Source organism: Bufo bufo, chromosome 9 (genome assembly GCF_905171765.1).
Source record: "Bufo bufo chromosome 9, aBufBuf1.1, whole genome shotgun sequence".
Taxonomy (NCBI): domain Eukaryota; kingdom Metazoa; phylum Chordata; class Amphibia; order Anura; family Bufonidae; genus Bufo; species Bufo bufo.
This window is the reverse complement of record NC_053397.1, coordinates 211,565,323-211,678,400: the sequence shown is the minus strand read 5'-3', so window position 1 is coordinate 211,678,400 and position 113,078 is coordinate 211,565,323. Positions and strand designations below refer to the sequence as shown.

General features: G+C 45.3%; 1 protein-coding gene across 1 annotated transcript; it reads right to left on the bottom strand.

Annotated features, from left to right (window-relative positions):
- Window positions 1–2,036: 2,036 nt before the first annotated feature.
- PIGK (phosphatidylinositol glycan anchor biosynthesis class K) lies at window positions 2,037–112,699 on the bottom strand. Its single transcript, XM_040407630.1, has 11 exons — window positions 112,566–112,699; window positions 104,955–105,008; window positions 101,826–101,917; window positions 93,590–93,725; window positions 88,839–88,950; window positions 86,827–86,923; window positions 82,883–83,000; window positions 81,560–81,670; window positions 66,698–66,870; window positions 42,732–42,810; window positions 2,037–3,153 (listed from the first exon to the last, which is right to left on the bottom strand). The coding sequence occupies exons 1-11, from the start codon at window positions 112,644–112,646 to the stop codon at window positions 3,037–3,039; spliced, it is 1,170 nt and encodes a 389-aa protein (XP_040263564.1). The 5' UTR covers window positions 112,647–112,699; the 3' UTR covers window positions 2,037–3,036.
- Window positions 112,700–113,078: the final 379 nt, after the last annotated feature.

The window sequence follows — 113,078 nt, the reverse complement described above, 5'->3', positions numbered from 1 at the left end:
AGCCTCTTCTTCCGGCTACTCAGGGAGCCCGGTGACGTCACCGGCACTGATGGGCGGGCTTTAGCTCTGCTCTAGCCAGTAAAACGGCTAGGACAGCCCTAAAGCCCGCCCATCAGAGCTGGTGAAGTCACCGAACCCACTTCCGGGCGGACGCCTCCGCCCGGCAGTGTGTTATTGTAAACAAAAGAGCCTTTGCCCTGCACGATTTAGCGCAGCGCAAAAGGAGAGCATCGGAGCATGAACTGCTCCGATGCTCAAGTCAGGGGGGCTGCCTGGGTGAAAATAGGTTTGTCCGGCTTCAGCTCTGAATTTTGACACCTCCCCCCTATGGAGCACATCTAAGAACCACCAAGGCTAGCAGATGGCTCATGTGCATGGGAGCGATACAGGAGAAATGCCTGGCTAACTGCAGTCTACCTAGGCAAAAATGGTGTGTGCTGGGTTTTCCCGAGTGTTACCTGAAGCAATTAGCTGATCAGTGCAACACCTGCTTTTTGAAAGGTAGTTGCCTTTGATGAGACAACCCCTATGATACATATAGCTGTGACTAAAACATCTCTCTAAGGCTAGGTCTACACGACGACATTTGTCGCGCGACAATAAGTCGCGCGACAAATAGGGCGCAACATTTGTCGCGCAACATTTTGTTGCACCAATGTCGCGCAACAATTTTTATAATGGCAGTCTATGGTGTCGCACTGCAACATGCGACATGCTGCGACTGCGACGCAACAGTCGCAGAAAAATCCATCTCGATGGATTTTCTGCGACTGTTGCGTCGCAGTCGCAGCATGTCGCATGTTGCAGTGCGACACCATAGACTGCCATTATAAAAATTGTTGCGCGACATTGGTGCAACAAAATGTCGCGCGACAAATGTCGTCGTGTAGACCTAGCCTAACTGTTAAAAGTTGCAGACTGGTCACTTCCTCGTACACTTTTAGCTCATATTACACCTGTCCCTCCATCTCTCACAATGCAGAAAGACTGCCTTCTTAAGTCAGTGCCAATGCTGCATCTGTACAGTCTGAGACCTAGTCACTTTCTCGACTAACCTTTCAGCTCCTGTTATGCCTCATTCATACATCAGCGTTTTGGTCAGTGATTATGAGCCAAAACCAGGTGCTGCTCTAAACACAGAACAGGTTCAGATCTTTCCATTACACCTGATCTCGGTGTAGCCTACACTCCTGGTTTTGGCTCACAATCACTGATGGAAATCACTCCAAGTGGTACCTTGGAACCGAACCAGAGTTTGGAAAATTTTTATTTATTTTTTTACAGTAGAAATCCATTTATTAAGTTATTACGCAAAGTCTCATGAGACTTTGCGAAGTAATAACTTCGGCTCCTCTGAGCCAATACATACAGTACAGTATTGAAACGAAGTTTTACGCGAATCAACTGTTTCATCCGAAGTCGATTTGCTCATGCCTAGAAATCACTGACCACAACACTGACGCGTGAATGAGGCTTTACACTTGTCCTTCCTACCCTCACAATGCAAAAAGGCTGCTTACTTGAATCAGTGCTAATGCTGCTGTGATCACAGGACTGCTATCTAGCAAGTTGCCTCTACAGACACAAACCATGTGTTTTTCCCTGTTTAGGTAAGATATTTAAGTTACTTTAGCTATATCTCTCTACATCACTCTCAGCAAGGAGAAAGTACAGGACTGTAGTAACTTGAGTCTCCTCCTATTTAACCCAATGCTGAAATGAGCAGAGGTTACTTTAATACCCCTGAAAACCTATTAATCCCATAAGACTGGAGACAATACCACTATAATCAATTGTCCCTATGTTACACTAAGCGGTATTTCAGGAAGCAGAGACTTGGGATCTGGTGTGGCAGGATTCTAGCAAAATGTTCCTTCCATAACTAACAAAACAGATGTCCATTCAGTTGCATAATACGTCCTGTGCTATAGGAATGCAATGAATGATGGCGTCCCTTCTTATAACTGTAGCCACATAATTACATTTTGGGTGACACTGCATTTAAAAGAAACACATAAAAAGGCCATAATGTAATTCCATTTTATTTGTACGAAACACAAAGTCATGAATGAGCAATTACTATCCCCCCCACCCTCCCTTGTACTCAATATGGAAGTCATATGGATTACCCCAGGTGTCAGTCTCCGAGCTGCCCAAGTGAGATGCAACAGTGGCTCATGAATTAATACAGCGGCACTTTGCTGTCCTTGGGTTGTCTCCTTGCGTTTTGCTCTTTCCCTGCTTGCTCAGCATTTTCTTTCACCTGGTACTTTTTACAAACTGCACTGGAAAACGCTCATATTTCCAGAGTATAACACTAAAAGCAAACAGGAGCAATAAAAATGCTTGAGATGGCAAAAACGCACTGGACATTCTGGTTTGATGAGCAGTGAATAAATCAAAGGAGGTTTTCCACGGGCTACTAAGTCTTGCTTTAAATTCTAATTGCTCACCAGTTCCTAGATACATAATTACCTCGGGTTCTGGATTGATCCGAAATGCTGTACTTAGCATGATAAATCAATATTTCTATTTTTGTTTCTGCTGAGAAAGCTCTCAATATACCATGCCAACACTTTGGAAATGTGAAGAAAGGTAAAAAAAAAATACATTTTGCCAAGAGAGCAACTTTCTGTTCAGTTGTCCCTAATTCCAATAAAGCCTGGGCATTACAATTATATTTTATACAATTATTTACGTATTTTTAACTGTACGCCAATTACAGATTGTCTTCTTAAAGGGAGAGTCTTAGAGAGACAATGAAAGCAGCCATCTTATAGGCTCAACAGGTCCTAGCCAGTCAAGTATGGCTCCACCCACAAAACATTGGGTCTCACCTCTCTAATGGACATCTCAGCCCACAAAATAGTTGCCCTCAAACTCGAAGAAGTCTCCTAACTTAGCTATTTTGGCTTTTCTGTTAAGTTCGCACGACTCATGCCAAACTTATACAGGAAACCACAGTAGGCCACAGACAGGATGGTGGGAAATATCAGTGCAGAGCATTCCTGAGTCTCAGTGGTCATTGAGCTCTTCTCAGAACACATGCTTCATATGTTTAAGGCCATAGGTTTTAAAGAAGACGAGAAGAATCAGCGCCCATAGTCCAAGGATGAATCCTCCAGGCGGGTGCCATTCCTTTGGTCTTGGTTTCTGGAAGACAAAAAGAAAAAAATATACAGAATTTTCCAGTATTGCAAGTTAGTGGCAACCTTCATGAAATTAGACCTGCAATACCCTGTTGTAGGACCACTTGACCAGAAAGTGAGCGTATATTTTGTGCTGGCAATATATTTTTGTCCCTCTTCGTGAGGATTGTAGCCCATTTTCTATTTCTACTTTCCAAATCTAAAAATCCACTAAGGTGCATACTCGGTGGATCAGTGGTTAGCAGTCTTGCCTTGCTGCACTGGGGTACAAAGTTTGCAACCAACGAACTACATCTACATGGAGCTTATATGTTCTCCCCATGTTTGGTGGGTTTTTCCTGAGTACTGAGGTTTCCTCCCACACATACTGATATGTTGGATGGCTTCCTACAAAGTTGTCCCTACTGTATGTACAGTACAGACCAAAAGTTTGGACACACCTTCTCATTCAAAGAGTTTTCTTTATTTTCATGACTATGAAGGCATCAAAACTATGAATTAACACATGTGGAATTATATACATAACAAACAAGTGTGAAACAACTGAAAATATGTCATATTCTAGGTTCTTCAAAGTAGCCACCTTTTGCTTTGATTACTGCTTTGCACACTCTTGGCATTCTCTTGATGAGCTTCAAGAGGTAGTCCCCTGAAATGATCTTCCAACAGTCTTGAAGGAGTTCCCAGAGATGCTTAGCACTTGTTGGCCCTTTTGCCTTCACTCTGCGGTCCAGCTCACCCCAAACCATCTTGATTGGGTTCAGGTCCGGTGACTGTGGAGGCCAGGTCATCTGGCGCAGCACCCCATCACTCTCCTTCATGGTCAAATAGCCCTTACTTTCAAAGTTTTCCCAATTTTTAGGCTGACTGATTTCTTAAAGTAATGATGGCCACTCGTTTTTCTTTACTTAGCTGCTTTTTTCTTGCCATAATACAAATTCTAACAGTCTATTCAGTAGGACTATCAGCTGTGTATCCACCTGACTTCTCCTCAACGCAACTGATGGTCCTAACCCCATTTATAAGGCAAGAAATCCCACTTATTAAACCTGACAGGGCACACCTGTGAAGTGAAAACCATTTCAGGGGACTACCTCTTGAAGCTCATCAAGAAAATGCCAAGAGTGTGCAAAGCAGTAATCAAAGCAAAAGGTGGCTACTTTGAAGAACCTAGAATATGACATATTTTCAGTTGTTTCACACTTGTTTGTTATGTATATAATTCCACATGTGTTAATTCATAGTTTTGATGCCTTCAGTGTGAATCTACAATTTTCATAGTCATGAAAATAAAGAAAACTCTTTGAATGAGAAGGTGTGTCCAAACTTTTGGTCTGTACTGTATGTGTTTAGGAAATTAGACTGTGACCCCACTGGAGACAGGGACTGATATAAGTCATGACAACCTATGTACAGTGCTGTACATTGCCGCTATTTGAGCAGCGGAAAATAAAGTAAATCCAGGCGTGATTGGAGTTCAAAGACATCCTCTCATATCTCTTATATATCATAACCACAGGGGCCCAAGATGCTGAGATCATGCATGCTGTTTTTTAGGGTCTACACAATGTTAAAGGGGTTTTCCAGGTGTTACCTCAGAAGAGGACATCAAAATCAGATCGGTGGGAGTCTAAGGGCTGTATTACACCAACAGATTTTATGACCAATCATTGGTCAGATGGCCTATTACACACACAGATCTTTTGGTATACACACCAACTATTGGTCTGATTGGACAGATATTGGTCAGATAATCTGTTGGTGTAATACAGCCCTAACACCCGGCTTCCCCATCGATCAGCTGTTTGTGGAGGCCACACAGCTCCGTCTATTGGAGAGCGGATGTGCTTGGTACTGGAGCTCAACCCTATTGACATGAACCCCCCCAATCTGGTATATCCTGAGCACAGGCCATCAATATCAAAATCTCAGACAACCCCTTTAAGCTACTCTCGCTAAACCTATGCCTACAAAACTGGTAGAGAATACTAAGGTAACCAACTATCTCTATTCCAACAAAATGGTGGCTTGCACTGAATGGTGTCAATTAGGAAAAGCAAAATGATGGGAGACACCAGAGAAAGTCCTATAGAATGAATCACCTACAAATAGCACAGAAGGTTTCGGCTCTATAGGTCTTGGGGAAGGGAGAGGGTAAAGTTAATTCACGTCACATCTGGTTGGAGTTGACCTTTAACATCAATTTCTATCCATTTTTCTAGTGCATTCCAGCTCCCTACACTAAACACTTGATGGTTCCTACCGCAACGTCAGAGTGCACATCAAGATTGATTCCTCAGGTTCCATTAGGGTTATTATGGAAATTCAGCGCTTCCACCTCTTCACTTGAACGGGAGCTGCACACTGAAGAGTAACACTCAGCTAATGAAATTTCTCTGTGCAGATGCAAACAAGTCGATGCCTGCACTTATCCCGGAAACCTCTCTGCAATTATTAATTAAGATGTGAAAATAAAAGTTTCTTGTTTATCCATCGAAAGCCGCTCATAGTTGAGTTACCGGTAGATGAAGACGGATGGTAATGATACCGCTAAGCAGCTTGAAAAGATTAAATAGAAGAATCCACTTGAGTGAAAACAAATTTCGGCTTTTTCCTATGACACGACACATGTTAAAAGGGAAGAGTTTGACAGATTAATGATTCTTCGAGACAGGAAAAACAGATTGGAGGACACAAATTCATCAGTCCGAGAAGTGATGGCGGCACGGTGTCATGGATGACCTCTCTGTCATTCATGGTCCGCCACAGACTATTAAAGGATAACTGTCATATTTTATTTTATTTGCTAGTTTATTAGAGCTAGGCATGTATACCTGAGTTACTCTGTCAATGATTGTCAAAAGATCTTTAATTACCTTATAATAGCAGCTTTCATTAATGTCCTCTGTCCCTTTCCACTGCTTCCTTAAAAGACTGTTGCTATGGCTCATCTGTCTCCGGCTAGGAAGACGGAGGGGCGGTCCTTCACACTGCATGCCTGCATTAGGCTTCAGAGTGAGGAGGCGTGTCTCTCAGTAATCCAATCTGATTGGCTGGCAGGAAGCTGCTGGCTACAGCAAGTTTGTATGTGACCTCAGGGAAGGCAGTTTTGGCCTCAGAGAACTGGCAGAGGAGCCATCTTGAAAAGATCCTCATACTGTAGGATTCAAAACAGCTGTAACTAAGAAGAAAACTCAAGGAAAACAGTGGTAAGTGAAGAAACTAAAGATCGCTTTATGCATAATGCTGCTGCTGCAGTAACATATGCTAAAATTGATTTTTTTATGAAAATATGACCGTTATCCTTTAAAGAGCACAGCAGAACTGTCCCTACTGTGAGACGTTCCCCCTATTTTTACATCGATTGGATCACTATGGGGGGGGCTAAGTCTAGAATGGAGAAGGATTTGGATGTAATTATTGAGGGTTTTTCCAGGCAACTGACTGCTACAGTCAGTAAATGGTTGCGGTGGACACATGCTGCTGTGTCGAAACGTCATTGTTAGGCCTCATGCACATGGCCGTTCCGGATTGAGACCCATTTAACTTGAATGGGTCCGTGATCCTTCCGCACAGTAAAAAAATAGAACCTGTTCTATCTTTTTCGGTGCGGAGGCACAGACAGAAACACCACGGAAGCACTCCGTAGTGCTTATGCGGGCTTCCGATCCGTGCTTCCGTTCTGCACCGCACCTCCCTGATTGCGGACCCATTCAAGTGAATGGGTCCGCATCCGTGATGTGGGGTGCACACTGCTGGTGCCCGTGTATTGCGGGTCGCCATACGGCCGGGCAACGGCCGTGTGCATGAGGCCTTAGACTGGGAAGTAGAGTGCAGAAGAGGAGCAGGCAACGTCGGAATGGGAACGGTGGGGATTTGTGAGGCGAGAATAGTTTTCCATGTTTGTTTTTTTACAACATGATGGGTAATTTTCCCTGCAAAAATGACCACTTGACTTGAGTTGTACCAACCACAATATCTTGTTGCACGTAACCGGTGTTACCCCATGGTCACCACCTCACAATGACATTGAGGCGTACCCTGTCACATCCTTTCGAAAATGGGTGCAATACAAAAAAGATGGACATTGCATCCCATGACGCAGCAAACATCATACATCCCTTGTCTAAGCAAAGGAAGAAAATCATGAATCCGTTAGCCATACACCATGTGTAGTGCGATTCCGTACTGTAAAGCAAGGTTCCTCAACTTCAGTCCTCAGGGAGCACCTGCCGGTCATGTGTTCAGGATTTCCTTAGTATTGAGCAGGTGATATAATTAGTGTCAGTGCATCAGGACTTACCACAGGTCTTCATTCTGCGGGATATTCTTAAATCATGGCCGGTCGGTGGACCCTGAGGACTGGAGTCGAGGAACACTGCTGTAAAGGACTTCCAATGTTTACTGGTTAAAACGGACACCACGCAACGCTTCACGTAGACAGCAGTTCGCCTGGAGATAAATTGTCTCCAGACATCCCTCCTCAATCTTTTGAAAAGGAAATAAAGATATCCAAATCGAGCATGGTGGGGTCTCTACACAGAGGAGGAGTTATCGACGGGTAAAGCCGGGGGGTCTAAGCACTTGCAGCGATAGAAAACACCCCTGGGCAATGGAGACCTGGTTTCCGTATGGCTTCAAAGTTCGTTTTGGCTGCTTCACAGCCAAAGAAAAGGCAAAAAAAAGGTACCATCTGTTAATTGTGTATGTGACCTGTAGTGCGAGTTGATGACAGATTCCCTTTAAGATTGGATCTAATCTAAGAAAAACTGCAGCAGTCAGACTCATCATCTCTGCCTAAATAACCTCTCTCGTCTAAATTCCAGTAATTACCCGACTATGTCTGCAGACTGCAGCACTCGCTCTAATCAATCTTTCCTATGCTGGATCGGAGACAAACTTTCACACTAAGTGCTACCTGACCCCTGTAAACAAATTACTTTAATTTGCTGTGAAACTGGAAGATGTAATGCAGCAGAGAGCGGCCTCGAAGGAGAGGTGCAGGACTCTCGTCTCGGTGGTAAAATATAGCTTTTCTGCATCACTGGTTTAAGACGGCGGGTGAAATGTTAGGGACGAGACCCAAGGATACTTCTAGAAGCACAGAACACTATAAGAAAGTCCGTAAAGCTCTGTGCAAAGACAATGGTCGTATCTCCTTTGAAGGACATATTGCAGATTGTGCACAGTTCTTATTGTGTAGTCTGATCTGCAGTCACACTGCAATCTTCCACCTGCTTTCTATTCTACGAGTATCGCATGTAGGTTAGGCTAGTTTCACATCTGCAGCTCCAGCATAAAACAGCCTGCCGGATATTGCTGCCTGCCCACCGGACCCCATTGACTGTAATGGGGTCCGGGAAATATCCTGAGAATTGGCTGGTTAAGAAACACTGGATGCAGCATTTTTTGTCTGGCTGATTCCCGGCATTCTCTGCTGGAACAGTCAGCCGCAACACCCGGATGCAGAAGTGAAAGCAGAGAGATAAGACTATGTACAATCCCCAGGCCTGTCCCGACCAAAAAGGTATCGGGTAAGACATATAGCTCTGTCTTATATGGAGCAGATAGCCAATGTTAAAGGGGTTCTCCAGGAATACGGATTCTGAACAAGTGCCCACAGCCTTATCTGCTCCCCGACGCTCCTGTCCTTCATGAGGTCTCGGCTGTATCCATATTCCAGTGCCTGGCTTGTTTTCTTCCGGCGCTGCATTGGCACGGTCTTAGTCTGGTTTCACACGAGTGAGTACAATGCATTGAACTCGCAGCGTGTGTCTGCGAGAGCTCCCGTCCTGACCTACGTAACACCGATCGGATTGCATAGCATTATATTGACTTATGATGCCATGTAGAGTTCTGGAATGTATTGGGTTCAGTGTTAGGCCTCATGCACACGGCCATTGTGCGGCTGTTCCGTGCATTGGGGACCGCAATTGCGGTCCCCAATGCACGGGCAACATCCGTGCAGCGGGTCAAACCCATTCAACTTGAATGGGTCCGTGGTCTGTCCGCACCGCAAAAAAATATGACATGTCATATTTGTTTGAGGTGCGTAACAACGGAAAGAAACTACACGTAAGCACTCCGTAGTGCTTCCGGTGTTCCGTTCTGTGACTCCGTTCCGCATCTCCGGAATTGCCGACCCATTCAAGTAAATAGGTCCGCATCCGTGATGCGTGGTGCACACAACGGTCGTGTGCATGAGGCCTTATCCAATACATTCCACAACTTTAGGCCCCTTTCACACGAGCATGACGGATTAGGTCCGGATGCGTTCAGCGAAACTTGTAAGCAAGTTCAGTCAGTTTTTGTCTGCAATTATCTCTTAGCAACCATCAGTGAAAAAGCGCATTGCATCAGGACTGCATCCGGATGCAATGCTTTTTTCACTGAAGCTCTATTCACTTCTAAGGGGACTGGGCTGCGTGAAAAACGCAGAATATAGAACAGGCTGCGTTCTTCACTCAATGTAGAACTAATGCATAAAAAAAACGCTCATGGACACAGACCCATTGAAATGAATGGGTCAGGATTCAGTGCGGGTGCTATGCGTTCACGTCACGCATCGCACCCGCGTGGAAAACTCGCTGGTGTGAAAGGGGCCTAAGGGTTACCTAGGATCGCATAGCATTACATTGATTTACGATGCTATCAGTGCTATGTAGTTTAGAACGGGAGCTCTCACAGACGCACGCTGCGAGTTCATCGCATTGAACTTTCTGGTGTGAAACCAGCCTTACGCTCCGCTTCAGCCAATGCGGTGACGTGCTGCACTGCCTGGGTCCATACTATTCTCCACTTCCTGCTGACATTGAGTGACCTGCCTCAATCAGGAATTGGCTGAATCCGCATTTCCTGTGTGTCGAGATAGGAGCAGGAAGTGCAGAGGAGCAGAGACCTAAGCAGCGGCAAGAGATCAGAGAATTGACTATATTTTTAGGTTTTTAAGCCTCTTTGAGCCCGCCAGCCCCAATTTCGAGCTGGAAAATCTCTTTAAGGACTCCAGTTTCTCAATAAACAAATTCAATATTAAAAGCATGCTACAAAAAGATTGATAGGCTGCAAGTCACAACACGACCACTGGGTGGCTGCACATAAACACATATAGGATAGACATCTTGTGATACACTATCGCAAAATCAAATTGTTTTTTTTGTTTTTAAATCTGGTCATCTTGCACCACACATCTTAGGATAAGTTAAAGATAAGGAAGGAAGATCTGTAGCATCTGCGGTCCCCCAATGATGACACAATATTAACCTCATAAGGAAGGAGGGAAGCCGCAGAAGAGCCGAAACAGGGAAGAGGGACAACACTAAGACCAGCTTTCTGGACCACAGGATGCCATATGAATGGATTTTTACTGCACACATACTGACAATTACCATGTCATGTGCAGTCATATTTACAGGACTCGGTGACACAACATATACATTTATAGACTTATCCATAAGAGGTCTATAAAATAATCTCCTCAATCCTCTTCTTTCTCTGTGCAGAAGAGATGACCCAGGACAGCAACAGACATAATGTAGAGTGCTTCATCGACTGCCCACCTATTAACCCTATCTGTGCTCTCCAACAAATGCAGAGTCCTCTGCCACCTACGCTATGATCCGTGTCTCACTGCTCTTTGATGTCTGCAGCGGACCAGTCACTGGTTCATGTGAACGGGTATATTTCAAAAGGAAAAACTGTGAGCCGAGCTTACAGAAGGCCTGCTGCGTGGCCGGCGAGTGCCCCCATTGTAAAAGGAGAGTGTAACAGAACAGGCCAGTCTATGTACAGCAATCACAAAGAAGGCCTCAGATGTGGAAAAGTGGAAGGACGATATTTTTACCTATTAAAACTCAACCTTAAAGCATTTCACAGAGAAATAATAGGAATAAAATGTTGAGCAAATTTCTACATACATTACTATCTTGTATTCTGTATTACACTCCAGAGCTGCACTCACTATTCTGCTGGTGCAGTCACTGTGTACATACATTACATTACTTATCCTGTCCTGATCCTAAGTTACATCCTGTATTATACTCCAGAGCTGCACTCACTATTCTGCTGGTGGAGTCACTGTGTACATACATTACTTATCCTGTCCTGATCCTAAGTTACATCCTGTATTATACTCCAGAGCTGCACTCACTATTCTGCTGGTGGAGTCACTGTGTACATACATTACATTACTTATCCTGTACTGAACCTGAGTTACATCCTGCATTATACTCCAGAGCTGCACTCACTATTCTGCTGGTGTAGTCAGTGTGTACATACATTACACATCCTGTATTATACTCCAGAGCTGCACTCACTATTCTGCTGGTGCAGTCACTGTGTACATACATTGCATTACTTATCCTGTACTGATCCTGAGTTACATCCTGTATTATACTCCAGAGCTGCACTCACTATTCTGCTGGTGCAGTCACTGTGTACATACATTACATTACTTATCCTGTATTATACTCCAGAGCTGCACTCACTATTCTGCTGGTGGAGTCACTGTGTACATACATTACATTACTTATCCTGTATTGATCCTGAGTTACTCACTATTCTGCTGGTGCAGTCACTGTGTACATACATTACATTACTTATCCTGTACTGATCCTCAGTTACATCCTGTATTATACTCCAGAGCTGCACTCACTATTCTGCTGGTGGAGTCACTGTGTACATACATTACTTATCCTGTACTGATCCTAAGTTACATCCTGTATTATACTCCAGAGCTGCACTCACTATTCTGCTGGTGGAGTCACTGTACATACATTGCATTACTTATCCTGTACTGATCCTGAGTTACATCCTGTATTATACTCCAGAGCTGCACTCACTATTCTGCTGGTGCAGTCACTGTGCACATACATTACTTATCCTGTACTGACCCTGAGTTACATCCTGTATTATACTCCAGAGCTGCACTCACTATTCTGATGGTGCAGTCACTGTGTACATACATTACTTATCCTGTATTGATCCTGAGTTACATCCTGTATTATACTCCAGAGCTGCACTCACTATTCTGCTGGTGCAGTCACTGTGCACATACATTACTTATCCTGTACTGACCCTGAGTTACATCCTGTATTATACTCCAGAGCTGCACTCACTATTCTGCTGGTGCAGTCACTGTGCACATACATTACTTATCCTGTACTGACCCCGAGTTACATCCTGTATTATACTCCAGAGCTGTACTCACTATTCTGCTGGTGCAGTCACTGTGCACATACATTACTTATCCTGTACTGACCCTGAGTTACATCCTGTATTATACTCCAGAGCTGCACTCACTATTCTGCTGGTGCAGTCACTGTGCACATACATTACTTATCCTGTGCTGAGGTTGTCCACGTGATGTATGGTCCCTGGTCCAGTTCTGAAGCTCATGTGGCTCATAGAGGACAGGGGTCGGCATGGGCGCTGTAACTGGTCTGCATCTAAACCCCAAACTCAGGCCGTTTTGGAGATGCTGAGACCCGGTCGTCCAGTCATCACAATCAGTCGCTCAATCTTTACTCTTGCCCATTTTCCCGCTCTTCATTTGATGCCTGACAGATGCCATTGTCACAAGACAATCACTCCACCTGCCAGTGGTTTTAATGCTTTGGCTGAAGGGTGTAGACCGCAATGTATCTGACGTGAGCTCTACAATAAACCATCTATTTGGGCCTCTGTCCATCGGTATAACGGCACGCCTATACGCGGCGGCTTCTGCGGTAGTTGGCGAAGCCTGTGAGAGCCATCTATCACTGTGGCAGGGGAGGCCTCCGCGCTTATTATCCTAAGCCAAGCTAAGACTTCAGCTAATGACTTAAAAAAATGCCTTTTCCTCCCTATAAATATTCATTTTTTATGGAGACGGAGTAGATTACGGAGAATGGGCACAAGTCCCAGGTTTTCTTACACTCCTGAGTGGGATTAAGGATTACTGCTCTCTGGAGTTTGATCATTTACACAAGACGTACCTTGAATAAATCTCGGCCCGGCGGACCGCGCTCCCACGTATTTGCTGCTCTTTAGGTAGAACGGGCTTTTCACCCCCCAATGGGTTAAAGAATTTACCGCAGAAATGTCATCTTTATGTCAGAGCCGACTCTTCAATTGCTGGATTACAAATGAAAAGGGCTGTTCTGACCATAGACCTAGGGAGTAGGATTTATCATAAGTGTCGCCTGCCTGCGCCCGTCAGGAAACCCCCCCCTCTCTAATGTCTATATGGCCTCATAGGAGGGGGCAACCCCATTACAGGCTTCCCCAACAGCAGCAGCGCTGACTGATCACAAGATGGCCGGTAGTAGGGGTCATTATAAGGGCGACATCACAAGGGGCAGATGTTGTTGCAGAAATTTTCTGCAAATGAAAATGAGTTCCATTCACTCGAATGGGGATGTTTTGGCTGGAAACACGTGGATTTCTGCAAGTCGCATTCAGGTGAACGGAACGAATCTTCGGTTGCAGAAAATTTCTGACACAAAATTTGCAGCGTGTGAAGGCACCGTAAGGGCACGCTCCCTTGCGGCGCAAACGCTGCAGCCTTTCGCGCGGCAAATCCGCAGCATTGAACTGTAGTAGTGAAGTGGATGAAATTTTTAAAAACAATCACCCAAAGGCTGTGGAAGTGGAAACTGCCCACACTGCAATCTCAAGCTCAACAGAGAAGATTGCAGCACGCCAAAAACCAATGCGCAAAAAGGCTTCATTCACCACAACGTTTCAGTTCTTTCACAGGACGTGTTTCAAGATTGATCTATCAATCCATCCATCCGTCTATCCGTCCATCAATCTATCCGTCCGTCTATCCATCCGTCCATCAATCTATCCGTCCATCAATCTATCCGTCCGTCTATCCATCCGTCCATCAATCTATCCGTCCGTCCGTCCATCCGTCCATCAATCTATCCGTCCGTCTATCCGTCCGTCCATCCGTCCGTCCGTCTATCCGTCCGTCCATCTATCCGTCCGTCCATCTATCCGTCCGTCCATCTATCCGTCCGTCCGTCCATCTATCCGTCCATCTATCTATCCGTCCGTCCATCCGTCCGTCCATCCATCTATCCGTCCGTCCATCCATCTATCCGTCCGTCCATCCATCTATCCGTCCGTCCATCCATCTATCCGTCCGTCCATCCATCTATCCGTCCGTCCATCCATCTATCCGTCCGTCCATCCATCTATCCGTCCGTCCATCCATCTATCCGTCCATCCATCTGTCCGTCCGTCCGTCCATCCATCTATCCGTCCGTCCGTCCATCCATCCATCTATCCATCCGTCCGTCCATCCGTCCGTCCATCCGTCCGTCCATCCGTCCGTCCATCCGTCCGTCCATCCGTCCGTCCATCCGTCCGTCCATCCGTCCATCCGTCCGTCCATCCGTCCGTCCGTCCATCCATCCGTCCGTCCGTCCATCCGTCCATCCGTCCATCCGTCCGTCAATCAATCCATCCATCCGTCCGTCCGTCCGTCAATCAATCCATCCATCCATCCGTCCGTCAATCAATCTATCCATCCGTCCGTCAATCTATCCATCCGTCCGTCAATCTATCCATCCGTCCGTCAATCTATCCATCCGTCCGTCAATCTATCCATCCGTCTATCCGTCCATCAATCTATCCGTCCGTCTATCCATCCGTCCATCAATCTATCCGTCCATCAATCTATCCGTCCGTCTATCCATCCGTCCATCAATCTATCCGTCCGTCCGTCTATCCGTCCATCAATCTATCCGTCCGTCTATCCGTCCGTCCATCTATCCGTCCGTCCATCTATCCGTCCGTCCATCTATCCGTCCGTCCGTCCATCTATCCGTCCATCTATCTATCCGTCCGTCCATCCGTCCGTCCATCCATCTATCCGTCCGTCCATCCGTCCATCCATCTATCCGTCCGTCCATCCATCTATCCGTCCGTCCATCCATCTATCCGTCCGTCCATCTGTCCGTCCATCCATCTGTCCGTCCATCCATCCATCCGTCCGTCCGTCCATCCATCCATCTATCCGTCCGTCCATCCGTCCGTCCGTCCGTCCGTCCGTCCGTCCGTCCATCCGTCCATCCGTCCATCCGTCCGTCCATCCGTCCGTCCGTCCATCCGTCCGTCCGTCCATCCATCCATCCATCCGTCCGTCCGTCCGTCAATCAATCCATCCATCCGTCCGTCAATCTATCCATCCGTCCGTCAATCTATCCATCCGTCCGTCAATCTATCCATCCGTCCGTCAATCTATCCATCCGTCCGTCAATCTATCCATCCGTCCGTCAATCCATCCATGCGTCCGTCAATCCATCCATGCGTCCGTCAATCCATCCATGCGTCCGTCAATCCATCCATGCGTCCGTCAATCCATCCATGCGTCCGTCAATCCATCCATGCGTCCGTCAATCCATCCATCCGTCCGTCAATCCATCCGTCTATCAATCCATCCGTCTATCAATCCATCCATCTATCTCATAGCTATCTATGTATCTCCTCTCTTTCTCATATCTGTCCGTCCATCCGTCCATCTCATATCTATCTATTTCATATATAATATCTCTCTCATATCTGTCCGTCCGTCCATCCATACGTCCGTCCATCTATCCATCCATCTCATATCTGTCTATTTCATATATAATATCTCTCTCATATCTGTCCGTCCGTCCGTCCGTCCATCTATCCATCCAACTCTATCGTTCTTTGAGGAACAAACCATAAAAATAAAAAACTGAACCAAAAAATTTTTTTTATGAAAAAATAAACAAAATTGTCTGGTAAGGCCTCATGCACACGACTGTTGTTCTGGTCCGCATCCGAGCCGTAAAAACAGACCCATTTACTTTTAGCGGGGCCGCAAAAGATGCGGACAACACTCCGTGTGCTTTCCGCATCCGTTGCTCCGTTCCGTAGCCCCGCCAAAAAAATATAACATATCCTATTCTTGTCCGTTTTGTGGACAAGAATAGGCATTTCTGCAATGGGCCGTCTGTTCCGTACCGCAAATTGCGGAAGGCACACGGGCGGCTTCTGTGTTTTGCGGACTGCAAAAAACGGAACGGTCGTGTGCACGAGGCCTAACTCTGTATCATTATCAAGTAAATAAACTAGAATGTAAAAAGCTAAATCATTTATTTTTTCTAATATATAACGTTTTAAAAAAAGCATATAAAAATGATAAAAAACAAAACTAAATGTACAGCCATATAACTAACATGCACTAAACACTAACTCCAGCACTAACAGGTGTCTAGCCCGGGGCCACAGCTCACATCACATGGCCAAAGAGTGTGGTGTAGCGCTACCTGCATCGCAACGGCCTGCAGGTTGCTGTGACCCGACACTCGCAAAAAATCCAAAGCTGCTGTAACCAGTCTTCGGACTATCGGGCACTGGCAGCTTGCAGGTCGCAACGTGACCCCGTCAGACTCTCCGGGCCGAGACTTGAATTTTCCTTAAATCCTTTTCTGAAGTCTATTTGCCTTGAGCCCAGGCACCGGCACCTTCTTTAATGAACTGATCACATCTTCAGACCTGAGCGAAGAGCGCAGAGATTGCAAATACATTTTTAAATTATAAAATCAATTTTGCCTTCGAAAAAGCAAAAAAAAAAACCTGAATCAACAAAACCCATTCTCTCTCCAGAACAGTGGAATTGTAGTTAGATCGATATTCCTGAATTACTAACATTAAAAAACAAATACGAGAACGTCCCAGTGGTGAGCGGAGAACAGCGGCGCGGCAAATACCACATCTCATTTCTGTGCACATATCAAAGAGGGAAACATTTTTAGCATAAATTGAAGTCTTAAAACATGACAGGAGCGCGGCGGCGGCAGCGGCGAACGCTCGGTAATTATAATGTGTTATCATCCCGCATCCGGTTATGAACAGAGAGGGAAACGACCTTCGTTGTAATTACAGCGCTTTCACTGTGTTAGGCCCTATGCACACAACCTTACTTTTTGTCCGCCAAATGCGGATCGGATACGGACCCGTTCATTTCAATGGGGCCACAAACCCCCCAAAAAAAGTGGGCAGCACATCGAACAAGAAAGAACATGTCCTATTCTTGCACTTTTTGGGGATAAGAACAGGCATTTTTTAACATAAGGCAAGTCATGCAGAACACAAACAGTCAGTATCCATGTTTTGCGGACCGCCAAACGGACATGGATGTGTGCATGGGGCCTTAAAGGGGTGGTCTCACTTAAGAAAATGACCTTTATCATGTAAACAAAGTGAATACAAGGCACTTACTAATGTATTGTGATTGTCCATATTGCTTCCTTTGCTGGCTGGACTCATTTTTTCCATCACATTATACACCGCTCGTTTCCACCCTACAATCCAGCAGTGGTGGCCGCGCTTGCACATTATAGGAAAAAGCACTAGCCCATGCACACTCCCACGGTCCTGGCCACCACAGACGCCTGCGCTTTTTCCTATAGTGTGCAAGCACGACCACCACTGCTGGATTGTAGGGGTGGACACGAGCGGTGTATAATGTGACGAATAAAAATGAATCCAGCCAGCAAAGGAAGCAATATGGACAATCACAATACATTAGTAAGTGCCTTGTATCAACTTCTCTACATGATGAATGCCATTTGCTGAAGTAAGAGACGGCCCCTTTAAGGGGAAGCCAGGTTTTTTGCTTTCTCTGCAAGGGTCCAAATCAAAATGATCCCTTATTAGAGAGCGTTCATTGCCATCACTTTTGTCAAATCTGTCAGTAATTATTTGCTTTTCCCATAGAACAGCAATGTTGCCGCATCAGTTCCTCTTTTATTGCTCCTGTAAACGTATAATAATCTGACAACGGTCAGCACAGATTGGACTGTATCGGACAGTGTAATTGTAGCAACCAGTTTTTAAAATCGTCTCTATTCACATTACACGAAGGCTTACATGTCAGAGGTGTATGTCGGAACTAATCCTGGATGCATTGTATACCTCGGGCGTATGTCACGGTATACTTTTTCCCTGTGGTTCACTATATGGCACAGGTATATGGCAGGTATGCCAACCCGCATTTTGGAGCAACGCAGTACAAGGGTGGTTATGGATTTCAATGGCTGGCATGTAATGCTACATTTCACCTGTAGTGGCCACTGTAGGGGAAATGTCTAGCCAGATGTGGCTTCCCCTGGAGAGAACCGCTGATCGGACAAAGGTCAGCAGAGAAGTCGGACCCCTGGCTTCTTTAGGTCCATGCTCGAAGACCACTTTCAATTTCTTTATCATTAGGAGTTTCATATCCTATAATCCAGAATATGTGAAAACCCGGCACCTACCAGTTCCTAAAGACGCCAGATTAAAAGGATTATTAACACTTGGCATAGGCACATGAATAACTATATTTAATACATCAAAAGATTTGCATACACTCTCCTAAGTCCCCGTGTACATGATTATAGGCTCGTGTAGACCCCATCGCCTGAAGTTTTACAATAAACTTCAATATACAACATGATAAACAGGCAGTGTACAGAGCGTCGAGAGGGCGCCTCAGGGGTTAACTGTACGAGGTTTAGAGATTAATCATCCCATAGAAAGGAAGTGCTGCCGGGGGTACAGCACTGCCGAGGAATTAACTACGTGCAGTTTTACTCCGCGCTCTCCTATGTATGCAAAAATGAAGTATTGATTTAAGTCCCATTTATAGCGCTGTCTTACTGATGTATTGTTTCCCAATTAGTACTGTGTAGTGAGAGCTAGTTTATGTATTTATTCGCCTGTACGGGTATATCAAATGCCACGGTGTGAGTAAATATATCCCACGCGGGGCTGGATTTTACGGATATTAGCAAATTGTGCTGTTCTTGCAGTACGGTTAATGTGAAGCAGCAACAAACTACATGAGGGCATGTGCCTCGAGTGTCAGGAAGGTGGGGGAGAACTTCATAGAGAAAACTAATAATTTATGCCGATTCTTTCACCTTAGTGCCCCCCCTCCCCTAACCTTGGTGTTAGAGTTAACAAAGGTAAGTGATAAGGAGACATAAGAGTAGTCAGAGAAGGAGAAAAGTGATGCCAATACATGAGCCATATGTGCATTGATCATAGCAGAACATTCCAGAATCCACACACTGACGTAAAAATAGGAAAGCTCCTCAATACAACTGAAACTATGTAACTATTACATTTCTAAATCCGTTCATTTAAAAAAAATCTGCCTGCATCCACCTGAAAAAGCTGCAAAGTCAAAGCGACTAAGAGTCTCACTTCCACCTAATTACCAGGTTTGCTGAAATTTTAGGATTTGGGCATGCATTTTTTCTAGGTTAATAATGTAACAAATTTATTTCACGTGTATATTTAGGGTACTTTCACACTAGCGTTTTTCTTTTCCGCCATAGAGTTCCGTCCTAGGGGCTCAATACCGGAAAAGAACTGATCAGTTTCATCCCCATGCATTCTGAATGGAGAGAAATCCGTTCAGGATGTCTTCAGTTGATCGCAGACAGGTAAAAATGTGAAAAAAAATACATAACGGATCCGTTTCTACGGATGATATCCAGAGAGACGGATCCGTTCTTGCAATGAATTTGTAAGACGGATCCGCATCCGGATCCATCTACAAATGCTGTCCGTTTGCATGCAGATTGCCGGCGACGGAACTGCTTTCCGGATCACTCTGCCGCAAGTGTGAAAGTAGTCTTAAACTGCACGGCCAATAACCACAACAATCACGATAAATTGTGTTTTCAACAGTTTTTTTTTTTTTTACCACATGGTCAAAATCATTTTAAACAGCTACTGTATACCCTCAGGTCATGTTTTGACGTGAATTCGACAACTTGAGAATAAATAGGCTTAAACAGGCTAAGTGGCAAAAATATTTACTAAGTGTTATTAAATATAAGGTAAAACAGACAAATCACATACAGAATAAATAATAACCACCTGGCCTCCACAATAAAATAAGGAGTGGGAACTCCTGCCGCCATGTCATAGCAAATGGCAGACACCCCATGGTGATAGAAGATTGAGATAGTGACCTACAACATCCTATCTGGAGGACGTTCTTAGCGGAGTTTCAATTATCTCTGTCTTTTGCGCACATAAGTTTATACCTTTCCGCCCCTCCTCCTAAAGATGTCCAGCATGCATGTCTTTGAGATAATCACTCAGGAATGTGGGCTTCTCAGCACAATGGGGCGTTTGTTACTGTTATCTAACTATCCCTAATGGTCCCTTTACATGGGACGACGATCAGGAAGATCGTCAGAAAGAAAGAGTTCCTTCCCAACAATCTGCTGATCGCTATTTACATGCACCGATCTCCTCCACAGTACTGGGAGGACTGATCGCTAATGTCATCGCTTTTCCCCATCTTGTTGTTTCCCAGCAGAAGATCATGTTTACACAGCACGATCTGCCAATGGGAAACGATTATCTTTTGTGCTGAAAAATGCTCATTAATCGGGTAATCGGCGGTGCATTTACACCGTAAGAGCATCGCTAACGATTCAATGTAGCATTGGTCTATAGGAAACATGAAATGCGGAACATTTGGGTGGATTCACACGCAGGTTTTGAGTGGTGTTTTTCTGCACTTCGGTCTTTTTGGAACCTGCACTTTTTAGTGCGTGTGTTTTGTTTTTGCTTGAAAAACACCAGCTCCTAATGATAGCGTAAAGTCTACGGGAATAATGAAATGCAGGGCACACAAGCACTTTCCCCCCCGTCCCCCCCCCCCCGTTTTTTTTAGGTCTATGGGTTAAAGGCGCGGCATGTTGAAAAAGTGCTTTTTGTGGATGTAGGGAAAAAAAAGGCATCTACACATTACTTTGGGAATTTTTTTTTTTTACTAAAAATGCCATAAAAAACGTATGCATTGCGGAAAAAAGAAGGCAGTTTGGAGTAAATTTGTGTGCCCTTTGGAGGGTAGAATACCTGTAAATACAGGAATACTGTCATTAGGACGGCGCTCTTCCAAGAGTTTCCATTCTTTCATGAATTAAGACAATGGGGATCTGACCTCTGACAAATGCAGCTCAAACCTGATGTAAAATGTGTCTTGGTTTTTCGGTTTGCATTGCGATGCATGTTATGTATCTGGATGTGCTGTCATCCGGTGACAGGTGCATTCTCGGCAAGGTTTTCCCGGCCATCGGAAAAGATAAATGTTACTAAAGGAAGCTTCATAAATAACATTCACACAATGAAATAATCAGCGCTAAAATGTCAAGTGCAGCCGAGCAGCGGAGAGCCGAACATGTTAAGTGTTTGTTGGGAGATTGCTACCTGCATAATATGATGGGGGGGGACATCAAGGACGTGAACCAGAGCTCATCTGACTTGGCGTCTAACTATTTGGACGGATAAAACATAACTAGACTAAATATATCCGTCTAGATTCCTGGCCTTAGAGACCAGGGATTCGATATTTTCAGGCCGCTCACGATGCTTTACGAGACGGATAAGATCTGTGTAAATCAGGAGTCAATTAAAGAAACGTACATCTACACGCTGATAGGCGGCAGGATCGGGGGCCGTGGTGTATCGCTAATTAAAAACAATGCTCAGATAAAAACGTCATGCATATTAAAGGGACGGGGAACACCAGTCATTCCATGTCGAAAAGAGCTAGACATAGCGGAGCGCATTTACCGAGAGCCGCTTTCCCTTTGGCGTTACAAGGATGCAGTGTTGGACTGGGAGGCCTGGGGCCCACCAGTAAAATTCATTCTGGGGCCCCACTGTACAGGGACATGCAAATATTACCTGTCCACACAGAGGGAGACAGCACTTTGGGGGCCCTTCTGTGCAAATGAAACACCTTCTTATTAAAGAAAAATATATGTCTTCGGTGTTCACCGCGTGTCTAAAGACGTTTGCACTAAGAAAGGTTTCTGCGGAGATGCCGATGGTGACAGGAACAGGTTAAATAACAGAGAGCAGTGGAGACAATCAGCATGTGGAGGGCTGAGCACCCGGCATTTATCTCTGGCAGTGTGCATTTGCTGCTCATGAGACCAGACCACAGATTATTATGGAGAGCGGGTGCTCGGCAGATACGCCGCGTTCGGCGACCGTAAACACCATTAGCAGGACTGAAGCCGCCTTATGAAGCAGAGTCAAAAAGGCCTCACATAGAAAACATTCTGCTGCCTCCTGCGAGCGTCCACAAACCTTCATGCATCATGTTCAGATCAGAAAACAGATGTCAGAAAGAAAAGCTCATTAATAAAGAACATTAATTACATAAGTAACGCTGCGGCGCATCAAAGCGGCAGACAATGGCGAACACAGGATCACCTGCTGCTCAGACACCTAGGTCGTCCAATCACTGCAATCAAAAGTTCTGCAATGTTCTAGAATACCCTGGCCCAGACTTACTAATCCTAAGGGTACCTGCACAGGTTCAGGATTCATGTGCGGAGAATCCGCACTGAAATCCGCAGGTAAATCTGTGCGGTCAATCCGCATCAATTGGTGCAGATTTGCATGCGGATACGGTGCGGAGTTTACTAAGTGAATGAAGAAAATCCGGTCACTGCGATGATGTCACTGCAATGCGCCAGCCAGTGCTGACCCACCCATGGCAAATGGAGAAGCAGGGAGGTGACAGCAGGGGAATGTGGGGTAGGTGAGCATTTAAAATGTAGCAACGTGGGGCACAAGAGAGCATCAGTGCAATTTTTGGGGGGCACAAGAGAGCATCGTGGCAATTTTTGGGGGGCACTCAAGAGGTCATCTGGAGAAGGTCTGGAGAAGGTGCAGAAACCCTAGACGCGCCACTTTTTAGATAGATTTTTAGCAGACACATTAGTAAATCTGGGCCTCAAAGACTTAAAAATCCATCCCAACCTAGTCCTGCTTGAGATGCCTCAGTATTAAACAGTGTAGTCAATTTTGGGGTGGGGAACATATTAAACGTATTAATCCCCAAAGTATGTCAGAAACTATCCTGAGACATACACTGAATGTGGAAGTGTTGTGGGCATGCTCTATGATGTGTGCACGGGTCTCGAGGGAAAAGGGAGGTGGTTACCCTGTTTTAACAGAGGTGTTCCCTTTCATTGTAATGCTGCCCTCTGATGATAATGAGATGACTTCTGACCCTGGCCCCCAGTGTACACAGCACAAGCTGAAATGTGATGCCTACAAAACAGCCTATTGTGATTGCTCAGTGGCCAGGGGAATATTCCAGATCAGGTTATTTTATTAATATAGAGAGATGATAATAATAATAATAAAAAAAAAAAAGAATAAAGTCTATTTTTTTTAGATCCAGTTTTAACATGAAATATTATCTTACAGATACTTAAGCCAGTAAGGTTACCTGCCCACAGCTGCGGGTTGACCCAAAAAACTCCTCGTGGATTTTCATGCAGATTTCTCAGCGTTTTGGCACCAAAATCCGCCATGTTAGGGCTCATGCACACGACCATGTGCCGGCTGGGCCCGCAAACTGTGGGCCCCGGACGTTTTTTGCACCACATCACGGATGTGGACCCGTTCACTTGAATGGGTCCGCAATCCGGAAGGTCTGGTGCGGAACGGAGGCACAAACCCCACAGAAGCACTACGGAGTGCTTCCGTGGGTTTTCGCTTCGTGCCTCCGCGCCGCAAAAAAAGTAGTGTACGCGGTACGGACGGATTACGGACCCAGTCAAGTTGAATGGGTCTGGATCCGTCTGCAGAATCCGCACGGAAGTTGCCAGTGCATTGGGGACCGCAATATGAACGGCTGAGCAACGGCCGCGTGCATGAGGCCTTACTTGCAGATTTTGATGCGGTTTCGCCCTGATCTCACCCTTTGCATTATAAAAGGGGTAAAATCCACGCAAACAATTCTGCGGATTTCAAAATCCACACGGCAGGTTAATTTCTGCACGGAAGAAAAAAAACGAAGTGTACATGAGGGTCTGTCCAATCTCATTCACTTTGCTGGTTCTGTATTACGTTGCGGTTTTACAACACGGAAAAAAACATGCATGATCCACAACGTGTGCAGGTAGCCTCAGGGCTCTGCGCAGGAAGCGTCTTGGGACGGTGTCCCTTTATACAAAATAAAATGCTGCCCCGTGAAAACAGATGACATGACATCTCTATAATGTGGACACCCGGTGGTGTGTGCACGGCTCTTGACACTTGTTTCATCGCGTTCTGCGGCTGAAATAGACATTAATTACAGTGTTCTCCGGGATGCGACCATTTTAGAATGTGTGACTAGTGGAAGCAAAATTGAAAAATTAACATAATAGGCTTTTGACACTTTCCTGCTTAAGCAAAAATTAATTCTATCTCCCAATTTCTTTCTAATTTCTCTAATCTGAATTCCCAGTGGGAGGGAGCGCGACGCTTTCAAGCAGCTCTTTGCCATCTTCCCCTTTTTTAATTATGTGTTTTATTTGATGGAAGACTAAATCACTGAGCCTCCCTTTGTGCTTCTTTCAGGCGTTCTCACTGGAAATATAAGTTAATTTAAAGCAAATGAAGTTTTTAGCTGGGGAATATATTATGTTACATAAAAGGGTGGCATTTCCAGAGAAACTTTTTTTTCCTTTTGTGCCCTTCCCCGGTACGACGTCCATTCTAAACTACAATCGTGTTTTATTGAAAATGTCAGCAATTAGAGTTCACAAAGGATGGAACCAAAAGGACAGAACATGGCGGCGGAGCAACATGACAAGAGTTCTGTGGCACCTGCTGCTTTATCGCTGCCCTAAGGCAGGGGATGCTAAACGGGTAGTGACGACAAGATGAAAAAAAATCTCAGACAGCGCAAGTCGTTTAGGTTCCATCTTCAAGTGCAAAATGGATAAAATTAGCGCATGTTATGATTTTAAAATACGCATGTAAATAGTCCCATAGAGATTACATTAGGTTCGTCTAGGCAGCGAAAAAAAATAAAAAATATACAGATAAAAAATAAGTTTGTGTGAGAGCAGCTCTTTCTCCCTCTCTTACAGCAGCAAGCCACAGCACTATCTAGATCTCTTATTAAAGGGCATCTGTCAGCAGATCTGTCCCTATGACGCCGGCTGACCTGTTACACGTGCGCTTGGCAGCTGAAGGCGCCTGTGTTGGTCCTGTGTTCACATTGCTGAGAAAAATTAAGTTTTAATATGTGCAAACGGGGACGTTGCCCTTTTTCCTAGAAGCTCTGCTCTCTCTGCAAATGCTGCCCCCTCTCCACTTTGATTGAAAGGGCCAGGCAGTGTAAGAGCTCATTGAGATGAGAGGATCTGCAAAACACGGATACTGCGGCCGCGTGCGTTCTGCATTTTGCGGAACAGAACGGCCAGCCCTATGATAAAAACGCCTACTGCGGACAAGAATAGGACATGTTCTATCTTTTTTGAGGGGCCAGGGAACAGAAGTACGGTGGGCTGTCCGCATCTTTTGCGGCCCCACTGAAATGAATGGGTCCGCAGCCGTTCGGCAAAATTGTGGAGCGGATGCAGACAGAAATATACGGTCGCTTGAATGAGCCCTAAATGTGGTCACACTTGGCCCTGTCAATTATAGTGCAAAAGGTCATGGCTGTTGCAGAGAGAGCAGAGCCTCTAGGTGTAACGGTAACGCCCCCGTTGCTCCTAGAGGCTCATTTGCATATATTAAAACTTCATTTTTCTCAGCAATGCGGACACATATGACCATGGGACCAACACAGATGCCTTCAGCTGCCAAGCGCACATGTAACAGGTCAGCCAGTGTCATAGGTACAATCTGCTGACAGATGTCCTTTAAGGCCTTTTCCAAACTGCAGAGTCTGTGATGACATTAGTGACAAGATGGGCAGTGGTTCATCTGTGAAGGATCCGTTTTTGCCCTCTGTGTGTCATCCGTATTCAACGGGCAATGCTCAGCTGAGCATCTCCTAGCAACAATCCGTGAAACAGGGACAGAATAAGGATGCCATCCGTGTTTTTTCATGGACTCGTAGACTATTGACGCGATGGATCAGTAAACACAGACAAAAGTAGTGCAAAACATACAAAAGGGCAGTAAAAATTAACAAATCACTACCATCGCCAGTAAAATGATCCAACTCCTTGGCATTAGCCAATTTCTAAATGACTTCTCTGTTCCATAAATGAAAAAAGGAAACAAGTCCTGTGAGGCAGATAGAAGAGACATCGAGCCCCGGGGAGCCTTTTACATATGTGCCACCAACAGCTCAGAAAGAATACAAGGCGCCTGCAGCAAATATTAGCAAATCGTCCTAACGTGACAACCGGTAAAATGTTTCAAGCCTTAACGTCAGAAGAAATGACTTATTTCTCGATTTTCTCGGAATGACTATGGACACCTTTGGCATTTTATGCTTTTAAAACATCTGATGCTGGGATGGTTATTCCTGGTCCTCAGTGTAGGTCTGATAGAGGCGGAATTGCTTCTCTGCAAGATGTCTGTAGCCTTGTTTAATAGTCTTAAAAGAATGTAAAATCTGTCTGCAGAAGAAGAGTCCTCCTTATGGTTTGGAGAAAGTAAAGTGGCCCTAAAAGAGGCCATATATCTTTAAAGGTAACCTGTCACCGGGATTTTGTGTATAGAGCTGAGGACATGGGTTGCTAGATGGCCGCTAGCACATCCGCAATACCCAGTCCCCATAGCTCTGTGTGCTTTTATTGTGTAAAAAAAAAAACAATTTGATACATATGTCCCTGACATCTGCTCTCGGAATACAATCAGGACACCCCCATACACATTAGGTGGCATTCATACCACATTTTTGCCATACAACTGAGGGTGCATTTGCAGATGCCACCGACGAATGTACAGTCATGTGAAAAAATTAGGACACCCTTTGAAAGCATGTGGTTTTTTGTAACATTTTTAATAAATGGTTATTTCATCTCTGTTTCAACAATACAGAGAGATTAAAGTAATCCAACTAAACAAAGAAAACTGAAGAAAAGTCTTTTCAAGATCTTCTGTAAATGTCATTCTACAAAAATGCCTATTCTAACTGAGGAAAAAGATAGGACACCCTCACATGTATTCCCTCTTAAATTGGCTCAGATCTCACACCAGGTGCACATAATTAGTAGATCGTTACTCTGCATGTTGAATGAGGCTTGCCCTATTTAAACCTCAGACATTTAGTTTGGTGTGCTCCTGACTGTTGAAGTGAGAGTGAGCACCATGGTGAGAGCAAAAGAGCTGTCAGAGGACTTCAGAAAAAAGATTGTAGCAGCCTATGAGTCTGGGAAGGGATTTAAAAAGATCTCAAAAGATTTTGAAATCAGCCATTCCACTGTCCGGAAGATAGTCTACAAGTGGAGGGCTTTCAAAACAACTGCCAACATGCCCAGGACTGGTCGCCCCAGCAAGTTCACCCCAAGAGCAGACCGCAAGATGCTAAAAGAGGTCTCCAAAAACCCTAAAGTGTCATCTCGAGAACTACAGCAGGCTCTGGCTACTGTTGATGTAGAAGTACATGCCTCAACAATCAGAAAGAGACTGTACAAGTTTAACTTGCATGAGAGGTGTGCAAGGAGGAAACCTTTGCTTTCCAAGAGAAACATCGAGGCCAGACTGACATTTGCCAGAGATAAAGTTGACAAAGACCAGGACTTCTGGAATAATGTTCTTTGGACAGATGAGTCCAAAATTGAATTATTTGGACACAACAGCAGAGGACATGTTTGGCGTAAACCAAACACAGCATTCCAAGAAAAGAACCTCATACCAACTGTGAAGCATGGAGGTGGAAGTGTCATGGTTTGGGGCTGCTTTGCTGCAGCAGGACCTGGTCAGCTCACCATCATAGAATCCACGATGAATTCTACTGTGTATCAGAAGGTGCTTGAAGAACATGTGAGACCATCAGTTAGAAAATTAAAGCTGAAGCGGAACTGGACCATGCAACATGACAATGACCCAAAACATACTAGTAAATCAACCAAAGATTGGCTGAAAAAGAAGAAATGGAGAGTCCTGGAATGGCCAAGTCAAAGTCCAGATTTGAATCCCATTGAGATGCTGTGGGGTGACTTGAAAAGGGCTGTACGTGCAAGAAACCCCTCAAACATCTCACAGCTGAAAAAGTTCTGCATTGAGGAGTGGGGTAAAATTTCCTCAGACCGATGTCGAAGACTGGTAGATGGCTACAAGAACCGTCTCACTGCAGTTATTTCAGCCAAAGGAGGTAACACTCGCTATTAGGGGCAAGGGTGTCCTATCTTTTTCCTCAGTTAGAATAGGCATTTTTGTAGAATGACATTTACAGAAGATCTTGAAAAGACTTTTCTTCAGTTTTCTTTGTTTAGTTGGATTACTTTAATCTCTCTGTATTGTTGAAACGGAGATGAAATAACCATTTATTAAAAATGTTACAAAAAACCACATGCTTTCAAAGGGTGTCCTAATTTTTTCACATGACTAACTGTAAAGGCATACAGAAACATGTCCCCCCTAGGCTCGCCAAAAATATATATATACTGTATATGCGGTACACTTTATTTTACAGGATGCCTTTGTAAAGAATACTTGTCTACTATACTATTCTACACAGCAAAAAAATCTAACATATAGGGCAATTATTGCCTGAAAAATCATTCCCGACAAATGATGCCCTGTGCAAAAGATCCTTAAAGGGCATCTGCCAGCAGGTTTTAATATATGCAAATGAGCCTCCAGGAGCAGCAGGGGCGTAGCCATTACACCTAGAGACTCTGCTCTCTCTGCAACTGCTGAGCCCTCTGCACTTTGATCGACAGGGATGGCTGTGATGTCGTTTTCACTGCCTGGCCCTCTTAATCACAGCGCAGAGGGCACGGCAGTTGCAGAGAGAGCAGAGCCTCTAGGTGTAATGGCTACGCCCCTGCTGCTCCTGGAGGCTCATTTGCATGTATTATAATTTCATTTTTCTCAGCGATGCAGGCACATATGAACATGGGACCAACACAGACGCCTTCAGCTGCCAAGCGCACATGTAACAGGTCAGCCAGGTTCATAGGGACAAAACTGCTGACAGATGCCCTTTAAATGTGCACTTGCTATATCGTCGATCGGTGCTCATTTTGAACCCATAGAAATGGTTGAACTGAATTTTTCTGGACTTGACAGAAGAGGACGACTCAAAGTCTAAGGAGCTGCGGTGACTTGCAGCTTTGTGCAGAGTAAGTCCCCGGCGCGGTGATATCACAGAGTACATTTCCAGTACTGTAAGTCAGACCAGCGTAATGAAGCACGCAGTTATTACTTCATTACGCTAAAAATATGACTTTGGCATTTCATACGGGCGACAAATGGAAAGGTTACCCCGCTGTTTACGCTTTGCGGCGATGGCTTCTGGGGAACCATTCACGTGAAGCTCCTATTTACTTCATGCAAACTGTTTGGCGGCTCACACTTGTTGTTCGGAGCGTATCGACTCAATGTCTCCACCGCTGTTTAATTCATTTAGTCTGAGAGTCCGGCGAGGAGACAGAATTCTCAATGTGACATTTACACGCCGCTGCTGGGTCATTTACAGCTCTGAAACACAGCGGAACGCCAGCTATACGACGAGCAGCAGGGCCCAGCGCACAAAGAATAACCGGGAACTCCACTTTACAAGAAGATATATATATTTTAGAACCTCCAGTTTAAATCCGGAAGATTTGCAAATACTTTCCCATCTGCGTTTTCAATTCCGCTATTGAGGTCAGTCATAAAATCTCAATAGCGGATAAAAACGCTTCTGTTTTGTCCCCATTCATTGTCAATGGTGACAAAACTGAACTGAACGGAATGCACCAAAATGCATTCCGTTCCGTTGCGCTCCCATCGCGGACAGAATAATGCTGCAAGCAGCGTTTTTCTGTCCGCGATGTGGTGCGGAGCAAGACGGATCCGTCCTGACACACAATGTAAGTCAATGGAGACGAATCAGTTTTCTCCGACAATAGAAAATGGATCCGTCTCCCATTGACTTTCAATTGTGTTTATGACGGATCCGTCATGGCTATAGAAGACATAATACAACCGGATCCGTTCATGACAGATGCAGGCGGTTGTATTATTGTAAGGGAAGAGTTTTTGCAGATCCATGACGGATCCACAAAAAACACTAGTGTGAAAGTAGCCTTACTCATCCTGGTCTTAGCCTAATGATGTTCTCCGTTCATCAGATTTCTGTGGCTTTCCAGCAATGAATCCCGATGACCGAAGACCAGGGGAAATCAAAGGCGCGATGTTCAGCCATAAAAGGGTCACCTTCATTTGCACAAACGTCATCAACCCATCAAAATTTCCATCCGGCTTGTTGCAATCCTAAGCCGTCATCTGCACACCAAATATTAAATAGGGGTGCTAATATTTTCGGCAGACGGTTCCTTTTTGTCCGTGCATGGCTGCAATTGTTCATAACCCTATTGGCCAAAATTACAGTCAGAGGACCGATCAGTTGTGCATTTTTGCGGAGAATTTATCAATCCCTCCACAGAATTCTTTTTTGCTTATTCAATCTAAAAATTGTGGCACTTTGCTTTTTTTTTTTTTTTTACCCCCCTCACTCCAGTTCTGAAAAATGGGTGGCAAAGTCATTGTGGTCAACCTCCACATAGACGAGGTCACGTGCGACACAGACTATCCTCACAAGCGGCATGTGAACCAGCAATGATGTGCTGCTTGAGGACACGTCACCGCTGTGGCCAGTTCCAGGCTGCAGCAACAACGCAAGTGACCCCTTGTATGCTGAAGCCGACAGATGGGGACCAGACGTCGTCAGTGGAGGAGCCCACTGCTATTACATGCAAAGTATGGGGAGCAGTGATCGATAAAGCTGTCGCTTGTCCCCATACAAAGTCATTACTTGCCGGAAGCAGACCGTGATTATATGGCACAATCTGCCGCCGGCAAACAAACCATGATTTTTTTTAGCCTGCTTAAAAATTGTGATTGCCCGATGAACGAGCAAACCTGCATCACGGGGAGATCATCGCTATCGAGCGTTCCTATGAAAGCTTGATAGGGCTATTTCACACTTGCGGTAAAGAGATCCGGCAGAGAAGAGCCTGATCTCTGTGCATTTCGGAATTGCCAGAAGCAACCGCCTCTCCATCCAGCCCCATTCACTATAATGGGGACTGGTGGAGATCAGGCCGCAACCCGGCAAACATGACGAGAATCGGCACGACAAATACCGCTGTGAGCAGCAGTTTTTCGTCCGGCCGCTTCTCGGGATGTTTGCCGTGTTGCAGCCGAATCTCTGCCGGTTTTCATTATAGTGAATGGGGCTGGATGGAGAGGCGGTTGCGGCAGAATCTCCGCCGGTTTTCATTATAGTGAATGGGGCCAGCGGGTGTCAGTTAACGTCCGGCAATGCCGGAACCAGACATCTCCGGCAGGCTGCTCCCCAACCGACAATCGGTCGATTTCACGCTGGTTCGTAGGACGTTAACGATTTCATATGTGTAAACCGGAATCGCTCACTCCATGCACGATTACAGGCGATTCATTTGTCCACAACACCACGCAACGGTCTGCTTTACAAGCAATGGAATATGCGATCGAAATTACGATTCTGTGAACGATAATCGTCGCATCTAAAAAGGGTCATCGCTGAAACGTTCACTACATAAATAAACGACTCGTTCGTTGCCCAATCGTATCGATCATCTCCTCGTGTAAAAGGTACCTTTAGCGACGATCTGGCTGACTATCTGCAGGTCTAATACAGCCCTTAAAGGCCCTTTACACGGCCCAAGAATCAAAAAGGTCATTGCTAACGAGCGTTCATAGGAACACTCATTAGCGATGATCTGGCGGTGTAAATGCACCGCTGATTACCCAAAGAATGTGCCGAAACGCTCATTGGATTGTTAGTGCAACACAAAAATCCTTGTTTCCAGGCGGCAGATCGCTGCCAGAAAACAATGATTCTGTATGGGGATGAGCAATGCCATTAGTGATCACTCCTCCCCATACTCTGGAGGAGATCGGTGCATGTAAATGCAGCAGTCTCGTCCGCTAGCGATCAGCAGATTGTCGGGAAGTAGCGCTCCCTTGCCGACACTCTGCTTGTACATCATCCCATGTAAAGGGACTCTCCCTGCCCTGAAAGAGCCGATAACAGGAAACAGTAGATTGCAATCTCTAAGATAAGATGAACTTAAGGTTTAGCGCCTCTTTAATTAGCCACTGCTGATGAAAACCATACGAAAGTGTTATCACCGGCAAACAATCTGTCCTGACATAGTCAGAAAGTGTCCAAGGGTATATTGAACCATCTTCAATGACAATGAATATCCAAAGGGCATCCAGCAGAACTGCTACGTGCGATAAGTCCCATTATCTCTGCTCATCAAGCACGGTACATTGGCCTACGGCCACCAATGAAGTTAATTAACCTAATTCCCCAACCTTTGCCTGTATCCATTAAAGAACCAACAAAAACCATAAATAAAAATGTTCAAAGACCGCCTGACAGCCGCGGAAAGCGTTATGCTGGAGATCGGGGGCAGATTTGACATCACAGGCAACATAGCGGCAGGACAGAACAGGCCAAGGATGCCGATACTGTTCACACATCAGACCCAAAATGAGCGGATGGAGAGAAAATAGTCTGTGCGAAATCTGACTAATGTATTGGTCGTGTCTGAAGGCTATGTTCACCAAACACCATGATTTTACATGATATTCATACACAAAAGAGGAGGGACCTCAAATACATTACATTGCATATGCTGTATTACTGTATTGTTACTCCAGAGCTGCACTCACTATTCTGATGGTGGATACAGGATGTAACTGAGGATCAGTACAGGATAAATAATGTATGTGCACAGTGACTGCACTAGCAGAATAGTGAGTGCAGCTCTGGAGTATAATATAGGATGTAACTCAGGATCAGTACAGGATAAGTAATGTAATGTATGTACACAGTGACTGCACCAGCAGAATAGTGAGTGCAGCTCTGGAGTATAATACAGGATGTAACTCAGGATCAGTACAGGATAAGTAATGTATGTACACAGTGACTGCACCAGCAGAATAGTGAGTGCAGCTCTGGAGTAGAATACAGGATGTAACTCAGGATCAGTACAGGATAAGTAATGTAATGTATGTACACAGTGACTGCACCAGCAGAATAGTGAGTGCAGCTCTGGAGTATAATACAGAATGTAACTGAGGATCAGTACAGGATAAGTAATGTATGTACACAGTGACTCCACCAGCAGAATAGTGAGTGCAGCTCTGGAGTATAATACAGGATGTAACTCAGGATCAGTACAGGATAAGTAATGTAATGTATGTACACAGTGACTGCACCAGCAGAATAGTGAGTGCAGCTCTGCAGTATAATACAGGATGTAACTCAGGATCAATACAGGATAAGTAATGTAATGTATGTACACAGTGACTGCACCAGCAGAATAGTGAGTGCAGCTCTGGAGTATAATACAGGATGTAACTCAGGATCAGTACAGGATAAGTAATGTAATGTATGTACACAGTGACTGCACCAGCAGAATAGTGAGTGCAGCTCTGGAGTATAATACAGGATGTAACTCAGGATCAGTACAGAATAAGTAATGTATGTACAGTCGTGGCCAAAAGTTTTGAGAATGACATAAATATTGGAAATTGGAAAAGTTGCTGCTTAAGTTTTTATAATAGCAATTTGCATATACTCCAGAATGTTATGAAGAGTGATCAGATGAATTGCATAGTCCTTCTTTGCCATGAAAATTAACTTAATCCCCAAAAAAACTTTCCACTGCATTTCATTGCTGTCATTAAAGGACCTGCTGAGATCATTTCAGTAATCGTCTTGTTAACTCAGGTGAGAATGTTGACGAGCACAAGGCTGGAGATCATTATGTCAGGCTGATTGGGTTAAAATGGCAGACTTGACATGTTAAAAGGAGGGTGATGCTTGAAATCATTGTTCTTCCATTGTTAACCATGGTGACCTGCAAAGAAACGCGTGCAGCCATCATTGCATTGCATAAAAATGACTTCACAGGCAAGGATATTGTGGCTACTAAGATTGCACCTCAATCAACAATTTATAGGATCATCAAGAACTTCAAGGAAAGAGGTTCAATTCTTGTTAAGAAGGCTTCAGGGCGTCCAAGAAAGTCTAGCAAGCGCCAGGATCGTCTCCTAAAGAGGATTCAGCTGCGGGATCGGAGTGCCACCAGTGCAGAGCTTGCTCAGGAATGGCAGCAGGCAGGTGTAAGCGCATCTGCACGCACAGTGAGGCAAAGACTTTTGGAAGATGGCCTGGTGTCAAGAAGGGCAACAAAGAAGCCACTTCTCTCCAAAAAAAACATCAGGGACAGATTGATCTTCTGCAGAAAGTATGGTGAATGGACTGCTGAGGACTGGGGTAAAGTCATATTCTCAGATGAAGCCTCTTTCCGATTGTTTGGGGCATCTGGAAAAAGGCTTGTCCGGAGAAGAAAAGGTGAGCGCTACCATCAGTCCTGTGTCATGCCAACAGTAAAGCATCCTGAGACCACTCATGTGTGGGGTTGCTTCTCATCCAAGGGAGTGGGCTCACTCACAATTTTGCCCAAAAACACAGCCATGAATAAAGAATGGTACCAAAACACCCTCCAACAGCAACTTCTTCCAACAATCCAACAACAGTTTGGTGAAGAACAATGCATTTTCCAGCACGATGGAGCACCGTGCCATAAGGCAAAAGTGATAACTAAGTGGCTTGGGGACCAAAACGTTGACATTTTGGGTCCATGGCCTGGAAACTCCCCAGATTTTAATCCCATTGAGAACTTGTGGTCAATCCTCAAGAGGCGGGTGGACAAACAAAAACCCACTAATTCTGACAAACTCCAAGAAGTGATTATGAAAGAATGGGTTGCTATCAGTCAGGAATTGGCCCAGAAGTTGATTGAGAGCATGCCCAGTCGGATTGCAGAGGTCCTGAAAAAGAAGGGCCAACACTGCAAATACTGACTCTTTGCATAAATGTCATGTAATTGTCGATAAAAGCCTTTGAAACGTATGAAGTGCGTGTAATTATATTTCACTACATCACAGAAACAACTGAAACAAAGATCTAAAAGCAGTTTAGCAGCAAACTTTGTGAAAACTAATATTTTTGTCATTCTCAAAACTTTTGGCCACGACTGTACACAGTGACTGCACCAGCAGAATAGTGAGTACAGCTCTGGGGTATAATACAGGATGTAACTCAGGATCAGTACAGGATAAGTAATGTATGTACACAGTGACTCCACCAGCAGAATAGTGAGTGCAGCTCTGGAGTATAATACAGTATATAACTCAGGATCAGTACAGGATAAGTAATGTATGTACACAGTGACTGCACCAGCAGAATAGTGAGTGCAGCTCTGGAGTAGAATACAGGATGTAACTCAGGATCAGTACAGGATAAGTAATGTATGTACACAGTGACTGCACCAGCAGAATAGTGAGTGCAGCTCTGGAGTATAAAATACAGGATGTAACTGAGGATAAGTAGTTCAGGGTGATTTCTTGGAGCCCTACAAGACTATTATAAGAAAGCAATAGATCCATAGTGCTTTAAATGAGTGTTATGTAATTGCTATTCAGGTGACTGCGAAGATATATTTTGTAGCAATTTGTATTCTGAGTTTTGCAAAAGGTGAACTTAAACTGTAAGTTACCCTGTAGACCAATGACCTGCAATCTGCAGACCCCCAGCTGTTGGGACACCACAACACCCATCATGCAGCAGGCTGGGCAGACTCGGAGGCATAGCCCATCTACAGCAAGGAGCTTGTACAATGCTGGGAAGTATCAGGCTTCAGTTATCACTAAATCACGAGAAGAACAATTGCTGTGGTGTTACGTGCGCACCCATGACCGTTTCATATTTATTCCCATTATTTGCTACACTGTGGTGGGCTCATATATCACACGGTATCTCTCCTGTGTGTGTGGTGCCCACTCTTGGCATTAATACAAGTTGACTCTGTGCCGGTTCTAAATCACTTTTTTTCTATGGTGATAGCTCGGCTGACTTATTGTACTGGTCTCCAGTCTCCATAAATCACAGGAATTGCTCAAAAGCTGCTTAAATTGTGAGCAGGACAATTTGTGCTGAATGGAAGCGAATAGAGATTGCAATAAAGGGATATTTATGCTCAGTACAAAATCCTTGTTTCACAATGAGTGCTACAACATTAGTGATTCACGGGGAGGAACGAGGAAGAAGATGATGAAGAAAGAATATGCAATGCAGTGAATCAGAAGATGTTGGTTTGAGAGGCACGCAAGATAAATGTTAAAAGGAGGTTTCCGAGATTCTTTCGTCAGGGGAGGCCATTAATATATCATATCGGTGGAGGCCGACTCCTCTCACCCTCGAAGGGGCCATGGCGCTTTACTTGAAAGGGACTCAATACAAACCCTACAAAAAATGCCAGGCCGCTTATAATGAATGCTTTATTGCAAAATCACATAAATTTACAAACCTGATTAAAAGAAGTAAAGAGAGACGACATCACTGGAGGAAACATACAGCGGATACATGTCCATCAATGCAATACATAGGAAGATAAAGTGGATACAGTCCACGTTCAATCAAGAAAGCATACAGAAGAGCAAGGACAGGCTCCCGTCTTCAACCAGTGACAATAAGACAAGATTTATCACGGGCTACCATGGGAGATGGCTTGAGATGAAGGATATCTTAAGAAGATTTTGGCCTGTGCTGTTGACCGATCCCATCTTGGTCAAATACATATCCTCAGGTCCAATGGTAACGGCTAAACGCTCTAAAAATTTGAGAGACCATCTTGTTCGTAGCCTCTTTTTGAAACAAAGCCAGCCAATGTTCCCAGGGATAGGAAAGCCGAGATGGGGTTTTGTCCCATGCGGAAAATGTATTGCGTGTCCAGATATGGAGAGAGCGATTTCGTTCGATGATTCGACTCATGGGAAAACATTCCAAATGACACAGTGTCTCACGTGCACAAGTACAGCGGTCGTCTATTACGCGAAATGTCCGTGCCCAAAAATTTATGTGGGTTTAACCACATGGGAGCTAAAAGTTAGAGTGCGTGAACACGTTAGAGATATCGTGTCAGCAACCAATGAAAGGAGATATGAGCAACCTAAAACCGGTGGCTAGACATTTCAAGTCATATCACGACTGCAATCCTGTGCATCTGAAAGTTCGGGCGATTGATTGTGTTCTAAAAAATATCAGAGGTGGAAACATATCAAAAAGATTGGCACAGCTTGAATGTAAGTGGATTTGGAAACTAAACACGCTGTGTCCAAATGGTTTGGACTAATGGCTTGAATGAGTCCACTGGTTTCTCCTCATATTTATAGGGTCCAATCCGGGTCTCCACACCCAAGTGGGTTTTGTTTTAGTGTTCGCTCGCGAATTTTAACAGCTGTTGACCGCGTTTTTTTAGGGTCATCCATGGGGCCGGCCTTTTTACAATTCACCTTGATAAACACTCTCCACATATCGTACAGTCTGCGACTCTGCGATATTGTGGAGATCCAGTGAGGAGGTGGGTAGATGCAGTCATGGGGATATTTGGTCTGGTTGACATCAGACTAAAAGTCATTGGCGTGACTAGTATGTGTATTAACACACGAATGTGCCTGTCAATTGTTGATAGGCGATCATTTTTTTGGATATAGATCTGATGTCTATTCCAGACCACTGCACCGGATATCAATAATCAGAGACTGTGCATTATCCCCTGGTTCACTTTTAAGTGTGTATTTATATGCACGCTCCTTAATAGGGGTTTTATTTATTGGGTTACACTTATTCATAAGTATAGGGTCACATATGGAGAGCATTTTTCATTATAGATATGTATAGATGAATGCTTGAATCTGCACAAAGTATGTATCGGATCTTCCCCCCTTTTTTGATCTGATATCTTCGTATGTTGCATGTTATTGCAACATCACGATTTCTGTTTTGTTTCAGTTGCACTTTGTTGGTCACATAATCATGGTCGGGCATGATGCGTCACACATATATATATATTTGCCACAGATGAAACAGAGTTGTTATAGATTTAACCTATTGATGATGTGTGTGGACCTTATTGATATCAATTTTGAATCATGGATCAAAATGTACACCATTCAAGAATAGCTTTGTTCAATCATGCATATGTCTCTACTGATGATCAGTGAAGTGTATTTTCGAATCATGAATTGAGAAATTGATAGTCAATTATGAATCACTGATCAGAATCAATATAAATTAATCATGTCAACTATAAATTGTAATGTCTAATTTTTATATTTTTGCACCAACATCACTGTGTGTTAGGCGTTGGGTCACTTTTAGGATGTTTTTGGGGCATGTTGTGGCTTATCATGTTTTAGAATTCAGTATTATTTTCTTTATATTATGAGTTTACTTTCACAATAATCACGCACAGATATATTCGTTATGATTTTTCATTAACATTCATCTTTATTACATTCTTTAAATTATAGATTGAAATTCATTGATTTTGGTGTCCCGCTACCCCCTTTTATTCATTCTTTCAGTTTCCATTCAGGGCGGCCGCTCCCGTGTTCCTCCTTTCCTTCTTACCTTGTGTCTTTGTGCTGGGTTTTCATATATATAACATCTAGATCATTGAGCTCTTCATGACGTCATTTGGTAAATCCGACATGCGCAATGGTTCTATGAAGGTGGAGACACGGACTCGCGACACTTGTGACGCGATCACGTGTTAACATCTTCATCACGTGATCGCCGTGCGAACACGTGATATGATACAGATCACATGTCTCTCCCTGGCGCTGGCTGCAATCTCTTACCTCACTTCCTGAGTCGCGGAGACGACGTAGATCATTAGTATTTACGTGGTGATTGGCTGACTGGTGTTTTTAATCTGTGTCCCCCCAGTGATGACGCTACCCCCAGACGAAGGTACGCCGAAACGCGCGTTGGGGTTGGCGCCATCCTGAAGGAGACGCAGTATGGGTAATGGTCCGATGTCCTTTTGATTATAGATGATTTGTTTGCATTTGCACTTTATCTTCCTATGTATTGCATTGATGGACTGATGCACGGACATGCATCCGCTGTATGTTTCCTCCAGTGATGTCGTCTCTCTTTTGATCTCCTGCATCAAACTACTTTTAATCAGGTTTGTAAATTTATATGATTTTGCAATAAAGCATTAATTCATTATAAGCGGCCTGGCATTTTTTGTAGGTTTTGTATTGTGGTAGTTTGCCATAGGCTTATGCCAGTTAATTACTTCTTTAAGTAATCATTCCCTGGTTGAGGTATATATTGTTTTTTTGAAAGGGACTCAGATGAAGAGAGCTGCAATACCAGACACGGCCACTAGCACATGTACAGCACTGCGTTGGGCAATCATTTGATCAGATGAATGTGGACATCCTGAGAATCAGACGATCTAACCTTGATGACCTATACTAAGACCATCATAATGAATGGGGTAAAATCTGGTGGCGGTCTGATTGCTGAGAACCCCACCGATCGTGAGAATGGGGTCCCATTTCCTCAATGGAGCGGCTGGCTGACCATGCACACTGTATGGAACTGCTGGAAACAGACGAGCGCTGTACTCTGCCATTTCTGACGCACCCATTGAGTCTGCCATCTTATTCGGATGGGGGAACAGGCCCCATGTTCTCGAGATTAGTGGTGGTCGCATTGGTCAGACCCTAACCAATCTAACAGATACCACCTACCCAGTGGTCACTAAAGTTGGCTTTGTCTGGAGAACATCCAGTGACCCCCTCCCAGTCCGCCAGCAGTACAGCATACAAATTAGCCTGGTTTCTGCATATTCCCATACCCCCAACTTCATTTATGTAAGTCTGCGAAGCAAAGAAAGGGCAGTCTGTTGTACAAAACTAGAACACAGCGAGGGCAGTAAAGTTCTAGAGGTCCTCCATAGATTCCTGCATTCATTCCCATGTAAACACCAAGCACTTGATTGGCCGTTTCCATAAATCCCATAGGCTTCAGTGGAGGACTCCAATCAGAACACACCAAGCCACTGAAGCAGGCCAAATAATCCCGAGAATATTCCAATCTGGAAATTACAGTAGTTTTTCTGAAGCCTTATATCCTTTCACAAGCTAATATAGTTCAGCAACTCATCTCATCAACAATCTCCTTTAAAAAAGGGGCAGTTTAATTTGGAAAACTCATTTTCAAAAACCCTGTTAGAGAATACGGAGTTAATAGAGTGGAAGAGGTCACCATTTAAGACCCTCATCTATTAGCCAGAGAGGAAAATTGCTACAAAGAGATTCTCTGGAAGACCCGGCACGTCTATGGATTACGTGCGAGGCCCATTTATTTCAAAGGGAACAGCGTAATACTTCATTCCCCCTGTGATGGCGCTGCAGCGAAATGAAACACTTGTTGCTGCTTTCCCCATGAGACTACAGCTGATCGATATAGGTTTTGAGCAGCAGGAAACCCGTGATCAGCTTATCATCAGGGGACCCTTGTAACAAAAATGGACTGTTTAAAATGGAGAACCCCTTTAAAAGGGGGTTTTCCGAGATTTTGATATTGATGGCCTATCCTCAGGATAGGTAATCAATATCAGATCGCTGGGATTCAGCACCCCCACCGATCAGCTGTTTGAAAAGAACACGGAGATTTGGTAAGTGCTGCAGCCTTTTCCTAGACCTATGACGTCACGTTAGGGCTTGGCGATATGGCCTAAAATCTATATAGCGATATAATCTGAAGCATGTGCAATATAACGATATATCGCAATATATTACTTGCCATCATCCATGTCCCCCATCCAGCGCCATCAGCCCCATGCTGCCATTGCTATTTGCAATCATCCATGTCCCCCACCGCAATCATCCATTAGCCCCTGCTAATATACTTACCTTTCCTGCAGGGTGCGCAGCTGGCTGATGGAGTCCGCAGGAGACGGACCGCGTCTTCTTCCCAGCATGCACTGGGAGGGACCTGACGTCACACACAGCGTCAGCCAGCACGCTGACGATGTGTGCACGCAAGGCCCTGGCCAGTGGAGCGCGGTGCAGAGTCGGGAGGATTGCTAGAAAGGCAAATCTGAACCCCCGCTTGACTCCAAAAGACCTTCGGGAAGATATAGTAGACTCTGGAGTTGTGGTACATTATTTTACTGTTCAGCGACAACTGCACAAATATGAAAGAGTCATCAGAAGAAAACCTCTCCTGCATCCTCAGCACAAATTTCAGCATCAGAAGTTTGCAAAAGAACATCTAAACAAGCCTGAAGCATTTTGGAAACAAATCTTGGACCAATGGAGGTTAAAATAGAACTCTTTGGCCAAAATGAGCAAAGGTACGTTTGGAGAAAAAAGGGCAAACGAAAAGAACACCTCTCCAAACATTAAGCATGGAGGAGGATCAATCATGCTTTGGGGTTGTTTGCAGCCATTATGGAACAATGATTATTTCACAGGTAGAGGGAAGAATGGATTCAATGAAATTCCAGCAAATTCTGGAAGCAAACAGCACCAACTGTAAAAAAGCTGAAGGTCCTAAACAAACCTCAAAATCCACAAAAGACCTCAAAAGGCGCAGGCTGAAGGTTTTACCATAGCCCTCACAGTCCCCTGATCTAAACATCATTGAAAATCTGTGGATAGACCTCAAAAGAGCAGTGCAAGCAAGATGGCCCAGGAATCTCACAGAACTGGAAGACTTTTGCAAGAACGAATGGATGAAAATCCCTCAAACAAGAATTGAAAGACTCTTGCCTGGTTGCAAAAAGCATTTACAAGCTGTGGTACTTTCCAAAGGAGGTGCTACTAGGTACTAACCATGCAGGGTGCCCAAAGTTTTTCTTCAGGCCCTTTTTTCCGTTTTTATTTTAAACCGAAAAAGATGAAAATATTATTTTTTTGCTTAAAATACAAAGGGAATGTGTCATCTTTAACTTTACGCATATTGGAGATCATTTCACCTTCAATTTGCCTAACTGTTCACAGTAACAGTAATTTTGACCAGGGGCCCCAAACTTTTGTATGCCACTGTATAATCAGGAGACATCTCGATATTACAAGTCCTTTTTCACATCACTTTTAAAATGCAGTTCTATTGTATAAAAGCTTATGTTCGGTGAGTCCTGATCCTACGCTTTTGAGGTAATGTATACAAAGTTGATTTGGAGAAAAAAATTATTATGACACATATAGACATCATAACAAAGGATAAAATTACAGTTCTGTGCATAAAGCTTCAGTTGCTGTGGAAATGGGATAACGCAAGGCCATTATTCTGGACTGCATCAAAAAAATTCTCTTTGTCTTACAGCGCATGTTCTCTAAAAATTATTTTGCATTTTAGATTCCTAGCCTGCTACTGCTGCATCAGATCCACCCAAATGGGCTCAATTGGCTCCAACTACCTTTCTGTTGATGCCAAGAACAGCGCTGCATGGTGACAGTTATCGCTCTTATGGGAAGTCTTTCTGACATATACTACAAACGCACATCACACACCTGATGTGAACAGAAACTAAGCAATGTAATGTACCTGACCGAGTATACAGATTGTACATGAGCAAATACAGTAACACTGGTCCGGTTGACATGTGAAGACTGTATATATTATGGACACCACAGTCTGATACAGCACCAACGTCTTCTGGAGCTGGATTACCAACCCAGATTTCGGAACAGTCATTGGTGGTCATAGAGGCAAAAAATATGTTTTACCTGATGTATAATTTGTGATACAGGGAGTTGGTTGGCGTACGTCGCCAGTTCAGTCATCGTCGACTCCTCAGGGAAGATCCTGTAACAAAAAGAAAGGACATGAATGAAAATGTGAAACTTTACTTTTTAGGGAAATGGTAAGTACCTGCTTAAAGGGTATGCCGGCTTTTTCCCGGATTGTCCATGGTAAAAATAAAACAATAGCAGTACTTATACCTCGCAATTTCTGCCATGGCTGTTCCAACTGGGCAAGGGTCCCAGCCGTGCTCCACTTCCTGCAGGAAATGGTTGTAAATGCTGCTCAGCCAACCTCTGGCCGCAGTGATGACTCACCTCAGCCAGCGATTGGTTGATGGTCAATCCCAGCCATTTCCGGTTGTGCCCAGACAAGAGCAGGAAGTGGCGAGCAGCAGGAACCCAGGCAGTGCCGGCACCCTTGAAACAGCATCGGAGAGGGTTGGGCACAATAAGTATAATTTCTTGGATTATTTTTTTTTCCCCACTAAAAATTTTTTCTTTGCTCTGGAATACTCCTTTAAATAACAATTCCCTGAAATGCTAATGTTGTTAGAACTGCCCCATGAGTATGAGAAGCAATGTGAAAGTATCACAGAGTGATTTACAAATGGCCGATGTCTGTATCCGATTTACAGACCAAAGGGAGACATGCCGATGCAGCAGAGTTAACAGTCATACCGCGTTAACAACGGTATATGTCATAACTCACCAAGTGTATGTGTTAAAGGGGTTATCCAAGCCTATAAAATGCTCCCCATTATGTCGGGCCCCTCACATTAAATATACTTACCTGGCTCCCCGCGCCGCTGCTTCGTCTCCTCGTGCGCGGATGAAAACATCTGGTGTCGGGATGGGGGAGCAGCCAATGGCAGGCGGGGACGGGGACGAGCCTCCCTAGCATCGCGGGTGACGCTAGAGATGCCTGTCCCCATCTGCCATTGGCTGCTCCACCCGACACCGGATGTTTTAATCTGCACACGGGGAGATGCAGCAGCAGCCGTGCAGGGACCAGGAGCGGCGCGGGTAGCCAGGTAATTATATTCGGTGTGAGGGGCCCAGGCATATAGGGGAGCTTTTTATAGTCTCGAATAACCCCTTTAACTGCTGCATTTGCATAGACTTACATAAGAGGTAGGGATGCAGCAGAGTTCACAGTCATAATGCGTTAACTAGATGTGATAACTTACCAAGTGTGACTTAACTCTACTACATCCGGAGATAGTCTGCTCATAAATAATAGGACTAATGGAGAAGGACCTGAAATTGCATTTCCATTAGGCCTCTTTCACACGGGCGTTGCTGAAAAATGCGCGGGTGCGTTGCGGGAACACCCGCGATTTTTCCGTGCGAGTGCAATACATTGTAATGCGTTTTGCACTCGCGTGAGAAAAATCGTGCGCGTTTGGTACCCAAACCCGAACTTCTTCACAGAAGTTCGGGCTTGGGATCGGTGTTCTGTGGATTGTATTATTTTCCCTTATAACATGGTTATAAGGGAAAATAATTGCATTCTGAATACAGAATGAAAAGCAAAATAGCACTGGAGGGGTTAAAAAAAATAAAAAATAATTTAACTCACCTTAATCCACTTGATAGCGCAGCCGGCATCTGCTTCTGTATTCTTTTCTTTAGGACCTGGCTAAAGGACCTTCGATGACATCACTCCGGTCATCACATGGTACGTCACATGATCTTTTACCATGGTGAATCACCATGGTAAAAGATCATGTGACGTACCATGTGATGACCGGAGTGACATCATCCCAGGTCCTTAAACTATAGTTAATGCTCTCCACAGGTCCTATACAGTAAAAGAGTCAGACGGAGATGCCGGGCATCGCGAGCAAGTGGATTAAGGTGAGTTAAATGATTTTTATTTTTTTTTTAACCCCTCCAGCCCTGTTTTACTTAGCATTCTGTATTCAGAATGCTATTATTTTCCCTTATAACCATGTTATAAGGGAAAATAATAAGGTTCGGGTCTCCATCCCGATCGTCTCCTAGCAACCGTGCGTGAAAATCGCACCGCATCCGCACTTGCTTGCGGATGCTTGCGATTTTCACGCAACCCCATTTATTTCTATGGGGCCTGCGTTACGTGAAAAACGCACAAAGAGGAGCATGCTGCGATTTTCACGCAACGCAAAAGTGATGCGTGAAAATCACCGCTCGTGTGCACAGCCCCATAGAAATGAATGGGTCAGTATTCAGTGCGGGTGCAATGCGTTCACCTCCCGCATCGCATCCGCGCGGAATACTCGCTCGTGTGAAAGGGGCCTTACCCATTTTCTGGGAAATAAACTCTGTAGGGTAGTATATGCTTTGTGTTATAGACGGTGTGTCTCCATGGTAACAGACTACTAGCAAACTCTGTGCGTAGTCTGATAAGACAGTCACTTTCGTCTGCGTCCTTTCCTACTGAGTGTAAATTAATAAAGAAAGAGAGAAGAAGAAATGTGCAAAGGCTTCGTGTGTAGTCAGTTACCATGAAGACATATAGGTCTGTAGAGGAACGGGAAACATAAAACAGCAGGGGATGTTTAAGACATTGTGCAAAATTGTTTAATTCTTATTTTGGATGCCTTGGAACGATAAGAAAAAAATGTTTTCAACGGTATACCTACTATTTTAAGCAATTCCCTAAAATCTCTTAAAGGGATTAAATTTAAACTGAATAAGAAGATTTTTGTGACTCAAAGTATTACCATCCATTTGAACGGGGTTGTTTTGTCAGGAAGCACAGAGGTTTCTCCAAGCGCCATAAAGATGAATAGGACAGTCGCTGAAATTTCTGCAACAACCCTGTGGCATGCAAATTTAGTATTAAAAGGCTTTTCCAGGATTTTGATACCGATAGGTCATCAGTATCTGATCAGTGGGGGGGGGGGGGGGGGTCTGACACATGGGACCCCCACCGATCAGCTGTTTGAGAATGCACTGGCACTCCTATACAATGTACGGCGCTGTTCTTGGTAAGCACGGAGAAGGCCGCACCTCTGCCTTCTCAAACAGCTGATTGGCGGGGGTCACGGGAGTCGGATCCCCACCAATCAGTATCTGATTACCAGTATCAAAATCCTGGAAAAGCCCTTTAAAGACACATAGTCGCATCTAACAGCCCTACACCCAAACTAAATTTGCAATTAGCAAGAGGACATGCAGCGGCATACAAGTGGTTCAGCTGCTGGGACAACTATACAACCCCTGATGCCGCAACTGCACCACTTAGGGTCCACTCACACGTCTGTAAGTGTTTTGCGGATCCGCAAAACACGGACATCGGCAATGTGCATTTTGCAATTTGCGGACCGCACATCGCCGGCACTATAATAGAAAATGGCTAATGTTGTCCGCAATTGCGGACAAGATTAGGACATGTTCTATTTTTTTGTGGAAACGGAAGCACGGATGCGGTCAGTAAATGCAGCACGCTCTCCTGCGGTCAGTAAATGCAGCACGCTCTCCTGCGCTGCTGCTAACGTGGCTGCTGTCAATTCCAGTAACAGCTGGTTATTGGGGGAAAGTGTGAAAAGTTAACACAGGAGCAAAGAACCTGCAAAAACATTAAAAAAAAAACTGCCAAAAAATGTGTCACACAAAGTAACAGAAGATCTATCGCTGCAATGTGATATTTCACGCCGCTGTAGGCAGAGATAACAAACATCCCTCCCACTGTGGGAAACAGCATATCGCCTTAAATCCATATATATTTTTTTTTAATTAAAATTTTGAAATCAAGAAAATTGCAGGTAATTTGATTTTTGAAAATTTGCCGTTTCTTATTTATATCCGTTTCAGGAAAAGCTGGGTGAAAAGCAACATGGCCGCCATGATAACCCATATGCAGGTGTACCAACCAGCAGCCCAGCCATTCAGGGAGAGTTTAGAATCATATTTCATACAGATTTATGATTTTATTCAATGGGAACTGTATAAATATGCATTCATTGGGCTCCCCCTAGTGGTGGCTGCAGACAGCCAGGATTTAAAAGGGGGTTTCCGAGATTTTTTTTCAAATATTTTTTTGCTGATGACCTATCCTCAGGATGGGTCATCAATATCTGATCGGTGGGGTTCAGAAACCCAGGACCCCTGCCGATCAGCTGTTTCGAGAAGGCACCAGCGCTCCTGCGAGGGCCACTGCCTTCTCGCAGCTTACGAAGCACAGCGCCGTATATTGTATAGTGGCTATGCTCGGTATCGTGCTCTGCCCCATTCACTTAAAACAGGACATTCAGATCGCCTGTTGCAAACGGTATGATTGTGTCATCTGTCATTATAAACTGATAATGAGATGACTGCTGAGAAGCGATCTCAACCAAACAGCAAGTGTCAGCCTATTGTGAGGCTGAACCAGATTATAACATTTATTTATTTTTATTTGATTTAAAAAAAAAATATTAATAATCGGAAAAAAAAGAAAACACCAAAAAGTCTTTAACAATAAGTTGAACATAAAAGCTTGATTTAAACAATAGGGTTCACCTGATCAAACATTCCCTTTACTGCAGTTCGTTTTCCATAGAGTTATAGTTTCGAATTTCAACCACCATCCCCAAATTAGCCGATACTGATGGATATGCTCAGCGTCCGTATGACAACACTGAAGCTTCATGGCACAAGGCAGGAAGTGTTGTCATGGGAAGCATCTAAAAAGGACCTTTATCAAACCTTTTGCTCAGTCAGGTCCCACCTACAGCACGAATGTCACCCCCGAGATGCCTTGCTTTCACCGTAACCAAACCCCCACCTTGCCAAAGATTTGTGCGTCTATCATCACGTATGCAGACTGCAAATATTGAGCAAAAACTGAGCTCAGCACATTCAGATTTAGGGGATTATCACCTGCTGAGAATTGTAAAAGATGATTATCGGTGCAGATTAAATTACACGCCGCAAACAGATACAATATTTGCTTTGCTAATAACTGGATATGAAATTATTGGGAATGTAAAGTCCGGATGCGTCCGTGCCGGGGAAATCATTTTCCATTCTGTATAAACCTCTTCTGATCATTTGAAGAGATGCATGTCGTGGGACTCGTACTGTAACAAAAGGCATTCTGATTTATTTATTTTTTTAAAGCCTTTTCTCTAGGAAGAAACCAGGAAAAGTGTTCAGCTCGGCGGCAAATGAAGAATATTTCAAGGCGGTGGGAGCGCTTCAAGCACGAAAGCAGAAGGGAAGGTTTCTTGTGAAAATTTACTTTTCTGCACCTTTTACCAGACAAATGAGTTCTTGTTTATACATCAGTGGCAGCCAAACATTTTGGGGGTCATTTATCAAGCCCCTATGCTGGTGGAACACCACAGCCCTTTTAAATAGCTGATCAGCTGAGATATATAGAGAGTTGGACCACACCTATCTGATAATGATGACCTGTTCTAAGGATATGCTATCAATATTTTGAAGCTGAAATACTTATATTGTGTAATTAGCATTTGTTTTGCTCTGCACCTCTGCCGATTATGATTACTGACTCTACAATGTTACTTGACCACAACAATTTAAGCAACTAAAGAGTCCTTAACTCTTTCAGTACTATACTCTATGGCTAGTTAAGAACTTTACAACCACTGGTCCAGGTTAGTTAGTCTTTGTATTGCTGCTTGCTTTTGACCTGGTTAGCCTGGATTATCATAGTGCATGAACTCTGCCAGTCACAAAGTTCCACTCGGATTATCATACTACATGAACTCTGCCAGCCCCGACATTCTGCTTGAATTATCATATTGCACGAAATCTGCCAGTGCCGATGTTTTGCTTTTATTACCATATTGAATGGATTCCGCTATCCTTGACGTTCTGCTTGGATTATCATATTGCATAAATTCTACCAACCTTGGCCTTCTACATATTCCATCTCTTAATTTTGCTGATACAAACTGGTTTTACCCACATCAGTCGTTGCCCACAGATTCCACACCAGAGGTGAGGGCCTCCATCCATGGCAACCCAGAGGGTTCACTATCTAGAAAGGTTGCGTCAGCATTATATATGGTTGTAAGATCATTATTTCTCTTCTTGTAGCTCCACTTGGGAGTATTCTTCAGGGTGTGGCACATTAGGTTGCCAAGTAAGCACATGGCCCTGGGTCTGGGTGACCACCATGTATTTGCAATGCACAAAAAGTTTTAATCTACTCTGCAATATAGAGCCTCTCCATGCACCAGGAGATTGTTGAAGGTCCTTGCCATTGAGATAACAAGAAACCAGTGGAGGCTGTATAAAAATGATATAGCTACAGGATAAAATAAGGGAATAATTTACATGGCTCTGGGTCGCCTTTTAAAATAATCACCAATACAACAAAAAATATAATTGGGTTTCTAAATGGATGACAGACAAATAGACCATACTTGTCCATGAGGCCGTGTACAGAATTGCAGCCCACTTTCCATTGCAGTACTGCAAACAGCCATGGACAACAAAAAGTGCTGTTACGGGTATAATGCATGTTTTTGTCATCTCATACAAATACAGTGCAGACTGATCTGCAATTATTTCAGATTGAATATACAAGCATTTCTTGCCACAGCAAATATTTATCAGAGACAAGGCTTTAGTACAGATAGAAAGCCCCATGGCATTCTGATGTAGACAGGGTGCACTGCCTAATACACTCCAGTGATGACTTTTTCCATTAATGAAATAATACAGGGCAATGAGATCAGTTGGAAGCTTTTCCATCTAAAAAGTGCAACTTTCCCCAAATCAAGTGAAGCATGGACTAAATATCAAATTCACTCTGCACAGAGAGGGATGGAAATAATTACACAAAGCTAAAGATAAGGTGGGCTACACTACTGCATAATATCTGCATCCAAAACAGCAGGCAGCGCATTTCATTAGGTGATATATTGATATCTCAAAGTGAACTGCATGCAATTATACAATGGATGGCCTTGCAATGTGACAAATTCTAAAGAGGTTCAAGAAGTGTATATGCACCTTTGTCATGGATGATTTTTAGACATGTATCATAGTTCCTCTGGTAAAGTTCAGGTTTCTTCATGTTGGCTTTATCTCATATGTCTACTTGTGATTCTGCAAGTTCAGGGCTCAGTGGGTGTTTCCTGTGAAGCTTATTTCTCTCTCAATGGTGTAGTCCGTCTCCTACCTTCATGATTCATGGGGAAATATGCTATACACTCACAGCCACAGGAGATCTCAGTTCCTGTGGTAAAGTTCAGGGTGCTTCATGTTGGCTTTAGCTAATATCTGCTTGTGATGGTGCAAGTTTAGAGCTCAGTGGGTGTTACCTATGAAGTTGCTTTCTCCATCAATGCTATAGCTATTCCCTAACCCATGATTCATGGTAAAATATGCTAAAGACATCGTTGGGTACAGTGCATTTCAGTTCCTCTAGTTAAGTTCAAGGTGCTCCATATTGGTTTTATCTCTTGCCTGCTTGTGGCGCTGCAACTTCAGACCTTAGTGGGTGTTTCCTGTGAAGCTGCCTGCTCCGTCAGTGATCTAGCCTGTCCCCTACCCCCATGATTCATGGGAAAATATGCTGAGGGCTACACTACTGCACAATGTCTGTATCTAAAACAATACACAGTGCAATTTACTAGGTTATATACTGACATATCTTAAAGCGATGGATCAGACTACAGAAACTGGCTAGTCTATAACCATGGAGACTTATTAAGCCTGCATACCCTTTTCTGCATAAAGCTCCTATACAGACATACACGTATAGTTGCATAGTTACATACTACAGACAGTCCTAGTGTGCCATCATGTTTATTTTGGGTAAATTAGAGCAACTAAAAAAAACTGACTGTAAAAGTGACCGAAGGGTTCTGCCATGTCTACTGCCATGTCAAGGAAACATATAAAGTGGTTGTAACAGACATGATGAGGTCCACTAGAATGGACTAAATTTTTAGCTAGTTGACAGTCCTCTAGTGCAACGCCCCTGTGGCCAAGCCATCAACACTTCTGAGATCTCAAGAGCTCTCTAAGACCCTAGCTCAGTAACCCCCCCCCACACTTTATCTGTAGCCACACAGAAAAAAAATACTTGTTAGATAAGATATGGGCTGCTGTTCACCACCACTAGAGGGAGCTAACTGGATATAGATCTGTACAGCTGGTATTGAGCTCTCTGAAAGCTGTACTAATTGCCATGCAGTGAGCTCCCCCTAGTGGTGGCTGCAGGCAAACACTATCACAGTGTAATAGGAAGCAGTTCAAACTTTATTTTGTCACTGGCCCTATAGCATTTCCATTATCTGACTCTATGGGAGATATATGAATGCTCAAAGCTTGCCCTGACAGCCAATAGCATAATAAAAAATAAAAAAACACACCTTTTAATCCCTACCATTTCTATACTGGTCCTTGAAATACTTACATGAATGCTATACCATAGACCTGAACCTACTTCACATTTTTCATGGTACTCACAAAATTCTACATTCCACTTGCAAACAATTTAATTAGCGTTCACGTAAACTTGATCAAAATCAGCATAAAACACGGCCGCCCATACGGCAGTAATAAATTGTAGCTCTGTGAATGCGTTCGAAGCCTTCCCCAGTCAGCCTGCTCCTCTAATAAAGCATCAGGGATAGATTTATACACTTTTATTGACGTGGTTTGGTTTCGAGCACACAATTTAATGAGGCTGTTTATGTGAATATGTTGGGTTTTAATTAGGCTCCATGCACAGATGCAGGAGCAAAGAAAACAACGTCCGCCGTCCTATACGGTAAGCTGAGGCTTTGCGGATATTTCACCGGATAAATTGATTCTTGGGGGATACTTATGTTTTCTGGAGTGTTCAGGTGTCGTTCATGATAAACTACTTGGCTATGTATTGAGCCTCCGAGAATCCAGGTGTAAGGGTCCCCAGCTTCGCCAAGAATGTACTTGCAGTAATTCAGCTGGTCACACAATATGCACTTCAGGATCAGTCACATGGATTGAGGCAGCTTGGGTTCTAGATATTATTCCGACAATGTAACATTTTTGTGAGTTTCCTTCCCGGACTCCAGAAATATGAAAAATAAAGCATTAAAAGTCTGGTCTGCTCAACCATTGCTTTACCCTTATGTCCATGGAAATAAAGCAGTCAACTCGTCTTTCTTGTGAGATTCATTTAATAATTTAGCAGCTCCGTTTTCTGACAATGAATTATATAATCTTGGCAGCATTCAGCCACCACTAGGGGGAGCTCACTGCAGAAGGATTTAACTTGGTGGGAGCTGTATACATTTATATGCAGTAATCGCCCCCTAGTGGCAGATGCAGGTGACACCCATGGGCAATCTGCTGTCTATGGAGATACTAGATGTCCTTTGTGCTCCTTTCCAGCGGCATTGCTACTTTTACTTTCCGAGATTGACAAGAGGTGGACGTTTTGTAGAATTCACCTATACATGCGCTTACAGATGGGACATGAGATAAGTCACAAGCCTGAAAGTCAAAGCTCTCAACGAGAAGACTGATTTACTGCCTTGCCGATAGCAACATGGCAGCTCAGCCGATTCAGCAACTTCTTCATCAGGGGAGATGACCCAGCAAAATGTCAGAAGCAGATTGCGACAATTCATGGCTCTGGTGTCTCTTGGATGCAATACTGAATACAGACAGACAGACTGACAGACAGACAGAACAGGGCTACGCTGCAGCATCAGGGAAAATCACTGTCTGGCTGCAGTGGGCACCACTGCCCCTTCATTCTGCTGATTGGTAGTGCTACCGGGGGTCACACCCCCACCGATTATACATTTTTACCCATCTTAAAAAGGGAATCTGTCAGCAGTTTTGACTACACTAAACTGCTGACAGCATTAGGAAGGGGCTGGGGAGACTAGGACAAACATACCTCCTGTGGAGCTTTACCACGACTAGTGGGAATATTAAGTTTTTTTCTGCCAGATTCTGACCTGTAAGTGCCTTCTGCATTGGAGTCCCCTCGTGCCAACCAGTGTCTACTACAGCTGTCCCTCAGAGAAGAGGATGTGCTGTTCATCCTGCTCTCCCTGGTGCCTAACAAGTGCCGTCAGCAGCTTAGTATGTGAAAACAGATTCCATTTAAATGGGTTTTACAGGATGTTAGGATAGGTTATCGATATGCGATTGGTGGGGTTCCGACTGCCTGCACCCCTGCTGATCAGTTGTTTGGAGGGGCGGCTGTGCTTGGATGAGCGGCCTCTTCATACTATACCAAAGATAGCGCCATACACTGAGTAGTGGCTGTAACTGGTACTGCAGCTCAGTCTCATTCACTTGAAATGGACTGATGTGCACAAAGGCCACGTGACGTCACCGGTCTATAAAGGGGCCGCAGCGCTCGACTCAGCACCGGAACCCCTTCCAACAGATGATTGCTGATAGTGGGGGTCCGACTCCCCCGCACTGATAAGATATTGATGATCTACGCCTGTTGCTAATACAAGTAACTGACGTACAGTTTCCACCGTCCTCATTTAGGGACATAAACTGGTGACAGATTCCCTTTAACAAAGGGTCATCAGTGTCCCAGCAATCCCAGTCTAATGGAAGTATGCAGAGGGAAGCGTGGCCACAAACGCCGCGTTCATATGGGTCACCAGCGGCCACAGCTCGTCCATTCCCCGTACAGATCACACAGCAGATTTCCCGGACAGGGCAGAGGGGGCGAGCCGTCATTCACTGCAGTACGACCAAATGCCAGGCCGCTCGGAGGCACCGCCGGATTAGAACAGGAACTCCATTACTGTAAATCTCCCTACAAACTGGTCACATTCGCAGGCGCCATGCAGAACAAATCACAGCTCAACGGCCTTGTACATTACTTGCAAACGCTGCCTGGCACTTAGGAAACAGATTGATTTTTCAGAGGAGAAGCCATGGAGACAAATAATTTGCCATCTGATAATCCAGAATGTCCGACAGTCCAGCGTGTGTCAGCACGCCGAGGGTAGAAAACGGAGCAGAAACCCTTAGAACAATCCTCTCATTAAAAGCCATCGAGATCGCTGCAGTTTTTGGGCGACTTATGTTTCTCCGCCCTGATAATCCGGCAACTCTCTCTCTTCCTGGAATTAAAGGAATTTCACACAACAGAACTAAAAGGCTCCTACAGTTTCAGCAAATAAAATGTTATACAATTGTCGAATATATTTCCTGTATTAATTTCCTGTGATTTTCAGGAGCTCTGCTTGCTGTCATTCTCTAGGAAGCTTCATCACGCAGGTGCACTGTTCTTTAGAGTTATCAGAGCTGTGTCCGGTAACCAGCCATGCACCCACGTACCTACACGAGGAGACTCGCCGATTTTTATTCCCCGGAAGAAAATAGGGGGGAGATTTATCAAACCAATCAGATTCCTCCTTTCATTTTCCAAAGGAGCTGTCAAAAATGAAAGGTGGAATCTGATTGGTTGTTATGGGCAATTAGGCCAGTTCTACTTTACACCAGTTTGATAAATCTCCCCCTAGGTTCCTACTGAATGACAGCAAGCAGAGATCTTGAAAAGCATAACCAATTGATACAGATAGAATATTGGAAACTTGTATAACTTTTCATTATACAAAGGATAGGCTCGATTCGCTGACACTGTAATATCCCTTTAATAGCACCCGTCACATGAAATTGACATATTAAACCACCACCAACCTGTTACATGGCTAGGCGAGCCTCTGATACTGTAAAAAAAAAAAATCCCAAAATATTAAGGGTGCCTCTACACATTCAGGCTTTTTTATTCTGTTTTTTAAGCCAAAACCAGGAGTGGATTAAAATAAAAGAGGAGAAGTCGTATCTGTCCGGTGTACTTTCTCTCCGGTTATGAGCCACATCTGATTTTGGCCTCAAAACATGTGTCGCGTGACAGATAGGGCACAACTACACTGCAACATTCTGTCGCACGACAATTTTTATAATGATAGTCTATGGTGTCGTACTGCAACATGCTGCGACGGCGACACAACAGTCACAGAAAAATCCATCTCAAATGGATTTTTTGTGACTGTCGCGTTGCAGTCGCAGCATGTTGCAGTACGACACCATAGACTATCATTATGAAAAATATTGCGTGACATTGGTGCGACAGAATATCGTGCGACAAATGTCGTCATGTAGACCTAGCCTTATGCAAATTATCTTGATTAGTTATCTCATCTGGACGGGTCCACTTTGGGCTGTAATCACACCTATCGTGATGTGACTGACACGCTAAGCATCCGTGCATGCAGTCCTCCTGCTCCCCGGACATGTGCAGTGAAGCCAGGAGCCCATACAACACCACACGCTTACTTGGCCAACAGCTATTCCTCTTGACTCCCCCCGCCCCCCCCAATACACATGTATGCTCAGTTTAGGCTACTTTCACACTTGCGGCAGAGGATTCTGGCAGGCAGTTCCGTCGCCGGATCCTGCAATCCAGATGCAAACGGATGCATTTGGGATGTGGATCCGTCTGACAAATGAAATGCAATACCGGATCCGTCTTTCTGGTTGTCATCTGGAAAAACGGAACCGGTATTTATTTTTTTTCTCATTTTTAAAGGTCTGCGCAGATCGGGAAACCGGATCCGGTTTTCCCGAACACTTAGTACCGGATCCGGCATTAATACATTTCAATGGAAATTAATGCCAGATTCCGCATTCCGGCAAGTGTTCAGGATTTTTGGCCGGAGAGAAAAAAAAAAAAAAGAGGGACTGAACTGATGCATCCTGAATGGATCGCTCTCCATTCAGAATGCATGGGGATAAAACTGATCAGTTCTTTTCCGGTATTGAGCCCCTAGGACAGAACTCAGCGCCAGAAAAGAAAACCGCTAGTGTGAAAGTGCCCTTAGCTGAGCATGCATGTGTTTTTAATGGACTAGAGGGGAGAAAGCTGCTGAAAGACACCTGACAGCAGCTGAACTCCAAAAAGATCAGGCACTGAAATGTGCCCAATCCCCACCCCAACTTGATCCGTCAAGGAAGAGTTGGGAGACTCCCACACACATCAGTCAGCTGGAACCACCAAAACCAGTGGGTTCAGTGACCATCTAATATGTATGCGTGCATTAAAGGGCTTGGCCGGTTTCCTATATTGATGACCCATCAGATTGGGGGGGTCCAATATCAGATCTCTGGGCTCCAACTCCTGTTTGGAGAGAATGCAGTGCTCATGCGAGAGCTGCCTTCTCCTCACTGTTTAGGCTACTTTCACATCTGCGTTTTCAATTCCGCTATTGAGATCCTATGACGGAGGAAACGCTTCAGTTTTGTCCCTATTCAATGTCAATGGTGACAAAACTGAACTGAACAAAACGGGATGCACCAGAATGCATTCCGTTCCGATGGTTGCACTCCCATCGCGGACAGAATAACGCTGCAAGCAGCGTTTTTTTTGTCCGCAATGTGGTGCGGCGCAAGACGGATCCGTCCCGGCACACAATGTAAGTCAATGGGGACGGATCCGTTTTCTCTGACACAATAGAAAACGGATCCGTCCCCCATTAACTTTCAATGGTGTTCATGATGGATCCGTCATGGCTGTATAAAGACTTAATACAACCGGATCCGTTCATGATGGATGACCGCGGTTGTATTTTTGTAACAGAAGCGTTTTTGCAGATCCATGACAGAGCCGCAAAAAACGCTAGTGTGAACGTAGCCTTACCTGCTCGCTGTCGACATCACAGTGGCAAGCAAGTGCAATTACGGCTCCTCAGTCCCATTCACTAAAATGGGAAGGAGCAAACGGTCTGTAACTGCTCCTTCCCATTGAAGTGAATGGGACTGAGGAGCCGTAATTACACTAATCGCCGCTGCACTGTCGACGGTGAACAGTAAACAGTGAATAGGACCGTTCTCTTCAAATAGCTGATCAGTGGAGGAGCAGAGAGTCGGACCCCCACCGATCTGATAATGATCAATATAGGAAACCAGCCACCCCTTTATAAGTCACAGAAGTCAGGGGGCAGGAAGAGTGAAGGTGCGGCATTTTATTAGGCCAAGTTCACAATTCAGTTATTTGATCAGTTATTTAGTAACATAGTACATAAGGCCGAAAAAAGACATCTGTCCATCCAGTCCGGCCTGTTATCCTGCGGGTTGATCCAGAGTAAGGAAAAAAAAAAAACCTGTGAGGTAGAAGCCAATTCTCCCCACTTTAGGGGAAAAAATTCCTTCCCGACTCCAATCAGGCAATCAGAATAACTCCCTGGATCAACGACCCCTCTCTAGTAGCTATAGCCTGTAATATTATTACACTCCAGAAATACATCCAGGCCCCTCTTGGACTCTTTTAGTGAACCCACCATTTCCATCAGTGGTTGTGAGCCAAAACCAGTAGTAAAGCCTACAGAGATCTGCACCTGTTCTGTTTTTGACCCGCACCTGGTTTTGGCTCAGAATTAGGGCTCATGCCCACGGCCGTTGCCCGGCTGTGGCCTGAATACAGGGGGTCCGCAATACACGGGCACCAGCCGTGTGCATCCCGCATCACAGATTCACTTCAATGGGTCCGCAATCCGGGAGATGTGGAACGGAGGCAGGGATCGGAAGCCCACGGAATGCATGCACTACTTTCTTGCGGTGCGGACCGTAGGAGGCGGATCGCGGACCCCACTCAAGTGAATGGGTCCTCAATCGGGCACCGACCGTGGGGCAGCCGCATGCAGTGCATTGCGGACTGTTCGTGGGCATGAGCCCTAACTGATGGAAATAACTGACCAAATAACTGAAGTGTGATCTTGGCCTTACTTGCTGGCAAGAGCACAAAGTCAACACAAGAACATTAGTATCTACAGTGAGGGCCATCGCTGTATCAAGTGGTAAATGGTACAATACCTGCAACCCAGATGTCTCACAACTTCTATTGTAGCACAGAAGGTACAGACAGCAGTCCCATCTTTGACCACCAGAGGGCAGCAGACAAATGCACCTTTATTTTGAACGAAAACCTCTTTGCTCATTTACACTGAATTGTACCCGTTGCTCATACAGGAAAATTTCACCCGTTAATCTAATATTTAAGTTAAACCCGACCCATTGCAAATGCATCGCACAGGTTTAAAGATCCTGCTCCGGCAGGAGCACGGCAGGTGCCTGGCTGTCAGAGCGCTGCCCCTACGGCACCAGGTGATCATGCTATTGCTGGTGCCCCCTGACATGGCAGAGCTCCTGGGTCCCAGCAACCCCAGATCAGCAACGCCAGTGACCAATGTCCCCACAGGGGGCTTGTATAGACGCCTCAGTTACTGCAAATAAATGAAGTCGTACAACAGAACAAAGAAATAGTGTAGAAAAAAAAAAAAAACAGCGAGCGCTCCGTACAATATTCGAATATATTTGCTCTGATGGGCCGAAAATGATTACTTCGCAAAGTCTCACGAGACTTCGCGTAATAATTAAATAAATTGATTTATACAGTAAAAAAACATTTCCCGAACTCGGGTTCGATTTCCTATTTTGTTTCTATTGTTTGTATTACTAATAATAGGAAATCCATTTCTATACTTTGTTTTAGTGTGAATTTTCAAATGTAAACATAAAGAACTATACATTTAAAAAAAGGACATTACCCATAAAAAAAAATTGTGAAAAAAATAAATTTTGTAGCCTAAATAAAAATAAAAAGTTAAAAGCAATTAGACTGCTTCTTGCACAAAGTTGCTAAAAAAAAAAAGTGTCTGGTCTTTTAGGATAGAAACAGAGATGTTGTTAACAGAGAATGTCAGAGTCTGGTCGGGGCCTGACGAGTAAAACAAACTCCGAAAATCACAGATTTCTTTCTATATTGGAAATGACACCCAAAGGAATACCGCTGATACATGCCAACACAGCTCCCCCTAGTGGTCACAGATATGAATGCATGGAACAAATCAAAAAAATCTGTATCAGGCGAGTCTAATGCAAGAACAACCTTTAGGCCTTGTTCACATTTCAGTTTTTCACCGACATGTGCAATCTGCATTTTTCACAGACGGCACACGTACCCATTGTTTTTAATGTGTTTGTCCATGGACGTCGATCAGACATGGAAATGTGAATGAGGCCATAGGCCCCTTGCATACCGCCAACTCGTCTGTGTTCCGTCTGGTAACATGGCAAACTTTGAAAACAGACTGCACACGGATAAAGTCATTTCAATGAGTCTTTGTGGGAAAAACGGAAAAAGAACATATTGCTATTTCCTCTGCACGGACTACTGGTGAACGTGCAAACGTGCCCTTGTGACTATACCCAGTCGATTCAATGGGTGAGGCCAGGTTCCATCCATTCTAAACTCAGACCGCACCCTTTCGGAAAGAGGACTCATGTGAAGGTGCCCGCGAGTTTCCTTCACGCACCATATTTGCTACCTTTTTTTCTAGTGTTTTTTAGCGCTTTTTTGATTGTATACTTAGAACAGGTGTTTCTTCAGGCAATAGAGTTTACCAAGGGGAAAATGCCGGAAAAAAGGCATAGTTACAGCGTTTTGACAAAACCACCAAAAATGCATACACGCAAATGCTGTGCAAAAAAAAAAAATCTGGCGGCAAAAATCTGCCCAAAAATGGTGCAAAATGGCAAATCTACACTTTTTTCCTGACATGCTCGACAAGGGGCTGACAGGATCGGCCCTACGATGGGGCCACAATTCTGGCATAAAAATCCATCTCAAACTAAGGCTACATGCAAAAAATGCGGACAGCACACCATGTGCTGTCCGCATCAGTATGTCCGTTCCGTAGCCCCGCAAAAAAAAAAAAAAATAGAACATGTCCTATTTTTGTCCGTTTTAGCCATTGTTACAATGGATCCGCAAAAAAAACTAAAACAGATGTCATCTGTTTTATTTTTGCGGATCCACAATTTGCGGACCGCAAAACACATACGGTCGTGTGAATGTAGCCTAAGACAACCAATAGTTGGTATAGAGTCAGAGAAAAGTCTCTGTCCCTGCACCAGATTAATCATTCGGCCTGAGCCCCTGGGATAAATCTGGTGCAGGTGTCGACACCCGGTCCAACAGCTGGTGCATGTAAAATGCTGAAAAAACACTGTAAAAAAAGTAAGCTAAAAATAAGGCCGAATGCACACAGCCGTGAACGGTCCGTGGTAACCCGGCCTGGGTTCCTGCTGACAGCAGGAGCACACGGCGTCATTGGTTGCTATGACGCCGTGCGCTTCATGCCACCGCTGCACTACAGTAATACACTGGTATGATCTATACGAGTGTATTACTGTAGTGCAGCGGCGGCACGAAGCGCACGGCGTCCTAGCAACCAATGACGCCCTGCGCTCCTGCTGTCAGCAGGAACCCAGGCCGGGATACCACAGACCGTTCACGGCCGTGGAACACAGCCTAAAAGGGCAGCCGAAAAATAAAAATAAAAAAAATAAAACCTGTGAAACTAGACTAAGAGCTCTTGCATATGTACCGCCTGTGCCGTGGATTAGGGAACGCAAACTACAGTCCCCAATGCATGGCACAGTCTGCGTGGCCTGCGCTGGCAGGTGCAGACCCATTCAACTTGAAAGGATCCTCGATCCGTCCACACCATAAAAAAAATAGGGCATGTTCTATTTTTTTTTAAGGCGCACACTGACAGTTGATGAATGAGGCGAGGAGTCTTTGTAATTGTATCTGGGGGTTTAATTTCAATTCGACTGGCATAATTAGTATGCGCATGAAAAAAGGCGCAAATTTGCTGTGAAAAGTCGAACGTCTAGTTGAAAGTGCGACTTTTAATGCAAAAATAGTCACACTTTACCACTCCAACCTCTCGAATAAAAATATGCCAGCCCTGGAGTGGAGTAAAAGTAAGACTGTTTTTGTGCACATTTCAGTCGTAAAAAAGGCGAAACCTACATAAATATATTTTATAAAGTCGCAAAAATTAGACAATTGCAGAATTAGTCTAAAACTTAAGAATTGTCAAACAAGGCGCAAATATCTCCAAAACTGGCGCACTTTCAGTAGCAAATGTGTCCAAAAATAGAAATTTTTTTAAAATCAAAAACAGACGCAAACACTATAGTAAGGGCTCGTTCACACGAACGTGTGAAGCCCGTGCTGTGGACCGCAAATGTGCACTGATGCCCAAACTCTTGAGCATCCACAGTCACAAGAAGAAGACGGTGGGGAATGGCAATTCGTGTTTCACGAGGTGGATGACGATGATGAGACACAGTTGCCAATAAGTCAACCGCAATTAGTGTCTCAGGAGGTTGATGATGAGACACAGTTGTCAATAAGTGAGGTTGTTCTTAGGTCAGGAGGATAACCAGAGTGAGGAAGTGGAAGAGGAGGTGGTGGACGATGAAATCACTGACCCAACCTGGGAAGGTGGCAAGCCGAGCGAGGACAGCAGTACAGAGGGGGAGGGATCCGCAGCACCGCAACAGACTGGGAGAGGCAGTGGGGTGGCAAAAGGGAGAAGGCGGGCCACACCAAACAGGCCCGCAATTGATCCCCGGAGCACCCCAATCTCCCTTGACAAGGGGTAGGTGTTCCACAGTCTGGCGCTTTTTTGAGGAAAGTGCGAACGATAAAAGAACTGTCATTTGCAACCTGTGCCGTACCAAAATGAGCAGGGGCGTAAACACTAGCAACCTCACCACCACCAGCATGATCCGCCACATGGCATCAAAGCACCCTAATAGGTGGGCGGAACGCCTGGGTCCACAATCAGTGTCTGCGGGTCACACCACTGCCTCCTCTTACCCTGTGTTATGTGCTGGCCAATCCCCTGTCCAAGACGCAGGCCCGGAAGCCTCCCATTCTGCACTTGGACCTTCGCAAACACCATCAGCACATCCACTTCTGTGTCCCAGCGCAGTGTACAGATGTCTATACCCCAGGCCTTAGAACAAAAGCGCAAATACCCCGCCACCCACCCACAGGCCATAGCGCTAAATGTGCACCTTTTCAAATTGCTGGCAATGGAAATGTTGCCATTTAGGCTTGTGGACACTGAAGCTTTCTGCAGCCTGATGGAGGCGGCCGTCCCTCGTTACTCAGTCCTCAGCCGCCAATATTTTTCCCGGTGTGCTGTCCCAGCCTTACACCAGCATGTGTCCCGTAACATCACCCGTGCCCTGACCAATGCAGTTATTGGGAAGGTCCACTTAACCACAGACACATGGACAAGTGCATTCGGCCAGGGACTCTACATTTCCCTGACGGCACACTGGGTGAACGTTGTGGAGGCCGGGAGCGAGTCGTACCCTGGGATGGCACAGGTGCTACCGACACCAAGTATTGCAGGCCCTACTTCCATCAGGGTTTCTGGCACCCCCCCCCCCCCTTTCTCCTCCTCCACCTCTGAATTATCATCTTGCAGCACCAGTCAGCCATCAGCCAGTAGCTGGAAGCAGTGTAGTACTGCAGTGGGGAAGCGGCAACAGGCCACGCTGAAGCTAATATGCTTAGGTGACAAACAGCACACCGCCGCAGAGCTGTGGCAGGGGATAAGGGACCAGACTGAGCTGTGGCTCTCGCCACTCAACCTAGAACCAGGCATGGTTGTGTCTGATAATGGCCGTAACTTGGTGGCGGCTTTGGAGCTTGGCAAGCTCACACACATCCCATGCCTAGCCCATGTGTTCAACCTTGTGGTTCAGCGATTTCTCAAAACTAGAGATGAGCGAACTTCTGTTTTAAGTTCGGCGTCTAAAGTTCGGCTTCCGGTTAGCGGAGGATCCCGATATGGATTCCGAATTCCGTTGTGGTCCCTGGTAGCGGAATCAATAATGGTCATTATTGATTCCGCTACCACGGACCACAACGGAATTCGGAATCCATATCGGGATCCTCCGCTAACCGGAAGCCGAACTTTAGACGCCGAACTTAAAACAGAAGTTCGCTCATCTCTACTCAAAACCTATCCCAATTTGCCTGAGCTACTGGTGAAGGTGCGCCACGTGTGTGCCCATTTCCGAAAGTCATCTACAGCTGCCGCCGGTCTGGCAATGCTGCAGCAGCGCTTGCAATTGCCAGCTCACCGACTGTTGTGCGACGTGAGCACGCGCTGGAACTCCCATGTTGCACATGTTGGTCCGGCTTTGTGAGCAGCAGAGGGCAGTAATGGAATACCAGCTGCAACATGGTCGTCGCCTTTCTAGTCAGTTTCTGCTATACCACAAGCGAGGCGTGGGCATGGATGTCTGACCTCTATGAGGTTTTATGCAACTTTGAGGAATCAACACAGATGGTGAGCCGCGATGCTGCTATTATAGGCGTAACAATCCCACTTCTGTGTCTAGTGAAACGCTCACTGCTCACAATTAAGGACGACGTTTTGCATGTGGAAGAGGTGGAAATGGGGTAAGACAGTACACAGGGTGATAGCCAGACCACCCTCTGTTCGACTTCTCAGCACGAATTGGATGATGATGAGGAGGAGGAGGAGCAGGAGACGGTTGCCTCCACTACAGAGGGTAGTATCCATAGCAGGTTTATTCCATCTGTCCAGCGTGGATGGGCCAAAGAGGAGGATGAGGAGATTGAGAGTCATCCTCCTGATGAGGACAGCGGAGTCTGTAGGGACTCTGGCACACATGGCTGACTATGTTAGGCTGCCTTTCCCGTGACCCTCGCGTTATACGCATTTTGGCCAACACCGATTACTGGTTGTTCACCCTTCTCAACCCCAGCTCCAAAGAGAACTTCTCATCTCTCATTCCTGTGGTGGAGAAGACGAGAAAAATGGTGCAATACCAGAAGGTCCTTGTGAAAAAAATTGCTTCTAAAATTTCCAGCTGAGAACGCTGGCGGCAGAGTCCGTAGTTCCTTGGGCAACCGAGGAGGGGAGACGAGGGGAACACACAGCAGTTCCAACAGAGGCAGGGCAACACTCGCCAAGGCCTGGGACAGTTTCATGACACCCCGCCAGCACCCTCACCCTGATGCGTGGCCTAATGTCACAAGGAGAGAAAAGTTTTGGAAGATGGTGAAGGAGTACGTAGCAGACCGTGTCAGTGTCCTCAGTGATCCCTCTGTGCCTTACAACTACTGGGTGTCCAAGCTGGACACGTGGCACAAACTGGCGCTCTACGCCTTGGAGGTGCTGGCCTGCCCTTTGTCTGAGCGGGTATTTAGTGCTGCTGGGGGCATAATAACTGATAAGCGCATCCGCCTGTCAACTGAAAATGCTGACCGGTTGACTTATCAAAATGAACAAGGCCTGGATTGCCCCTGACTTCTCTACTCCACCAGAGGAAAGTGGCTGAACATAAAGGCACTATAAATGTGTTGTATATAATGTACTGAATACTCTGTATTCCCATGCACCCCTTCCACCACAAACAAGGGTATATGGTTCAATCTTCCTTTTCTCGTCCTCCTCCATCATATCAACATGCTTATCAGGCTGCTCTCGCGCCTAATGTTTTAGATGGTCAGATCAGCAGCAGACCCTCACCCATAATGTTTTTGAGGGTCACCAGCAGGACCTCAACCATAATTTTTCAAGGCTGTGGATGATGCCCTCCTTTATGTGTAATAAAGGGTGTATTGGAGCGCCGGTTCCTAGTAATTTTTGGCAGCCCTTTCACTTAGTGCATACGCTTTATGAGTGTAGGAGTCCCACTACCTGAACTATTGTACCACAATGTGAATGAGGCCCTCCTTTATGTGATATACAGGTTGTATCGGAGTGCCTCTTCCTTGTAATTTTTGGCAGCACTTGCACTTTATATACAAGTAAATATACAGGAAAGAATGTTTCCTAACAATTTTTCCTATAAAATCAATTTTATCTTCGCTTTTCTGTGTATTATTGTCAGTCTGTAAAAGTGGCGTACTACTCGGACAACATCGTTCCCAGCTGCGACCGGGGAGTCCAAGATGCATCCAGACATCCTCCCCATGCTGCTCCCGAACCTTTTTGGTGGTGTTTCCATCCATTTCTGACCTTTTCATGTGAACCAGACACCCCCCCTTCTTCAGATCAGGGGGTGCCTGGTGTAATGCCCGGGTTCTCCCATTGACTTCCATTGTGCATCCCAAAGTGTTCCACTCGAGCCCCCAAGCACTTTGGTGCTCGACCAACACTACTCTGTACCCTTACTGCAGACTGCTAGTAATTCATTCATAACTTCTAGTAGAAATAATAAAGGAACGGCACAACATAGAGCCATAAGAATAGATGCTCCAGAATTGTTATTACATGGGGAATGTATGAAGCTATTAAAACAGGCCTGTCAGGAGCGGAGAAAGGAGATGCTTTAGAAATTAAAGAGGACCTATCAGTCTTCAATGAAAAACGGATGCAACATGGACCCATAGACTTCAATGGGCATGTTTGGTTCACATCACGGACCAAAGTAGTGCATGTCTCCGTTATTTTTCTTTTACTGACCTGCAGATCAGACACTATGTTCAATGGGACAGGTTCCTTGCAAAATGACTTGAATTATATCAAACCCCTTTTGCCCTCTTTCTTCTAGGGCAGCAGCAGATCAGTGAACCAGGGTGGTCACACTGTTTTTGCAAAAAAATCCTGGAAAAATATTTAAAAAATATAAAAAAATCTTCCTCCTGCTGGCTTTTTGCTCCGTAAAATAAAAATGATAACCTTTCAATCTCCTTGCATCCTATTTTTTATTGGCTCTCTCCGTTGAGACCAGTTTTTGAAAGCCTCAAAAAGGGTTCACTGGTTTAGGCCTCATGCACACGGCCGTTGTTTGGGTCCAAAACGGCGGCTCGGATGCGGACCCATTCACTTCAATGGGGCCGCAAAAGATGCGGACAGCACTCCGTGTGCTGTCCGCATCCGTTGCTCCGTTCCGCGGCCACGCAAAAAAAATATAACATGTCCTATTCCTGTCCGCAAAACGGACAAGAATAGGCAGTTATATCAATGGCCGCCCATTCCGTTCCACAAATTGCGGAAGGCACACGGGTGGCTTGCCGTTTTTTGCGGACCGCAAAAAACAGCACGGTCGTGTGCATGTAGCCTTATGCAATACAATGGCAAACCACAAGAGGGCGCACAAGACCAATGCAATAGTTCTAAGTAAATGGAATATAGTTTATTTTCCACGACCTCCTGATACTTATAATATTACATTATTAAAGACCATCGACGTACAGAACGGAGCTGTTTTTGTCTGTGTTGAGCCCCTCCATTGCTTGCATATTCTGGAGCTTAGATTACAGACTTTGGTTTACTTTTTAAAGAGGACCTGTCCCCGCAAAATGCAGTGTAACCTGCTGGTGGCATGTAATAGAGCAGAAGGAGCCGAGCAGACTGATATACAGTTTTGTGGGAAAAGATTCAGTAAAACGTGTCATTTATGCATTTCAGCCTCTGCTATTTCTGACTTCAGTTGTCCACATGGGAGGTCTTTTCAGGGAATGATAGCATTCCCTGTCTGTGTATATGTTTGTACCATGTTTTTTGGACTAAAAGATGCACCGGACTATAAGACGCAACTAGGATTTGGAGGAGAAAAAGAAGAAAAAAAAAAATATTTTCCATCAGACCTCATGGCAGACCCCCTAATCAGATCCTCCTTCATCAGACCTGAGGTCAGACCCCAAAATCAGACCCTCAAACTCCATCAGCCTCACATCCAACCCCCCAACTTCTGCAGAGAGGGGATATCTAGAACTCCTTTACCACCCTTGTACATGACCGTCCATTTTACTCTGTCCATTTTAGAGCCTTGGATCAGCCTCCCATCAGATCGCCCCCCCCCCTCCCCCGCAAACATCAGCCTCAGATCAAACCCCCCAGCCTCAGCTTAGACCTCCATCAGAAATGCGATGGTCACAAAAAAATCCAGACATGCAGAATTTTGTGTTGTAGACTGCAACAGTGTCTTTTGCCAGTACATGGTCATCACTTAGGACTCCCATGGCGAGCCACACATCAGGGAGTCGCAAGTCACTGGTTTGCGACCACCGTTCTATGGGGTCCGGCGGGCATGTGGCGCTATTTGGCTCAGCCTGATCAGCCTGCCGGATTGCTGTGCCACAAGTGTGAACGTAGCCTAAGTGTGTAATGTGATCAGTCAAATACCTTTTCTGTGCATCCTCTCGTTGGGGCTTCAGCACCACAGTTTTCTCGGTTAGCTCCACTTTCCTGACGCTGCCAAAGAAATCAGTAATAAGAACGGTTTGCGGTTCTCTCTGAAAGAGGTCTGTGCGATGGCCGGGCGTAGAAACACAGAGGCTCTTAGGACAGACTTGGAACTGCAAAGAGAATGACACCATAAGAAGAAATAGACAAAAAAAAAAGCACAAAAGCTTGTCTGCATAGTGAGCTAAACAAGAATGACCACTGGATCCATCACTTCACTGAAAAGGGCTCATATTATATTAAAAAGCCCAAACGCATCATAGAACTACTCACTGCTTGTGCGTTTCAAAAATTATACTTAGAATATAAAAGTTACAGGTCAACTACATCACACTTGGGGGCGCTGTTGCATTAGCATCTATGAAAATAAATTGCTAAAAATAGTGGTGAAAAGTGGAACTGCAAGTACCGAAGGATTGTGAAGCCATTGCAGAACAAACCGAAAAGTGTCTCCTAGAAATGGCAGATTTAAAATTTTAACAAAAATAAAGTGAAATCTGCTATACTGCAAATAGGATAAAAGTATTCATCTGAAGGCCATCTGTCAGCAGTGCTGCCCTGTTATATGTGCGCTCGGCAGCTGAAGGCGTCTGTGTTGGTCCCGTGTTCATACGATTATGAAATATTGTCATCCTATATTAGAGACACATCAGACCTACTCCTTAGGGCTCATGCACACTAACTTATTTCATTTCCGTGTCCGTTCCAGTTTTTTTTAACGGACTGTATGCGGAACCATTACTTTCAATGGGTCCGCAAAAAAACGGAAGGCACTCCGTGTGCTTTCCGTTTCCGTATGTCCGTATTTCCGTTCAGCAAAAAAAACAGAACATGTCCTATTATTGTCCGCATTACGGACAAGGATAGTACTGTTCTATTAGGGGCAGGCTGTTCCGTTCCGCAAAATACAGAATGCGCACGGATGTCATCCGTATTTTTTGCGGACCGCAAAATACATACTGTCGTGTGCTTGAGCCCTTAGTCTTGAGGGGATCTCACTAGATGATGAAATGCTTCTCACGTCAATTGACGTAGAAGCATTGTATAGTTTAATTCAATCATCACCTGGGTCTTAAAGGGTTTCTGTCACCCCACAAAACTCTTTTTTTTTTTTTTGGATAGTTATATTCCTTATAGCGCGATATAGGAGAATATAATGGTATTACTTACTTTCATGCGGCCGTTTCTTTAGAAAACGAAGTTTTATAATATGTAAATCAGGGCTCTACCAGCAAGTAGGGCGTCTACTTGCTGGTAGCCGCAGCAGAAAACCGCCCCCTCGCCGTGTTGATTGACAGGGCCAGCCGTGATCTCCTCCTCCGGCCGGCCCTGTCAATCAACACGGCGAGGGGGCGGTTTTCTGCTGCGGCTACCAGCAAGTAGACGCCCTACTTGCTGGTAGAGCCCTGATTTACATATTATAAAACTTCGTTTTCTAAAGAAACGGCCGCATGAAAGTAAGTAAGACTATTATATTCTCCTATATCGCGCTATAAGGAATATAACTATCCAAAAAAAAAAAAGGAGTTTTGTGGGGTGACAGAAACCCTTTAAGGCAGTAGCAAGCTTCCGTGCCACTAGAAGTACCGCACGGGTGACACATAACAGATTTGTTCTAGAATTCAACCTTACTGGGAACTTTTTTTTGTTTAATGGCCGTTATTACCACCAGCTCAGCGGCCCCGCGATGGGAAGCCTCTGGGCGCCGTCTTACGCAAATTTGCTCCTGGGCTGGAGGGAGGCCAATGGCATCTGGTCGGAGGATCTCAGCCACTGGCATAATCATGTCTGCCTGTGGCTGAGATTCATCGATGACATTTATTCTTTGGAAGGGGACTAAGGAATCCTTCAGCAATTTTGTGGGGGTCATTAACAAAAAGGATACGGAACTGAACTTTACTTCAATCTGTGACCCCCATCGTATGCCATTTCTTGATGTCCTGATTCAAAGGAGCCCTAACAACATGATTACTACAGAGGTGTTTAGAAAAGCCACCGCCTCAAAACTACTCAGGTGGGAAAGTGCCCACCCATAGCCTCCGAGGAAAGGGCCAACATCTCCAGCGACGGAGGAATTGCTCAGACATGCAGGCTTTTAAACATCAGGCCAACGAGCTGCGCCATAGCTTCTGGGAGAAGGGCGATAACATTCTGAGGAAAGCATCTGAATATGCTTGTTACTCTAAGGGTACATTCACATGACCGTGTGTAAGCCTTTCCGTTTTGCGGTCCGCATTTTGCGGACAAAATGACTTTGATTTGTGTCCCGTATGTCTTCCGTTTTTACGATCCGCAAAAAAAACTGAAGGAAAAAATAAATAAATAAATAAAAAAAGAGAAAAAATATATAAAAATGAATAACCGGCCCTTAAGACGCACCTAAGTTTTTGAGGAGGAAAATAAGAAAAAAAATATTTTTAACCAAAAGGTGTGCTTTTAGTGGGTTTGAACTAATGGCGGTCTGTGCATGACACTATTATGGGGGATCTGTGGATGACACTTATGTGGGGGGATCTGTGGATGGCATTATGATGGGGGGGGGAATCTGTGGATGGCATTATGATGGGGGGGAATCTGTGGATGGCATTATGATGGGGGAATCTGTGGATGGCATTATGATGGGGGGGGGAATCTGTGGATGGCATTATGATGGGGGGGGAATCTGTGGATGGCATTATGATGGGGGGGGAATCTGTGGATGGCATTATGATGGGGGGGAATCTGTGGATGGCATTATGATGGGGGGGAATCTGTGGATGGCATTATGATGGGGGGGAATCTGTGGATGGCATTATGATGGGGGGGAATCTGTGGATGGCATTATGATGGGGGGGGAATCTGTGGATGGCATTATGATGGGGGGGAATCTGTGGATGGCATTATGATGGGGGGGGAATCTGTGGATGGCATTATGATGGGGGGGAATCTGTGGATGGCATTATGATGGGGGGGGAATCTGTGGATGGCATTATGATGGGGGGGGAATCTGTGGAAGGCATTATGATGGGGGGGGAATCTGTGGATGGCATTATGATGGGGGGGGAATCTGTGGATGGCATTATGATGGGGGGGGGGGGAATCTGTGGATGGCACTGTTATGGGGTAGTGGATCTGTGGATGACACTGCTTTATGAATGAAGTAGGCGGAGCAGGCACGTGACCTCAGTGAGTTACGGCCGCCCGGCCTGCCTGCTAGTGCTTACTACAGGAGCGTGACGTGTACCGGTAAGTACGGTACACATGGGGAGCGCAGTTTATGATGATTAACACTACGTATAATACAGTACATACTGAGCGGAGGGGCCAGAGTACAGTGCCTGCACGGCCCCGCCGCTCTCCCCACCTACTACAGACCCTCCTCACTAATACATCGTAGTCTGAGATGTAAATTGCCAGCATTCGCCCCATAAGACGCAGGGGCACTTTCCCCCCACTTTTGGGGGGGAAAAAGTGTGTCTTAGGGGGCGAAAAATACGGGGTATTAAGGCTCCATTCATACGTCCGCAAGTGTGGTCCGCATCCGTTCTGCAATTGTGCGGAACGGGTGCGGACCCATTCATTCTCTATGGGGACGGAATGGATGCGGAGAGCACACTATGTGCTCTCCGCATACGCTTTTCCGGAGCGCGCCCCCGATCTTCCGGTCCACAGATCCGCAAGAAAATAGAGCATGTCCTATTCTTGCCCGCAATTGCGGACAAGATTAGGTATTTCTATGGGGGTGCCGGCCGGGTGTATTGCGGATCCGCAATGCACTACAGACGTCTGAATAGAGCCTTAGGCCTTCAAAAATACAGAAACGGATCTGCAAAAAACGGATGACATACGGAAACCATTCCGTATGTCATCTGCAATTTGCGGATCTATTGACTTGAATGGGGCTGCGGACCGATCTGTGCGGACAATAGTAGGACAAGCTTCATATTTTTGCAGACTAGAAATGCGGAAACACGGATGCGGTCAACATGCTGAACGTTGTCCGCACATTTTGTTCACCCATAGAAATGAATGGATCCGCATCTATCCCGCAAAATGCGGAATAAATTATACGGTCGTGTGAATGTACTCTAAAAGGGAAGAACTGTTAACCCCTAAGAAAAAGGATACCCATCAAAAGCAACCGATTCGGATTATTGGCCTCTTTGCACATATTGAGGTGAGACAAATCATTAGTAAATTGGGGGGTATATAATGCGATGACCCAGACCTGTCCTTACCCCAAGATTACAGACCCCAAAAAGGGGCGGAGCCTGAGGGATAGGTTGGTCAATAGCAACAACCATCCCCCACTACAATCAGACACATGGTTGTCACGGAGACCAAGGGAGGATGTTCCGATGCGGCAAATGTGTTGGCTGTGATCACAAAAAGATTTAGATCGGCTTGTACAGGTCACGAATATGACATCAGAGACTTCATCAACTGCCAGACCAGCGGGGTGACGCACGTGCCCACCGGATTACATAGGCCAAAGGAAAAGAGCTTCGACGCAGAATTAGGGATCATGTCAATGACATTCTGAACAATAAGGACATCTAAATGAGGTACATAATGGGAACACATCCTCCATTTGCCTTATGGGGATTCCGCATATACCCCAGAGCCCGCGTGGGGGGTGACTGGGACGGTGCTATCCTCAGAGCAGAAAATGGATATTTTAGAATGAAGAGCGTTACCCCCGATGGTCTGAATGAAGAGCCTTTCTTCTAATCAGACCATAATCATACCGCGAGTCTAAACTGGTGTTGTGTGATTTCAGATAGATCCTATAGGATAGCCTCTATTATATGTGGGTGACAGTCCTTAAAGGGGATCTGCTGGCGGCACCTCTATGACCCCTAGCGTGTCACCCACATATATGTATTCCATCAGCCTCCCCTTCTATATGCGGTAATCGTTGGTCTGTATATTATGAGGAATGCAGACTAAGGCTACATACACACGACCGTTTGTGTTTTGCAGTCCACAAAAAAAAAAACGGATGACGTCCGTATGTCATCCGTTTTTTTTGCGGATCAGTTGTAACAATGCCCACAAAACTGACAAGAATGGGACATGTTCTATTTTTTTTTTTGCAGGGCTACGGAACGGACATAATGATGCAGACAGCACGCGGTGTGCTGTCCGCACTTTTTGCGGACCCATTGAAATGAATGGGTCCGCATCCTATCCGCAAAAACAAAACAAAACGGACATTTTTAGCTTGAACTTTGCGCTGCCTCATGTGTGGCTTTAGTTAGGCACGACATACACAAACCTGACGGGGAAGCGTCAGTCATCCCCATGGCGGCTTCTCGCGGCGCTCAGTGAGTGAGGTGGGAGGGAGTTTGTGCAAATTATCTAGCTCCAGCCCTCCACCCCAGAATGGACGCCCGCATTGACGAGCCCTCATAGGGGGCGGAACCTTTTTTTTGCGTTTTTGTTTTGCGCTCCCTGCCTTCCCAGAGCCATAACTTTTTTATTTGTCTGTTCCCATAGCCATGTAAGGGCTTGTCTTTTGCGAGACAAGTTGTACTTTCCAACGCCACCATTTAATATTGCATATGATGTAGTGGGAAGCGGGAAAAAAAAATCCAAATGGGGTGAAATAAAAAAATAAATAAAAAGCACTTCCATCACAGTTTTAAGTTTTTTTTTTATTACGACGTTCGATGTGCGATAAAACAGACCGGTTACTTTTATTCTACAGGTCAGTACGAATCCAGCGACACCTTATATGTATATGTATGTATAGTTTTTCTTGCATTTTGATAGTGATAAAAAAAATTAAAAAAAAGATTTTTTTCCCCCCACACTTATTTTTTTTTGTCGCCATATTTTGACCCCTATAACTTTTTTGTAATTATGTGTACGGAGCTGTGTGGGGACTCATTTTTTGCGGGGCGATCTGAACTTTTCATTGTTACCATTCTGGGGTGTGTATGACTTTTTGATCGCTTTTTATAAAATAAAATAAATTGTAGAAAATGATGCGACCAAAAACGGCAATTCGGCCATTTGGACGCTTTTTTCTGTTTTGCTGTTTGCCATATGGGGAATATATTTTTATACTATGGGCGTTTTCAGACATCGCGACACCCATGATGTGTATTTTTTAAATGTATTTATTTTATATTCATCTTGGGAAAAGGGGGGTGATTTGCTTTTATCTTAGATTCCAATGCACTTGCATTGGAATCTATGACGATTTTACTAGTTTCCTATGGAAATAGGAAATACTATGAAATACTATGCAGCAGCCTCCTGTCATTCATAAAGACAGGGGCTGCTGCATACACACTTCGGCTCCTCCGATCGCCACACGGGGGAGCCGGAGCAACACCGAAAGTGCGCACTTTTGGTTTCAGTGCGCTCAGGGGTTAAATGTCTGAGGGGTCTGCTAAAAGAAGCAGGTGGCCACCCGCGGCTATGGCGCCTGCAGCAGACAGGAGCGGGCGCCCTCTTTAAAACACCCGCCCAGAGCCGTACATGTACGGCGCTGGGCGTGAAGGGGTTAAAAGGAAGCGGTTTGAAGTGTTCACTTGCCACTGCCATTCTGTACTGCAACTACCAATGATGCTGCTCCCTGATGAGCTGGAGGACTCGGCGAAACGCGTTGGGCCTATGAGGGTCTAGTAGGCAACAGGGGTAATCTATCACAGGTCCAAGGTTCCAGCAGGCCGGGGGTCGCTCTTTTCAGGGCAGGTTCTCTGACGATCCCGCTGATAAGGCTAGTAACTATAGGGTCAGAGGACCTAGGGAAAAAGTGATCTAAGATGTTTTTCCACCGATTTGTTTGAGACACATCTGGTTATACCCAGCCAGAGCCATTTGAACCTTTACTGTACCTGGACTACTGAATATTTTGAGCACTTTTTGTATCAATGTTAGACAAGTTTTAAATAATTACCGGTAAGTAAAAGTTTAGTTTTATATTATTTAGTATAAGGAGATCCCAGACAACTGTATTAAATATCCATGTTCATATATTGCCACATTACTGCGAAAAAATGAAGTTGCAATATATTCAAATGAGCCTCTAGGAGCAATGGGGGCGTTACCATTACACCTAGAGGTTCAGCTTTCTCTGCAACTGCCGGCCCTCTGCACTCTGACTTTAGGATCACAATCACGTTCACACTGCCTGGCCCTGTCAAAGTGCAGAGGGCGCAGCAGTTGCAGAGAGAGCAACGGTAACGCCCCCGTTGCTCCTAGAAGCTCATCTGCATATATTAAAACATCATATTTCTCAGCAATGCGGGCACATATGAACATGGGACCAACACAGATGCCAAGTGCACATGTAACAGGTCAGCCGGTGTCATAGGTACAAACGCCCTTTAAAACCATGACGACCTCTACAATTTATTAATTGCCCCAGTGTATAAAAAATGAGAAGAAAAAAAAATTTGGCAACTCTGCAAAAAGCCTTTATTAAAAATGTCCTACTGTTTTCTATGTACAGCACTGTCTATGTGTCTCCTTGGTTACAGACTACAAAACCACACTATGTGGTCGGATCCTGCAGCCCCCGACCTCTTGCATATATAACTATAGAATCAAGCAGTCGGGGATGGATGGATGGAAGAATGTAGAATGGCTGCAGGATCTGACTACTCCGTTTGTTTGTAGTCTGTTACTATGGAGAATCACAGTTCTGCATCGGCACTGCAGATAAAAAACGGTGGGAGATTTTTACTCCTTTTTGTATTTTAGATGCGCTGGAGCAATACTAGTGCCTAAAGGTAATCTTTCTATAGAACACCGCAACATCTAGCAGTCCTGTCAATGTGAAAGAGCCCAAATATTGCGACCTATTTATTATCAGGTGGTGACCATACAGGAAGGTGCCAATCCTCAGCAGGTATCACAGTTTAGCAGCGCTTATTTCCTGCCTCATCCCCTAGCCTTCCCGTAAATCATATAAGACGTGTTCATGGCCGGGAGCCCGGTCTAAGTTGTCACTTTCTTCGTAATAGCCGGATAAAATACCAAGATGAAATAAAGCTGTAGAACGACCAGAATACATCGGCGCGTTGTAAAGATTTCATGTCCCTCACCGGGGTCGTAAATACTTAAAAATATAAATGCACTTTTTGCTCCTGACATATACTTTGTTGGTTTGTGCGAGGTGGGAGTCTCCTTTGAAGATAAAGAGCGTCTCAAACGTTTGAAATCTCGTTTCATGAGACGTTGCCCGGCTGGATGTCTCACCCAGCGCTGGGGGTCCCCTTCACAGAAGCGTCTGCTTTTCTCGCCACGTTGAAAGGCTGACAGCTAAAAGCAGTTTACCAATTCTCTCTCATGTGTAGCACTGGGGCGCGCGCCCCGCTTTCATCTCTGCTCCGTGTCTCCTTCTGTTTGAGGAGGTAAATTTATGCAGAAGAATCACGAGACATATGGAGACTGCTGCCTCCACCGGAAGGATTAAAGGCTTCTACTGAACAAGTGAAGAGAATTATCACGATGGATCTTACTTGCTATGTAAACACTACAGAAATGACTCCGCTGATATTGGATTTTTCAGTAGGCTATGGGTATTAAAGGGTAGGTCCAACTTTTATAAACCTACACTAATACAGTAAGGACATGCATGCAACAATCACTTAAAGGGCATCTGTCAGCAGTTTTGTACCTATGACACTGGCTGACCTGTTACATGTGTACTTAGAAGCTGAAGGCATCTGTGTTGGTCCCATGTTCATATGTGCCTCCTTTACTAAGGAAAATTATATTTTAATATATGCAAATGAGCCTCTAGAAGCAAAGGGGGCGTTTACCATTACACCTAGAGGCTCTGCTCTCTCTGCAACTTCAGCACCCTCTGCACGTTGATTGACAGGGCCAGGTGTGATCACGTTTACACTGTCTGGTCCTGTCAAAGTGCAGAGAGAGCAGAGCCTCTAGGTGTAATGGTAAACGCCCCCTTTGCTTCTAGAGGCTCATTTGCATATATTAAAATATAATTTTCCTTAGTAAAGGAGACACACATGAACATGGGACCAACACAGATGCCTTCAGCTACCAAGTGCACATATAACAGGTCAGCCGGTGTCATAGGTGCAAATCTGATGACAGATGCCCTTTAAAGGGGTATTCCCATCTAATAAAGTGATGGCACATCACTAGGATACGGTCGGTATCACTTTAGGACGGGTCATGGTCCAAACTATATTTGCTGGCCAGACGGGTTCGCCACTGTGCCCTTTCATTCTCAGATCGGTGGGAGTCCTAAAGGTTGGACCCTGACCCATCATAAAGTCATGGCCTATGCTAGCGACATGACATTTTTTTCCTATTATCACATGTTTAACCACCTCAGCCCCCAGTGCTTAAACACCCTGAAAGACCAGGCCACTTTTTACACTTCTGACCTACACTACTTTCACCGTTTATTGCTCGGTCATGCAACTTACCACCCAAATTAATTTTACCTCCTTTTCTTCTCACTAATAGAGCTTTCATTTGGTGGTATTTCATTGCTGCTGACATTTTTACTTTTTTTGTTATTAATCGAAATTTAACGATTTTTTTGCAAAAAAATGACATTTTTCACTTTCAGTTGTAAAATTTTGCAAAAAAAACGACATCCATATAGAAATTTTGCTCTAAATTTATAGTTCTACATGTCTTTGATAAAAAAAAAATGTTTGGGTAGAAAAAAAATGGTTTGGGTAAAAGTTATAGCGTTTACAAACTATGGTACAAAAATGTGAATTTCCGCTTTTTGAAGCAGCTCTGACTTTCTGAGCACCTGTCATGTTTCCTGAGGTTCTACAATGGCCAGACAGTACAAACACCCCACAAATGACCCCATTTCTGAAAGTACACACCCTAAGGTATTCGCTGATGGGCATAGTGAGTTCATAGAACTTTTTATTTTTTGTCACAAGTTAGCGGAAAATGATGATTTTTTTTTATTTTTTTTTTTTTCTTACAAAGTCTCATATTCCACTAACTTATGACAAAAAATAAAAAGTTCTATGAACTCACTATGCCCATCAGCGAATACCTTGGGGTCTCTTCTTTCCAAAATGGGGTCACTTGTGGGGTAGTTATACTGCCCTGGCATTCTAGGGGCCCAAATGTGTGGTAAGGAGTTTGAAATCAAATTCAGTAAAAAATGACCTGTGAAATCCGAAAGGTGCTCTTTGGAATATGGGCCCCTTTGCCCACCTAGGCTGCAAAAAAGTGTCACACATCTGGTATCCCCGTACTCAGGAGAAGTTGAGGAATGTGTTTTGGGGTGTCTTTTTACATATACCCATGCTGGGTGAGATAAATATCTTGGTCAAATGACAACTTTGTATAAAAAAATGGGAAAAGTTGTCTTTTGCCAAGATATTTCTCTCACCCAGCATGGGTATATATAAAATGACACCCCAAAACACATTCCCCACCTTCTCCTGAGTACGGAGATACCAGATGTGTGACACTTTTTTGCAGCCTAGGTGGGCAAAGGGGCCCATATTCCAAAGAGCACCTTTCGGATTTCACTCGTCATTTTTTACTGAATTTGATTTCAAACTCCTTACCACACATTTGGGCCCCTAGAATGCCAGGGCAGTATAACTACCCCACAAGTGACCCCATTTTGGAAAGAAGACACCCCAAGGTATTCCGTGAGGGGCATGGCGAGTTCCTAGAATTTTTTATTTTTTGTCACAAGTTAGTGGAAAATGATGATTTTTTTTTTTTTTTTTTTTTTTTCATACAAAGTCTCATATTCCACTAACTTGTGACAAAAAATAAAAACTTCCATGAACTCACTATGCCCATCAGCGAATACCTTGGGGTCTCTTCTTTCCAAAATGGGGTCACTTGTGGGGTAGTTATACTGCCCTGGCATTCTAGGGGCCCAAATGTGTGGTAAGGAGTTTGAAATCAAATTCTGTAAAAATTGACCTGTGAAATCCGAAAGGTGCTCTTTGGAATATGGGCCCCTTTGCCCACCTAGGCTGCAAAAAAGTGTCACACATGTGGTATCGCCGTATTCAGGAGAAGTTGGGGAATGTGTTTTGGGGTGTCATTTTACATATTCCCTTGCTGGGTGGGACAAATATCTTGGCAAAAGACAACTTTTCCCATTTTTTTTATACAAAGTTGGCATTTGACCAAGATATTTCTCTCACACAGCATGGGTATATGTAAAATGACACCCCAAAACACATTCCCCAACTTCTCCTGAGTACGGCGATACCAGATGTGTGACACTTTTTTGCAGCCTAGATGCGCAAAGGTGCCCAAATTCCTTTTAGGAGGGCATTTTTAGACATTTGGATACCAGACTTCTTCTCACACTTTGGGGCCCCTAGAATGCCAGGGCAGTATAAATACCCCACATGTGACCCCATTTTGGAAAGAAGACACCCCAAGGTATTCAATGAGGGGCATGGCGAGTTCATAGAAATTTTTTTTTTTTGGCACAAGTTAGCGGAAATTGATATTTTTTATTTTTTTCTCACAAAGTCTCCCGTTCCGCTAACTTGGGACAAAAATTTCAATCTTTCATGGACTCAATATGCCCCTCACGGAATACCTGGGGGTGTCTTCTTTCCGAAATGGGGTCACATGTGGGGTATTTATACTGCCCTGGCATTCTAGGGGCCCTAAAGCGTGAGAAGAAGTCTGGAATATACATGTCTAAAAATTTTTACGCATTTGGATTCCGTGAGGGGTATGGTGAGTTCATGTGAGATTTAATTTTTTGACACAAGTTAGTGGAATATGAGACTTTGTAAGAAAAATAAATAAAAATTCCGCTAACTTGGGCCAAAAAAATGTCTGAATGGAGCCTGACAGGGGGGTGATCAATGACAGGGGTGGTGATCAATGACAGGGGTGGTGATCAATGACAGGGGGGGGTGATCAATGACAGGGGGTTGATCAATGACAGGGGGGGTGATCAATGACAGGGGGGGTGATCAATGACAGGGGGGTGATCAGGGAGTCTATATGGGGTGATAACCACAGTCATTGATCACGCCCGTGTAAGGCTTCATTCAGACGTCCGTATGCGTTTTGCGGATCCGATCCATCTATCAGTGCATCCGTAAAAATCATGCGGACATCTGAATGGAGCTTTACAGAGGGTGATCAATGACAGGGGTGTAATCAATGACAGGGGGGTGATCAGGGAGTCTATATGGGGTGATAACCACAGTCATTGATCATGCCCCTGTAAGGCTTCATTCAGACGTCCGGATGCGTTTTGCGGATCCAATCCATCTATCAGTGCATCCGTAAAAATCATGCGGACATCTGAATGGAGCTTTACAGGGGGGTAATCAATGACAGGGGGGTGATCAGGGAGTCTATATGGGGTGATAACCACAGTCATTGATCATGCCCCTGTAAGGCTTCATTCAGACGTCCGGATGCATTTTGCGGATCCGATCCATCTATCAGTGCATCCGTAAAAATCATGCGGACATCTGAATGGAGCTTTACAGGGGGGTGATCAGGGAGTCTATATGGGGTGATCACCACAGTCATTGATCATGCCCCTGTAAGGCTTCATTCAGACGTCCGGATGCGTTTTGCGGATCCGATCCATCTATCAGTGGATCCGTAAAAATCATGCGGACATCTGAATGGAGCTTTACAGGGGGTTGATCAATGACAGGGGGGTAATCAATGACAGGGGGGTGATCAGGGAGTCTATATGGGGTGATCACCACAGTCATTGATCACGCCCCTGTAAGGCTTCATTCAGACGCCCGTATGCGTTTTGCGGATCCGATCCATCCATCAGTGGATCCGTAAAAATCATGCGGACATCTGAATGGAGCTTTACAGGGGGTTGATCAATGACAGGGGTGTAATCAATGACAGGGGGGTGATCAGGGAGTCTATATGGGGTGATCAGGGGCTAATAAGGGGTTAATAAGTGACGGGGGGGGGGGGTGTAGTGTAGTGTAGTGGTGCTTGGTGGGACTTTACTGAGCTACCTGTGTCCTCTGGTGGTCGATCCAAACAAAGGGGACCACCAGAGGACCAGGTAGCAGGTATATTAGACGCTGTTATCAAAACAGCGTCTAATATACCTGTTAGGGGTTAAAAAAAACACATCTCCAGCCTGCCAGCGAACGATCGCCGCTGGCAGGCTGGAGATCAACTCTCTTACCTTCCGTTCCTGTGAGCGCGCGCGCCTGTGTGCGCGCGTTCACAGGAAATCTCGCGTCTCGCGAGAGGACGCGCCGGCGCGTCCACCCAGAAGAGCAGGGCCGCCGCAAAGACGCAATCCTGCGTACGGCGGTCCTGAGGAGGTTAAAGGCTATGTACACCTTTGGGGGCAATTTTTTTTTATTATTGCATTGTACTCACTTTGAGGTAAAAATAATTTTTTTAATTGGTCTTTATAAAAAAATATGGAGCCCTTTTTTCTGCAGAGAGCCGAGATGCTCTAGCAGCAACCTCTGGATTTTCTGTCTTTTCCGCAAGACCAGGAGCAGACGGACTCCTTATCTCTGCTGATAAAAACACTCATTATAGCGGAGTTAGCTTACTGATAAGAATGTGGATTAAATAAGTGTAGTTTGGACATAAGGGTTGAACAGGCACAAAGTGAAAGTACCAGTCACACAGCTAGAAAAACAGTTAACCATTTGTGACAGAACAGCTCAATATTTTTAATTAAGGTTAAATGATTTTTAGCCAAAAAAGAGAACAGGCAATCACAAAAAAAAATAAAAAATGTCTCCGAAGGTGTACATACATAGCCTTTAAAGGGGTTTTCCAGAAGTAACATATTGATGACCTATCCTCAGGATAGGTCATCAATATCTGATTGGTGGGGGTCTGACTTCCGGCACCCTGTTCGATCAGCAGTTTGAAGAGGCTGTGGGGCTACAGCCTCCTCCTAGAACTGCACCGTCACATTCATCAGTCACAAGGCCTAGGTGCAGCTCAGTCCGATCAAATGAATGGGCATGGGATGCAATACCGAACACAGTCACTATACAATGTACGGCAGCCGTGTCAACCTGGATGTGGACACAGAGACCCAAGAGCTGAAGTGGCACAGGGGGAGTGAAAGAGCCGGAACCATAGGCAGGGATGGGGCCAGTATGATTCCCTCAGCAGAACCAACCACATTGGGGGGGGGGGGGGGGGGTCTGCCTGAAAAGCAACCGGGAGTGAACAACCATTGGTTCTATGGTACATTATGCCCATTGAGATCTTGTACTTCCATAGTCTGATGGCTTAAATGAGTACCATACAGTCAGCAAAAGGGGATACAACCGCTGGAATTCGGATGGTTTCCACTTTCTAATATAAAATCGGTCGCAAATCTGGAATTTGTATTAAAATATTTCCCCCCATTCGGATTCTAGCAGCTCCATTCACTATTCCTGTAAGACCAGTGTAACGGCCCAGTTTTTTCCCAGAATTGTACATTTGCTTTTAACACAATTAACGGAGTCCTATGGAAGAGACGACGAATAATAAAGCGTTTTAATGTAGGTCAGGGAGAGGGGCGAGGATGCGTCTGTGTTTACACCTCCTCGCCCAGTTCTCACATTGGGAGTTCATTAAAGACCCGCGAGATAACATAAAACCTGTCTGTGTGGGCTGCGAGCTGAGAAATCTGCACGAGCCAAGAGCGAAGAGCAGAAGCGGCCTCCACAGATCGGCAGAGGCGGCAACACGCGACAAACACCGGCTCGTCATCTGTTAACCCCTTCAGAAAGGAGAAAGCAAGTGCACGCTGGATCTCCCTTAGGGATGCCTTAAGTAAACGTCTCTGGTCAAATTCCAAATTTTCGATATCAAACTCAGAGAACCTAAAATGCGTTACAAAAGACGAAGAGCAGAACTTACCAGATCGTTCATGTTGTTCTGACTGGCAGGGTGGATTTCCTCCAAAAATTCCAAGACATAAAACGTGTATCTGTCCATGAGGTGAACTCCGATGGCCATGTCCGGTTGGTGCTGACGGGGAAAAAGATCCAGTGATTTTTACAATCGCATAAAATAAAAAAAACTAAGTAATGAACATGATGAAATACATCAGGACAGTGTAATAGAGGAACTCTTAGGCACACCAGTACCCATGGGGGTCTCCCCACCTTCAGCCTGACAGTCTCCACGTTTATGGAGGTACTCTGCCCTAGAAGCAAAGCTTTCCTGGAAAGAACACCGTTGTACGTAGATATCATTTTCAGTAATCTCATTATCATCACAGGCAGGATTACAATGACTATGGTATCACTTATATATAGATATCATGATCGTACCATTTACAATAGTTGAGGATCATAGTTTATGTACCCCCCTTCCTGCACAAGTCAGACACAGAACTCCTTTCTATTGTGTCCTATGGTCTTTAAATGCTGTTAACAGCAGCTCAGACAAGATGGCTGCCTCCATAATTACGTACACAAAGGAACGTGCCTTCCGACTGCAAAAGGGCCAATTTGCTAAGGCCTGTACTACACAGGCCGAGTGAGCAAGTGATTGTCGGGAGGGAAACGTTCCCTCCTGGCAATGGCCTGCTCGCTAGTGGAGGAGACCGCTGCTACTACATGCGGCAATCTCCTTCGCAGGAGCGATATTTTTGTCAAAACATATGGATAGCCCAATGAACGAGCAGTCACTCGTTCATAGAACAATCAGTGGTAGTATCACACTGCAAGATGATCGCCAACGAGCGTCCATTTTAGCGATCCCCTGCCGAAAAATCATCAGATGTAATACAGCCTATAATGACCCCCCCCTCTTGTATACTTACCTGATCCCCGGCACCTGCGTCGCTCCAGATCCCTGTACGGCCGCCTCTGCATCTCCCCAACATGCGGATCAAAACATCCAGCGAGAGGGGGAGCAGCCAATAGCAGGCTGTGACGGGGACGAGCCTCTCTAGCATAGCGGGTGACGATAGGGAGGCTCGTCCCCGTCGCGTCCTGCTATTTGGTGCTCCACCCGTCGCCGGATGTTTTGATCCACATGATGGGGAGATGCAGAGGTGGCCGTACAGGGATCTGGAGCGACGCCGGTGCCGGGTAGAAGGTATACGAGGGGCCCAGGCATTGGGGGGGGGGGGGGCTTTATAGGGGTTATCCTATCAAACGTCTGGGAAAGTTGAATGAGGCCCCCTGTAATTGGTATTTACTCCCAGACAGTGGGGGGGGGGGGGGTACTCACAGACAGAGAGTCTTCTCCAACTTGGCTGCTTGCGAGAGCGATGATGTTCGGTGAATAAAAGCGCTCGTACATGGAGGCTCCTTGACAAGTATCAATTATAAACAGCAATTCATTGTACCTGGAAACAAACACAGCGATCAGTATCCGAGAGCGCAAAACACAACCATTACCAAGTCATCCTTCTCTTCCTGCAGTTACATCGCCGACTGACAGCCGCATTGTTTTTTAATACAGTAGGAGCGAAACCTTTACATCTTACACTACAGATGGGAGGAACACAAGCTAGTACACTCATTCGAATTTCTGGGATTTTCTACTCTTTACGTAAATGGAAGCGGTTTTCCAGGATTCAAATATTAGTGACCTATACTCAGGATAGGTCATCAATATGGGATAAGTGGGGGTGTGACTGCCAAAACTAACCCCCCCCCCCTCGCCCCAAATTAGCTGGATTGTGCTGCAATACCATGCACAGAGCTGTGCTGGAACACTGCGAAGGGGTCGCAATGCTCATCTGAGCTCCGTAACCCATTCAAACTGCTGATCGGTAGATGTGTCGGGAGTCAAACCTCCACTGATCTGATCCTGAGGAGGGTTATTCCCATCATGTAAATTGACGGCAGATCAATTTAGGATTGCTTGAGGCGCAACCATTGGGACTCCCAGCGATCCTAATTTAGCGCTGCCCTGACCACCTGGCTGTGCAGGAAACTGCAGTCGGTCCTCAATGCACGGGCAACATCCGTGTGGATTCCGCAGACGGATCCAACCCCATTCAACTTGCACTACTGCACTACTTTTTTGCGGTATGGAAACACAGAGAGAAACCTCACAGATGCGCTCCGTAGTGCTACCGTGCCTCCACTCCGCACCGGACCTTCTGGATTGCGGACCCATTTAAGTGTATAGGTCCGCATCCGTGATACCATCTGTGTAAAAAAGAGCTATTGTGGACCCGCTGTTTGCAGGCCGCCATATGGGCCTGGCCGGCACGCAGTCGTGTGCATGAGCCTTAATGAAGTTTTTTGGGTTTTTTTATGCTTCAACTCCTTATTTTTAAAACCCTTCCCAGGAGGCAGCCATATTGCATGCACACACTTCATTCCTGTATAGATGGTACAGCAGAACGTGTGCATTTTATGGCAGATGAAAGGAATGGAGGTGAATTGAAAGAGAAATCTCCCAGATGTTCACAGTCTCCAAAACAGCCCCCTTCCCCATAGACCAAGGTGTGACTAGGGAGCAGCACACAGAGCCTTGGGTGTATATAGTGTTGCTATACCCCCATATTTAGGCCTGTAGCAGTAGAAGGCATCTTTAAATGCCCTACCCCCCGAGACGACTGTGCTCTGCTGTCCCGGCCTGTACAGCAAAGCCGACAAATGAGCTTCAGAAAATGGGAATATCAACTTATCGCTCTAGTGGCCAATGTGATTATTATTATTATATATATTTTATATATACGTTTAATATAAAACAGATAAAAGTAATGTAGGGAAATAACATATCATTTATAAGGGAGAGAGTGAAAAAGACCATATATTTTTATGTAGAACATGTTAACAAATGGTTTAATGTTTCTATGACAACCTCGGCTTTCAATTATCTAGAATCCAGCAAGACCTCAAGTGGGTGTGAAGAAGATACTCACTCACTTGTTTAACCCCTTTCTACCTTGCATCTGGTACTTAAGGCCCAACGCCATATACCTACAGCTGACCACCCTGCTGCAACTGCAGGAATTGGAAATAATTCCAATTTTGACTATTTAACCCCCCCAGTCAAGTCTAAGTAGCTAGACAGGAGAAGAGCGCACCCTCTGCCACACTAATGGCACCCCCACGACAAGATTACTGGGAGCCGATTAGTTGTCATGGCAGTTGGAAAACTAAAATAAAAAGGTGTCCATGGCTGTCTTGTGTATGTGCCTATTAGGCCCCGCCGAAAGCCGGGTCTAAGGGTCCATTCACACGTCCGCAAAATGGGTTCGCATCCGTTCCGCAATTTTGCGGAACGGGTGCGGACACATTCACTTTCAATGGGGCCACAAAAGATGCGGACAGCACACAGTGTGCTGTCCGCATCCACACTTCCGTTCCGCGGCCCTGCAAAAAATAAATAAATAAAATCCAACATGTCCTATACTTGTCCGCAGCCAAGGACAAGAAAAAGGCATTTCTATCATAGTGCCCGCTATGTGCGGTCTGCAAAATGTGGAACTCACATGGCCGGTATCCGTGTTTTGCAGATTCGCAATTTGCGGACCTCAAAACAGTTGCGGACGTGTGAATGGACGCTAACAGGTTCCCCGTCTGTAAAAAGCTGATACAGGAGTTTCGCAGCAGATTATATGAATAACCGGAAAATTGCAAGATGCCCCCAATTAGACAAAAAATAAAAATAAAATTAATAACCAAAGTTGACGGAATTGCTGTTTTTTTCTTCCTCCCCTCATAAAAAACAAAAAAAGAAGGCTTGCACGGTAATGTTTAGGACTCCACTTCTTTGGAGTCACAGACGATTTATTCCAAAGACGCTATATGGTACACAATGTACTGACATGTCTGTGTCACTGCGTTCCTAGCAATCTACTCAACAAACTGAAGAGGAATGTCATGACGGCGGTCATCAGCTCCTCTGTCTCTGGGTTCCGGCACTTCAGACCTGCCAGCTTCATCTACTCCTTCCCTCACTGCTTGTAGGGCTCACTCTTCCTCCGGTTATTAAAGGGCCCAGGTGCACACACATGTCTTAATCTTCTCCAGCCAATGGCTGGCTACCCTAGGGGAAGGTGCCTGAGCAATAGGTTCTAGTCTGCTGGTGCCTTGCAAGGGTGTGCTGGTTCTAGGTTTGTCTGCCCGTGTACAGACTTTGGCTTGCTTCTTGGATTTTATCCATCGTTGTCTGACCTGACCTCTGCCTAATTTTGGTTTTCACCCTGAACTGCCGCACCCCGTTTACTGGATCGCAGAAACTCTGCCTGCCTTGACCTCGGCCTGTAACTCCCTACAGTTTTCCTGGGTCAGCCGTCACTTGAACAGAGACTACTCCAAGGGTAGTGGGCCTGGTGGTTCCCCTGCAGCAGGGTTCAGATCCCTGTACAGGACTTGGAGGGTGAATACGAGGGGGGTTGGTCTATATCTGCTTATAGTTTGTTTAAAACATACAAAATAGCTAGAGTAGATGAATTGCTAGGATTACGATTGATTGATAGATGATGGATAGATGATAGATAGATGATGGATAGATAGATGATGGATAGATAGATGATGGATAGATAGATGATGGATAGATAGATGATGGATAGATAGATAGATGATGGATAGATAGATAGATAGATAGATAGATGATTGATAGATAGATGATTGATAGATAGATAGATAGATAGATAGATGATTGATAGATAGATGATTGATAGATAGATGATTGATAGATAGATGATTGATAGATAGATGATTGATAGATAGATGATTGATAGATAGATGATTGATAGATAGATGATTGATAGATAGATGATTGATAGATAGATGATTGATAGATAGATGATTGATAGATAGATGATTGATAGATAGATGATTGATAGATAGATGATTGATAGATAGGACAGAGAGAGGGATATAGATGAGCCAGACGTGAGAGAGATAGATGGATAGAGAGACAGATATACAGATAGATAGAGACAGATAAAATACGGATTTGATTCGCCATGGTATGGCAATATCTTGCGTGCGTCCTAGATCCATCAGCCCCACCTATTTTGTTGGGATTTGTATTATTTCTGTACAAAATGAAACTTGTAATAAAAGTTATTGAAAAAGAGATTAAGCTTTAATAACGCTCCTCGTCGGCTGCTGCGTTGTGCAGAGGGGTGAGGGAGCGGGCGCGAGAGCCGTCGGCAGCTTATTTCTAGGCTTTTAATTAGATCTTGATTTTTTTTTTTTTACCTTCTTTTCTGCCACATCTGTTCAAAAGCATCTGCGAGCTCAACATTGGTGATTTCTTCCGAATCTTGGAATTTCAGAAAACCGTTTCCACCATGTCCTGTGAGAGATCAAGAAATCACGATGTAGGAAGGGCAACAGTAAAGAGAAGAAAGGCACCAATCACCCATACCATGAAGACCACAGACACAGTGAATAACGTGGATTATCTGGTGACAGTGGCTGGCACCCGTCAAGGGGTGAGGGATATTAGGCAGCAAATAAAGTCAGTTGTTAACCCCTTCCCCAACAATCCCATTAAAGTTGGAAAACCCTTCCCTGAAAATGTCATTTTTATTATTGCAGATTTTGAATTTAAGTCTGAAGTAAATGTGGTTAGTGCATTTTAACCCCTTAGTGACATAACGACAACTCATTTTAACCTTAAAGGGGTTGTCCCTATACGGGCTCCATTTTAAGGATAGGTGTGGGTCCCGGAGGGGCAGCCTGCACCTATCAGACATTGGGGGGCATATCCTAGCCAACCCCTTTAAGGACACGAAAAAGGTTTCCCCCTCTGTGTTCCACCGGTATGAATTTTATTTTTTTCTTCAATTTAGCTATTATGAGACCTTGAATTTTGTGGGATAAGTTGTATTATTTATTTATTTTTAACCATTTTGAGGTACATATAGTGTATTGAAAACATTACTTAATTTTTAGGAGGAAGATTTAAAAAACTAAATTTTTTCATTATTTTGTGGGATTTATTTTTACGGCGTTCACCGTGAAGTATAAATAACATGATAACGTTATCCATAGGGGGGGGGGGGGGGGGTCGGTAAGATTATGATGATGTAAAATTTATGTAGTGTTTATTATGTTATAACACTTGCATAATAAAAACACTTACCATAATCTGGTTTCGTGTCGCTGCCTTCCAAGACCCAGAAGGCAGAGAGAGGATGATTTTTCTCTCCTATACTGCAGGCTGCCAGCTCCCCCACTGCCCTTACCCCCCCCCCCACCCTCTTCTAGGCATACTGGGATTATAGCCAGCTGAAGGGGGGGGGGGGGGCTGCTTTAAGTCTTCATATCTCAGACTTTGTATAACATACAGATAACATAGATATGGGCCTGGTCTTGTTGAAAAGCTTTAAAACAAGTAAAACAAGTCCAGAATCACATTGCTACTGTCTCTCCATTAGGAGATACAGCCTTAGGAAATCAGGTCAGGAGTGAAAACTGTTGAAACCTGCTTTCTGATTCAGCTGTTGTCACTCCTAAAGGCTGTATCTCCCGATGTAGCGGAGATGATGTTAAAGCTTTCAAACAAGACCAGGCCCATATCTTTATCTTCTACAAAGCTGGAGATATGAAGGCTTAAAAACGCCCCCGCCTGCTCCAGCTGGCTGTAATCCCAGCCAGCCTGGAGGCGAAACAGCGCGGGGACAGGCTGCAATAAAGGAGAGAAATAATATCCTCTCTCACGATAATTATCACTAGAGAGAAATCTAGTACATTAGCCCTCGTATGGTTATGTTGTCAGAAAAGTAAAAAAAATGTTCTGGGTCTTGATTTAAAGCTTAGATTGCCAGCTTTCCAATGAGACCAGGCCAGCTCGGCTCAGGCATAACTGTCCTCTGACCAAAGCCTGAACAGAGCTTGGGCAAAACTTAGGAGGTTACAGCTGATGTGTTGGAAGCAGAAAATTGGCATCTGAGCAACTTTGACAAGGGACAAATCGTGGTGGCTCAACGACTGGGTCAGGTCCAAGGAAGAATACTTGGTGAACCAGTGACAGAGGCATCCAAGGCTACCCGATACGTGTCAGATCCATGGAGGCAGCAACTCAAAGCTTACAGGACTGCAATGGAACCTCTCAGCAGTTTCATGCTGACTTCTCCCTGCCCCCTAATTGACAGGTTTCTCCCCTTTTGTGTATAGGGCCCCATAGTAAACAATGACTGTAGATTCATGGGGTTCAAGTTATAGATTTGTCTTACATAAAATCCAGAGCAGCAGTTAACCATTACCAGTCATATAGATGAGAATATTACTCCGGTCGTCAGAGAGGAGGCGCTTCAGTCGAGGTGTGCTGGGCGGTAATCTGCCAGTCAAGACTCTTAGAAAATTTTCTACCGTCACCTAAAAACACAAGATAAGAAATCTGTAGCTCAGGTGGTCAGTGTGGGTCCCTACTTCCATCATATCCCATACATTACTGTTATAGGACTCACTTATTTAAACCAAAGTATGACGTACAATACAGACTCCGAAGGCAGACCAAATCACAATGAGGGTCCTTCACTTGGGCATTTTCAGGAGTGGCACCTAGCAATGTGAAACTTTTTTCTCAGCCCAGCCAATAATAAAAGCCATCATCAAGATATGATTACCCACCCGTGCTGACCCTTACCTGGATCTGTCTGTCTGTCTGGATCTGCGATACCAACACAGCTGCTTTCCAATGGACGTCACTGTGCTTAGTAAACTGCCAGGAGACCTCCTCAAACAGCTGATCAGCAGAGGTGCTGGGTGTCTGACCCCTGCCGATCTCATGTTGTGGGCCTAATTTGAGAATAGGCCATCAATATGAAAATCCTGGACAACCCCTTTGAGATATCACATTTTATCTCCCTACAGACACCACTAGAGGGAGCTTACTGCACACATACTGAAGTATATGGTGGCAGGCAGACATCATGTTATCGTTTCAAGTGATGGACATCTACTGATGCAGAGAATAAAGGGGTAGTAGCACTGGTATGGCGCCATGTCCCCTTCACACATTATAAACATATATTAAAAAATAAACTGAATTTTGAACCCATTTCAAATTTAAAAAGAAATGTACCGTATTTTTCGCTTTATAAGACAGGGGGAAAAAGTAGGCTCATGTGACGCAGGCTACCAGGTGCACAGAATGTTACCAAAGATGAAAACTGGCACATCCCATATATATAACAAAACCAAATCACTGAATAAGGTGGCCATCTTTGGTAACATTCTGGTGCACCTGGTAGCTTGCGTCACATGAGCCTGTTATAGGTGGGGCTCACAGCCTCCTCCCATTGTATTTGTGATCCTACTTGGAGGTTTTTGGGAGCCGGACTTTTGCACCTATCAGTGTTCACACACTACAGGTAAATTAGTGTTAGGTCCCGCGCTACACTGAGATACCTTGATGGGGTGTGCGGGCTCCAATATGTTCTTGACCGGAATATATTGGCTAAAATCTCATTTTTAACACCAGCATGAGGGTTTAGCTATATATTATCATTTGCATATTGTTGTATTGCACCTTTTGCAGTGATCTATCCTGAATTGATGTTTAAGGTCTAGGCCCAAGAAAGAGCGGAAAACCTCCCACTGTACAGATAGGCTGCGCAGTGTGTGGACCCATCTGTACAAGGTTGTCTTGTCGTGAAGGATGGATGCACACAATGTAATGTGCACTACAAACCCCACATTTATGATTACAGTAAATATATAGTATAATGTTAGTACACTTCTGGGTGCCTGCAGGGCGCCGCTAGGTCTTTCTGATTGTTTTGCCTTTGCATTGCAGTCATAGCGATTTTGCACAAGCATTTATTTATTTCACTTTTGTCAAGTCAATTGCTTAGATTGCTGTTCATTCTGAGGTTAAAAAAAAGAAAAGAATGAAGTTGGTCACTACGGCCGGTACCTGGACTAATGGACATGCTTCTTAGTCCCTGCAAAATTGTGTACCAGTCCGTGGAAACAAATGCAGGGAAGGAGCAACTGTGGGCGGACTGGATGGAGGGAAGCTGGTGATCCCCAGTACGGTATTCTCTACCAGGGCTCCAAGTCAACAGACTCCTGGTAAACCTCACGGGCGGCATCCACCATGTTAGGATGCGCGGGCACAGAGTAAGGCGGGTGAGTCATGGATGGCTAATATCAAACCTTTATGCTGAATCACCGCACTTGCAGTTAAATATAGATGAGAGAGGCATCAGATGCACACATTGAACGAGGCAGAGAAAGCGCAGAGGGCGACATCATCTCTTTTGGCATTTTCAGAATAAAGCAAACATGGTGGGAGGCAAAAGTTTTTTTTTTTCCCCCATTATAGTCCCCGAGCTGAAGTTTGATGTTCTTTTTCTTTCTGTGTGGGAGATGAGGATTGGGAAAGTTCTCTAAATACGGTTTTCAGCACGCTCGTCACACGTGGATAAGAAGATTTATAACAGGATTTGGTGCAATGGAGAACACAAAGAAACCTACTAAGTGGAGAGGTGAACGAGGTGCCCTTACGTTGTATGGCGCCCACTATTATATTGATCCGGTGAAGGCTCGGTGGTTAGCAAATCTTACCTTGCAGCATTGATGTCCTGGATTCTCTGCAGGGAATTGACAGGTTCTCCCCACATTTTCAAATATTTCTTCAGTATACACGGATTTTCTCACACACTGCTACTAATGGGTTAAGCGGTTTCCGACCAATGAGGAACTGCTGAATTGTCCTAGTGAGCAACCCCTTAAAGGGGTCGTCTCACTTCAGCAAATAGCACTTATCATGTAGAGAAAGTGAATACAAGGCACTTACTAATGTATTGCGATTGTCCATATGGCTTCCTTGGCTGGCTGGATTCATTTTTCCATCACATTATACACTGTTAGTTTCCGAGGTTGCGATCCATTCGTGATGGTCATGCTTGCACACTATTGAAAAAAAGCACTAGCCTATGGGATTTATCATGGTCCCAGCCACAAAACAGGCTGACGCTTTTTCCTATAGTGTGAAAGAACGACCCCTAGGGATGGATTGTAGGGTGGTCGTAACCATGGAGACAAGCAGTGTATAATGTGACGGAAAAATTAGTCCAGCAAACAAAAGGAAGCAATATGGATAATCACAATACATTAGTAAGTGACTTGTATTAACTTTCTCCACATAATAAATGCCATTTGCTGAAGGGAGAGGACCGCTTTAAAATGGCTTCTGTCATCAGATTCGTCGCAATAGGGTCTTAGTCCCATCTTCGTCGGTGCTCACTGATGTTTTCTACTATGCAAATAAGCCCATAGGAGCAACGAGGGCGGCGCTGTTGCACCGTGTTGTTCCCACTGCCTTTTCCGTCCCGCCCCCCACTGAATGAAAGGGCCAGGCAGTGAAGACGTACACACACCGGCTGGACCTGAAGTCGGGAGCTTGTTCGGCGCACGCGCTGTACAGGGGTGGAGTGCTCCTTGGGGGATCGGCTCAATCGCATTACGTTTTCCAGCAGTGTATTTAATCCAACGCAATGAGTGGGCACAAAGTTATTTTTTTTAAGTGTACGTTTCTGTCCCACTCCAGTTTATGTCGAGAAAAGAACGTGTCCAGTGTAAGCCTGACACCACACGTCGGCTGGGTGGTAACTGCGGTGCCCTGGAGTGCAGCAACTGGGAGGAAACCAAAGTAGATGACAGAGGTATGGGAGCGCACTGTGCCAAAATGACAGTAAGTACAAGGGTGAGGAAAATTCACTGGGTTGTTCCAGAATGATAACTTGTTCCTGATCCCAGCGGTAGGACCCCCACTGATCACAAGCACAGGGACCCGTGTCTCCCGTGGAAATGAAGTGTTGGTGGAGCACACGCATTGCTACTCCATTCAAAGTCTGTAAGACTGCCGGAAATAGCCGAGAACAGTCCGACAGCGAGCATGCTCAGTCTCCACTCCATTCAAAGTCTATGAGACTGCCAAAGACAGCATAGTACAGCTCCATAGCATCTGAGCAGAGTGACAGCGAGCATGCTCAATCTCCACGCCATCAAAACAGGGACAGGGGGCCAGTCGTCGGACCCCCACCCATCAGACCCTTACTCTGTGGATAGGTGATAATTTGTCATTCAGGTACAACTCCTTTAAAAGGGAACCTGTCACCGGGATTGTGTGTATAGAGCTGAGGACATGGGTTGCTAGATGGCCGCTAGCACATCCGCAATACCCAGTCCCCATAGCGCTGTGAGCATTTATTGTGTAAAAAAATATATACATATGCAAATTAACCTGAGAGGAGTCCTGTACGTGAGATGAGTCAGGGACAGGACTCATCTCAGGTTAATTTGCATATGTTTCAAATCTGTTTTTTTTACACAATAAAAGCACACAGAGCTATGGGGACTGGGTATTGCGGATGTGCTAGCGGCCATCTAGCAACCCATGTCCTCAGCTCTATACACAAAATCCCGGTGACAGGTTCCCTTTAGGTTAAAGAAGTTTGATGGGCACAGACAACCGGTTGCGATGGATATGTGACGCTTCCACAACCTACAGAAAAATGTGCATTTTGGGGGTCATTTATGACCAAATATATGCCACTTTTTGGTTTAAATTTGGCACAGATCTTGTAATAAAGGTGATTTGTGGCAAAATCGGCGACTTCTTCCCCTTCCACACCACGTACACCAGTTCTGGCATGGGCGGGGAAGAGGGTGGCCGACAGGCCCGTCTCATTTATCATTTTCTGCACCAGTTTTTGGAGTAGAAAATGATCTAAATCTACTTCAGCAAGGGCGCTTAAGGCTGTTGTATGCAGGAGGTGGATTCGCCTAAGTTACATAGAAGCCAGCGCCTCTACATAACTTAGCCGCATCAAGCGCCAGCGCAAGTTATTAAGACCGGCGTCTAAAACACCAGTCTTTATAAATGACCCCATTTGTACTTATGGTCCATTTATTGCCTAAACCATCGACATATGACAAAGAGTGAAAACCTGTACTACAGAAATGAGTTTCAGCTCCATCTTCTGCAGAACAATCTGAGCTTTACCTCATAGCCCCGGTAGTCGACTTCCACGTTATCTCCGTAGACATTCAGCTCCATGTTTTTATGGCTGAAAACTGTGGCTGGTTTCGGATTCCTGGGGTTGCACGCCATGTCGTCCGCAAGCATTAGGATAATATGACTATAAAAGAGGAGATGAGAACGTGTCAAGAGCATCTACTGACAACACATGAGCCGTACCGGCAAACCAACCTACACAAAGAATGGCATTAAAAAACACATTTGCACAAAGATGCCACAAAAATTAAAAAAATGGTTTTGATGTTTTTTTAGAAACAGAACGTACACCCAAAAAAAACTGATGCATGGCAGCACTCTCGACAGTAGTCAGAGGTCCAAGCGCTGGCTGCCTGCAACCACCACTAGAGGGTGCTGAGGAGCGCTCAAAAAGAGTAAATTCCCCCTGATATACCGGCAGTAGATTTGGAGCTCCAACTGCTATTAAAGGGAACCTGTCATCTGGATTTTGTGTATAGAGCTGAGGACATGGGTTGCTAGATGGCCGCTAGCACATCCGCAATACCCAGTCCCCATAGCTCTGTGTGCTTTTATTGTGTAAAAAAAAACCGATTTGATACATATGCAAATTAACCTGAGACGAGTCCTGTCCCCGAGACGAGTCCTGTCCCCGAGACGAGTCCGGGACAGGACTCATCTCAGGTTAATTTGCATATGTATCAAATCGTTTTTTTTTACACAATAAAAGCACACAGAGCTATGGGGACTGGGTATTGCTGATGTGCTAGCGGCGATCTAGCAGCCCATGGCCTCAGCTCTATACACAAAATCCTGGTGACAGGTTCCCTTTAAGATATAAGCAGCAATTAAAGGGGTATTCCCATTTCTACCAATCATGGTGGAGATAGGAATACACGAAGAGCGGAGTGTGCCACACAGTTTCGGTAATCCCCGGAAGAAGTGAATGGGAGGTACCGAAACAAAGCAGCACAGGGCGGCTATTGTACCCATAACCACATACGACCTTGGCCATGAACGGCTGATAGGAATACCCCAACACAGGATATTGGACCCACAAAATGGAATGGATTTTCTCTTTAAGCATCTGAACCACATCAGTGCCATGTGATGGAAGAGCGGGGAGCCGGAGCGCACGTTATTTTTGAGCTGGCAAATGGCACAATAGCATCTCCAGCATCAATCATACTGCACCTCGTGTCCTCCGGACAGGACAACGCAAAATATACCAGAGGCGCTAAACTGCGCAGGACTCATCAGAAATTGTAAAGGCAGGACAGACATAGAACAAAGGACTAACAAAGACTGTAATGCAAAATTCAAATACTTCCCTCCTTCATCCTCCTGGGAAAAAGCTAACTAATTTAATGGGTCAGCTACAAAAGGGACATTATTAACGCACATTGTAATGGACGGTAATTCTGACGTTTCCTCATTCAGCCGCCCTCACATCAAAGGGTCTGGAAGGGGTAATGACACACAGTTCTTTAATTTTCTACTAATCTTCCAACTCTTTCAAGTTCTTATCAGGAGGATTGGGTCGGTCGGTCGGCGCACGGCCAGGAAAGACTGTGCCGGTATTTTTGGGTTCCTGCATACATCTAGACACATGGCGACAACAAGACTCCCTAACCCCATAATGCACCATGAAGTGGAGATGTAAGCTTGTCTTCATGGAGACCACAGAGGCAATAAGATGACACCATACAGGATACAACTAGCAGGCTTCTAAACGCAGCTCTGGCTGTGAATAGAGAAATCATTACAATGTACTACAAGAGAGGCAAAGAAAAGCATTTGCAAAGTTAAGCCTCATTCACACGTCAGAGTTTCACGGACGTGTGCTGTACGTGTTCTCCACGGACAGCACGCGTCCCCTTTCACTTTAATGTGTGCATTCAGACATCAGTGTTTTCGCACAGTCTGTGGGTCCGTGTTTTTAGCACGGATGCATGCTCTATTTTCCCAGTGTTCACGGATCCATCACAGTCTATGGGTCCGTGAAAACCATGGATGCCATCCATGTTTCACGGATCATTAAGAAGAGATTCTTTGAAAATTATTTTTACGCTGTTCAGTGTCAGTGAAACACGGATGCAACACCGACAGCAAAAAACGGACACACAGACCCAATACGGATCCCTTACGGACAGCTTCATGGATGCATCACTGACCACCTGCTCACGGATTTGAGCACAGACATTGACGTGTGAATGAGGCTTTACTCAGCATTCTGTGCAGATTCAGGTCATGTTCAGATGGGACTTTTTTTGATGCCTAAAATACAGATTGTGACTGGTGTGTTTCAGTGGATTTAACATAGATTTCACCGGTTGCATTGCAAGGGGTAAATTCTGTGAGGTTAGCCACGAAATCACGAAATACATCAACAAGCTGCAGATTTCAAACCAGTGCCACAGATCACTTTAGATTTTTTGCTGCAGCGTGTGACTGAGATTTGCTAAGATCACCCTGGATGTGCCCTTAACAGCTATGTTCACCTTCAGGTCAGCTTTTTTAAGGTTGCATTTATCAATACGTCTTAATTAAAAATGTTCAGCCATTTCTGAGATAATGGTGTTAAAAAATAAATTAAAAAATAAAATAAGTCTTTGCAAGATGTCAGTTTATGTTTTTTTTTAGAATCCAGTCACCTGACAGCTCATGTGTAGCTCTTATCGATGTTCTCCTGACCTCAAACACTTATTTAAGGCATATTCTTATCGGTTTGATAGGAGTTGAGCTATAATGAGTGCTTAGGAGGAGATCAGACGGATCTGGCTTGGGATTACTTCTGAGGGCACTGTCAAGGTAATCCTCTGGCAGTCACTCTTGCACCCCTATACAGGTATCTGAACGTCTCTGTTGGGGACGTTACCTCTACGGTGCATTCTCCGTTCAGAGGCTAGACACCAGGGCATGGCACCAAAGGGATTAGGCAGAAATGTGGTCAGAGAGAAAGAGGTCAGGATAGGCAAAAATTGTGCAAAACAGCAAACAAGCAATAGGTCAGGGCAGGCAGCACAAGGTCAATACCGTGATCAGGCAGAGATGACGACAGGCGGCACAGGTCAATACGGTAAACAGGCTGTGATCAGGCTTGGGAGGTCAGAACATACAACAGCACCCCTTTGCAGGACTAGACAAGCTAGAAACTTTTTGCTCAGGCATGTTCCCATAAGGGACAATGCCATATATACCCCAGAGAACGCTGCCATTGGCTAGGGACAGATAAACCCATATGCGCACTGGCCCTTTAAGAGCCAGAAAGCGCGTTCATGTCCTATGGTAGCAAGCACCAGGAGGCGAGGAAGAGAGAGAGGGGACATGCCGGGCGGTCGGCATGGACCACCGGCATTACGCATAGTCATAAAAATTTTAAGAAATGCACTTTCAATGACATTCGGCAGCCAAGTTGTTCATGTGCTGTAAAAGCATGTTGTCTACTAATTCAGCAGAGTTTGCAGCTCGTCTGTTCCCAAGGAAGTTCTGCACTACTAGCACAAATGCATCCCAAGCTGCAAGACGCACTCGCTTTGTCAGATTCTTGCGCTGATCATAAGTAGTGTATTGGCCACATATGTAGCAGAAATTGTCTGGATCGTTAATACATTTGCATTTATCCTTCTTAAGTTTCAAAACTGATAGCACTTTATCAAAATCTGTCCAGCTTGCCTTATATACTTACTGCTGACATCAGCCCGAGTGCGTCCGGACATATCTCCAATATAATGCATTAATATTATACCTGAATAGGCTTTGCATGTACTTAACACTTTAAGGACCTCCGCCGTACATGTACGGCGGAAGTCCGGTCCCTAAACTTGGTGCCCACTCGCACGTGCAGAGGGTGCGATAGCCGCCGGGTTTCTGCTATTTTAAATAGCAAAGACCCATAGCACATGTATGTGATCAGCAATAAGGCTGATCGCATACATTTTCCCTTTCAGATGCCGTGGTCAAATGTGACCACGGTATCGGCGCAGTCCAGAAGCGGGAAAAAAAAACAAAAAAAAAAAACAACACACCTTTGCCAGAATTGCGTTTTTTCCCAATTCTACCCCATTTTGAATTTTTTTTCCCCACTTCCTACTACATGGTACGCAACCATAAATGGTGCCATTAGAAAGTACAACTTGTCCTGCAAAAAATAACCCCACATAAGGCTATGTGAATGGAAAAATAAAAAAGTTAGGACTATGGGAAGGTGGGGAGTGAAAAACAAACGCAAAAATGGAAAATCCCAGGGTCCTTAAGGGGTTAAAATCTAGACGTGTCAGGCAAATTCCGAGTTCATATTTGGAATCAGCGAGCTCATCTTAGTATAAGCCCTCTTTCACACTACCGTTTTTTTTTTTTCCTGTTTCGCAGGCCCTTTTTTGCGTTCCGTTTACGGAACCATTCATTTCAATGGTTCCGCAAAAAAAACGGAATGTACTCCGTATGAATTCCGTTTCCATATCTCCGTTCCGTGCAAAGATAGAACATGTCCTATATTTGGCCGCAAATCACGTTCCGTGGCTCCATTCAAGTCAATGGGTCCGCAAAAAAAAAACGGAATGCATGCGGAAATGCATCCGTATGTCTTCCGTATCTGTTCCGTTTTTTGCGGAACCATCTATTGAAAATGTTATGCCCAGCCCAATTTGTTCTATGTAATTACTGTATATGCCATACGGAAAAACGGAACAAAAACGAAAACACAACAGAAACCAAAAAAACAGAACAACGGATCCGTGAAAAACAGACTGCAAAACACTGAAATAGCCATACGGTAGTGTGAATGGAGCCTAAATCACATGTTTTTCTCTCAGTATCAAAATGATTGTTGCGCGGTGAAGTGATGAGCGGATAACACTCACTATCTGGCACCTTTACTATAACCTGTCATATGAAAGGTATAAATAAACTGTATGTATACACTCGGCACGTACAGTCATAGCCCTGGTTGCAGTCACGGGTAAAAGGGGCGATTTATCAGAGATGCAGGAAGGGAGGATTATTGGCTTTTGGACCCCAAATGGCGGCATTTCTGAAGCTGCGCACTGTGAACTGTTCTAGTGCTGCTGTGATGAAAGCGTAGGGCGAGTGGATTAATGGCTCCATTGTGAATAAGTGACGTGGAAACTGCAGAGCACCTTGTGCCATCGATGTGAGCGTCAGCTACAAAGGTGCGTGAGGGAGTGCGGACGGACACGATACGGAGGAGCAGCTCACCGCCAAAATGAACCAGACGTGTGTCTAACACAACAGCTCAGCGAGCCCTACTGTCCTTCTATTAAAGGGGTTGTCTTATGAAAACAACCCCTGTCCGTATACTCTATTAAAGGGGTTTTTGTTTTGAAAAAAATATATATTTTTTTTTAAAAAGGCTCAACGATAAAATATGCCATAAGTCCCCCCCCCCATCAATCCAGCGGAGAACGGACCCTCTCCTAGTCCCAGCTCAGCACATCGGAAGGAAAGGCCTGCTCAGCCAATCACGAGCCGAGGTGGGTCACTGCTATGGCCGGCGATTGGCTGAGCAGGCGTTGAGCTGGGACCATGAATTGGTAAACACCAGCGGGGACAGGAGCACCAGTGTCGGGGAAATTGAGAGGGTATGTGTTTCTTTATTATTATTTTTAACATTTACTAAATTTTTCCAGGAAACCATACAGGATAGGGTTAGAATAGTTGGGGGGGGGGTCTTTGATACAGGAACCCTTCCCACGCTCACCCTCTGCTACACGGTAATTGGAAAGGCAAGTGGACACTCGGTGGATTTACGCCATTGTCAGGAGCCGTTCTGTGATCACGGTTAGAATAGCTGCTATAAACTATAGCGTCTGAGCTTTTCCACGGCCCAATTACTGGGAGCACAAAACCTATGAAAGACACTTGTATGGACCCGACGTTCTCCTGCTTTTCTCCTCGCTTTGCTGCTTCTCAAGCAATTTGCTCTGAAATAAAGCAGCAAGTCAGCAATCCAGCGAGATCCAGCTGCCCGGCTCCTGACTCCCGCTTTGCTAATGACTTGAAATAAAAGGCGGAGGCAGAGCCCCCCCCAGTCTTCGCTCCGAGCAGACGGCGGATTTCTGAGGCATTTGATCAGACACATGATAGGACGCTGTACTGTACATATGTAAAGTAAGGATGTAGCAAGATCATGATTCACCTTCTCCCGGGGGGAAGATGAGCAGATTCTTTTCATGTGTTGATTCGCGGATAATAGAAGACTGAAGGAACGCGGTGTACTTTCTGCTCCAAAAACTATTCTGCAGCAACACAAAGACTAAAAAGGATGTTTTTTGGCGCTTACAAGATGACTTCAGCAATGCCCCAATGTGTTCTCTCTCGTCTCTACAACCACTTATCTCAAGGTGACATAACAGATACTTACATTGAATGGCATCCATACCTGCGCAGGGCCACCGCTTGGCATGCAGTAGGGTTAAAGCCACCAATCTTTGGCTCTCCAGCTGCTGCAAAACTACAATTCCCAGCAGACAAAAAGGCATTAAATGGGTATTTCCATCACATAACGTGATGGCAAATGGATAGGATATGCTATCCCTTAATACCCAGTAGGGGTCTCACTTCTAGGACCCCATTGATTATGAGAAGGAAGGTAATGCAGAGCTGTGACCCTACAGTCATTCCCTACTTGGAGACGGCCAGCCAAGTTCTGTGGGGTTGTTATCTTTCCTCCTGTTGCCGCACCGTTCTCCTCCACCTATTTCACTCCAGGTGTTGGGTGGCCGCACCCTCATCGTGTTACTGTACAGGATGTTAAAAAAATGTTTAAAAAAAAGAAGACTAAAAATAGAGAAAAAGTTATAAAAATTGTCCTTAAATGGAAAATCCTAGATATCTTTTTTTTTTGTTGGGCAAAATGGCCCAGCCCTAGCTTAAAAACATCATTTTGTTTTATTAGGGAAGCAATATTGTATCCAGTTGCATTCTGGAGACCTAACTTTTGTATCCTTCCGCCATCACCTGATACCTCCACATAATGGAGCAGGATAAGAGGAAAGCTGATAGTCCGCACGGCTTTAGGCCTCATGCACACGACCGTTGTTGTGTTCCGTGTCCGTTGTTCCGTTTTCCGTGATTTTCTGCGGACCCATTTACTTTCAATTTAGCCTCTATTTCTTAAAAGTTTCTGCTGGAATTTGAACTCCCAACCTTCTACATTAGAGGCAAGGACTTTAACCACTCAGCTATGAAGCTGAATGATAAACTATGTCAGCAGAAGTATCATTTCATATTTCAGTGCAGGTTAAAATGTTGCTGTATAGCATATGGGTCAGTTGAAAACTCGGATAATGCACCGTTTGTCATCCGCGTCCGTGATCCGTGTTTCCAGTCCAGTCAAAAAAATAGGACCTGTCCTATTTTTTTCACGGACAACGGTTCGCGGACCCATTCAAGTCAATGGGTCCGTGAAAAAACACGGAGGCACACAAGATTGTCATCCGCGTCTGTTTTTTTCCTATCATTTGCAAGGCAAACTTGACTTATATTTTTTTTCATTTTCCTTCATGTCTGGTGATCCTCCAAAAATCAAGGAAGACACACGGAAACGGATCACGGAACAACGGAACCCCGTTTTGCGGACCGTGAAAAAATACTGTCGTGTGCATGAGGCCTTAGGGTCAGGAGAGCAGCAGAGAAAATCACATCCTGGGAGAAGCAGAACAAGGCGACTTTCACATGTGCGTTTTTGCTGGATCCGTCAGGGGGATCATCAAAAACGCATCCGTTATGCAATACCACCGTCTGCATCCGTCCTGAACGGATCCGGTTCAATTGTCTCTAAAAATGACCAAGACGGATCCGGCACCATTGACTTACATTGTGATTTATGCCGGATCTGTCTTGATCCGCTTTTGTGTGCGTCATGGGAATGCAACAGAACGGAACACATTCTGGCTCACTCAGTTATGTTCATTTTTGCCCCCACTGACAATGAATGGGGACAAAACGGAAGCGTTTTCCTCCGGTTTTCAGATCCTATGACGGATCTCAATACCGGAAAGCGAAAAACGCATATGTGAGAGTCGGCCAATGTGAATGGAGAGCGAGGTGTAAAGTTCTCAGATATTCTGCAGGATTACATCATTCAGGAAAACTGTCGCATTATGGCACCCGGCGATAAGAGACCAGGGAGGGTGAACATATACCCACAGGGGCACAAACATGATAGCTGCCCGGAGATGGCAGCGTGGCAGTCTAGTGATACATAGGGAAAATTCTCTCTCACCTGTCAGGAATTCCAAGCCTTTTAACACTTCTGTATACAGAGAGCGTGTTCGCCACATGACGGTAATTGAACCAAAATCGAGAGGTGCAAACCTTAAAAAGAATAATAATAGACAGAGTTAGTAAAAGTCTCCAAATAGAGTGAAAAGTGACCTAGAAATCTGGTCTGGAGAAGGGGGTGGTACACGCTGTACACGGGACACTGATAGAAACCCACCGGACCCTTACATACAAGTCCTGGACTCGTCCTGGCTGAAGGTGATTGTCCAGCCGGGCCCCTTACACGCTGTGCCGTATCTCCAGCCTTAAACTCGGATATCGGTAAAGTATGGGGTCACAGAATTCTTTACAAATCTGCCCCGCACCGACTTGTACGGTGATCATCTGCCGGAGGCCAAAGAATTATGAACTTCTCAAAATCAAGACCACCAGAGGTCCGGGAAACTGGCGTAGTGACCCATAGAAACCAATCAGCATCCATCTTTCATCTTTCAGAGCTCCTTTGAAAAATGAAAGGTGGAATCTGATTGGTTGCTATGGGCAACTAAGCCAGTTTTTCTTTACACTAGTGTGAAATCACCTCCATGGTTCCTGAACCCATGGTTGTAAAAATGTCCCTAATCTTACAAAAACGGCCCATTGCATGGCCAGTCCGGGGCAATGCTGGCAAATCTAAATCTTGCCAAGGTAATACAATGTATGTGCATCTGAGGCAGGGTCTTAGAATACGACCCTACAAAGCCTGGGTTATTATACGGATCGTGAATAATATTACAAATCAGCTCCTTTCACTAGAGCGGAGTTGCATTACCCGAGACAGGTATGGCGCCGTTTTAGAAAGAAAGCACCAAGTTTTTCTTATCCTCTTCAACCTCCCTCGATGCCAAAGCTCAGCTTCTAATGTATCTATGAGAGACTTGTAGGGCAACCCCACTGAAGTCTATGGGGAAATCCCTACGTACGGGGCGGCCCACAAGAAAAGTAGCCCATCCACAAATCGTTAATCAGTCTTAGTGGTCCATAGCAACCAATCAGAGCTCAGCTTTCAGTTCCTACAGGGCTCTGAAAAAATGAAACCTGAGCTCTGATTGGTTGCTATGGACAACTAAGGCTACTTTCACACTCGCGTTTGGCGTGGATCCATCATGGATCTGCACAGACGGATCCGTTCAGATAATACAAACGTCTGCATCCGTTCAGAACGGATCCGTTTGTATTATCTTTAACATAGCCAAGACGGATCCGTCCTGAACACCATTGAAAATTAATGGAGGACGGATCCGTTTTCTATTGTGTCATAGAAAACGGATCCGTCCCCATTGACTTACATTGTGTGCCGTTTGGCTCAGTTTCGTCAGACGGACGGCAAGCAGCGTTTTGGTGTCCGCCTCCAAAGCGGAATGGAGGCAAACTGATGCATTCTGAGCGGATCCTTTTCCATTCAGAATGCATTAGGGTAAAATTGATCCGTTTTGGACCGCTCGCGAGAGCCCTGAAACGGATCTCACAAACGGAAAGCCAAAACGCCAGTGTGAAAGTAGCCTAAGACTGATTTACTATTAGGCAGTTTGATTTGGAGATATCGGAGACTGCTGCTTTTTCGTGGGCCGCCCTGTATAAGGAGCTGAATCGCACAAACAATTGACATGCTAAGGATTTTAAAATGTGCACGGCAGCTCAGTTTCCGCAAGTAAAAAATATGCAAAATGTACAGGAGTACCTTTGTACATTCAGTTCCTGTGTCATCCGCGTTTCACGGACACTGCTAGGCTGAAAGTCCAGAGCATCTTCCAGCAATGATCCATGAAAACCACGTGTTGTGTCTGCGGTTTTCACTGAGCCATGGGCTTTAAAAGGGTTATCCAATTCTAAAAATTCCCCGACAATACTCCGGCCCCTCCTATAGATCATACTTACCCCAGTACCCAACTCCCGCGTCACCCTGGATCTCTGCACGGCCACCACACAGAACAAAACATCTGGCGACAGGGGGTGGGGGGGTGTAACCAAATAGCACGCCGCAACGGTGACCAGCCTCCCTAGCATCATGGGTGCAAGATGTTTTGATCCGCATGACGGGGAGATGCAGCGGTGGCCGTGCAGGGACCCAAAGAGTGACGCAGGTGCCGGGCAGCAGGGTAAATGTATGATCTATAGGAGGGGCCCGGATATTGTGGGGGGCATTTTTAGAATAGGATAACCCCTTTAATGTGAGTGGTGGATCCGTAATCATGGACAAATTAGCGCCCGCTTCTGTAGTACAACCACAAACCCACTGATGTGTGAATACAAACATTAAAGGGGTATTCTGGTTACATCCACAGGATAGGGAAGAACTATTAGATCGGTGGGGAGCCTACTGCTGGGAGCAACCCTGAATGAATGGAGCAGCCAGTTGTGCAGGTGCCCAGTAGCTCTTTTTCATTTCTATGGGGTTTTTTGGGATAGCTGAGCGCTGTACTCTGCTATCCCCGGAACTCCTATGGAAATTAATGCAGCAGAGAAGCGCATGCCTGACCAGCTGCTCCGTTCATTTCAGGGGGCTTCACAAGTTACGAGGACTCCACCGATCTAATAGTTCTTAAAGGACTTAAAGGATATGGACACCTTTGGGGCAATTTTGTTCATGACTGCATTTTACCCATTTTGACCAAAAATTTCAATAGGTCTCTATTATAAATGATCAGTCGTTTTTAAGCTACAGGGGTTAAAAATCAGTCTGCTTGCAGAGTATCACTTCTCAGTCCCGTCAGTTGATGGCTCATGTGAAGAGTTTGGCTATGAGTGCTTCTGAGGTCAGGAGAAAAAAGTCTTCACATGAGCTGTCAGCTGATGCGACCGAGAAGGGATACTCTGCAAACAGACAGATGTTTAACCTCTGTAGCTGAAAAAGGGCTGTAAATATTTAATAAAGACCAATTGAAAAATGATTTTTTTGCCCAAAATGAATAAAATGCAATCATTAAAAAATGCCCTGAAGGTATACATAGCCTTTATATAACCAGAACACGTATTTGTGCTCTAGGTGTAGACCACGGACAGTACACATCTGTGACTCAGTGATGTGTGAATGAGGCCGTGTGAAGTCAAATCATCATCACAAGGAAAGCAAGACTATGGTAATACTCACTAATACCGCCCAGTTGTTTGTGTGTCCGCTTCTGAAGAAATGTTCAGCTTTATTCTGCAAAAGCAAAAAAAAAAAAAAAAAGAAAGTTACTTCACATTTACCGTTCAGAGCTCAGCAAATCCAGGAGGATCCACCGGATTACAGAGCCTTCCCCTCATCAGTGACCCTTCCTCTATGGATCTCCGGACAGGAAACGGACGTCATTACAGCTCCCATGGAGGTTGTCACCAAGCTTCAGCGAGGATGATGATGGTCAGCGAGGTAAGAACCCCCAGATCTGGGTCCAGAGAATAAGGAGATCTGCCGCCTTCTCTTATGCCCTGTGTTCATCACCATATAAAAGGATGATTTTTGTTGTCAGCGAATGGAAACTTTATTTCTTTCTTGGTGACATAAAGCTGCTCACTCAGGTAAGCTTTCTATTCACTGACAGCAAGCATTTTGAAAAACAGTAAGAAGCTGAAACACAACGTATGCTAGAAAATTGTGGAACTTTTCACCATAAAATGATTAACCTTTACTTACATGAGATGGGAGGAAGGCTTAGAAATCTTAGAGGCGTATTACCACACTAGGTATGTATGGAGGCGAATGGAGACCCGGACACCACACTGGGCATGTATGGAGCCGAATGGAGACCCGGACACCACACTGGGCATGTATGGAGCCGAATGGAGACGCGGACACCACACTGGGCATGTATGGAGCCGAATGGAGACCCGGACACCACACTGGGCATGTATGGAGCCGAATGGAGACCCGGACACCACACTGGGCATGTATGGAGCCGAATGGAGACCCAGACACCACACTGGGCATGTATGGAGCCGAATGGAGACCCGGACACCACACTGGGCATGTATGGAGCCGAATGAAGACCCAGACACCACACTGGGCATGTATGGAGCCGAATGGAGACCCGGACACCACACTGGGCATGTATGGAGCCGAATGGAGACCCGGACACCACACTGGGCATGTATGGAGCCGAATGGAGACCCGGACACCACACTGGGCATGTATGGAGCCGAATGGAGACCCGGACACCACACTGGGCATGTATGGAGCCGAATGGAGACCCGGACACCACACTGGGCATGTATGGAGCCGAATGGAGACCCGGACACCACACTGGGCATGTATGGAGCCGAATGGAGACCCGGACACCACACTGGGCATGTATGGAGCCGAATGGAGACCCAGACACCACACTGGGCATGTATGGAGCCGAATGGAGACCCGGACACCACACTGGGCATGTATGGAGCCGAATGAAGACCCAGACACCACACTGGGCATGTATGGAGCCGAATGGAGACCCGGACACCACACTGGGCATGTATGGAGCCGAATGGAGACCCGGACACCACACTGGGTATGTATGGAGCCGAATGGAGACCCAGACACCACACTGGGCATGTATGGAGCCGAATGGAGACCCGGACACCACACTGGGCATGTATGGAGCCGAATGGAGACCCGGACACCACACTGGGCATGTATGGAGCCGAATGGAGACCCGGACACCACACTGGGCATGTATGGAGCCGAATGGAGACGCGGACACCACACTGGGCATGTATGGAGCCGAATGGAGACCCGGACACCACACTGGGCATGTATGGAGCCGAATGGAGACCCGGACACCACACTGGGCATGTATGGAGCCGAATGGAGACCCAGACACCACACTGGGCATGTATGGAGCCGAATGGAGACCCGGACACCACACTGGGCATGTATGGAGCCGAATGAAGACCCAGACACCACACTGGGCATGTATGGAGCCGAATGGAGACCCGGACACCACACTGGGCATGTATGGAGCCGAATGGAGACCCGGACACCACACTGGGTATGTATGGAGCCGAATGGAGACCCGGACACCACACTGGGCATGTATGGAGCCGAATGGAGACCCAGACACCACACTGGGCATGTATGGAGCCGAATGGAGACCCGGACACCACACTGGGCATGTATGGAGCCGAATGGAGACCCGGACACCACACTGGGCATGTATGGAGCCGAATGGAGACCCGGACACCACACTGGGCATGTATGGAGCCGAATGGAGACGCGGACACCACACTGGGCATGTATGGAGCTGAATGGAGACCCGGACACCACACTGGGCATGTATGGAGCCGAATGGAGACGCGGACACCACACTGGGCATGTATGGAGCCGAATGGAGACCCAGACACCACACTGGGCATGTATGGAGCTGAATGGAGACCCGGACACCACACTGGGCATGTATGGAGCCGAATGGAGACCCGGACACCACACTGGGTATGTATGGAGCCGAATGGAGACCCGGACACCACACTGGGCATGTATGGAGGCGAATGGAGACCCGGACACCACACTGGGCATGTATGGAGCTGAATGAAGACCCAGACACCACACTGGGCATGTATGGAGCTGAATGGAGACCCAGACACCACACTGGGCATGTATGGAGCTGAATGGAGACGCGGACACCACACTAGGTATGTATGGAGCTGAATGGAGACGCGGACACCACACTGGGCATGTATGGAGCTGAATGGAGACCCGGACACCACACTGGGCATGTATGGAGCCGAATGGAGACGCGGACACCACACTGGGCATGTATGGAGCTGAATGGAGACCAAGACACCACACTGGGCATGTATGGAGCCGAATGGAGACCCGGACACCACACTGGGAAATTACATGTCTAATCTTGGCACAGTCACGGCTTCAGACCACCGGCTCCATGAACAGGAGCACGGCCTCCCACTGGCGGAATCAGCGCCAAAATTCTGGCATCAAAGGATGTAATGTGAACAGCACCTAAGAGCAGATTCTATGTGGATTTGGGTGCAGAAAGCCAAAAATCTCAGTGTGAACATAACATACCCTTTAAATACGAGCACAAGGGGCAGAGTCTGCAGCACATTCAAATCTGCAATGAATCCGCAGCCCTAGAGCTGAATGTAAGGACTCATGCACACCGGCCTAGTCGGTGCTGCGGACCGCAAGTTGCGGGCACCGACCGTGTGCCCGCGGATTCATTCACTTGAATGGGGTCTGCGATTTGCATCCGACGGTCTGCACCGCAAAAAGTAATGAATGTAAGTGAATAGGTCCGCATCCGTGATACGGTTCGCACACGACCTGTACCCGTATACTGCAGACCTGCTGTTTGCAGGCCGCAAAACAGGCACGGGCCACCTACGGTAGTGTGCATGAGCCCTAAGCCCCCTTTCACACGAGCGAGTATTCTGTGCAGGTGCAATGCGTGATGCGAACGCATTGCGCCCGCACGGAAAACTGACCCATTCATTTTAATGGGGCTTTCAGCGCACCAGATGGCGACCAAAATGGTCGCCAATGCGACTTAGAATTGCAAAACGGGGACAAGACTTTGTAGTCTTGTCGCCATTTGCGCCTAGACCCTCCGCTGTTCTGCCTCTTTAAAGAGAACCTGTCACCAGGATTTTGCACACAGAGCTGGGGACATGGGCTGCTAGATGGCCACTAGCACATCTGCAGTACCCAGGTCCCCATAGCTCTGTGTGCTTTTATTGTAAAAAAAAAACGTTTTGATCCATATGCAAATGAACCTGATATGAGTCCTGTGTCCGGAGATGAGTCCAGCGGAAAGGAGACCAGCACCGCCCCGCGTCCTACGAATCTCCTCCTTGCCGGCTGACGTCACAGAGCTGGAGCGCCGAAATCTCGCGATGCGCGAGCTAGCCCATGCGCAGTGTCGGCATCATGTTCATTCCCTGTGCTGGCATCAGCACAGAGAATGAACTACGCATGCGCTAGCTCGCGCATCGCGAGATTTCAGCGCTCCAGCTCTGTGACGTCAGCCGGCAAGGAGGAGATTCGGAGGACGCGGGGCGGTGCTGGGCTCCTTTCCGCTGGACTCATCTCCGGACACAGAACTCATATCAGGTTCATTTGCATATGGATCAAAACGTTTTTTTAACCGTTTTAGTGACAGTCTAAAAAAATGGAGACCAAACGCAGCCAAACGGATCCTTATCCATTCAGAATGCATTAGGGCTCTCAGCGCGCGCCATGTTTTCCTCCTGTGCTGCTGCTGCCACCAATGGACTGATAGCAGGGAGGAGGAGGGGAGGGGCTGTGGCCACTGCGCCACCAATGAATGTAGTTTATGCCTGAATGCAAACGCAGGCTGCGGGTGCCGGCCGTATCATCCACACCCAGCACCCAGTCTCTATGACTGCGCACTGCGATCCGCCGCAATTAACCCCTCAGGTGCGGCACATTTGCCATTTTTTTGTCACCCTGTGCCCCCCCAAAAAATAGGATCGGACTGTTCTATTATGGTCCAGACGTTCCATAAAATGCGGAATGCATGCGGCTTTTTTGGAGTTTTATCTTTTTCGCGTGGTATCGAATGGTATAGAGTATCGCGTACTTTTTTATGGTATCGAATCAAAATTTTGGTATCATGACAACCCTAGGTAAGACTTTTTTTTATTATACCGTAATTATATGTATTTTAAATTTGGCGACTACATTTTTCAGGTTAGGAGGCAATGGCTTTTTTTTTTTATCTGGAGCGCTGGCTGTGTACATGTGCGTTGGTTTTCACCAGGGTGGATAAAAATCAATGATTTTGAAGAAAAAAAAAACAAAAAAATTAGATTTTTTTTATTTAAATCAGATTTTTTTTTATACAAAATGCTTTTTGAGGAAAATATATTACCATCCAAAGGTTATTCCATCATGAAATAAAGATTAGTTTTTTTAATTATGTAGAATAAGGCTGTATATGTTTAATTGTTGTGGTAAATAAATTCCATTAACCCATTCACAAGGTCCGGCTCTTCCAGAGGTTTTTGTAAGTTTATTGGGCAGTTTCTCTGCCTACAAGATATTATCACAGATGCTTGGTTTAGGGCTCTTTCACACTTGCGTTGTCCGGACCCGTCGTGTACTCCATTTTCTGGAATTACACGCAGGATCCGGAAAAACGCGTAAGAACGCATAATTTTTTCTTTACGGTTGCGTCTTTCCGGCTTTTATGGTAAGAGACTGATCCGGAAATCCTGAAGCCAACATCAACGTTTTTTTTCCGTATCACGACGGATCCGGAAAAAAACGTTGATGTTGGCTTCAGATTTTCTGGATCAGTCTCTTTTCGCGCCAGCCAAGCCCTTCCTACTTCCTGGCGCAGGCGCAACTTCCGGGTCAGTCGATGCGTCGTAACAACTAAAGAGGTTAGGACGGATCCGGAATAATACATTTCAATGGGCTATTATTCCGGATCCGGCCTTGCGGCAAGTGTTCAGGATTTTTGACCGGAGCAAAAAGCGCAGCATGCTGCGGTATTTTCTCCGGCCAAAAAACGTTCCGGTCCGGAACTGAAGACATCCTGAACGGATTTCTCTCCATTCAGAATGCATTAGGATAAAACTGATCAGGATTCTTCCGGCATAGAGCCCCGACGACGGAACTCTATGCCGGAAAACAAAAGCGCAAGTGTGAAAGAGCCCTAAGGCTGTATATGTTTGGTAAATAAATTCCGTTAATCCATTCACAAGGTCAGGCTCTTCCAGAGGTTTTTGTAAGATTATTGGGCAGTTTCTCTGCCTACAGGATATTATCACAGATGCTTGGTTTACTTTTGCAGTTCTCAAAACTGAATTTGACTCAGCAGAGATCACAGGCCTCTTCTTCACAGCAAAAATGTTATAACATGAACAGAGTTGAGAAAAAGACCTTAATCCTAACTTCTACAAACCTATGAATGCAGAATCAACCTGAGCCAACTAATATGAAAAGTTGTTATTCTAAAAATCTTCATCTACTTGCATATTATAACTAGGATTTAAATCAAGCCTTAGGCCCCTTTCACACGGGCGAGTATTCCGCGCGGATGTGATGCGCGAGTTGAACGCATTGCACCCGCACTGAATACCGACCCATTCATTTCTATGGGGCTGTGCACACGAGCGGTGATTTTCATGCATCACTTGTGCGTTGCGTGAAAATCGCAGCATGCTCCTCTTTGTGCGTTTTTGACGTAACGCAGGCCCCATAGAAATGAATGGGGTTGCGTGAAAATCGCAAGCGGTGCGATTTTCACACACGGTTGCTAGGAGACGATTGGGATGGAGACCCGATCATTATTATTTTCCCTTATAACATGGTTATAAGGGAAAATAATAGCATTCTGAATACAGAATGCATAGTACAATAGGGCTGGAGGGGTTAAAAAAAAATAAAAATTATTTAACGTTCGCGCAGCCCGGCTTCTCTTCTTTGCTGTGTGCAGGAAAAGGACCTGTGGTGATGTCACTCCGGTCATCACATGATCTTTTACCATGGTGATGGACCATGTGATGAACGCAGTGACGTCATCAAAGGTCCTATTGCTCACAGATGAAGACAGAAGAGATGCCGGCTGCGCGAACAAGTGGATTAAGGCGAGTTAAAAATAATTTAACCCCTCCAGCCCCATTGTACTATGCATTCTGTATTCAGAATGCTATTATTTTCCCTTATAACCATGTTATAAGGGAAAATAATAACATCTACACAACACCTAACCCAAGCCCGAACTTCTGTGAAGAAGTTCGGGTTTGGATACCAAACATGCGCGATTTTTCTCACGCGAGTGCAAAACGCATTACAATGTTGTGCACTTGCGCGGAAAAATCGCGCATATTCCCGCAACGCACCCGCACCTTTTCCCGCAACGCCCGTGTGAAAGAGGCCTTACTGACTAGTGATTTAAATCAAATCCACCCTGGTTTTCACGCATCACTTGTGCATTGCGTGAAAATCACAGCATGTTCTATATTCTGCGAATTTTACGCAACGCTGGCCCCATAAGAATTGAACGAAGCTGCGTGAAAATCGCATCCGCAAGCAGGTGCGGATGCGATGCGTTTTTTCACGGATGGTTGCTTAGAGGTGTTGTTTGCAAACATTCCGTTTTTTTTGCACGCGCGTATAAAACACATTAAATCGCATTGCTCCCGCGCAATAAAAACTGAACGCAATCACAGGCAAAACTGAAGGAACTTGCTTGCAAAATCGCGCATTTTTTCACTGAACGCATCCGGACCTAATCCGCTCACGCTCGACTGCAAGGGGCCTAAGTCTGTTGCACAGTTTGCATCATATTTGCCAGGGATTTCACCCAATGCACTGCAAACATTTTCACCACAGGTCAAATTCTTCCCGTTGCGTGAGATGTGGCAAAATTCTCACGGGGGGAGATTTATCAAAAGTGGTGCAGAGGGAAAACCGGCTCCGTTGCCCATAGAAACCAATCAGATTTCTCCTTTCATTTTTTAGAGCTCCTTAAAAAAAGAAAGCATCAATCTGATTGGTTGCTATTTTGATAAATCTCCCCCAGTTACTGCAACACTCTGCAGACTATCCAAATCTGCTACATGTGAACATGCCCTAAATAAACGTGAGCGGTCATGTGGACGGTTGCTATGGGCAATATCACTGGACCCAGAGATTCTGCTTCTCTTGATGCATGTGGTCAAGAGAGCTTCAGGCTGATGGCAGCGCGCACGCCTGGGACCTGGCTCAGCATACAAGCAGGCGTCATGGCCGCACACATAATGAGGCGCCCCCTCTCACCTCGGCGTATTGAGCGCTAACTCCCAGCGCAAAGAGCGCGGCGCACAGCAACACCCGGCAACCGCAGCCGAGCGCCGCCATCTTCCCCCGGTGACAGGCAGCAGCAGGCTTCCGCGTCACATGACCCGCTGAGGAATCCGTCACGTGACACATGGTTGACAGTCTCGGAAGCGCAGTGCTTGCTGGGTAGGGAAGCCGTTAGCGCCTGGTGCGGTTGTTGTAGGGGGCGAAACGACACGAGACCCAAAATATCAAGTGTCGTAACAAATGCACGACTGCGGTCAGTCTTATGGATGAGGCGGAAGGAAGACAACAAAAGGAAGCAGTTTTCCTTAGCAACCAATCAGATCAAAGCTTTCATTTTGTAACGTGCTTTATCAGAATGAGAGCTGTAATCTGATTGGTTGCTTAGGGGCACATTGGTTTGTGTAATGTATGCTATGGCTGCCGCCTATCCCGGCTTCTTTCATAAACACCGGGATGGCCTTTCATCTGGTAGCTTCTAGGGTCAAT

Bases quoted from the DNA above. Each gene is read 5' to 3' on its own strand.
- PIGK (XM_040407630.1), bottom strand. From the start codon at position 112,646: ATGGCGGCGCTCGGCTGCGGTTGCCGGGTGTTGCTGTGCGCCGCGCTC. The intron at 88,951-93,589 runs GTAAAGCTCAGA...TTGTGTTTTTAG, and splicing joins TCGACTACCGGGGCTATGAG to GTGACGGTAGAAAATTTTCT. The intron at 83,001-86,826 runs GTAAAAAAAAAA...GTTTGTTTCCAG, and splicing joins CAGATGTGGCAGAAAAGAAG to GTACAATGAATTGCTGTTTA.